This window comes from Ailuropoda melanoleuca, chromosome 11, assembly GCF_002007445.2.
Source record: "Ailuropoda melanoleuca isolate Jingjing chromosome 11, ASM200744v2, whole genome shotgun sequence".
Taxonomy (NCBI): Eukaryota; Metazoa; Chordata; class Mammalia; order Carnivora; family Ursidae; genus Ailuropoda; species Ailuropoda melanoleuca.
The window spans coordinates 78,935,938-79,074,835 of NC_048228.1; the positions used below are offsets into that span (position 1 = coordinate 78,935,938).

General features: G+C 38.3%; 2 protein-coding genes across 8 annotated transcripts in view; both read right to left on the bottom strand.

The window, feature by feature from the left end:
* The window catches only part of WDR19 (WD repeat domain 19), a 107,000-nt gene extending 77,764 nt beyond the window's left edge, over positions 1-29,236 (bottom strand). For all 4 annotated transcript variants that reach the window (XR_002143878.2, XM_011232244.3, XM_019805882.2 and 1 more), the window contains exons 1-6: positions 29,132-29,236; positions 25,983-26,074; positions 25,616-25,681; positions 22,400-22,525; positions 4,971-5,086; positions 1,328-1,443 (exon numbers count right to left, since the gene is read on the bottom strand). Coding sequence is in view for 3 of the 4 variants with exons in the window: in XM_011232244.3 (XP_011230546.2) it covers positions 1,328-1,443; positions 4,971-5,086; positions 22,400-22,525; positions 25,616-25,681; positions 25,983-26,074; positions 29,132-29,137 (522 nt within the window). In the remaining variant the exon portion in view is untranslated. The remainder of the gene's footprint in view (positions 1-1,327; positions 1,444-4,970; positions 5,087-22,399; positions 22,526-25,615; positions 25,682-25,982; positions 26,075-29,131) is intronic.
* Positions 29,237-47,601: 18,365 nt separating this feature from the next.
* KLHL5 (kelch like family member 5) lies at positions 47,602-121,007 on the bottom strand. 4 transcript variants are annotated; one of them, XM_034671936.1, is made up of 12 exons: positions 120,122-120,385; positions 118,915-119,013; positions 106,178-106,360; positions 103,433-103,569; positions 102,493-102,689; positions 97,120-97,332; positions 91,879-92,065; positions 81,962-82,186; positions 77,426-77,588; positions 70,680-70,892; positions 66,546-66,717; positions 47,602-49,721 (listed from the first exon to the last, which is right to left on the bottom strand). In XM_034671936.1, the coding sequence occupies exons 1-12, from the start codon at positions 120,253-120,255 to the stop codon at positions 49,674-49,676; spliced, it is 1,971 nt and encodes a 656-aa protein (XP_034527827.1). In that variant the 5' UTR covers positions 120,256-120,385; the 3' UTR covers positions 47,602-49,673. The 4 variants fall into 4 exon arrangements, with proteins under 4 accessions (XP_034527827.1, XP_011230549.1, XP_011230548.1 ...); XM_011232247.3 differs by lacking the exon at positions 47,602-49,721 and adding an exon at positions 61,085-61,764 and having other exon boundaries at positions 120,122-120,556; XM_011232246.3 differs by lacking the exons at positions 47,602-49,721; positions 118,915-119,013 and adding an exon at positions 61,085-61,764 and having other exon boundaries at positions 120,122-121,007.
* Positions 121,008-138,898: the final 17,891 nt, after the last annotated feature.

The following is a 138,898-nucleotide window of genomic DNA, read 5'->3' on the forward strand; positions in this document are numbered from 1 at the left end:
CTATTACAAAATTTATCCTATACCTTGACTGACTCAGAGCATCTGTCTTTTAAAGACTCATAATATAACTTGCATTGAGCTCCTCCATCTCAGATATTACAGAACTTGTAAGCTAAACTACAAAATACGTCCATCATATAAGGCTGTGTGTGTTTTATCATGATTAGTTCTGTCTTCTTGAGAATATGGGCCTATGGTCGGCAGCTTCTACAATGATCCACAGTGATCCTCACCTCCTGGTTTCTTTGTGTAATGCTCATCCCTACCCCTCTGAGTGTAGGCTGGATGTAGGGACTCACTTCTACATAACAGAATATGGCAAAAACAATTTTGAGATCAGGTTATTTATTAAGAGATTGTATTGTGGCTTGAGTTTTGAATGGCTGCTCTCATGCTCTTACCACCTGCTATGTTGTGAGGCACTCTACGGAGAGATCTGTGTGGCAAGGAAATTAGGCGGGCTTCTAATCAATGGCCAGAGAGGAACTGAGGTCCTAAGCCTAACAACCTGTAAGGAATTGAACTCTTGTCAACAACCACGTGATTGAGCTTGGAAACAGATTTTTTTCCCACTCAAGCCTTCAGATGAAACTCCAGCCTTGACCAATAAAATGCAGTCTTGTGAGACCTTAATGCAGCTAGGCTGTACCCACATTCCTCATCCACAAAAACTATAAAACAATAAATGTATATCATTTTGAAACTGCTAGGTTTGGGGGGTAATTTATTATGTAGCAATAGAAAACTAATACAGGACTATATTTCATATTTCTTCTAAAGTACAAAGCATGGTGCCATATACCTAGTGGGCATTCAAAGAATTTGCTAGTCAATATTACCCCAGCAATACAAAATCATAAGCCAGGTAGTCCAAAGTAAAATTTACCCACTGATGAGATTATGAAGTAGCTATTGGTAATACAAATTCCCTTAAGGAGCCACTGAAAAGCTAATCAATTGGGAAATTTGAACAGTAGTAAACTTTAATCCTAAAACTAAATTTAATTAGGGTTAGTTTGGAAGAAATTTAACATATCAGTTAAAGGTATGAGCTTTAGAATCAGGCAGACCAGACTCTGAGTCCAGTTATTTACATTTATATTATGAATATACACATATAAAGTAAGTTATCTCACAAATATACAGCCTGGCTATAACCACAGAGCGTGTTCTAATACGTAAAAAGAACAGTTTTTGTTGTTTAGCATATGAAGTTATTGCATACATATCTCACAGAGATTTAAAAATCTCATAGATTAGTTTGGTAGACAAACTTTATTTCAGGGAAAATTTTGAATATATCAGACCAAAGATGTTACTGTATTACCTGTCTTATCGTGTCACCTTCCTGATTGCTAACTGTAATCATTTTATCTTCACCACCTAAAGCAAGCAGATTTTCTGTATTCCAACATCCACATGTGATTCTCTTAGTGTGTTTTCCTGAAAAAGAGATGATTTTTGTACAGACACATGGGTTTCTCAAAAAAATTAAAAGATCTGTGACGTCAATCTGAAAGTCTAGGTAATATGCTGTCGATATTAAACAGACAAGGAATATTAAATCCCATCAAAGCAGTTAGTGTCTCAGCAAACTTATTTAGAAGTTTATTACCAAGTTCTAAAGCAACATAACAGTATATAGGAGCAATGCTGCTTTTCAACTATTTATGTGGATATGAGCATGGGCCTTACGTGAAAAGATACTCTGCTCCTCGACAAGTTTGCTTACCATAGAACCAAACCCGTAACAATAATGTCTTAAGAGCAGCAAATCCCAAGGCACTCAAGTTATCTTTACTACACTCAGCTTCACAGTGTGGTAGACCCTTGGTATAAACAGACTTAGCATTCACAGTTTTGGCTATTCATGTAAAACTCGAACACATATGATTTCTGATAACGCTGAGGTGCAAATCTGAATGCACCTTAGTGAGACTTGTGTTAAGAACAGAGTCACTAAACTAGTAAGTGATACTAGATGGAAGCAATAAGAATCAGGAAACTTTTTCGTTGAGGAATTGGCCGGTGCAAAAACTGAATTTTGGGGTGGAAATCATACACTTGACACTGGGTGCATTTGTCAAAGGTCCTGGGATGGATAAATCCTTGAGTCTCATGATTAATTCTACAATGAGGAGTAGACTGGTTAAGTATACATATTCTGGAGCCCGACTGCCTGGATTTGAATCTTGGCTCCACCACTGACTATAAAACACTGAGTAAGCTACTTAACACTTCTGTTCCTTAGTCACATATCCATAAATTGGAGCTAATAGTAGGGCGTGTTTCATAGAGCTGAGGATCAAACGAGTTCAAGCATTTAGAAGAGCGCCAGACGTATAGAAAGTGCAATGTAAGTTTAGTTACTCTAGCTGCTTTTGAGAGCAGAGACCATATTAATTTATTCTTTCTACCCCTTACAGAACTATGCTGGAAGTAGGCTCTAAATAAGCAGTTATTATGTGAGTAGACCCGGAGGCCAGAGTCCTGGTGTGTCAGAGGCTCAGCAAGGAGGAGAGTGTGGCTGGAGCAGAGGAAATAAGAAGAGAGGAGTCTGAGATGACATCAGAGAGTTTGCAAGGGCCAGGTCATATGGGTGCTGGCTGGCCATTGTGAGGACTCTGGCTTTGACTCTGGGTGAAATGGACAGCCATTAGAAAGGTCTGAGCAGAAAGCTCACTCTGGCCCCTAGGTTGAGAATATGGTATAATGGGGAAAGAGCTGAAGCAGGGAAACCAGTTCAGAGACTGCAGAAATTCACATGGAAGATGTCTGAGGCTCACACACAGTGGTAACAGGAGAGGTGGTGAGAACAGGCTGGATTCTGGAAATATGTGAAGGAAGAGCCTACAAGATTTTCTGGCAAATTAGATATGGAGGGCATGAGAAAGAGGAGAGTCAAGGATGATGCTAAGGTTTTAGCCTGAAGATCTAAAAGGATGGGATGTCATCAATGGTAAGAGGGACAACTGTGAGTCAAAAGGGTTTTAGAGATTAAATCTGAAGTGTTTACTGGACATCTCATCAGAGATGTTGAATAAGCAGTTGGATAGACGAGTCTTGAGATAGGAAGAGAGAAATATGGGACTAGTTAGGATTTACATGGCATTTCAAATCAGGAGACCAGGGCATAAAAGCGAAGGGACCATTCAGAGAAGACACTTGAGATGTAGGAGAGTTTAGTGATCACAGATTAAGGGACTTCTGTGGTACATTGGAACTGGGCCCAAAGAAACAGGCGTCAGTAAGGAAAAAGTGCATGAAGAGAGGTGGGCAAATGCCGACAACAAACTTCTTTCTATACCCTAGAAAGGGAGAAGAAAATCTCTTCTTCCTCCTTCCTGTATAGCTTGTGGCCTCTTTGCCTCCAGTGCTCAGAACTCAGGCTAGCCTTAACATCAGGAACAGTTAACCTGTTCTGTGTGCCTACTCCCAGTATTCTGGGCCCTTAACATGTACGGACTTATTTAAATAATATTAACTCACAGTTAATCTACTATGGTATAACTGAAGTTTGAACCATGTTATTGGGGGACTGGTGATATTTAATTAAACCACAGTAAATGAATTTCATGTATATGAAAACCATGCAACATGAGAACTGTCTATATGTAGTCTAGTTGAAGGAAATAAATCAGTGCAAGATTCAACAAGGTTAACTGCTTGTAGTTACTGTGAAATGCCGGCAGGTCATGCTACCACGCAGGGGCTCTCTAGAGTGGAAAGGCTTGGATTTAGGAAAGTGAGCTATTTAAAAGGAAAAAAAGCAGAGCCACAAGCCATAACCAACTCTGAGAGAGGCAGCTATGTATTTAGCTAAAGGACCTAAGATATATAATTAACCTGAATCTCTTCGGGCCCATTTTACACAATGAATAAATGACTGAGACGAGACTCAATATTCATGTTAAATACAAAGATCACCTATAAAGTCATGTATATGTGACAAATAACCTGACACAAAATCATCATGCTTTGACAAATTATTTTCTTATATGTCAAGTGTTCTGAGGCCTGTAAGTTAACTGGTAGGGTATTCCGACGGATGAAGTGGGATACAAAAAAATCCCTCACTGAAGTCAAATAGTCAATTTACATGGTGAAAGTTGATTTTTTTAACTCAAAATGTTTTGTTTAGTTTTTCAAACAGATCAATGGCATTACCTTTGCCTGGAGCACCAAAAATAGAAATATTAAAGACAGACATATATGTGAAAAAAAATGAAATAATTACGTGTCCTTAACTGAAAGGCACTTTCTCAAGTATTCTGTGGGCACTCTTATTTCCAGAGTTTAATTCCTTCCTTAACAATAAATTATAATTTTTTGGCTACCTGGGTATAATTAAGCCTACTAGTTTCACCACTCATCAGCATGATGTTATAATAATTGAAAAGANAAAAAAAAAAAAAAAAAAAAAAAAAAGAAAGAAAAAGAATCGATCTGTTTCTTCTTGGGTGTTCAGAGGGCAGATGCTAAGTGACCAGAGATTGAGGGAATCAGAGAGCCTGAACCAAAGTCAAACAAGGAACCACCTCTAGCCATATACCCTGAGCCAAATATAACTCGCAGTGCATACCTAGACTAAATTGGTGTTTGGAGAGAGTAAGGGGTCAGAATTAAGAATCTAGATATATTCTGACCAAAACAGTCACCAAATGTTTCAGTCTATCTGCTAATATGTCGATATGCACATGAGCAATTCCATGTCCACAGGTACAATTCACTATTAATGCTCTGGTGTCCAAAGGCATAGGCTGACCTTAGAGCAACCATTCTATGTGGCCCGGTAATTCTTAGAAGACAGTGAAGAGGGGTCTTACAGTTTAGCTAGATACAAGGTTTGACCAGGGGAGTTTTACTACTACACAATTTCCCTTGCAATATCAGAAAAATCTGAGGCAGTAAAACATTACATTTATGTAAAGCATCTCAAATATTGAGCAGTGTTTCCAGCTATAACCTACCCAGCACAGGAATCTTTCGAGATGTCTGACGATTATAAATAAGCAAATTTCCTTTAACAGTTCCAACAGCCAGGAAACTTCCAATTTTTGACCAAAGGAGGAAAGACATTTGATCCCTGTAACATAAAGATAAAAATCACTAAAATATTCACAATCATAATCTCCGAATAGTTCTTTAAAAAAGTATTTCATGAATAATTTTAGTATCTACTTAGAAACTGAAGTACAAAATTAGAACTTAATGCTTTAGACAAAGACTAAGTGGTAAAGCCATTTTGAAGATGCTGTTAAGATGATCTTATGGTCAGTTAGACCTAAAATACATATGTGATAAATACAAACTCCACTTCAGTCAGACGGAACCTCAAATTTCATAAAATGACTCATGATGAGATAGTTTAGTCAGTCTAATAATAGTTGTAAACGTGGAAGATTCTTAATGGATAATGACACCACATGCTTTTAAAAAAAAAGGTAGGTTCCAGGGCGCCTGGGTGGCTTAGTTGGTTAAGCGGCCAACTCTTTTTTTTTTTTTTTTAATACTTTATTTATTTATTTGACAGAGATAGAGACAGCCAGTGAGACAGGGAACACAGGCAGGGGGAGTGGGAGAGGAAGAAGCAGGCTCCTAGTGGAGGAGCCTGATGTGGGGCTCGATCCCAGAACGCCGGGATCACGCCCTGAGCCACAGGCAGACGCTTAACGACTGCGCCACCCAGGCGCCCCAAGTGTCCAACTCTTGATTATGGCTCAGGTCATGATCTCAGGGTTGTGAGATTGAGCCCCGCATTGGGCTCCACACTGGGCGGGGAGTCTGCTTAGTATCTCTCTCTCCCACAGGATCCCCCCCTCAAAAAAATTTAGAAAATAAATTTATAAGTAGGGTACTGTAACAATATATTAAATTGGAAAAATCACTGGGAATTCATCACCTTAAATAGGACATATCTTTTCCAACTCTGTCACTTTTTAAAGTTTTTATTTAAATTCCAACTAGTTAACATATAGTATAATTAGTCTCAGGTGTGCAATATAGTGATTCAACACTTCCACACATCACCCAGTGCTCATCACCACAACGGCACTCCTTAATCCCCATCACCTATCTCACCTACCTCTTCCTCCCCCATCACCTTCCTTCTCGTAACCATTAGTTTGTTCTCTAGTTAAGAGTGTTTCTTGGTTTGCCTTTTTTTTCTCCTTTGCTTGTTTGTTTTGTTTCTTAAATTCCACATAAGAGTAAAATCATATGGTATTTGTCTTTCACTGGCTGACTTATTTCACAGCATTATACTTTAGCTCCATTGATGTTGCAAATGGAAAGATTTTTTATGGCTCAGTAATATTCCATTGTATACATACGTGTGTATATATCTGTGTGTGTATACATATAGATACACACATATGTACACACACATGCATACATACATACCACATCTTTATCCATTCATCAGTCAGTGGACACTTGGGCTGTTTCCATAATTTGGCTATTGTAGATAATGCTGCTATAAACATCAGGGTGCATGTATCCCTCTGAATTCATATTTTTGTATTCTTTGGGTAAATACCTAGAGTAGTACAATTGAAGGATTGTAGGGTCGTTCTACTTTTAACTTTTTTGAGGAAATTCCATACTGCTTTCTACAGTGGCTGCACCAGTTTGCATTCCCTCCGACAGTGCAAGAGGGTTCCCCTTTCTCCACATCCTCACCAACACCTATTGCTTCTTTGTTTTTGATCTTATCTATTCTGACAGGTGTGAGGAGGTAGGTCATCGTAGTTGATTTGCAGTTCCCTGATAAGTGATGTTGAGCACCTTTTCATGTATCTATTGGCCAACTGTATCTCTTCTGCTCATTTTTAAATTGGATTATCATTTTTTGGGTGTTGAGTTTTTTAAGTTATGTATTTTGGATACTAACCCTTTATTGGATATGTCATTTGCAAGTATCTTCTCCTATTCTGTAGGTTGCCTTTTAATTTTGTTGATTGTTTCCCTCATTGTGCAGAAACTTTTTATTTTGATGTAGTCCTAAGAGTTTACTTTTGATTTTGTTTTCCTTCCCTCAGGAGACATACCTAGAAAGAAGTTGCAAAGGCAGATGTCAGAGAATTTACGGCCTGTACACTCTTTTCAGATTTTTACATTTTCAGGTTTCCCATTTAGGTCTTTAATTCATTTTGAATCTTGTGTGTGTATGGTATAAGAAAGTGGTCCAGTTTCATTTTTTTGCATGTGGCTATCCACTTTTCCCCACACCATTTGTTGAAGAGACTGTCTATTTTCCATCGGATATTCTTTCCTGCTTTGTTGAAGATTAATTGAACATAAAACTGTGGGTTCATTTCTGGGTTTTCAATTGTTCCATTGACCTACGTACCTATTTTTGTGCCAGTACCATACTATTTTGAGCACCACAGCTTTGTAATATAACTTGAAGTCCAGAATTGTAATGCTGCCAGCTTTGCTTTTCTTTTTAAGGTTGTTTTGCCTATTTGGGGTCTTTTGTGGCTCCATATAAATTTTAGGATTGTTCTAGCTCTGTGAAAAATGCTGTTGGTATTTTGATAGGGATTGCATTAAATGTGTAGTATGGGTAGTATGGACGTTTTAACAATATTTGTTCTTCCAATCCATGAGCATTCTGGAATATCTTTCCATTTCTTTGTGTCATCTTCAACTTCTCTCAACAGTGTTTCATAGTTTTCAGAGTACAGGTCTTCCATGTCTCTGGTTAGATTTATTCCTAGGTATCTTATGGTTTTTGGTGCAACTGTAAGTGGGATTGATTCCTTAATTTCTCCTTCTGCTGCTTCATTACTGGTGTATAGAAACGCAACAGATTTTTGTATGCTGATTTTGTATCCTGAGACTTTACTGAATTCCTGTATCCATTCTAGCAGTTTTTTGGTGGAGTCTTTTGGGTTTTCTATATATAGTATCATGTCATCTGCAAATGGTGGAACTTTTCCTTTTTCCTTGCCAATTTGGATGTCTTTTTTTTTTTTTTAAGATTTTATTTATTTATTTATTTATTCGACAGAGATAGAGACAGCCAGCGAGAGAGGGAACACAAGGGGGGAGTGAGAGAGGAAGAAGCAGGCTCATAGTGGAGGAGCCTGATGTGGGGCCTCGATCCCATAACGCCAGGATCACGCCCTGAGCCAAAGGCAGACGCTTAACCGCTGTGCCACCCAGGCGCCCCTGGATGTCTTTTATTTCTTTTTGTTGTCTGACTGCTGTGGCTGGACTTACAGTAGGATGAATAAAAGTGGGTAGAGTGGACATCCTTGTCTCATTCCTATCTTTAGGGGAAAGGCTTTCAGTTTTTCCCCACTGAAGATGATGTGAGCGGTGGGTTTTTCATATATGGCCTTTATTATGTTGAGGTATGTTCCCTCTAAACCTACTTTGTTGAGGGTTTTTATCATGAGTGGATATTGTACTTTGTCAAATTATTTGTCTATTGAAACAATCATATGGTTCTTATCCTTTATTAATGTGGTGTATCATATTGATTGATTTGCAAATATTGAACCACTACTGCAACCCAGGAATAAATCCCACTTGATTGTGATTTTTTTTAAGTAGGCTCCATGCCGAATATGGGGCTTGAACTCATGACCCTGAGATTGAGAGTTGCATGCTTCACTGATGGAGCCAGCCAACCACCCTATGGTGAATGATTTTTTTAATGTATTGTTGGATCAGGTTTGCTAGTATTTTATTGAGAATTTTTGCATCCATGTTTATCAAGGATATTGGCCTATAGTTCTCCTTTTTAATGGAATCTTTATCTGGTTTTGGTATGAGGGTAATGCTGGCCTCACAGAATGAATTTGGAAGTTTTCTTTCCTTTTCTATTTTTTGGAATAGTTTGAGAAGAATAGACATTAACTCTCCTTTAATGTTTTGTAGAATTCGCCCGTGAAGCCATTTGGTTCTGGACTTTTGTATGGTGGGAATTTTTTGATTACTGACTCAATTTCTTTGCTGGTTATCAGTCTGTTCAAGTTTTCTATTTCTTCCTGTTTCGGTTTTGGTAATTTGTTTCTAGGAATTTCACCATTTCTTCCAGGTTGTCCAATTTGTTGGGATATTGTTTTTCATAATATTCTCTTATAATTATTTGTATTTCTGTGGTGTTGGCTGTTACATTTTCTCTCTCATTTGTGATTTTGTTTATTTGGGTCCTTTTTCTTTTTTGATAACTCTGGCTGGAGGCTTATCAATATTATTGACTTTTCACAGAACCAGCTCCTGGTTTCATTGATCTGTTCTGTTGTTTTTTAATTCCAAATCATTTATTTCTGCCCTAATCTTTACTATTTCCTTCCTTCTGCTGGCTTCAGGCTTCATTTGTTGTTCTTCTAGCTCCTTTAGGTGTAAGGTTAGCTTGTTTATTTCAGATTTTTCTTGCTTCTTGAGGCCTGTATTGCTATATGTTTCCCTCTTAGGACTGCTTATGCTGCATCCCAAAGGTTTTGGGCCATTGTGTTTTCATTTTCATTTGTTTCCACGTACTTTTTAATTTCTTCTATTTCCTATTTGACTCATTCATTGTTTAGTAGCATGTTATTTAACCTCCATGTATTTGCGGTCTTTCCAAATTTTTTTCTTGTGGTTGACTTCTAGTTTCGCAGTGTTGTGGTCAGAAGAGGCGCATGGTGTGACTTCAATCTTCTATTTGTTAAGGCCTGTTTTGTGTCCTAATATGTGATCTATTCTGAAGAATGTTCCATATGAACTTGATACAATGTGTATTCTGGGACGCCTGGGTGGCTCAGTCAGGTAAGCATCTGACTCTTGATTTTGGCTCAGGTCATGATCTCAGGGTTGTGAGACTGAGCCCTGCATTGGGCTCAAACGCTGAGCACAGGGCCTGATTCAGATTCTCTCTCAATCTCTCTCTCTCAAAAAAAAAAGGGGGGGGGAATGGAAGAATATGTATTCTGCTGTTTTAGGATGGAATATTCTGAATATATCTGTTAAATCCATCTGGTCCAATATGTCATCAAGGCCATTGTTTCCTTGTTGATTTTCTGTTTAGATGATCTGTCCATTGATGTAAGTGGTGTATTAAAGTCCCCTATTATTATCGTGTTATTGATTAGTTCCTTATGTTTGTTATTGTTTTATATATTTGGGTGCTCCCATGCTGGGTGCATATTTATAATTATTATATCTTCTTGATCTCTTTATTATTATATAGTGTCCTTCTTTGTCTTTTGTTACAGTCTTCATATTAAAAGCTAGTTTGTTTAGTAAGTATTGCAACTCCAGCTTTCTTTTCACATCCATTTGCAGGATGTTTCTCCATCCCCCTCATTTTTAATCTGCAGGTGTCTTTAGGTCTAAAATGAATCTCTTATATGCAGCAACATAGATGGGTCTTGATTTTTATCCATTCTGACAGCCTATTCTTTTGATTGTCTTTTGATTTAGTCCATTTACATTCAAATTATTGATACATATGTATTTATTGCCATTTTATTACTTGTTTTGTGGTTGTTCCTGGAGATATTCTCTCAGACCCTTTCTTGCCTTTCTCACTTTCATGGTTTGCTGATTTTCTTTAGTGATATATTTGGATTTTTTTTCCTCTTTATTCTTTGCAGGTTTATTAGTGGTGTTTGAGATATTGTTATCATTAGGTTTGTATATAACCTCTTCTGCAAATAGTAGTCTATATTAAGTTGATGGTCGATTAAATTTGAACCCAAATTTAAGTGTCTGCCTTTGGCTTGGGTCATGACCTCAGGGTCCTGGAATTGAGCCCCACATATGCTCCCTGCTCAGTGGAGAGTCTGCTTCTCCCTCTCTCTCTGACCCTCCTCCCTGCTGTTCTCTATCTCTCCTTCTCTCTCTCTCAAAAAAAAAAAAATTGAACCCATTCTTTTCTCCTCTCCTCCCCACATTTTAGGTACATGCTATATTTTGTATCCTTTTTTTGTGTGAATCCCTTGACTGATTTTTTTTTTTTTACAGAAATTGTGCTTCCTGCCTATATACTGTCACTTTTGGTTTCTCCTTTGCACTCAAAGAGTCCCTTTTAATATTTCTTGCATGGCTGGCTTAGTGCTCATGAACTCCTTTAGTTTTGTTTGGGAAATCTCTCCTGTTCTGAATGATAGCTTTGCTGGGTAGAGCTAATCTTCTTGGCTGCAGATTTTTCCTATTTAGCACTTTGAAGATACCATGTCACTCTCTTCCGGCTTGCTAAATTTGCTGAAAAATTTCCTGCTAGCCTTATGGGTTCTCCCTTGTGAGTTAGTGACTTCTTTTGTCTTAATGCTTCGAATATTTCTTATTATTATATTTTGCAAATATAATTACAGTATGTCTTGGTGTGGCCCATTTTGTTGATTTTGATAGGAGTTCTCTATGCCTCCTGGATCTGGATGTCTGTTTCCTTCTCCAGATTAGGAAAGTTTTCAGCTACTATTTCTTCAAATAAATTTTCTGCCCCCCTTCTCTCTCTTTTCTTCTTCTGGGACTCCTATAACGGAAACGTTGAATATGTATCAACTTTGATACAGTGACTTTGATAGAGTCACTGAGTTCCCTAGGTCTATTCTTGCATTGTATAATTCTTCTTTCTTTTGTTCAGCTTCACTGCTTTCCACTACTTTGTCTTCTAGGTCATTAATTCGTTCCTCTGGGTCTTCCAGCCTGCTGTTCATTGCATCAAGCATATTTCTGATCTTACTTATTGCACTCTTCATCTCTGATTCTTTTTTAACTCTTTTATCTCTGTGGTGTCTCACTGATGTCTTCCATTGTTTTCTCAAGCACAGTGAGTATCTTTATGATTGTTGCTTTAAATTAACCATCAGGCATGTTACTTATATCTATTTCACTTAGATCTTTGGCTGTGGCCTTATTTTGTTCTTTTAGTCAGGATAAATCTTTCTGTCTTCTCATTTTTTCTTAGTGTCTGCCTTCTTTTGTGTGTTAGAAAAGCCAGTTATGTCTCCTGCCCCTGAACATAACAGTCTTATGAAGAAGTCATGTAGTGCCCCAGCCCTGGTGCTTTAGGGAGTGCCCCCGATGTGGGTTGTGTGCACTCTGCTATTGTGTTTTGGCTGCTCTATCCTTCAGGCTAGTCATCTGCAGAGGCTCTCCTTGCCTGCTGTGTGCAGTGTTTGGTCCCTGACCTAAATGTGGTGTGTTTTAACCAGGTGTGCTTTGGTCTGATTATGAAATGAGACCTGTCACCACCACCACCAGAACTGAGGCCCTGTAGTACTCTCTGGCTGGGAGACATGGTGTGGGCAGGGGTTTGTTCTGGTCTTCTGGGGCTGGCACACTGGGACTGAGGTAAGCATGACTGAGAAAAGCAGTTCCACCAAAGCGCAGGGAGTGCTTAGTATAAGCAAGTTAGGCAGACAGTATCCATGCTGCACTGCCCTTGCAGGTGGCTCTGTGTTTATGCTGAGGGGCAGGAGAGGGAAATGGCGCCAACCTGCTCCTTTGCTCCTGAAGAGGTGTCTCCGTGAATACTACCTCTCAGGGACATGCTGTGAGAAGAGCAAAAAATCTCCCCATTTTGTGCCCTGGACTCTCTTCAGATGTTTCCATACTGTACGTCCCAGGGTTGTTTCCCTGCCTTCTCTCCAGGAGTGTGGCAGTGCCTTCCAGGATCTATCCTAGTCAAACCCAGTGACACTGAAAACTCCAGGCTTTAAGCCCGTCTGGTTGCAAGAATTCATGAAATTCAGCCCCTCTCATTTTCCAGCCCAAAGGCTTTGGGGAAATGTTCTACTTCTGTGATCCCCTGTGTGCTTCTATCTCCCCTGCCCTTCTCCACAACCGTGGCTCCTTCCCCTCCATAGCAGCCAGGATCTGTTTCTCCATTAGACCACACCTCCACAATTTTTACCTTCTTCAGCGTGGCCTCTTCTCTCCCTTTAGTTGTGGAGTTCATTCTGTTAGTCTTCTGGTTGATTTCTGGGGTGTTTAGGATGATTTGACAGTTATCTAGTTGTATTAGTGGGTTGAGGTGAACCTAGGGTTCTCCTACTCCACTGCCATCTTCCTGTCTCTCTCACTTCTGTCACTGTTAAGATTAGCTCACTCAGAAAGAGGTAAAAAGCACATTTGCCTACCACCAGCTCTTAAGTACATTCTAAGACCTACTGGCTGAACTTTTATGTTAAAATTCCCTACTAAATGGAACCAAGACTCCTGGAAAAGTAACTCCTTCTATATATCAAGGAAAGAAATCACAATGGGTATAGAATAGTGGTTCTGCAAATCCAATCCCAGGACCAACAGCATCACTTGGGAACTTTAGAAATGCCAGTTCTCTGATTCCACCCCAGGCCTAAGAAATGAGAAACTCTGGGAGTGGCACCCAGCCATCTGTGTTTTAATAGGCACTCTGATGCAGCTAAAGTTTGAGAACCACTGATAGATCATTTACTGTTTACAGAAAGCAACACTGCTTTCAAGAATGCTGATACTTAGAAGACAAAAATTCACTTAAAGTATATGAAAAGTTAGTTGAAACAATAGATGAATGAAATAAATGTCTAGTTAGAAAATTACTTCTAATAAGTACTAATAACCCAGGGTGCTGGGTTTCATCTATTAAGTATGTTTTTAAAAGATCAATATGGGAAGGGGGGAAGATGGCAGAGGAGTAGGGGACCCTATTTCAACCAGTCCCCTGAATTGAGCTGGATATCTACCAGACCATCCTGAATACCCACGAAATCAGCCTGAGATGTAGAAGATACATCAGATCTCTACAAACAGAACATCTCTGGCGCTTGGTCTCAAGGTATGAAGCGGGGAGCCGAGAGTATGCATGCAGATATTGGAAGATAAATGGAAGGGGGAGGGAGCTGCTGAGCTCAGGTGCTGGGAAGGCAGAAGCCTCCCGCACTAGCAAACTGGTAGCAGTGGGGAAACCAGACTGAAACCAGGAGCTTGGGAGCGCGCATGGGAACCGGGGGTGGCCGGCAGTGTTAGAACCACAAAGGGCAGAGACGAGCCGGCCCTAGGAGCGAGGACTGGGAGAGTGGCTGTGGGGTGCACAACCCGGGACGTTGCGGTGCTCTTAGCAGCACCACGGAAAGGGAGTCAGTGTGGCCTGGAGAGCTCAGTGAAGAGCAAACTGCAATCTCTCTGTTCTGAGACAGGGGTTTGGATACGGTCACTGCTGCTCAGACTCTCAGAAGAGACACAGAAAGCCGCCATGTAAAGCCGCCAGAGCACAAAAAGCCCACCAAAAAACCAGTCTCATTGAGCGCATCCCCCCCATAGGGGGGCAGGGAAACTCTGCCCAAACAGGGTTGCCTGAGTATCACTGTGGCAGGCCCCTCCCCCAGAAGACAGGTTGAAAGAACAAGAAGCCCACATCCCTAAGGTCCCTATAATACAGGGGCATCTTGCTTGGGTCCTGGTCAATAATTTGGACTCTGTACATCCCCGTAAGCACACCTCATCAGAATGACTAAGAGGAGGAACCCCCAACAAAGGAAAGAAACAAAGACTGTGGCCTCTGCCATAGAACTAATGGATATGGATATAACCAAGACATCAGAAATGGATTTCAGAGTAACAATTATCAAGATGATATATAGGCTTGAGAAAAATTTTAACGAAAACAGAATCTCTAAGGGCTGAAATGAGAACGAATCTGGCGGAAATTAAGAATTCTATGAGTGAAATGCAGTCTAAATTGGATGCTCTGACTGCCAGGGTAAACGAGGCAGAAGAACAAATGAGTGAGTTAGAGGATGAGATGATAGAAAAGAAGGAAAAAGAGGTAACATGGGGGAAAAAAAACTTCAATTTCATGAAAAAAAGCTTTGGGAGATTACAGACTCAATGAAATGATCCAATGTGAGAATTATCGGGATCCCTGAGGGGGTGGAGAAAGAGAGAGGTCTAGAAGAGATATTTGAACAAATTGTAGCTGAGAACTTCCTTAATCTGGTGAAGGAAACAAGCATTCATGTCCAAGAGGCACAGAGGACCCCCTCCCAAGATCAATGAGAACAGACCAACACCACGACATATAATAGTACAATTTGCAAATCTTAGATCCAAGGAAACAATCTTGAAAGCGGCAAGGGAAAAGATTCCTTATGTACAGAGGGAGGAACATCAGAATAACATCAGACCTATCTACAGAGACCTCACAAGTCAGAAAGGGCTGGCAAGACATGTTCAGAGCACTAAGTGAGAAAAAGATACAGCCAAGGATCCATTCAGAATTGATGGAGAGACAAGGCTGTCATTCAGAATTGATGGAGAGACAAGGACCTTCCAAGACCGGCAGAAACTGAAAGAATATGTGACCACCAAGCCAGCCCTACAAGAAATATTAAGGGGGAGTTCTATAAAAGTGGAAAGACCCCAAGAGTGATACAGAACAGAAATTTACAGAGACAGTCTTTAGAAACAAGGACTTCACAGGCAACATGATGACATTAAAATCATATCTCTCAATAATCACTCTCAATGTGAATGGCCTAAATGCTCCCATAAAACAACACGGGGTTGCAGATTGGATAAAAAGACATGACCCATCCATATGTTGTCTACAACAGACTCACTTTGAACCTAACGATACATCCAGACTGAAAGTGAAGGGATGGAGAACCATTTTTCATGCCAACGGACCTCAAAAGAAAGCTGGGGGAGCAATTCTCATATCAGACAAAATAGATTTTAAGCTAAAGACTGTAGTGAGCGATACAGAAGGACACTAAATTATTCTTCAAGGGTATATCCAACAAGAGGATCTAACAATTTTAAATATCTATGCCCCCAACAGGGGAGGAGCCAACTACATAAGCCAACTGTTAACCAGAATAAAGAAACATAGAAACAATAATACGTTAATAGTAGGGGACCTCAACATTCCACTCTCAGCAATAGACAGATCATCTAAACAGAAAATCAACAAAGAAACAAGAGCTTTGAATGACACACTGGACCAGATGGGCCTCATAGATATATACAGAACACTCCACCCTAAAACAACAGAATATTCATTCTTTTTGAACGCACATGGAACTTTCTCCAGAATAGACCATATACTGGGTCACAAAACAGGTCTCAACTGACACCAAAAGACTGAAATTATTCCCTGCATATTCTCAGACCACAATGCTTTGAAACTGGAACTCTATCACAAGAAAAAAATTGGAAGAAACTCAAACACTTGGAAACTAAGGACCATCCTGCTTAAGAATGTTTGGGTAAACCAGGAAATTAAAAAACTTAAGCAATTTATGGAAACCAATGAGAACGAAAACACATCAGTCCAAAACCTATGGGACACTGCAAAGGTGGTCCTAGGGGGAAATACATAGTCATCCAAGCCTTACTCAAAAGAAGAGAAAACTCTAAAACGCAGTCCTTATACTCACACCTTAAACAGCTGGAGATGGAACAAAAGAACAGGCCTATGCCACACATGAAAAGACAACTGATTAAGATTAGAGCACAGATCAATGAATTAGAAACCAGAAATACAGTAGAGCAGATCAACAAAACTAGAAGCTGGTTCTTTGAAAGAATTAATAAGATCGATAAGCCACTGGCCAGACTTATTCAAAAGAATAGAGAAAGGACCCAAATTAATAAAATTATGAATGAAAGGGGATAGATACCGATTAACACCAAGGAAATAGAAACAATCATAAGAGACTATTATCAACAACTATATGCCAATAAATTAAGCAACCTGGAAGAAATGGATGCCTTCCTGGAAACCTATAAACTACCAAGACTGAAACAAGAAGAAACTGACAATCTAAATAGACTGATAACCACTGAAGAGATTGAAGCAGAGATCAAAAACCTCCCAAAAAACAAGAGTCTGGGGTCTGATGGATTCCCTGGGGATTCAAAGAAGAAATAATACCTTTTCTCCTAATGCTGTTTCAAAAAATAGGAACCGAAGGAAAACTACCAAACTCATTCTATGAGGCCAGCATTACCTTGATCCCCAAACCAGGCAAAAACTCCATCAAAAAGGAGAATTACAGACCCATACCCCTGACAAATATGGACACCAAAATTCTCAACAAGATCCTAGCTAATAGGATCCAACAATACATTAAAAGGATTATCCATCACGACCAAGTGGGATTCATCCCTGGGATGCAAGGGTGTTTCAACATTAGCAAATCAATCAGTGTGACAGAACACATTAATAAGAGAAGGGACAAGAATCATATAGTTCTCTCAGAAAAAGCATTTGACAAAATACAGCATGCTTTCCTGATTAAAACCCTTCAGAGTGTAGGGATAGAGGGTACCTTCCTCAATTTCATAAAAACCATCTATGAAAAGCCTACAGCGAATATCATTCTCAATGGGGAAAAGCTGAGAGCCTTTCCCTTAAGATCAGGAACACGACAAAGATGCCCACTTTCACCACTATTATTCAACATAGTACTAGAAACCCTAGCAACAGCAATCAGATAACAAAAAAGAATAAAAGGTATTCAGATTGGCAAAGAAGAAGTCAAACTCTCTCTCTTCACAGATGACATGATATTTTATGTGGAAAACCCAAAAGACTCCACCCCCAAACTACTAGAACTCATACAACAATTCAGTAACTTGGCAGGATACAAAATCAATGCACAGAAATCAGCTGCATTTCTATACACTAACAATGAGACTGAAGAAAGAGAAATTAGGGAATCGATTCCATTTACAATAGCACCAAAACCCGTAAGATATTTCGGAATAAACTTAACCAGAGAGGTAAAGGATCTATACTCTAGAAACTACAGAACACTGATGAAAGACTTTGAAGAAGACACAAAAAGATGGAAAAACATTCCATGCTCATGGATCGGAAGAACAAACATAGTTAAAATGTCTGTTACCCAGAGCAATCTACACTTTCAACGCCATCCCAATCAAAATACCAATGACGTTTTTTAAAGTGCTGGAACAAACAATCTTAAAATCTGTGTGGAATCAGAAAAGACCCCGAATCACCAAGGAAATGTTGAAAAAGAAAAACAAAGCCGGGGGCATCATGTTGCCTGATTTCAAGCTATACTACAAAGCTGTGATCACCAAGACAGCATGGTACTGGCACAAAAACAGACACATAGGCCAATGGAATAGAATACAGACTCCAAAAATGGACCCTCAACTCTATGGTCAACTAATCTTTGACAAAGTAGGAAAAAACATCCAACGGAAAAAAAGACAGTCTCTTCAATAAATGGTGCTGGGAAAATTGGACAGCTATATACAGAAGAATGAAACTTGACCCTCTCTCACACCATACACAAAGATAAACTCCAAATGAATGAAAGACCTTGATGTGGGACAGGAATCCATCAAAATCATAGAGGAGAACATAGGCTGTAACCTCTTCAACATCGGCCACAGCAACTTCTTTCATGACATATCTCCAAAGGCAAGGGAAACAAAAGCAAAAATGAACTTTTGGGACTTCATCAAGATAAAAAGCTTCTGCAGAGCAAAGGAAACAGTCAACAAAACAAAGAGGGAACACATGGAATGGGAGAAGATATTTGCAAATGACACTACGGATAAAAGGCTGGTATCCAAGATCTATAAAGAACTTCTCAAACTCAATACCCAAGAAACAAATAATCAAATCAAAAAACGGAAAGAAGATATAAACAGACACTTTTCCAATGAAGACATATGAACGGCTAACAGACACATGAAAAAATGTTCAACATCATTAACCATCAGGGAACTTCAAATCAAAACCACATTGAGATACCACCTTACGGCAGTTAGAATGGCAAAAATGGACAAGGCAAGAAACAACAAATGTTGGAGAGGACGTGGAGAAAGGGGATCCCTCTTACACTATTGGTGGGAATGCAAGTTGGTACAGCCACTTGGAAAACAGTGTGGAAGTTCCTCAAAAAGTTAAAAATAGAGCTACTCTATGACCCAGCATTTCCACTACTGGGTATTTACCCCAAAGATAAAGACGTAGTGAAAAGAAGGGCCATATGCATCCCAATGTTCATAGCAGCACTGTCCACAATAGCCAAACTGTGGAAGGAGCCAAGATGCTCTTCAACAGACGAATGGATAAAGAAGATGTGGTCCATATATACAATGGAATATTACTCAGCCATCAGAAAGAGTGATTACTAAACATTTGCATCAACATGTATGGGACTGGGGGAGATTATGCTAAGTGAAGTAAGTCAAGCAGAGAAAGACAATTTTCATATGGTTTCACTCATTTGTGCTACATAAGGAATAGCAGGGAGATCATTAGGAGAAGGCAGGGAAAAATGAAGGGGGGTAAACAGAAGGGTAAAATGAACCACAAGAGACTATGAACTCCAGGAAACAAACAGGGTTTTAGAGGGGAAGGGGTGGGGGGATGGGCCAGCCCGGTGAAGGGTATTAAGGAGGGCGCATATTGCACGGAGCACTGGGTGTTACACACAAACAATGAATCATGGAATGCCACATCAAAAACTAACGATGTATTGTACAGTGACTAACATAGCATAAAAATAAATTAAATAAATAAATAAACAAACAAATAAATAAAAGATCAATATGCTTGTTTCTCTATCTGTTTAAGCAGGTGTGACAGCCATGAGACTATGCCTCTCAGATCTCCAGCTATGGAGAGTGTAACTGACAAAGGCCCCCACTGGAATTCATCACCTTGACATGCTGGGGCCATGCCTTCCCACAGGCTGCTCCCAGACAGTAACTGAGTGGGCAGGGATACTGTTAAGGCCCATTCCTGGGAGACACAGGATTCTACTGATGGCTTAATTTGGCTTAAAGTCTCCTCAAAAGGCCTAGCTGAACTTTCTTAGAATTGGGCTACAGTATAAGATGTTTTTACCCAATGTTTCTTCCTTCCCTCTCCCCTTTACAAGGGTCAGACATGCACTGTGGTCTGATGGCTCTTCTAACCTGCCCCCTCTATGTTTCCTCACAGGCATTTTCTGTAATAAATCTCACACACTCAATCCTGTTTGGGAGTCTGCTTTTCAGAAAACATGAAGAGAAAGAATTGTGAGCAAGTTAAATAGCACCACAGAGAGGAGGAACCGCGTGAGAAGCACAAAGTCTGATCAGCAACAGCAGTCACATTTAATAAGAGTAGCACAGCAACAGTCCATTCAGTAGTTTATCATTACTGACAGTCACATAACAACCAACTAGAAAAAGAGTTGAACAGTATGTCCCAAGAAGATCAAGTAACCAAATATCCTCAAAAGAAGAGCCAGCTGAACAGACTCCATCTTTCCTTTCTTCAGAGATAAGGCCTCTAGAAGGCCCTACAAATTATAATAAGATACTAAGGCACACATAAGTTTCAACAAGGCTAGCAGATCAGGACAACATATAGTAATCACATATATTTTTGGCTAAGTTAAACTTGAAGAATATATTATTTTAGGGAAATGCATGTGGCTACAAAAAAAAAATGCAACCTATGTGAAAGGCACAGGCTTTCAAAAGTCTTGCTGATATGACAACTGAAAATCAATTAGAAAAGAGGCTGAGTAGGATGACTAGTACTCAGGTCTGAATGGCCTTGGGAGAAGCAACCATGTCCAATGATCCAAACACAAATCAACTGGTTGATGAATGAGATGTTGTATTTGGAGTTTTCTCTGGGAAGACTGCCGTACCCCAGGGATGTAATTCCTATAAGCCTAGGTGGGATCAGGGGAAGTACCACTATAATTCTAAGAAGTTATAAAGACACATTTAGTAAAAATTAATAAATTCAACCTGTTGTGTTAACATAATTATTTAAGATAGTTAAGTGACATTGTAGTAAGTTTTGCAATGATTATATCTTAATATGTTTTGTGTATTATTTAAGATATTCAAAGTGCTCAAAAGAATAAATTCCAATTAAATTTGTAAATGTAATTAAAATTTTTCAAGGAAATTTGTTTGCAAAATGAATATATTTAAGAAAAACTGATATTTGAAATTGTGTTTAAGTATCTTAGTATATTTGAATGACCTTTAAATAAAAAACAAATAGTAGTGGGTATACCTTTGTATATACACAAGTCTTTTAGACATTAAATATTAATATCAACTAATATTTAATTGTTCTACCCTGATAATTACAGTAACATCTACCATTCATTCAGTTCTTGATTTCATGCCTGGCCATGACACACAATCAAATGTCACAACAACTCTGAGATGATGTGAGGAAATGGATCTGTGGGAAGACAGATACCAGAGGCAGACATATACCAGTTTGAAACACCTTGGATTAATTATGCATTTTTCTCCAGGTGAGAATGTGTTCTCACTGATGCTGAATTTGGTTCAAGAACCAGTATCTGATCTTTATAAATATTCTCTTGAATTGAAGAACAGAGTATGTAAAACCTTTCTAAAAAGTGATGCATACCCAAAGTGTAAAAGGACCGAGCAAGAAATGAAGGTTCTCAAACCTAGCAAGACTTTATGATGGGTAGACAATATCACCTGTGAATGCATGCCTCGTGTGTCAATTTGGAGGGTTAAGGAAAACGATGCTAAGGTTACCTCTGGTCCTGTTCTGCATGGCCACCTTGCTTCCTCTGGGTTGTTACTCCTTGGAAAACTGGAAATTTATAGTCTAACCCTACAGTATGTGTGTGGCCTATCTGCATGTCCCATGATACCATGAGGCAGATAATATTATTACACACATTCCATATAGATGAAGAAATTGAGGTTTAGAGAGAGGTAAAGCAACTCATTCAAGGCTGAACTGCCAAGTTTTAGTTGTAAATAAGTTTTTCTATTCCATATGTTAAAGTGGTTTCTCTTTTAGCAGAGATTTGTAATTTATTCTGTTTGCCCAGTACATTTTCCATTTGGGAACTGTCCTACCCTTGATCCCACTCTTCATCTGCTGGGATTTTTAATCTCATGGCCCTGCCTACCCTACTCAGAGACCTTTTGAGTAACTGAGTGGACACTGGTGATATGATGGGGTTATGCTCTTCTCTTTGTTGTAACTTGCTATGAAGAATGATATGAGCCAAGAGTTGTCAGCAGCCAGGGAGAGAATCTGACTTAGAATAAAGTCAGTACAGAGAAAGGAGGAGCTCAGAGATGGAGAAAGGGTCTTGACTGCATCACTAGAAGCCCTAGATCCAGCAACGCCTGAGGCCAATCCCATTTCCATATTTTTCCAGATGTTTTGTCTCATCTTTGGACATTTTAGTCTGTTCCACTGAAAGCAACTTTCTAAGAAGCTATTTATATTTTACAATCATAACAATTGTATTCTAATTAATTGGGCAAAATCAAAAGGATTATATGTAACAATAAAAAAACCTTTCTTTCATAGGAAAATAACTCACAAATGCATCTTTATAATGATAGCAGTTAAGTACTGTTAGCATCAAACCTACAAATAACCATATTTGTAAGTGAAGATTTAAAATAAAAAAGTTACCCTTACCTCATACCACTGTCTAATTGGCTGGTTTTATTTGTGTTGGCATCCCATAGATAAATGCAACTAGATTTCTCAGCAATCACTGCTAGGATATCTCCATCTTTATCCCAATCCATAGCAACACAGTTACTTTTAAAAAAGAAAGCAAAATATTACTATATATCTTCTTAAAGTAGGAAAAGAAATTTAAATATCTATTTATAATTTTTATCTACAATAAGACCACTTAATCTATTTTGAGTAGGTCATAAACTTTCTAAAGTGAGAAATACAACTTACTATTCACTGCTTAGATAATACTAATTCTTTTTTTTTAAGAGAGAGAGAGAGTGTGTGCGAGTGGGTTGGGGGAGGGCAAAGGGAGAGAGAGAATCTTAAGCAGACTCCGAGCTGAATGTGGAGCCCGATGTGGGGCTCCATCCCACGACCCTGAGATCGTGACCTGAGCTGAAACCAAGAGTCAGATGCTTAACCAACTGAGCCACCCAGGTGCCCCACTAAGTTAAATCTTTTATTGTTGTTGAGGAGATGGGAAAATTTTTAATTTTATTTTAAGTATCATTTATATATACTACATTACATATAATCACACCTAGTAAGTTAGCACATTTTCTTGGATCCTATAAAGAACCTAACCTTTTGGTAAAACCAACTCCTCAAGCACCTCTACAAAGGAATCACACCTGGAATTAAGAGGTAATTTGTATGACCAAGTGTGGAAAGGTGACTTCAAGTTTACAGAGAGAAAAAGAAGGTACTGACAAAAAACAAAGTTATATCCAGATAAATTGTGTATAAAACAGATCTTGGTTGGTAGATGTGGGATTGTAAATAATGGAAAAACTAGATTTTGAAGCAGTAAGAAATGTTATTTTCATTTTATATCAGAATAAGAATGATTCCATTAAAATGACAAAACAGTTATAAACAGGAAATGCTTTTTACATATGTTATTGTTTAAAATTATTTCAAAGTATTTATTATAAATCAAAAACTTACTTGAGGTTTAACTTTTTACTATCTGATGCTATTTTTCATTTTGAGGCTGTTCTGGGATATTGGCTAAGCCATACTCAGATTTACAGTTAAGACAGTTGGGAATTACTTTGGTCATTTTATTTTTCAAAGTGTTAAAAAATGTTTTGGGATCTTAATTTTTTCCAGTATTTTCAGAGATTTGGGGAGTATGGAAGAGGGATGCTTTCAAATTTTTGATAAAATCATCTAACAATTAGAGACAATACATATGGTATTTTACTTATCTGGAGAACCTCTGTCAGTTGAATTCAACTATGATAAACACAGCAAAAGAATTCAGAGGTTAAAAAAAAATACAGCCATTGTGTAACCAAAATAGAGGTCACAGAGATGATTAAAAAAACTTCATACAGTTTACTCAAAGAAGTTCTCTACTAAGTGCCTTCTTACTTTTAAACATAATTACGACTATCTTGACTTCTGTTTCCCAAAATACAGAAAACAAGCAACAATTAAGAAAGCAATGGGAAATGCCAAAATGGAGGCATTGGGTAGGCGGGGCAGAGCAGGAGGTGGGAAAGGCTGTTAGAGACTCAGAGAAGTAAGACAACCTGATTTGCAAAGATGGTGGCAATAAACTACAAAAAGCAGACATGAATTTAAAAAGCGTGGCAGCGTAAGACCATTTAGGTGAGTGACTCTGGATACCTTAAAACCACTAAGACTATCAATAAAATAACTAATAAAGGTAATGATTACACAGAATTATCAAAAATGCTTATGTTATGGGGCGCCTGGGTGGCACAGTTGGTTAAGCATCTGACTCTTGGTTTCGGCTCAGGTTGTGATCTCAGGGTCATGGGATGGAGCCCCAAGTTGGTGCAGAATCCGCTTAAGACTCTCTCCCCCTCTCCCTCTGTCCTTGCACATGTGCTCGCACTCCCTCTCTCTAAAATAAATAAATCTTTTAAAAAAATGCTTAAGTTATGTTTTGTGTAATCTAGGATGACTTCCTGGAAAGGACAGGCCTTGTTCTGTAAAAAGCATGTCAAGGGGCGCCTGGGTGGCTCAGTCGCTTAAGCATCCATCTCTTGATTTCAGCTCAGGGTCATGAGATTGAGCCCTACATCGGGCTCTGCACTGAGCATGGAGCCTGCTTAGGATTCTCTCTCCCTCTCCCCCTGCCTCCCCACCAGCTGCCCTGCTCACATGCACGCACACTCTCTCTTAAGGAAAAAAAAAAAAAGTTTAACAATGACGTAGGTACGCCTGGGTGGCTCAGCTGGTTAAGCATCTGCCTTCAGCTCAGGTCATAATCCCAGGGTCCTGGGATCCAGTCCTGAATTGGGCTCTTTGCTCGGCTTCTCTTTCTGCCTCCCTGCTCCCCCCACTTGTGTGCACTCTCTCTGACAAATAAATGAAATCTTAAAAAAACAAACTTTAAAATGTATGTTGAAAGTAACTATTTTCCAACAATTTATGAGAGGAAATAGTACAGTGATATGGGCTTACCTTTTCTGCCTATACACAAAGTAAGACTTGTTTATAATTAAAGATTTTTTTTTTTTATTTGACAGAGATAGAGACAGCCAGCAAGAGAGGGAACACAAGCAGGGGGAGTGGGAGAGGAAGAAGCAGGCTCACAGTGGAGGAGCCTGATGTGGGGCTCGATTCCATAACACCGGGATCACGCCCTGAGCTGAAGGCAGACGCCCAACTGCTGTGCCACCCAGGCGCCCCAAGACTTGTTTATAATTAAATAAGAATCTTTCATATGGACTCATTTATAATTGTACCTTAAAGCTTCCCTGTGAATGTATGGAGGTTATAAATATCAACTCTAACTCATATGCTATATGACTATGTATTTCACTAACAACTTATGTATAAAAAAACAAATCCCTGGGGTGCCTGCGTGGCACAGTCAGTTGGTTTTGGCTCAGGTCATGATCTCAGGGTTTGTGGGATGGAGCTCCACACAGGGCTCTGTGCCGAGCACAGAGTTGGCTTGGGATTCTCTCTCCTTTCCCCTCTGCCCCTCCTGCTTATGCTCTGTCTCTAAAAATTAGTAAATAAACCTTAAAAAACAAAACAAAACAACAAATCCCTTTGCAAACGAAGAAAGCAAGAGACACAGATTAAATACGAGTTGTAAAATCCTATTTGATTATAGCTTTAAGGCAATACTTTTTATCTTTTAGGAAGAAAGCTTGAAAGTTTTTGATCCACCTCTGTACTTACCCAGGTAAGTTAATTTCACTTCTTTTTTGACCATGGCGATCAAAGATTTTCACAATATGATCAGCTCTAAAAACAATTAGAACACAAATATATAATTTAAATGTGTCTTTTTATAAATGTATATTAAAAAATTAAGCTGCCATCCAAGTGATTTCAGTGTTCTCTCATGACAGTTGCATAATCTATATCTACAAAGTTATTACCAGAAAAAGATTATGAACTGTGATGTTAATGGAGGTGAATGTATTATTTTTCCCACTATACAGCCATCACACAAGAACTTCTACTAAATAAATGGTGTGGTTATGCAGGCATACAACCATTTGAAGTCAGGATGATTTACTTAAAATATTCACTGATTTCTTACCCTGTTACTGCAAGGTAGTTTCCTGATGTTTTTTGCCAGGTGAACTGTATTGGTGCGCCAAGCCAAGTCTTTTCTAGCAGCGAGAAAATACGCTAAAAAGACAAATGTAATTTTGATATTTTCAAAACATATAGTTTAAGGGTTGGTCAAAGATACCAAAACGTGATCATGAAAACAGTAGGATTCAAGATGGTAACAGCTTACTGTTAGAGCTTATCCAGAAAAAGTCAACAATGTAACAGACAAAATAACTAAATCAACCAACCAACCAACCGACCAAATTCTACAATCTGGTTGTTTGTATGGACAAACAACAAACTTTGTATGAAGTATGGACCTTAATACACAGGCAAGCATTTATTATAAACTTTGGTCTTAAATGTTTTTGAATATTAATTCTATAAAAATTATAATTTTAGTTTTATATGTTAAAGAGTAAAATAATTTAAACTTGAATTTAGCTAATAATCAGTAGCATGGATTTAAAAAAATTTTTTAGTTAAATTCAGTTAATTAACATGTATTTTATTATTAGTTTCAGAGACAGAAGTCAGTGATTCACCAGTCTTACAGAATACACAGTGCTCATTACATCACATGCCCTCCTTAATTTCCATCACCCAGTAACCCCATCCCCCCACCCCCACCCCTCCAGCAAAACTGTTTGTTTCCTATGGTTAAGAGTCTCTTATGGTTTGCCCCCCTCTCTTATTTTGTCTTGTTTTCCTTTTATTCCCTTTCTTCCCCATGATCCTCTGTTTTGGTTCTTAAATTCCACAAATGAGTGAAATCATATAATTGTCTTTCTCTGATTGACTTATTCTGCTTAGCGTAATACCCTCTAGCTCCATCCACGTTGTTGCTAATGGCAAGATTTCATTCTTTTTGATGACTAATATTCCATTGTATATATATACCACCTCTTCTTTATCCATTCACCTGTTGATGGACATCTGGGCTCTTTCCATAGTTTGGCTACTATGGACATTGCTGCTATAACCACTGGGGAGTAGCATGGATTTCTTAGATTAAACTTAACAAAACTACCATTTAAAAAATCTTAACTATGATAAAAATACAAACTACTTCATTCAAAATTTTCTTCCTTTACCCATTAGTTATATTTACTCAATCATTAAGTACTTAATTTAGCTATTGGGTGAACAGCATATCAACTGAAAAGCCTTTCTTTTCAGTCAAGAACTGGGGTATCTAATATGGAAGCCACAAAACACAGCTGGACTTGAAATTTTATTGAGGGCTTGAAATGTAGGTAGCCCGAATTTAGATGTGTTGTAAATGTAGATACATATGCATTTCAAGGAATATAAAAAAATGTAAACTATCTCATTGATAATTTTTTATTTTGATTACATATGGAGATAATATTTTGGATATACTGGATAAAATAAATTATTTAAATTAATCTCACCTGTTTCTTTTAAAGCATTTTAATGTGGCTACTAAAAATTTTAAATTACATTGGCTCACAGTAGATTTATATCAAACAATACTGATCTAGAACACTTAAAAAATAGAGCTTGAATAAAAAAATTCAGATTTTAATATTAAGTCAAATTAGAAACAATTAGGTTAAATCATAGACCACGTCTAGGCATATGAAGTTTAGATACGCCCACAGGAGGCTTGACAATCTGAGGCGCCACACAAAATTCATCAAATGCTTGAAATTAAACACCAAGGGGCGCCTACGTCGGGCAGCTGGCCAAGCGTCAGGCTCTAGATTTCCGCTCAGGTGACGCTCTCAGGGTTCTGAAATTGAGCCCTGCGGTCAGCTGTGAGTGTGCTTAAGCATCTCTCTCCCCTCCTTCTTTGCCCCTCCCCCTGCTCACCCATGTTGGCTCTCTAAAAATAAATAAATCTTTTTTTAAAAAATTAAATACCAATCAATCAGCATTTGGTATGTTAAGTAGATGAAATCCACCTCTATTGAAAACAGGAGTGGTCAATAAACACAAGTGCACCCACGTTTTGAAAACACCTTGAAGGGGGAAAAGAAGCAATAAAGGCATCTTTTGCAATTTTTTGACCACATGGCCTGGGAACCCCCTCAAGCAAGTGAGGGATACTTAAACTTCATTAGCTTCATGGTAGGCCTCTTCGGGCTGTGATGTTGCGTATTCTTCCTCACTGCAAGTACATTTACGTGCGCCATATATGGTATAGTGAAAAAGTGCTGGCTTCACAACCAGAAAACCAAGGTTTGCACTTCGCTTTTTACGTATTAGCTGTGGGGCTTAAAACAAGTCGCTCAAATTGCCTCAAGCACAAAATTTTCAATTGTAAACCAAGAATAATTATCTTCTCCGTTCTGATACTTCATGAATTGTGAAGCGCTTTAGAAATTTATGATTACCGGTCTGTCAATTCCAATTTCCACGCAAACAGCCACGAGGAATCATTAAGACTTAATTTTTAAACTGAACTATCCATTTCTTTGCCAGATCAGGGCAGAGGGCTATTGCCGTAGTAAAGCAGAAGGGTTTTGAAATGAGCTGTAGCTAGTGACCGGGGATGGGGTTCACGAGAAGCCCACGAGCAGGAACGGTGCGTGCAGAGGAAGACCTGCGCGTGCAAGAGCAGATTTCTCCGTGAATTATGTACATTAGCCACTGAGTGATTTGTACATTAGAGTTGTCACAAGCAATACAATTTGACATTATTCTTTAAGAAGATTTTCACTCTTTTTAATTACTGAGCAGTCGCCTAGCTTGCCAGGGGTTCAGCTGCAGGAAAAGCAGCTGCTCGCGACACCCAATCCAGTCAATTTCACTGCGACCCCCCAAGCATATCGTTCTTTCCGCGGTGCGAAGTTCGAGGTCTTCTCTGACCCAGACTGTTCATTTCAGGCCGCGCCCGGGTTGCCTCTGCTCGCACCGTTTCAACTCCGTGCGCCGTCCCAGAAATGAGGCCTCCCTCTCCGCCTCTCCAATTTTTTTTCCTTTCCCCTCCTTCCTTCAACTTCGCCCCCGCTTTCCCCCTCCCCGCTCACTCAGCTCTCCTCCCCATTCCTAACGCACTCTGGAGGACGGAGGAGGGCACAGGCCCCTATCCTCAAAGTGACGCTCCTCGGGCTAAAACCCAGTGGTCGCGTTTTCCCGCCCCCCCGGGGTTTGTAAGTTATTTACCTTCATCTCAAGGCTCCAGCGGCCGCGCGATCTGGCAAATGCGCAGGCGCACCAGGTCTGCTCCAAAAGAGCTAACGCGTTCCCGTCACCCAGGAGATCGCGCGAGCAGTGACCAATCAGCGAACACTTGCTAAAGGGCGGTGCCTCGTGGGGTCCTCCGCAGGGGAGGGCGGGAGGCGTGGACTGGAATCACGTGACGCAGGCCGAGGTAGGCCCCGAAAGATTGCGCATCAGGAGGCCCGGCTGCGCCGTGGCTTCCTGGTTGGGCTCTGATTGGATGAGACCGGGGGACTCGCCCCGAGGGAGGTGGGCTCTGTGAGCCCTGAAAGGCGCCTGCGTACAGTTCGGCTCCTGGTTTCTAAGATGCCGATGGTGGCGGGTGGGGGCGCCCAGAATCAAGGAAACGAGAAGGCGCTGAATGTTGGGTGAAAGGAGAACGGAAATTTGTTCTTGGGGCAAATACTCTTACATAGTACGCGCAAAGAGGACTTGGATGGGCCCGTGTGCCATCTCTTTTTTTCCTTTCTAGGCTTCTGGGTTAAAGATGTGTTTTTTTCCCCCCAAGGCGTTAATAGGCCAACTGAATTGGGCAAGAAAAATGAACACGAAGTGCTCCTCTCTTTAGGCTTTGGACCTGGCAACTTTTCCTCAATTATGCCCTGCCATAGATTTGTGCTTTAGTATTTAGAGTATGAAAGTACTTCTTTTGCCCAAGTGTCTGAAAATGTTGAACAACCCACCCTTTTCTTTTTGACTTTAGGTAGGAATTGTACTGGCTTAAAGAAAATGATTTCAAAGAACTAGTGAGGGGTGTTACCATTCTTGAAGGTCCTGTTCCCTTGGTTGGGGTTTAGTTTAGTTTAGTTTAGTTTAGGTTTCCCTTTAGTTTCAGGTGCAAGACCGGCCCATTAAAATGAAGATGTCGTTAATAGGTGATTGAGAGAAAAAGGTTAAGAGAAACAGAAATTCAGAAATTGGCCACGCAACATTTAAAAGAGTGAATGGGACTTTTTAGGTTTAGGGAACGTAGGGGAGACAGAATTTTGCCTCTGCCCCTTTGGGTTTTTCAGCTAGGGCTAAGAATTAAACTGACCTAAGACGGATTAACTGAAGAAAAGCCTACGAGTATGTATGTGTTACCTGAAATGGGAGCCATCCTAAGGAAAAGACCCAAAGAAATGACATCTACATGCCATGCTTTTATATTAGGTTAAACCAAGAGAGGAAACTGTGGGAATGCAATTAAACTATGTGGTGAGGCTAAAGAAAAATAATTATTTTAATAAGGTCTGTTTATATAGACTCTCAATCTCAGCTTCTCCTGATGATAAGAATGTTATTTTCCTTCTGGTACAGGGAGAGTGTCTTTCACATGGGAGTTTTTAATTCCCTGTTTTCAGGAAGAAAAATTACTCATTTGCATCTGCTATTTTTTAGGTACCTTTAGCTCAAAATAATCCTTATATCAAAGTGGTTTATTTTGGAGTGGCATATTCTGCCACCCTTCAGGGGAAGTCTACATAACAGAAATAAAATTAGGCCAGAAAAATGAAAATAAATAAATAAAATCTTTAAAAAAATAAATAATATCTACGTTGAATCGCTTGAAATTCTTTGCCCTGGTTTGCAGGAATCTACACTTATTTGAGAGAGAGAGAGAGAGTGCATGAGCAGGAGGGAGGGGCAGAGGGAGGAGCAGGGAGCCAGATGCGGGACTCTATCCCAAACCCCAGGATCATGACCTGAGGACACTTAACCAACTGAGCCACCCAGGTGCCCCCAAAGTAGATATTATTTAATAGACTATTGGGTTTGTCTCAGAAGAAGAAGTTAAGGTAAAATGATAGAGTAAAGATAATGAGAAATTGAAAGAGGTCAACTTATTTAGAGATAGTAGGTAATTAGGCTTACTGGGCTTTTCTTTCTTTCTTTCTTTCTTTCTTTCTTTCTTTCTTTCTTTCTTTCTTTCTTTGTGGGAACTTATTTTTTAGTTACAAATTCCATGTCCTGTCATAGGTCTAATCAAATTTTCTACTTCTTTTTGAGTCAGCTTTGATAGTTGTGGCTTTCCTAGGAATTTGTTCTTTTCATCTAGGTTATCCAATTTGTTGACATACTATTGTTCACAGTATTCCTTTATACTTTTTTATTTCTGTAGGGTCAATAGTGATGTTTTCTCTCTTTCATTCCTGATTGTAATAATTTGAATGTTTTCTCGTTTTTCCTCTCTAGCTAAATATGTCAATTTTGCTGTTGACCTTTAAAAAAATAGATTTTGGTTTTGTTTATGTGATAAGCTTAATTTTGTCCCCCAAAAAGATATGTTGAAGTCCTACTTGTGAATATAGCTTTATTTGGAAATAGGGGATTTGCAGATATAATTAAGATGCCATTCACATGGCCCTAATTTAATATAATTTATGTACTTACAAGAAGAGGGAAATTTGAACACAGACACACAGGGAGACTGCCATGTGACAATAGAGGCAGAGGTTGATGTAGCTATACCAAAGAATGCCAAGGATTGATGCCCACATCAAAGCTAGGAAGAGGCAAGTAATAATTCTCCCCCATATTTCAGGGGATACATGGTCCTGTCAAACACCTTGATGTTGGACTTCTAGCTTCCAGAACTGTGAGATGATAAATTTCTGTTGTTTTAAGTCACATGGTTTGAGGTATTTTGTTACAGTAGCCCTAGGAAACTAATATAGATTTTGGTACCAGGAAGTGTTGTGCTGCTATAACATATACCTAAAATGTAGTAATGGCTTATGGACAGAGGCTGATAGAATTCGGAGGTACTTGGTAGTAAGCTTAAATTGCTTTGAAGGCATTGTTGGTTGAAATGTGGACATTAAACGTGTTTTGAGAGCTCAGACAGGAGAGCTATAGAGGAAGTTGCTGGGTTTTTTAGAGAATACATAGATTGTTATAACAGAATGCTGAAAATATGAATGTTCACAGTGCTTCTGGTGAGGCCTCAGATGGAAATAAGGGACATGTTATTGGATGCTTGTTATAAAGTGGTAGAGAATTTGGCTGAATTGTGTTGGGTGGAAAGAAGAATTCATAAGTGATAAACTTACATATTTAACTAAGGAGATTTTCAGTTAAGATGTTTGAAGGCTCAGCCTAGTTTCTCCTTGCTGCTTAGTAAAATGTGAGAGGATGGAGATAAGTTGAGAATGAACTGCTAAGCACAAAAGAACCAGCACTTGGTTATTTGGAAAATTCTCAGCCTATTCAGGTAGAATGTTTTGGAAACAGGGTCAAGGGTAGGGACAGACAACCATTTACTAAAGAGGTTAGGCATGTGACTTATGAATCCAGTCAACCAGCTTAGCAAGAACAAAGATTAGTGAACTTCAGGATATGGCAACATAAACATCCCCTTGTGCCCTGCTGTATGCATACCCGCCCCCCCCGCCCAGCAAAACCCAACAGCCAACCACTGAGAGATGTATAGAGCATCACAGAGTTGTGAAACAACTTCCAGAGCCTAATTCATGTGTGACTGGAGTCCCAAAAGAAGCTGGGGATGGAGGAATAGAATATTTGAAAGAGTAAAGGTTGAAAAAAATTTCCAAATGCTAACCCCGCAGATCCAAAAACTCAATGAACACTAAGCATAAGAAACATGACAAAAACTAAAAACTTATTTAAAACCTGTGATGAAAGAAAATCTTAAAAGAAGCCAGATTAAGAAGATAAATGCACAAAGGAGCAAAAATAAGAAAATGAGCGACTTCTTGTTGGAAACCATGCAAGCCAGAAAACCGTGCAGCAACATATTAAAGTACTGAAAGAAAAAACTGTCCATACAGAATTCTATACTCAGAAAAAACATCTTTCAAAAATGAAAGTGACCAGCAAACTGAGTCCAGCAATATATATATATAAAGGAATGTACACCATGACCAAGTGAAATTGATGCAAGAAATGCAAACATAGGTTAGTATCTGAAAATCAATTAATACAATATACAATATTAATATAATAAAGGACAAAAAAATATGATCATATTAATAGACAGAGAAAAACACTTGAAAAAATCCCCAACCCTTAAAACTCAACTTTCATTCATGATAAAAATACTCAATAAACTAGGAATGAAAAGTATTTTCTTCAAACTGAGAAAGGTCATCTACAAAAACCCATATAACTAACATTATACTTAGTGGTGAAAGACTGAATGCCTTTAGAGATAGTAGGTAATTAGGCTTAGGGAAAAGAGAGATCCACTCTTGCCACTTCTACTTACCATTGTACTGGAGGATCTAGCCAGGGTAATTATTAAAGAAAAGACTGAAGAGGAAGAAGTAAAACTATGCAGATATCAATATCTTGTACATAAAAAATTCCAAGGAATCCACTAAAAACCATTACAATAAATGAGCAAGTTTGCAGGATATAAGATTAATACACAAAAAATCAATTGCATTTTTCTATACTAGAAGTGAATAATCCAAAAGTGAAAATTCTTAAAAGTCTATGTATAGTAGCATTAAAATAAATAAAATACATAAATTTAACAAGAGTACAAGACTTATACACCAAAAACTACAAAATTTGTTTGTTCAAAGAAATTAAAGAAAAAAATAAATGTGAATACATACCACATTCATGGATCAGAGACTTAATAGTCTTAAGATGCCAATACTCCCCTAATGTATAAAGATCCAATAAAATCTCTATTAAAATCCCAGCTATCTTTTTGAGGAAATTGAGAAGGTGATCTAAAATTCATAGGAATTTCGAGGGACTCAGAATATGCAAAATAACCTTGAAAAAGAAGAACAAAATTGGAAGACTCACATTTTTCAATTTTCAAAACTTACTGCAAAGCTACAGTAACCAAAACAGTGTGTTACTAGCATAAGGATAGTTATATAGATCAATGGAATAGAATTGAGACTCCAGAAATAAAACTGTGCATCTGTGGGCAACTGATTTTCAACAAGGTTGTCAAGACAATTCAATGGGGGAAAGAATTAAATTCAACAAATGGTATTATGACACCAAAACCACAAATGAAGAAAGAAAAATGTGGACTTCATAGAAATCAAAACTTTTGTCCCTCAAAGAACACCACCATGAAAGTGAAAAGACAACCCATAGACTGGGAGAAAATATTTGCAGACCATATATTTGATAAGAGACTTTTATTTAAAATATGTAAAGAAATCTTACAACTCAATAATAGAAGGACAAGTCCATTAAAAATGGGCAAATAATTTCAACAGACATTTCTCCAAAGAAGACATATGAATGGCTAATAAACCCATGCAAAGTTGCTCAACATCACTAGTCATCAGAGAAATGTAAATGAAAGCTACAATGAGATATCACTTTACATGATATTCATTGTCAGTTTAATTTGTAGTTCTCTAGGTGCTAATGAATTCAAACACTTTTTTTGTTGGTCATTTTTGCTCTTCTGCAAATTATTTAACAGTATTCACTAATTTTATGGGGCTGCTTTTCCCCCCTAATTTGTAAGAGATCTTTTGTATAATCTTGTGTGGTTAAATAAGTGCTTTAAAAACAGCAACTTGGTTCTGGTCTTGGTTTTGAAGTTTCCCCTTGCTTATAGACTTTCTTGAATGATTTTTTTAATTATATTTTTTTTATATTGAAATCTTTAATATATAGTATTTATTTTTGTATATGGTAACAAATGGGCGTCTTCTTTTACATTCAGTGTGGCCCAAACTCTTCTCCAGACAGTCTGTCATTGCTATACCACATGTATTTTTATTATACCCAAGAAAGGAGTCTGCAGGCCAGAACAACTTCAGTTACTCAACTTAGTTTCAGAAAAAAATCATTCCATTTTGATCAAACTGCTTCTGTACTCTTGGCTCACCATTCTGGTGTTGGCAAGAATGCAGATATTCTGCATTAGGCTCCTTATTTTGTCTTTTTTTTGGTGGGGGGGGGTCTTTTTCTTCCCCCCTAAGATCTTGGCAACTTGCATAATTCCTCTACTTTCACTGACTCGACTTCTTGTATTTTCATTATCTAGACTTATATCTTTCCCTACTCTAAATTATTTCCTTATGATTAAATATTGCCCATCCAACAATTCTTAGTCCACCCAAAGGACTTTATTTCAAGTCTTTTAGGAATGCTAGAACTTCACCATATGTTGTACCCATTTTGTCTTTTTTCCACTGTATTATAAAATTGTATTGTTATCTTAGTTCTTCATGTTTATTTTTACATTTTTTTAGCTTTTCATTTTTAATATTCACTTTTATCAAAAGTTTGATGAAAATGACAGAACTGGTCAATTTTAGTATGTTTTTAAGAAATTGCTGGGAACACTTTCAGGCTTGTGTACATAATTTTTCTAACATTTCAGTGACTTAGTAATTAAACAAAGCTGGTAAGTAATGGTCATTGCATACTTAACTTTAAATATGTATATTACATACACTTGGATTTTTCAAAATTTTAATTTTTGTGCACTGCCTCATAATGTGTGTTTATAGATTTAAATGTTTTTCAATTATAAAATGATATGACTCTTTTAAGGACTGCATAGTACAATAGTGACTTGAACTTGGTCATAAACCCCCAGTTTAAACCCAGTTCATGACACTTACTAGGTTTTTTTTTGTTTGTTTTTTGTTTTGTTTTGTTTTTAAGATTTTATTCTTTAGAAATCTCTACACCCAACTTTGGGCTGGAACTCACAACCCTGAGATCAAGAGTCACACACTCCACTGACTGAGCCTACCAGGAGCCTCTAGTTTTTTGACCTTGACCAAATTACCGCCTCTGACTTTGTGCTCTGAAGTTTGAAATGGCGATAATACCTACCCTCATTTGATTTTAGAGAAAATTAAATTAGTTAAAAAGAGAAAAAAAAAGAAAAAAAAGAAAAGAAAATTCCACTATCAATACATATTAATTTTTTGTGTATTTTCTTCTGGGTTTTGCTTCTATGTATACATATTTTACTATGCATTTATAATTATGGTGGGTGCATACATTTAACACATTTATTTAGGTCAAGTAATAAATACAACATATTAGGCTGCTCAGTACTGAAAATAGAAAAGCATACATTCCTAATAAAATGGATTTTTAGTTTTCCCGTACCAGGTTAAGTCAATTCTTACCTCTTCAACTGTCTTCTGCTGAATTAGAGGCTGAACCACTTAGATCATTGGTTCTCTAACTTTAGTGTGTATCTGATAAATTCCGTGTGTTGTTAGAATCACGGCGGGGGGCGGGGGGCCGGCTGGTGAAACGGACTGCTTGGCTCCACCCCCAAAGTCTGATTTTAGTAGGTCTAGGGTGCGTCTGGAGAGTTTGCGTTTCTTTCTTCTTTCTTTCTTTCTTTCTTTCTCTTTCTTTCTTTCTTTCTTTCTTTCTTTCTTTCTTCTTTCTTTTTCTTTCTTTCTTTCTTTCTTTCTTTCTTTCTTTCTTTCTTCTTTCTTTCTTTCTTTCTTCTTTCTTTCTTTCTTTCTTTCTTTCGTAAGCTTTTTAAAAAAGATTTATTTATTTAGTTATTTGAGAGAGAGAGAGAGAGAATGATCAGGGGGAGGGGCAGAAGGAGAGGGAGAGGCACTGAGCAGGGAGCCCGACATAGGGCTCCATCCTGGGACACCGGGATCATGACCTGAGCCGAAGGCAGACACTCAATCCACTGAGCCACCCAGGTGCCCCCCAATTTTTTTTTCTTTTTTTAAGATTTTGTGTGTGAGAGAAAGCCTGAAGGGGGTGAGGGAGCAGAGGGAGAGGCATAAGCAGAGTCTCCACTGAGCGCCCAGCCGGATGGGGGCTGGATCTTACGACCGTGAGATCATGGCCTGAGCCGAAATCAAGAGTCTGACACTCAACTGACTGAGCCACCCAGGCACCCCTGAGAATGTGCATTGCTCACATGTTCCCATACCCATCTGTGCATTGCTCTTTGAGGCTGTCGATCTCTATATATAGTCTCCTAAGTCCCCTTTACTTTTTATCATATGTTACACTGAAACACCCTGTATTCTTTTCAATGTTAAGTTTACAAAGCAACAATACTTTTCCTAGTATATGCCTTCTGAAAATTTCTAATTTATTTTTTTAAAGATTTTATTTATTTGAGAGAGAGAGAGAGCGAGAGAGCACAAGCAGGTACGGGGCAGAGGGAGAGGGAGAAACAGACTCACTGCTGAGCAGACAGCCCGATGCAGGGCTCAAGCCCAGAACCCTGGGATCCTGACCTGAGCTGAAGGCAGACACTTAACCCACTGAGCCACCCAGGCATTCCTCAATTTATTATTTTTAAGTTGCAGGAAGCATTTGGTATTATTTTATATGAATCAGGGATCCTAATTAATTCCTGGTTTTCTATTTTTTTGTTATTCTTCTTTTTCTCATTAGGCTGATGGAATAGGTAGGATTTCAGTAGGGGGATAAGAAAAGCTACTGAGAGATAATGAGGTACAGTGGAAGAGTCAGGCAAGGCGATTTGAACTCAATAACAACCCACTTAGTAACTTGGATAATGTACTTAACTTCCTCAGCCTCACTTTTTTTAATTAAAATATGTCTGACATACCACACTGTGTAAATTTAAGGTATACATGTTAATTTGATACATTCATATATGCAGTATATTTGCCATTGCAGCAATAATTATCAGCTTCACTTTTTCTTATCTACAATGGAGCTTGAAAATTAATAAAAATATTTTTGTTGTATTCCTCTGGAAATAGTTGTATCCTTTGCAAATGCTTGAATCCTTTCCTGAATGCAAAATCTTTTGTAATACCATATTTGGGAAAGAAGGGAAATCCTGCTCCCCATCTAAAATTTAAGAGCCAGGAACATGATTAAGCCTGTTCATCTGGGAAAGGATCTGGTGTCCACTTATTTGGGAGAGATTCATTGAAGAGTTAGTTAAGCTATTACACAACCTGCGGGAGGGGTAATTCTAGAATGCACAGAGCTATTTTTGCTTAAGCTATACAATTTAAAATTGATTGCTTATTTAAGTATAAATAAATAGCTGTTATTATAGCAATCTTCAGAAACCTCTAATTTATTTGGAAAAGCATGGCATTATGAAAAAGTAGTATTTTCAGAATCTGCTATAAAAACTGGTAAAGATTGCAGGATGCTTGTCAAAAGGATACTGAAAAAAATGAACATAATTTGCTGTAATATCAGAAAAAATGTTTTTCCAAAAAGAGAAAGTGAGAGAGACAAAGAGATGGGAGAGTTTCCAAGATGAAGAGAAAGAGAGATAGCATGGAATTGGGGATGGAAAATAATGATGTTTCTACTAAACACAGATAAAGGAATAGGAAATTTAGGTAGAATTCAGGTTCTTTATTGCAATTACATTTCCAGCAAATGTCAGTATTGTTGATCATCTTATGTTTTTGCCTCCAACTTATCTTTTAGACTTCTAGTCTTTAAGATGGCCATTTGAAGGAATAATTTTTTCTACCAGTATTATACGGAAAGGAAGTCTAATAAGCAGACTGACTAGGGAAAGATGGTGTATTCAAAATAATATCTGGCTAGGGATCCTAAATTGAACATTTCCCTTTGGTTTCCTAATATCACTAGCTAAAAATAATAATGTCATTTAAAATTATTAACTGCTATAATACATGATTAATTTTAAGCTTAAAATAAAATTGGATGTTCCACATTAAGCCAGTTATTTTTGTCCAATTCTGTCTGAGGCGTGATTCTAGGTACTGATACATGGCTATGAGTCAAATAGCCAAGGAAATGAAGAAATTAAAGTTAGTTCTGGGTCCATGACAATTTAATGATTCCTATTCTCTGGGGGGAAATTTTTGCATTACTTCCCCAGAATTCATATAGAGTAGGAGTTCTCCATGACGGCTGCCATTAGAATTACCTGGGGGTCACTTGGGGTGGCTCAGGCTCAATCCAGAGTTATTAAAACAGAATTTCTAGAGCCTGGATGGAACTTTCTTGCTTGATTTCCTTTTTTGTTTTGTTTTGTTTTGTTTTGTTTTTTAAACTCTGCGGTATACAGCCAGAATGGAGAACAACTGATTTATTCTACAGTATGCTAAATCCAAGAAAGCAGATGGAAATCCTGTTTTGTTTCTGAAGGCGAATAGCCTCTTCTCTTAACAAACCTATGCTCAGAAATGTAAAGGGACTCTGTCACTTTGGAAACCAGTTTGATGGTTCCTCAAAAAGTTAAACATAGAATTATCATAAGACCCAGCGATTTCACTCCCAGGTATATACTCCAAAGCACTGAAAACAGGGACTCAAACAAATACTTGCACACATATGTTCAGAGCAGCACTATTCACGTTAGCCAGAAGGGGGTGGAAACAACCCAAATATCCCAAATGGATAAACAAACCGTAATACACCCATACCGTGGAATATTATTCAGCCATTAAAAGGAATGAAGTGTTGATACGCTTCATGCTACAACATGGATAAATCTTAAAAATTGTTAAGTGAAAGAGGCCTGACATCAAGAGTCACATGTCATATGATTCTATATGAAATATCCAGAATAGGTAAGTCCGTACAGGTAGATTGAAAATTGGTGGTTGCCAGGGGCTGGGAGAAGAGGAAATGGGGGGAACTACTTGATAGCTATGGGGTTTTCCTTTGGGCTTACCTGAATGTTTTAGAACTAGATAGAAGTGGTGGTTGTACATCATTACGAATGTACTGCTACTAAATTGTTCATTTTAAAATGGTTAATGTCATGTTATATGAATTTTGCCTTAATTAAAAAAAAAAAGCTATGCACAAACATCAGATCTTTACATTTAATAATGTGATTTTCAACTCTGCGCACACCTTGGTTGTGGAGTGGCCTTTGGTGGTGTCTTCTGCACATGGGCTCTGTGGCCTAGCGTCCCTGTCCCCGCCACCAGTGATTGTGCACCAAGGCCTGCAAGGGGTCACCCCAGAGGTTTCCACCAGCCCACAAGCAACAGCATGGCAGCCATCCCTTCCAGCCGCTCACTCGTGGCCACCCACGACTATCACCATTTCCAGTAACACTCTTGCAGAAGTGCGAAGCATCTCAGGAAAGCCGTCCCTCACCACCCCCGTCTCCCCAGGGCAGACCCGGACACTGGTGGAAAAGCCTTTTCCCAGAAATCCAGTCTCCCATACATAGCAAGAGTCTTGAAGTCCCCAGAACGCTTGGAATCTTCCCAGGCTTCCAGCGGCACAATCACCTGCGACTTGGCTCTGGAAGCCATGAGGAAGCAGCCTGGTGGCAAGCCTGGCAAAGCCAACACTGGGCCCCAATCCAGAGTGTCCACACCACCATGCTTCAGGAGACCCGGCCCCTCCCCTCCCCTCCCCTCCCTTTCCCTTCCTTTCCCTTCCCCTCTCTTCCTTTCCCTTCCCCGTAGGTTGCAGCAAGCAGAAGCAGTTGGGTTCTTTTACATCAAAACAGCAAAACACCAAAAAGTAAGTTGAGAGATCCTGCAATGGTGTGCCTTGCACCAAGTGGAAAATAAACTCCAAGCAGCCAGTAAAAACAAACAAACAAACAAACAAAAAAAGGGCAATTTTCCTGCTAAAACTAGCTTTTCTGAAATTAAAGCTTGTCATTAAAAACAACAAATGAACCCGATTAATCATGTGATCCAGGTGTTTTGTCTGTCTCATAGATAGCCTTAGGTAGAAGCTGGGACTTACCCATTATCCAGAATATATTCTGACTATATCTAAGAACATACCGTATCTGTACCGGGAGGTTTGAATTTCTTTACAACTGGGTGTTTAGGCCTTCAATGAGGAGCATGCAGGGACCAAAGGGTATTCCTCGCCCCAATAATTAGTGTTAGTGATTGCAAAACACCTGGCCCTGTCCTCAAAGGGTAAAGGATTAAAGATACTGTTTTTTCTAAAGGAGAGAGAAGAGGAAATGAAGGAAAACAAAGAGAGAATAGGAAAATCAGAGCAGTAGGGTTGAGAGATACGAATACTCTCTTAAGTAACTGCAGACTTAGAGGTTTGGTTTTTTTTTGACAACACACCAGACATGTGGATTTTTCTTAAAAAAAAAAAAGATATAAGGATGCTCCTATGATATTTAAAAATGCCAGGCAATGGGATATATTTGGAACCTAGGAAAAGTTGCTGTTCGAGAAATAATCTTCTGAAAGGGCAAAAATGCAATAAGTAAAGCAACCATTCTACCATGAGATTCTGTGATAAACACACAGGATCACACACATAGGACAGTAGGGGTCAGAGGCCTGACACCTGCCCTTAGATTCTTTTTAGCTGAAGCCCATATCCTCAGGAGGATGGAAGATGTAACATGGAGCTGAGGCCCTAACACACTCTGGTTACATCAGGCCTTTTATTTTTTTTTATTTTTTTTAAAGATTTTATTTATTTATTTATTTGATAGTGAGAGAGACAGCCAGCAAGAGAGGGAACACAAGAAGGGGTAGTGGGAGAGGAAGAAGCAGGCTCCCTGAGGAGCAGGGAGCCCGATGTGGGGCTCGATCCCAGGACCCCAGGATCACGCCCTGGGCCGAAGGCAGACACTCAACCACTGAGCCACCCAGGCACCCCTACATCAGGCCTTTTAAACCCTAAGTCTAGCCCTGAAGATAGAACACATTTTGACCTTTTCAGTTAATGTGTAAGAAATGCTATTTGTAGGAAATGCTGCCATGCTGCCATCGTGACTCACAAAAAGTGAACTGCCATGCCTACCTAATAACTAGCAATTCCCTCCCCTGCTCGTCTTGGTATTTTCAAGAAAATCATGCCAAATGTAAAGATTTAATTTTTGTACATAAGCTTCTTTTACTTTTTACTCTGAAATAATTACCGATTTATAGGAGAGTGCAGAGGACTGTGCAGGGAATTCCCATGTACTCTTCCCCCAGCCTCCCAGAATGTTACCATCTTACACAACTATGGTGTAATATCAATGCCAAGAAATCAGTATCAGTACAATCCATATAGTTTATTCAGATTTCACTAGTCACATAGGCACGTGTGTGTGCGTCCATGTCTGTGTGTGTGTGTAGAGCTGTAAGCAATTTTATCACAGACTTAGTCTTGCGTAACCACCACCGCAATCAAGATACTCAACCTTACCATCCCAAGACTCTTGTAATATTCCCTTACAGCCACATTCATCCCCCCTCCGCCATCTCTAACCTCTGGCAACCACTAATCTGTTCTTCATCTCTATAATGATGCTGTTTCTTGAATCGTAAGGAAATGGAACCATGCAGTAGGTAAACTTTTGGCACTAGCTTTCTTCACGCAACACAAGCTCCTTAAGGAGGTCCATCCATGTTGTTGCATGCATCAATAGCTTGTTCCTTTTTTTTGCTGAGTGGTATTCCGTGGTGTGGATGTACCACATTTGTTCAGCAATTCACCAAGTGCAGGACATTTGGGTGATTTCCAGTTTGGGGCTATTAAGAATAAAACGTCTATGCACGTTCATATACAAGTTCCTGTCTGAAAATTACACTCCATTTCTCTGGGATAAATACCTAAGGATGCCGCTGCTGCTTAGTACGGTAAGCCTATTTTTAGTTTTGAAAGGGACTGCCAAATATTTTCCAGTATACGCACAGGCTTGTAAGAAGGGAAAATGTTCACTTTCAGAAAGAAGGAATTTCACAAATGAAGTCTTCCCTATTTCCCTAAATAAGTGAAATTTTTAAGGAAGAGAAAGGAATCCTTCCTAACATAGAGGGGCGCCTGGGTGGCTCAGCCGGTTAAGCATGTGATCTTGGTTTTGGCTCAGGCCATGATCTCATGGGTCAAGAGATCAAGACCTACATCAGGCTCCTTGCTCAGCGGGGAGTCTGCTTGAAGATTCTCTCCCTCTGCCTCTCCCCCTACTCTCTCTCTCAAATAAATCTTTTAAAAAAATAGACATAGTGCTTGGATTAATTGTATTTTAAGTTTTGTGACTCGGACATTTTCTTTTTCTACTTTCCTCTGTAATGATTCAGATGCTGCTGACAGGAGTTGTCCCTCTGCGAGTTGTGGCCTTACAGAAAATGAACATAACACAACACCCGAGACAGCTGTCAAGGGCTCAGCGAGAAAAGTAATTTTTTGTACTTTGGTTAAAAGAATCATGGAAACAATCTTTTCCAAGAAAGATTTATGAAAGAAGACAATAATAGTCTCTATTTGCCCACTGACTTGTAAATAAAGGAGACTTTCTCATGGTTCAGTATTCTAAAACTTCATATAAGCAAACTATGGCAGCTGCTAGCCTTCTTAAATAATGAAGGAGAGAATGAAGGAGATGGAGCATTTAGCGGTTGTTGTATTAGACCAGAGATACTGGCATATTTAGGATGGGACAAGGTAGATGACAGGCTAGAGAAATAGGGTTTTCAGTGTCAATTAACCTGTTCCTGGATCTCGTGATTTTCTTTTAAATGTAAGCGTAGAAAACTGTGCATCTTTTTACCTTCTTTGTTCCTGTCTCCCTGTTACTTTTTCTCTGCCCTTGGAAATCATAACTATCTGAAAAATAAGCTTTTCCCTTGGCTCATCACTAGCAAGATATTGTAACGCAAATATCACCTTAAACTCATAAAAATGTTAATTCCAGAGGTCTCAGCATTTCTTTCCATGCCTTCATTCACTTTCTCTTATCTCTCCCACAGGAAAGGGGATCAATTTTCTCCTAAGAATTTCTTGAAAGGAATAGAAAACTGAATTTTGTGTGCTTCATTTGCTCTATCACAAATATGGTTATTTTCATAGACTCTATCTCATATGGATAGAGTTATAGGCAGAGAAGCTGTCGGCAATTCTGAGATCAGATGTGCCATTTTCAACAATCAATTATTTGCAGATGATTTGCAATTCCACTAATGTTTGTTTCCTAGGCATCTGAGGAAGGCAAGAAATTTACTTTGTGGAAAACTGGAAGGAGGAGGCCTAGAACACAGAGAACATGTATCAAGCTGAAAAATGAGCCTTCTTAAAAGCATATTTTACCACATTTTGAAACAATCGGAGAGTTACAGAAATATAAATTTTTTTCTGAAGTGTTTGAGAGTACATTGCTAGCATAACGTTCCATCACCCCAGAAAACTCTGTATTTCCTACAAACACTCTTCTGTACAGAAACACAATACAACCATAAAAAAATCAGGGCGTTCACACGACACGTAACTATCACCTGTCTCTATCATGTCTTTGAGAGTGACATGCACTGCATTGGACTGTCCTGTTCCTTCAGTCTTCAATCTGCTCCAGCTGCTCAATCTTTCCTTAACTTTCAAGCCTCAACACTTCTGAAAATTCCAGGCTAGTGATTGTGCAGAATGCCCCTCCAATGACCCTCTGATATCTTCTCATGATTAGATTCAGGTTATGCAACCTTGTCAGGAACATCGCAGAAGCGACGCCGTGCTCTTCTCAGCCCGTCTTGTCATGTGGCGTTGGATTTTGATTTGTGCCATTACTGATGATGATGACTTTGATTACGTGATTAAAGCGGGGTCTGCCAGGCGTCTCAATTTAAAGTGACTCTTCGCCCTTTGTAATAAATGAATATTTTGGAGGGAGGTACTTTAAAACTAGGTAAATGTCTTGTTCCTCATCAAACTCTTAGTGCCTGTGGTTGAACAGCTGTATGGGTTCATATTTTAGTCAAAGGGTTATAGTTCATTGCTGTCATGTATTTTTAAGCTTAAATAGGCTCCAGGGTGTTTAGTGGAAGCCCCTCTAAGCTGGCTTCCGTGTCCTTCTCCCACGTCCCCCACATTTTTGAGCACAATGTTGTTTACTAGCACCGTCAGATGTTTTAGGTTGGCCTTGTGTTTTTCCTGCCCCAACTCTGGAACCAGGCATTTCCCCAAGACTCTTTCATTCCTGTTAGAAAATGGTATTTAGAAGTCAAGATCTGGGCACAAGGTGTGATCACTGCTATTCCCAGATTCTCTCTGCGGAGAGAGAGCGCTAGGGAATATTTGTCCCTTTGTCCGTCTATCTATCTAAACTATCTTGAACTGTGAGTTCACACAGATGCATGCAATCCCAATTCAATACCAGGATTCACTGTAGTTTTCACTATTCTGTATTTATTACTCCCTTCTCCAACAGTGAGAATCTTGGGTTTCATCATCCTTAATAATAACTAATTCGATTAATCCTCTTTAACCGCTTTGGGGCCAATCGCAATGTCTGTGGGTTTTTTCCATACCACCAAGTAATTCTCACACATCAGCTGGGTGTCCTACAATTCAACTCAATTCTTTTTTTTTTTAAGATTTTATGTATTTACTTGTCAGAGACAGTGCGCGTGCACAAGAGCACGACGGGGGCGGGGGGGGGGTAGGAGGCAACGGCAGAGGGAGAAGCAGGCTCCCTGCCAAGCAACAGCCCAATGCAGGACTGATCCCAAGACCCTGGGATCATGACCTGTGCCGAAGGCAGACGCTTAAGTGACTGAGCCACCCAGGTGTCCCTCAACTCAATTCTGACACTACCTGGTGATAAGGTCAGAACCCACACATTAAGGGCTCAGTCCCACAAGACTGCTGCCCCCATTCGCCCAGTTCAGACACTCATCACAAGTCCAGGTTGCCCCCTGTGCTTCTGATCAACTGGCTGTAGACCGGAGTTTCCAACAACCCCCTCCTTGAGTTCGATTAATTTGCTAGAATGGCTCACAGAAACATTTTACTTAACAGTTTGTTATAAAAGGATGTAACTCAGGGAGAGCCAGGTGGAGAAGAGGCATAGGGTAGGGTCGCTTACCTGAAAGGTGTGGGGCTTCTATGCACCCTCCCAGCTGCCAGGTTCCTCAATTCTCCACAGACTCACCAACCCAGAAGCTCTCCAGAAGCCATCCATTTTTGTTTTTTTTTTTTCCGGGAGGTTTCATTTCTTGGGCATGATTGATTAAATCATTGGCCACTGGAGGTTGAATTCAATCTAGGTGGGAGGGAGGGGGAGGGGGAGGGGACTATTCACCTGGTTGGTTCCCCTAGCAACCAGCCCCCAGCCTTAGGGGCTTTCTGGAAGTCATCTCATTAACATAACAAAAGACACCTTAATTGCTCTCCCCACTTGGGGAATTACAAGTGTTTTAGGAGCTCTGCCAGAAACTGGAAGACAAAAAAAATATATGTTTCTTATAAATTACAATCTCATACCCTTGTATGCACACACTTCCCAATCGCTGTCCCCACGTTCTCAGTGTCCAGATACCCGCTGCTCCCTGCTGGGCTCTGACTCCCCTTTCCAGGCTGTCCCCCTTGGACACCTTTTCACTCTGCTCAGCCTCCGATTTGCCAATGGCAGGCTGCCCCACGGTGTGGTTACCCTCCTCACCCTGCTTGGACTCCAGCGCCCCACACTGGGCTACCATGTCTTCCCTCACACCACTGCCCCAGCTGTCCTTGCCATGTTCCTCCTAATGGCTTTAGATTGCATTATTAGGGAAGGAAAATGCTTTTTTAAAAATAAATTTTAAATTACTTAAATGCTATTTATGTTTCTATTTGAATAGATTCATTCTCCAGTCATTCTGGTTCTCTTACCTAGTTTTAATTTGGCTCAGCAACAAAATCAGATGGTACCTTGGGCTGACATTACTGGTAGTAATGTACATTTTTCAAGGGCTATTGTTTTTACTTTCAGAAGCCATATAAAGCTTGATATTTTGCTCCCTACTCTGTATTTTCCCCTTTTCTGTTCAAGTCCATGATGTCCCATGTAAACTTTTTTTTTCCTTTGCCATCTTCTTTGATTTCTTTCTCTTTCCTTCCATTATTCAGTGAGCTCATTTTTTCCATTTCTCCAAGGAAGGGTCCATAGGCTGGTACGACACAGTCTGAGATTGCCAGAATAGGTTTTGTTGTTATTGTTAGGTCATGCAGCAAAGGAAGGGAACATCTCTTTCCCCTTTCTAATTGACCTCTGGCTGGGAACATGAGATTTACCTCCATGTTCTCTCTGTTCAGTATATATCCTGGGGTGGAATTGCAGGAACGTAGGGTATATTTGCACTTAGGATTAGTAGGTACTGACAAACATTTTTACGAAGTGGTTATATTAATTTAGACTCGCACCAACAATGGGTAAGAGTTTTAACTGAACAATGAACAGTAGATTATGATCAACCGGGCTAGAGGATCGTGAACTGCCTTTCTACCTTTCTCTACTCTCCACAGAAATAGTAGAAAACTCTTGCCATATGATGAGGTGATCAGTAAGTAGGCAACAAAAACTGTAGGAGAAAAGTATTGTAGAGATATGGCAGGTAGTTCATAAAATCATTTCATTCTTTAACTTGTACCTTATAGATATTTAACAAAAAAATTTTTTAAAGATTTTATTTATTTATTTGTCAGAGAAAGAGAGAAAGAGAGAGCACAAGCAGGGAGAGCGGCAGGAAGAGGAAGAAGACAGCTCCTCGCTGAGCAAGGAGCCTGGGGGTGGGACTTGATCACAGGACCCTGGGATCATGACCTGAGCCGAAGGCAGATGCTTAACCGACTGAGCCACTGAGGCACCCCTTAACAAATGTTTACTTAACTAATTTCTGAAAATGTTTGCTTGTCTATAATCTGTTTGATGTGTGGTCTTTGAATCTTAATATATTATCTGGGGTGAACTGACCATTGAAGGAACTCTCATTTTTCTCACTTCTTTCTCTGAATTCTTCCAAAGTTCATAATCTGTCCCAGTCGTTATTATTTTCTTATACTGGGATTATCTGTCCATATCCTTCTTTTCTACTAGAATGTTTCCCTCCCTTTCCCCCTTTTGTAGTAAAAGGGACATTGTCATGGTTAGCTGTCGGTGCCCCCCAGCTTGTGAGCTCCTTAAGATCGCTGAAGGGTTAGGGACTCTGTCTTTTGGTTTCCTCAGCTCTCAGCACATGGTGGAGATCACACACAAACACACTTGTTAAAATGGATTGAATAACCCTCTTCCTTCTATTCTATATTTTCTAGACTATATCTTGATTCACTGTGCCTTGTACTACTGAAAGTCATATATGCCAGTTTTTAATTTATGGCTTCTCATCTCCAATCTTCATTACCTGCTCTGTGAAGATGGAGATGGGCCTTTTCCTCCTTTTCCAGATGGCACAATGTTAAATGCTGGAGACAGCAGGCAACCTACTGCAGTCCCTGAGTGTCCCTCTTCACTGCTATTAATGCTGGGCCATTTCTCAGTGTCGCGTGTGTAGTGAGAAACCTTGAGGACAAAGGGCTGGCTTGTCTACCACTTACTACAAAATCAGTGAATGCCCCAAGCTCAGTGGATTCCCCACCTGCTCCTGTGGGACTTGGGGGCAGGGGAATTAACCCAAACTATGACAGTCACACTCGTTTTTGTACTCTGGGTCATAAAGGTCTTTGTCTCTGCCCCAGTTTAGTGTCCTCTGCCAGCAGCCATGAAACAATGACAGGCTAATTTACTAGCCTGCAAGTAGGGCAGTCAAACCCCAGACCATGATCACCAGCCAGTCCTGCGGGAGTCTCACCCTCTGTAATAGTATGTAATTCCTTATATCAGAACTTCTCTGTTCCAGGTATGGTGTGGGTTCTGTCTCCTGACCGGACCCTGAGTGATACAGTACAGCTACCCAATCTTCCTCACATCCTGAGAATTTTGAAGCACTTGTCTCTCTTAAATTATATTAGATGTTGAACAGTGGATTTATGACTTGCTACGAATGGCTCATCCTCTCATTTCCATTCATTACTGCTCCACCCGGCATCCCTGCTCGTTGCTCTATTAGCAGTAACAGTTCTCTGTCCCCAGGACATGAAATATGCCGTCCTGACTAAAATGCCCTTCTTTCGTCCTCTCACAACACAGCGGCACTTATTAAGGGCCTGTTTGTGTGTGTGTGTGTGCGTATGCACATAATAGGCAGAATTACATAGCCTGTTCCCACTCATTAAAAGTGAAAATTTAAAATGTGGCACAGATGCGATGACGACACCATCACAACATCTGACCTTGGCATCAAATAGGTATCATCCTCGGTAATAAAGACGGGTAAAGCTCACCTCCATGTGGCAATCTTGCACGGGTTTTTAAAAAAGACTCTGAGGTCATACAGACCTGGTTGTTTTTTCAAATTTGGCTCTGCCATTTACTAGCTAGTTCCTACACCGTGACGGGGGAATAATCCCGTCTACTTCATAGGGCCACTGGACAGATCCTAAGAATTCCACATGCATATGCAGTGCTTAGCCCGGTGTCCGCCACAGAATCAAGGTGACGCCAACTCTATTTCAGTAAACAGATGACCAAGTCTGAGGCAATTTAATAAAAACATGAGCTTTTCACCTGATTTCACTTGGCTGCCTCAACAGCTAAGAGAGTCTCTAATCATCTTCAGGACCAGAGAAGACTTCTCCAAGACTCAGTGGGGTGGGGGGCGGGCGGACATACTGAGTTCAAGGCCTCATTCCTCAAGACTTTCCTCCTCTCTCTGTTGTCTTCCAATCGTTTCTTGCTCTTGAAAGCTCCCTCTTGGTTTACCATTTTCTTTGCTTGGCATTTTCCTCATTTCCACCCTCTCAGAGGCCTCATCTCCTAGGTGATGGAAGAATGATCCTCCACGTACGGGTTGGCAAACTTTTCCTGTAAATGTCAAGAAAATATATGGTTTCTGTCACAACAGCGCAACCTTGCTATTGTGCACAAAAGCAGCCACAGGCAACATGTAAACCAACAGGCACATCTGTGTTCCAATAAAACTTGACTCACAGAAACACACAGCAGCCAGATGTGCCCTGTGGGCTATACTTTGTTGACCTTTGATCCGTAGTTTCTCTGCCTTTCTTTAGTCTTTGAACCTAGAGAGCTGAAATATAATTTTGAGTTGGCCGTTTTTCTCTGTGTTTGGTCTTCAAAAGAGAAACTCATTTGTGGAACTTTGCCTCACCACAGGTAAAAACTTCATTTTAAACATATTCTCTATTCCAGTAGTACTTACTGTATTTTACCATGGGCCTTCATTAAATGGTTCTATCTGCCTCCCTGAGAGTCTATGGTCACAGGCTATTTATTATATGTATGGAGATGATTAGATACAAAACTACCTTCAGTGTAAATCGTAAAGCACTATGTACTTACTGAAAAAAATGGCAATGTGCAGAATAGCATTAACTATACAGTAACAATGAACAACGCAGAATAATGAGTCAGCAAAATTTTTATACTTTGATGTAATATTAGGAAGTCCATAGTCTAAAATTTCTATTGCACAAGACAAAGAAAAGTTGAACTGAATAATTTTTATTATCGACGAGAGAATAATTTCAAAATAATGACTATTAAAATGTTTCATATTTATTAAGTCATTGTTTTATTATGATCAGAGAACTTGTCACCATTATGCAGTCATGGATGTACTGGGATTTTGGTTCTCTTTTTTTTTTATTTATTTTTATTTATTTTTATTTTTATTTTTTTAAAAGATTTTATTTAGTTATTTGACAGAGATAGAGACAGCCAGAGAGAGAGGGAACACAAGCAGGGGGAGTGGGAGAGGAAGAAGCAGGCTCATAGCGGAGGAGCCTGATGTGGGGCTCAATCCCAGAACGCCGGGATCACGCCCTGAGCCGAAGGCAGATGCTTAACCGCTATACCACCCAGGTGCCCCGGATTTTGGTTCTCTGAACTCTCAGTTGATATTTTGTAGGTTTTGCAAGTCTTTTTGAATGCTCAAACATTATATAACATGATTATACTAATGGCAATCATTGCAGTGAACAATATAGAAGACTAGAATTAGAGAAGTAACATCTTTCACCATATTTTGAATAAATACAGAATTACTTTAATGAAATGAACAAATTTCAGTATTGTTGAAGGTCATATGAATGAGAGAAATATTTTACTGAAATTGTGTAGATAGGGTATTTCTTTGATGTCATTTTCCTGAAATTAATTTTCCGAGCGCATATTATTCTGTTTAAATACATTTTGTCTTCCTTGACTGGTAGAAATTGCCAGTGAAAATATCTGGGCTTGGAGTTTTCTTCGTGAGAAGATTTTCTTTAAATGATTATAGGACTATTCAAATTCCCTATGTCTCCTGTAATGTAAATCTGGGCTGCAATTTTATGGCAGGGGTGTGTGTGTGTGTGTGTGTGTGTGTGTGTGGCACGTGTGGTCACCTGTTCTCAGAGATCCCAAGGCATTTTTTCTTTTCTTTTCCTTCCTTCCTTCCTTCTTTCTCCCTTCCTTCTTTCTCCCTTCCTTCTTCCTTCCTTCCTTCCTTCCTTCCTTCCTTCCTTCCTTCCTTCCTTCCTTCCTTCTTCTTTCCCTTTCTTTTTCTTTCTTTTTCAGTCTCCTGATAATGGAGAATGAGTAGGTATTATTTTGGTTGGCCACTTCCCTTGAGCTGCAGCACCCTGAGATCTCAGCTTTATGGAGGTAGAGTCTTTCCGTCTTGGGCATGTCTTGGGATTGGACTTCTCTAGCCCACACCCTAGGAGGCCAACAAAACCAAAGGAAAAGGTCCTCGGTTTGTGGAACACCCTCAGGGTAAAAGAGGTTCAGTGCTCAGTTCATCTTTCCAGGTCTTTCCTTTCACTTAGCTTTTTGTCTTCATAATCTTTAATATTTTGTTTGTTCTTCAATGCTTTGAAGAAAATGCATTTAATTCAGAATTTTTGGTTGTTTTAAGCAGGATGATTCATCTAAATAATCTACACAACCATATTCCCAGAAATGGAGGAAGTCTGCTCTGAGTTGTTCATGTTTTTCAAAGCTGCTTTTCATTTTAGACCATCACAACTATCTTCTCAAATAACTTTGTTAAAAATATTCCATATCTTCTACAAAAATACTTTACAGCCTCACTGATTTGGTATAATTTGGGAAAAGCGCATCTAAATTGCGAAAACCTCTAAATGTTATGTTATTTTAAAATAAATTGTATACTTTGCACATGCTAAATAAAGCTAGCAAAATATTATCACGTAGTGGTCCTTGGGGGAACTTGAGCCGATAAGAACGATTTGCAAGTTCATAATTATGTGAGTAAATGGCTCTCCTAAAAGGGCTTGAGGGTGCTTGAAAAGTTCGCTCTTGGTGTAACACTGTGGTAGTCTGTTCCAGCCGCTATAAACCACCACCACCCACCGGATGGCTGATAAACAGCAGAAATTTCTGGCTTCCAGTTCTGGAAGCTAGAGGTTCAAGATCAGGGTGCCACGTGGTTGGGCAAGGGCCCTCTTCTGGTCGCAGACTTCCCGGGATAGCCTCACAAGGAGGAAGGATCTAGAGATCTCTGTGGAGCTTCTTTTATTAAGACACTAATCTCACCCAGGAGGGTTTCTTCCTCTTCCCAAAGGCTCTGCCTACTTACACCACAGCTCGTGGGCAATAGGATCTTAACACATGACTTTTGCGGGGACACACACACTCAGACTACAGCAAGCACAGAGGTCCTTGATTTGAAGAAGTTGGCAAGCGGTGACATAGTCTGAGGGGAGTGGAAGCCACACTGTGTGACATTGGCCTAGGTAATGGTTCTCTACTGTGGCTGCACATTAGAATCACCTGGGTTCTGGCTAGGACTGACATCTTGAGATGGCATATATGGGGGAGAGTCCACGCACCCGGGGTCTTTTTAAAGTTCGTTAAGTAATCCTGATGGGATGCCATGGTGGAGAATCACTGGACTAGACAGTGCTAGCAATGGGGTGATAACTCCATTGCATTCTGGGTTCTGGCTGGGAGGCTATCCCAAACTGTCCTATCTGGTGGATATGAACAACGACAGATAGTCAGATGATATTCAACCTCCATCAGTGAGTACTGGAGCTGGAAGGGACCTGAGCAATCATCTAGTACAATCTTTGCAAAGACTATTTCTTATTATGAAAGATTTATGTAACAGGGAAAATACAAAATTTCCCTACCACCCAAATATTGAGTTAAATGTTCACATTTGAAAATTGTAATTGTTGTAATATTGCTGGGAGAACTAGACCATTTAGCTGATATATTTTAGCTGTACATGGTCCATATGGCTACTTAAATAAGGTCAGAGGGGAAGAGCAGGGAGACAGAGTATAATGGGGGCCTACCTGTAGACTGCATCCCTCGTGTTATTTATATCCATCTGGAATTTCTTCATATTTTGGAGTCTTGCGCAGATAGAAACAATGACTCTCATTCTTAATTTGAATAAAACAATAAATGAGCCAACATTTCCCTCCATCACCCTGCATGTATCTGATCCCCGGGCAGTCAGCCTGGGCTGCTCCTTCCTTCCTGAACACATTCTAATTTTCTCACTCCTGTGCTCATGCTTTCTACCCCTCTCCTCATGTCATAACCTTCTTTCAAAATGTGAACAAGGAAATCTCATAAATTCTTTTTGTTCTTTCAGAATCTGTATTACTATAAACCCACATCTCAATACATCTGCAGTGACTGACCTCAAAGACCAAGTCTACTCCATATTTACATCAACCAGTAATTAACAAGAGCCTGTTATGTGAAGGTGTAACAGTGGCTAAAATGCTAAGTGCTGCAGTGGGTACAAAAAGATAACCCAGTACGTGTCCTTAGGAGCGAACATTCTTTCCCCTTCTTTGTGTCATGATCAACGATTGTTTAATATTTTAGTCTCCCTACTGCTTTGCTCAAGGCCTTATTGATCAGAAAGTTTCTGAGATAAATGAATTCTCAGTTGGATTAGGTCCCCCCACCCCCACTCCCAGTCCTTCTCTGCAGCTTTGCTACTGAGTCTGTGATACTGAATCAGCCAGGTAAGTAGGTCAGCTTTTGCCAAACTCACTACCCTGGCAATTCCTTTCTTGGAAGTCCTCAAACAGCCCAGCTATTCTTGTCACTGACACAGGCAGCTCTTTGAATGACAGCTTCTCTCTAACCTCATTGCTCCAGCCACCACTAAGCAAGGACCTCTTTCCTGCCACAAAATTTACTCCATCTAGGTTTCTTTTGAACTGCTCAGCTTATCGTGCATTTTAGATTTGTAAAGACACATAACTTTAAAAAGCGATTTAAAAAATGCAGTGGATTCTACTTCTCAGTTTCAAGTAGCGTGTTTGTACTGTCTTAAAAAGCGACAATAGACTTTCTGGGTAGAATTCACTCAAAAAATATAAATAAGCAATCTGACTAGTTTTGAAACTAATACAGTCATGGTAATTTTAATACCTTGAGCATGCCACCACTGCTGGTATAACCAAAGGGTCATTGAGTCATTGTTTGCTTTCCCAACTTCTATTAGTTATTTTTTTAGGCACAAACATATTATACAAGTAGTATTCATTCATCAATATAAAACTATTTACAAATACCTTGATTAAATATGTGTTTATTATCCACAAAGAAATGTCACCAAATGGAACCAACTTCAGCTTGGGCAAAGATGGAGGGCCCTGAACATGGTCCCCAAGCTTCCTTGGCTTCACCCTTTGAATCCATCTCATTAGCCCAAGGAAATAATTCCCCCAGGGCTGGGGGAAAATATGGTGGCAGTAAATGCTAGTCGTGATGCTAATACCTACATCAATCAATAGTCCATTTCTTCAAGAGATTCACAAGATGCCAGAATTGCTTAGGCCCAGGAAAAGATACAAAACAACATGGTATTTTCTCAGGTCTTAGGAGTAAGGAGTCTCTGATGGGTGGGGGGGGAGAGTTGGTCCATTTTTATAAATCATGGAAAGTATCTGAGATTGAGACGGATGAAAATGCCAAACGTAGGCTTTAGTTTTTAATGGCATTTGTTACTCCAATTAAAAAATGAAATAGAATGAAAATATTAAGTGGAAATTTATAATCCAGTCATAGTAAAATGTCATTTTACCGAATATATGTTCAATAAGTTAAGAGATTACAACAATTTTAAGCATTATACAGTTTATGAAAAGATACTTACTTCGACTTTTAACATTTATGGGATGCCTTTGTGTATCAGGCATTGGAAAAGAGCTTCCAATTTCCTCTTTGTCATTGTTTCTCACTCTTAGACTGGAATTACAATCTAAAAGAATTTTCTGTTAGACTTTTAAAAATCCATTTACTTGCAGATTACATTTAGAAAAAACTTTTTTTCTATAAATGCAGAGTTTTAATCCTAGCAATATACAGAGAATGCCTATTGTTATGACATTTAAATAGCAATCTGTAATGTACCTAAGCTTTTTATTGTTGTAAAATATACATAAAATTTGTCATAAGTGACATTTAGTACCTTCACCCTGTTGTGTAACCACCACTACATTAGTTCCAGAACATTTTTATCACCCTGAAAGGAAACTCCCTACTCATTAAGCAGTCATTCCCCACTCCCTCTTCCTCTCAGACTCTGGCTGCCTCCACGAATTTGCCTATCTTGTATGTTTCATATAAGTGGAATCATACAATATATGGTCTTGTGTGTCTGGCTTATTTTACTTAGTATAATGTTTTCAAGGTTCATCCATATTGCAGTATGTATCTGTACTTCATTTCTTTTTATGACGGAAAAATATCCTATTATGTACAACACTGTTTATTCATCAGCTGATGGACATTTGGGTTGTTTCTGCCTTTTGACTACTATGAATAATGTGGCTAGGAATATTTGTGTACAAATTTTTGTTTGAACACCTGTTCTCAGGGTTTCTTATTTTGGTGGGGGGATATATACCCAGGGGTGGAATTGCTTGGTCACATGGTAATTCTATGTTTATTGAGGAACCACCGAACTGTTTTCCACTATACCTATACCATTTAACCATCCCACCAGTAATGTATGAAGGTTCCAATTTCCCTACATCCTCTCCAATACTTATTTTCTGTTTTTAAAATTATAGTCATCCTAGTGGATTTGAAATGGTATCTAATTAGGGTTTTGATTGCACTTCCCTAATGACTAATGATGTTGAGCATCTGTTCATGTGATTGTTGACCATTTTATACCTTCATTGGAGAAATGTCTATTCAATTCCTTTGCCCATTTTTATTTATTTATTTATTTATTTATTTAAAGATTTTATTTATTTATTCGACAGAGATAGAAGACAGCCAGCGAGAGAGGGAACACAAGCAGGGGGACTGGGAGAGGAAGAAGCAGGCTCATAGCGGAGGAGCCTGATGTGGAGCTCGATCCCATAACACCGGGATCATGCCCTGAGCCGAAGGCAGATGCTTAACCGCTGTGCCACCCAGGCGCCCCCCTTTGCCCATTTTTAAATAGGTTGTTTATCTTTTTGTTCTTGAGTGTAGGAGTTCCTTACATATTCTGGATAGACTCTTCTATGATTTGCAAATTTTCTCACATTTTGTGGGCTGTCTTTCCACTTTCTTTATAGTGTCCTGTGATGCACAGCTTTTAATTTTAATGAAGTCCAATTTATCTTTTGTTACCTTGTGCTTTTGATGTCATATATATGAAACCATTGCCAATTCCACGGTCATGAAGATTTATGCCTGTTTTCTTCTTAGAGTTTTATGGTTTTAGCTCTTATATTTAGGTCTTTGATTTATTTTGAGTTTCTATTTATTTATTTGTGAATTAAGTGTCCCATTTCATTCTTTTCCACATGAATATTGTTTCAGCACCATTTGGTGAAGAGACTATTCTTTCTCTATTGAATGGTCTTGGCACCCTTGTTGAAAATCAGTTGACCATAGTGTCTTGACCATAGTTTATTTCTGGACTTTGTATTTCATGCTACTGGTCTATGTATTTATCCTTATACCAGTACTACACTGTTTCGATTACTGTAGCTTTGTAATATATTTTGAAATCAGGAAATGTGAGTCCTTTAACTTTGTTCTTTTTAAAGATTGTTTTGCTCTTTGGGTCACTTGCTATCCCATATGCATTTTAGGATCAGCTTTTCCATTTCTGCAAAAAAGGGCCATTGGGTTTTTGATAGGGATTGCATTGAATATGCAGACTAATTTGGAGACTACTGCCATCTTAACAATAACTCTTCTAATCCAAGAATGTGGGATATCTTTCCACTTATTTAGATCTTTATTTCATCAATGTTTTGTATTTTTCAGTGTGCAACCCATGCACTTCTTGGTTTAGTTTATTACTAAGTATTTTATTCTTTGTGATGCTACTATAAATGGAATTGTTTTTAAAATTTCCTTCTTGGATTTTTTTTTTTTTGCCAATGTATAGAAATCACTTGACATTGTGTGTTGATTTTGTATCTTGCAACATTTCTGAATTTGTTTATTTGCTCTCAATTTTTGTTTTGTGTGTGTGTGTATTCTTTAGACTTTTTAATTTATAGGATCACGTCAGCTACAAATACAGTAGTCTTACTTCTTCCTTTATAATTGGGATTCCTTTTATTTCTTTTTCTTGACTAATTGTTCTTGCTAGAACTTCTGGTGCAATGTTGACTAGCAGTGGTGAGAGTGGACATTTTCTTGATCGTAAGGAGATAGTTTTCAATCTTTCACCATTTAGTATGTTGTTAACTGTGGGTTTTTCATGAATGCCTTTTAATAGTTGAGGAAATTCCATTTCTCCCTAGTTTGTGGATTTTTTTTTTTTTTACCATGAAAGAGTATTGGATTTTGTCAAATACTTTTTCTTATCAGTTGAGATGATCATGTTGTTCATTCCCCCTTATTCAATTTTTTTTTTAAAGATTTTATTTATTTATTTGACAGAGATAGAGACAGCCAGCGAGAGAGGGAACACAAGCAGGGGGAGTGGGAGAGGAAGAAGCAGGCTCACAGCAGAGGAGCCTGATGTGGGGCTCGATCCCAGAACACCAGGATCATGCCCTGAGCCGAAGGCAGACGCTCAACCGCTGTGCCACCCAAGCGCCCCTCAATTTTTTTTTTAACAGAGCTTTATTTTCATGTCATTGTCCTTTATTTTCACATCATTGTCCAACTAGGACAATGTTGCTCCCTTCATGCTATTAATGTGATATGTGATACTGACTGATTTTCATATGTTGAAACATTCCCATATTCCTGCAGTAACTATTACTTTGTCATAGTGTACAGTCTGTCTTTGTCTGGCTTTGGTATCAAGATACGGCTGGCTTTATTGAATAAATTAAATAGTGTTCCTTTTTTTTTTTTTTTTTTTTTGGAAGAGTTTAAGAAGAATTGGTATTAACTTCTCTTTAAATGTTTGGTAGAGTTCACCAGTGAACCCACCTGCTGCTGTACTTTCTTTGTTGGGAGTTCTTGATTATTGATTCAATCTCTTTACTTGTAATAGGTCTGTTCAGATTTTTTATTCCTTTTTTTTAAATAATTTTTTATTATGTTATGTTAGTCACCATACAGTACATCCTTAGTTTTTGATGTAGTGTTCCATGATTCATTAGTTGTGTATAACACCCAGTGCTGCATGCAATACGTGCCCTCCTTAATACCCAGCACCAGCCTATCCCAATCCCCCACCCCCTCCCCTCTGAAGCCCTCAGTTTGTTTCCCAGAGTCCATAGTCTCTCATGGTTCATTCCCCTTCTGTTTACCCCCCAGATTTTTTATTTCTTCTTGAGTCAGTTTTGGTAATTTGCGTGTTTCCAGGAATTTGTCCATTTCATCTATGTCATCTAAGTTTTTTGGCAATAAAGGCTTTTTGATAAATAAATCTATTTATGGTCCAGTCATCCAAAATACCATGCAATTTATCTAATATTTATAAAATGTGAAGTATATATTCTGTTTTCTTGCATTTACTTTTCTAAAGGATTTGTATGTAAAATTCCATAAGCGATCTAAACAAAATTTCCCCAATGAGACTGAAGAACCAAAATTTTCTGAGAGAGTATGACTGGTATAAATTTTACTTCTAAAAAGCATAAACTTTCTTCATTTTCTTTTTATTAAAATAAATGGTTCCTCATTTATTAAAAGGAAACCTCTCTTTTTCTACCTAGAGAAAGAAAGAAGAGTATGGACTCTCAAGGGCAGAGTGCCTGCATTCAAATTCCTGTCCTACCACTTACTTGCTATATATGATCTTGGGGGTTAACTTCTCAGTGCTCCAGTCTCCTCATCTGTAAAAAGGAGAATAATAATGGAACCTACCTCATAAGGTTGTTGTGAGGATTAAGTGCATTAATGCGTGCAAAAATCTTGGTTCTTAATTCATACTAAGCATTCAATAATGATTAACAAATATTATTTTTATAAGGCCTCACTCATTGAGGCTAAAGAGCATCTAGACATCATCATCAATGAACAAGCAGGTAAAAGTCAAGGCAGCAGTGTTGGATGACAGATAAAGAAGAGTCATATTTTCCTCCAGATTTATAAGACCCCGGACGAGGAGAAGAATGAATGTTTTGGCGAGTGTTCTGTCACTAGAAAGAATTGGTTCTCTTTATTAGCATTCAGGAAAGCAGGTCCTCTTGACCACAGTTGATCTTTGAACAACACGGCTTGAACGGTACAGGTCTGCTTATATGGGGATATTTTTTTTCAATAAATACAGTACAGTATTGTACATATATTTTCTCTTCCTTATAATTTTTAAAGAACATTTGCTTTTTGGTAGCTTACTTTATTGTGAGAATACAGTATCTAATACATACATTATACAAAATATGTGTTAATCAACTGTTTACATTATTGGTAAGGCTTCTGGTCAACAGTTGGCTCTCAGTGGTTAAGTTCTGAGGGAGTCAAAAGTTATATGAAGATTTTTTTGCTGTGTGGGGAGTTGGGACCCCTAACCCCTGTGTTGTTCAAGGGTCAACTGTACAAAACTGTATTAAAAAGGCCCTCTATCAGGGTAGAAAAATCAAAGGCACTGTTCATGAATCCCATGAAGGAAAGGAAGGTCCGGAGAGGAGAACAAGGGCCTTTACTTTAACATGAGTCTGAGCTCCACTGTGGGCCACAGGAAATCAGACAGTGGATGGTGAGTGTTCAAAGGAATAATCACAAGTATAAATCCTGTACTTGTACAAGCATAAATTCCTTTCGAATCGCAGGCCTAAGCCTCCCCAAGAAGGTGACGATGTGCTAACACATTTCTGCTTTTGATTTTTTTGTTTTGTTTCCTATAACTTTTCCTCTTCTTTTCGTCTCTCTTCCCCTAAATACATAAATATACTCCAAGTCTGATCTCTCCTTGTCATGAAAATAATTGAATTTATATCCATAATATAATGAATATGGAAAACATTAATGTATTTTTCACTATCACTATTATTTTCTTTGTGGCCACACCAATACAATGACTACAAGATGTGCTTTGGGAATGGAAGTATTCAGTTTCTTGGTTTCCAAGACAGAAACATTTCAAGAGCATTCAAAATTGTCTCCCTCCCACCCCCCCCCACTGAAAAAGAGCTTGGTTTAATTTTTAAAGAAAGCAACTAAAATGAAGTCTACCTTGATATAAAATGTAAAAGCACATTAACCACACCACTGTATTTTAAAAGATGGGAATTTAGTTTATACTCATTTTTATATTAAGACATAAGTTAATGACTTTTATATCTTAAAGGATTTATCATAAAATGTTACTGCCCAGTGCATTTTTGCAGACAATAAACAATTCACTGAGAGTATTAACATTCACATGTGTAATTGGAGTTTACAAATGTACAAAACTTTGGGTAATAAACACTTTAAACTTCTTTTTCAAACATTCAATAAGCCCATTCCCCTTCGACTGTTCGAGTACAAAGAAACACAAAGGGTTACTAACTGCAGCAACATGTAAGAAACAAAGCAAGGGAGGCAAATCCAGATTTGAGAAGATAAGAATATCCAAACAGTTCTGTCAATATCAAAAGACAAAATCAAAACATCTTTTATAATAAAAAAGAAAACAAATCCAAATAAGTAAGTACTACTTAGGTGAAAGAACATTTTAGGGTATATAACATTTATTTCCTCTACATAAATTTGCATATCTTAAGTTAATGCAAAACACCATGTTTCAATTCCAATTTGAGAATATCATAACACGTAGCTCTCAGTGAATCTCAATATAATAGGATGAATATCTTAAAAGAATCCAGAGATCATTTTGTTTTCATTTGGTCATTATTGTTTTAACTCTTGTTTTTCTTTACTCATGAGACTAAGCCAATTGAGAAATAAAATCCACAATCAAAGCATATATAATGCAGCTATTTCTGAAAAAACTGAATATTAGCATAGTGTTTAGTATGTCATTAAAGCAGCGGTTGTGGTTAAACAAACAAACGGATAAAAATTACTGCAATCAATGGACGATAAAGTTACAAAGCAAAGGTTCAAAGTGTTATCTTGCGTATGTGCATTGTAGTAAAAGAAATCTGGATAATGTGAGTAAAATGTGATTCATTATCAATAAATGACATGCCCAGCTACCACTGGTTGTGTTTGGCAGCAGTGCATTTGTCATGTTACGTCAGGGACATATGTTCACAGTCCCGCAGCTGTAGTTTTGATTTGCTGAGAAATGACTTACTGAGAAATGTAGGATTTAATCCTGGGTCATCCATTCGTTCCTCCCTTGTTTTACCACCTTTGCTTTGAGCTTGGGCACTCTGTGCCCAGGAATGTGGCATTGCAAATTGGCTAAAAATGCATCCATTGGTAGGAGAATAATTTTACTAAATTCATAAGGAAGACGATATCTTCATTTAGAAAACAAAGCACTATATTATAATTTGACAGTTACAACGCAAGCCCCAGCTCTTCCTAGGCACAGTGGAGCAACCTAAAAAAAAAAAAAAACACAAAAAAGACATATTTGTTGGGTGTGTAGGTACAACTGTTGATAAAACCATACTAGTTGGTAAATACTGAAATAGTCTAGTGCTTGTCGAAGAGCTGCTGGTGACCGCTGCTGCCCCAGCCTTACTGTGGGGCCCGGGCCCCTCCTCCAAGCCCCCTGCTGCTGTCAGAGTTTCAGAGACTCAATTGCTTAGGGTATATCACATTATTATGCACTATTCCCTTCTCTTTCAAGGTAATTCTAAAAAAACATATATATATTTCAGGACTTATTCCACCTGAAACACTTTACTTGGCCAACAGGATGCAGGATATGGATAATGAGGAAATGTGCAACACTTTGTGACCAATGTGGCGAAAATATCAAGTATTATCTAGAGAGGGCCTGTGACAGATTCGCTGCCTCAGAGCACCGCAGATTCACCACACGCCTGGCTGCTTTTTCCAGGGGCACCAGTCATTGCACGTTTACTGACTGCCTTCTCCATGCAGGGCTGGAGAATCTAAGCCCAGTCTACCACTTTTTAGCACAGTAAATAAATAATAAATACGCCTCCTCCAGCTCCCTAGGAGTAGAAACAAACTTGGTGAATAAACTCTATGACGATGAGAAACAAGGGCAGGGTGCTAGGGAAAGAAATCAATCTTAGTTTACGGATAAGGAGTAATTCCTAAATCTTTTGCTTATTCTTCTTCTTTTTTTTTTTTTAGTACCCTAGACACCGAGCCATTCAGAGTGAAACTTAAAGTGTAGACAAGGATAGTTTTTAAAGGATTACCTCAAGCAGTGTAAGACCTAAGAATTAAAATGACAGTATTTAGGGAAGGGGTGACTAATACAAAGGACTGAGAAAATTTGTTTTGCATGTATGTATGTGGGGGCACGTAATAAAGTGTTTTTGTCAAATACATGATATCAAAATGACTCCTTCATCAGGTTGGCCTCTCTCCCAACCTTTCCAGACCACTGAGTGGATTTTAAGAACACACAAGACTTCAACTGTCAGAGACTTCTCAGTTGTTCTCTATCTGAATCAGGTGTTTTGATCATTACTCTGTCTCCTGGAACAATCAAACCACCTGCTTTAAAACCACACCTACCTACAGTATTCTAGCAGTAACCTCTAAGCCATTTCAATCAAAATGTCTGTTTGTAACTGGCAGCTTTTCTCAAAACACCGAAGACCTGAAGTCCTTACACTGTGAAGAGTTGATGTCGCTGTGACAACCCGTTAGAAAGTTCAGCTTAGAGTATTTACTAAATACAAAGCAGTCACCTCCTGCTTTGGGTCAAGGTGGGTAGCAGGGTGGGTGATGGCTTCAGACTTTATAATCTCATTTCGTTCCCTGAATAAATGTCCTCTTATCCACTTGTTGGAACACTGAATGGAAAACATTTATGTTTCAGATTCTACAGTTACAAGTTCAAATTTAGATGCTTAAAAGTAGTAATAGAGGTGACATGCAAACAAAATGGCTATGTGGTCACAGATTATTAATTTTGATAAGAGAATAATTCAGCATAAAGCATTAATTACCTGTAATAACAAGTCTCAAATACTGGCCAAAAGATTTCTTTATAACTAGCCTAAGAGCATAAATCAAATACATCTTAGAAAAAGAGATTCTTGGGGCGCCTGGGTGGCACAGCGGTTAAGCGTCTGCCTTCGGCTCAGGGCGTGATCCCGGCATTGTGGGATCGAGCCCCACATCGGGCTCCACCGCTATGAGCCTGCTTCTTCCTCTCCCACTCTCCCTGCTTGTGTTCCCTCTCTTGCTGGCTGTCTCTATCTCTGTCAAATAAATAAATAAAATCTTTAAAAAAAAGAAAAAGAAAAAGAAAAAGAAAAAGAGATTCTTACATCTCTTTTTTGGGCTCCTTGATTATCATTCACATTGCCATGGCTGGCGGGAGGCTGATGGTGGATAATCACATAATTTCTTTTTTTAAATTTTTATGTATTTACATATTCATTTTAGAGAAGGAGGGGCAGAAGGACAGGAAGAGAGAGAAAATCTCAAGCAGACTTCCTGCTGAGCACAGAGTCCAACGTGGGACTCATTCTCACGACCCTGAGATCATGACCTGAGCTCAAATCAAGAGTCGGTCACTTAACCCACTGAGCTACCCAGGCGCTCCAATCACATAATTTCTGATGAAATTCTGTAGTGCCGATTCATGCTCTCAAATTATCTCTTCTTCCCTTCAGCCAGTGACCCCATTTAAACTTAAGAAACAAGATCAAGGTCACACACTAAGTCCCTTTTTCTATCCTCTTCATTTAAAAACTCCCTGTCCCTTTCTACACTCATATTCTCATCTTCTTCTCCAGGGTTGGAAGAGATCTTTCCTCCAGTCTGAGGAAGACCAGTCTTTGTTCTCAATTCTGTTTCCTGCCCTTCTTTCAGGAAAGTGTCCTTCAATGCTGCTCTCTCTTTCTAGCATCTGGAATCTCTACTCTCTAGTTTTCACCTCTACTGTGAAAAAGACCTATGGCTCAAATTCTAACTCTACCACTGATTTACTGTGTGACTTGGGTCAACTATTTAACCCCTCTGTGACTCAGATTCCTCATCCAATAGAGAGACTCTGGTACATAAAATGTGTTCGAGTAAATGTTAACTTTCTATCATCATCATTATTTGAAAATTACATGTCCCTCCAGCCCCCGCATTTACTTATTTTTCTCTTTACTTTTTACACTGTATGGTGGTTTCTGCTTCTATTACATTCTCAAAGGTTCTTAAAACATCACGAATGACAAATTATCTTCATTCATCCTTATCCCATTGAAAATCTGTATCCTCTCTCTAAATGCTCTATTCTGTTATCTTATCTAAGACACTTTCTGGTCATTCATTTGCTGTTTTCTTCAGAAGTTGAACCGTTAATCCAACCCAGTAAGTGTAGAAAGAAAGAATAGACTGGAGGTGGTAATATCTCTTGAATCCATCTCTAGAGTTGACACCTCAAGCCTCACAAGTGAAGCAATCTTCTAAATGTTTTATTTTTATCCAGCCTTTGCTTCCCCTGCCTTTAGTCCAACTTATCCTGTCCCCAACTGCCACATGAACTTTTTATTACTGTATCACTCTCCTGGTTAAAAGTCTCCACTGGCTTCCCACTACCAAACTCTTGAAGAATGGCCTTCACCGACTTCCATCCTGACCCCAACCTGGCTCTCCAATAAGAATGTCCACAATAGCTAAACTATGGAAAGAGCCCAGATGTCCACTGACAGATGAATGGATAAAGAAGATGCGGAATATTATGCAGCCATCAAAAATGAAATCTTGCCATTTGCAATGACGTGGATGGAACTAGAGAGGTATTACGCTAAGTGAAATAAGTCAATCAGAGAAAGACAATTATCATGTGATCTCACTTATATGTGGAATTTAAGAAACAAGGCAGAGGATCATAGGTGAAGAGAGGAAAAAATGAAACAAGGTGAAACCAGAGAGGGAGACAAAGCATAAGAGACTCTTAATCATAAGAAACAAACTGAGGGTTCTTGGAGGGGAGGAGAGAGGAGGAATGAGATAACTGGGAGATGGACATTGGGGAGGGCACGTGTTGCAATGAGCACTGGGTATTATATAAAACTGATGAACCACAGACCTGTACCCCTGAAACCAATAATACATTTTATGTTAATTAATTGAATTTAAATTAAAAAGGGGGAAAGAAAAAGAAGTCCTACTCTTACTAATCAAGGATCCTTATAACCAGCTACGCTTCCTCGATATATCTTGCATATTTCTGCTTCAGTGACATTTCTTTTGTGTTTTCTCACACAATTTCCCATTTCTTTCTACCTTTTTTAATTGGGTAAATTCAAAGCTTAGCTTAAGTCCAACTTCTTCTCATTAAAGCACTCTCAACAACCATTTTATTTTTTCTCTTTGATTTCCTACACCACTCAATGCCTACACCGGGGACACTTGCTACCAACTGTTCTACCTTGCGGGTTCTCCCCTTACACATGCAGATCATACCTACTTAAGCAGTTAAGTTCTATGGCAGTGGGGATTCTTCTAAGTTTTTTTTTTCTTGACAGTACTTACCATTGCTCCTTGCATGTAGGAAAAGCTTGGCTCAGTTAAACATCTGAGTGTCTTTCAGGTACCAGATACTGAATTGGGGCACAAAATTCCTAATTCTGTTCTTGGCAATGATGGAAACAAAGATCTCTAAAGATCATTCTTAGAAGTACTAGGCCCTCCAGAAATAGACACGGCTGGAATTCCTTCTGTTAATAAGCTTGCCAGGTCAAGTTTCTTACTTGTTAATGTAATTGAAGATTGCCATCTTTATTAGGTAATGCCCAGACATTTCATCTGCTCCCAAATATCAGTGGCTTGAGTATTTAAAAATTATTGTTCCTGTATACCTAAGTGGTTCACATTTTTCTGATTTCTATCTTTGTTTCTTATTTTCCACAATCTCCCCTCCCTTTGCCATAGCTCTCTTGGGGTCCTATCTGCTCTATCAATACTAGAACATCTCATCAATTCCCAGTAAGCAAATGGTGGCAGATCAAAACTATTAATAATTTCTCTGAGTATTAATTTACACTTTAAAGATAATTTTGGATTTTAATTATGTCATAAAATTAAACATTCCTTATTTCATATATTTACTCAAAAGATGACTTTATCATGCTCATGCAATATATTTGATATTGAATAAAATTAAGACGATCATTTTTACCATTTTAATAAAAACAGAGAAGTGTAATAATGAAAAATGAAATGCCATACCTGGGTCCACTCATTTGTCTGGGGATCATAAGCCTCCACTGTATTAAGATAAGTCTGTCCATCATACCCTCCAACAGCATATAATTTATCACCAAGTAAACAGACCCCCACTGCATCTCTGCTGATGCTCATGGATGCCACTGCAGTCCACATATCTGTTTTGGGATCATATCTGAAAAAAAATTTTAACACTGGAGCTGACATTGTTCTCACAATATTTTTATGTAAAAATAGTTTATGGATGAAAGACTCACATGTCAGACCTGATACCATAGAACTCCTAGAAGAAAACATAGGGGGTAAGCTCCTTGACACTGGTCTTGGCAATGATTTTTTGGATTTGACACCAAAAGGAAAAGGCAACAAAAGTAAAAATAAACAAATCGGACCACATCAAACTAAAAACCTTCTGCATAGTGAAGGAAACCATCAACAAAATGAAAAGGCAACCTGTGGAATGGGGAAAAGAATGTTTCCAAATCATATATCTGATAAGGGGTTAATATCTAGAAGATATAAAGAATTTTACAACTCAATAACCAACCCCCCCCCAAATAAACCACTTAAAAAATGGGCAGAGGATCTCAACAGATTTTTTTCTAAAGAAGACATATAGATGGCTAATAGGTACACAAAAAGGTGCTTAACATCACTAATTACCAGGGAAATGTAAATCAAAACCACAATGCCTGTTACCAAAAAGATAATAACAAGTGCTGGTGAGGATATGGAGAAAAGGGAACCCTTGTGTACTGTTGGTGGGAATGTGAATTAGGGCAACTGCTATGGAAAACAGTATGGAGATTCCTGAAAAAATTAAAAACAGAACTACCATATGATCTACTAATTCTACTTCTAAATCTAAATCCACATAATTCTACTTCTGGGTATTTATCCAAAGAAAATGAAGACACTGATTTGAAAAGATGTATGGACCCCCACGTTCACTGCAGCATTATTTACAGTGGCCGAGACGTGGAAACCAACTAAGTGTTCATCAATGGCTGAGTGGATAAAGAAACTACGGTGCATATAGAATACACACACATGCATGCACATACTAGAATATTATTCGGCCATAAAAAAGAATGAACTCTTGCCATTGCAACAACATGGATGGACCTTGAGGGCATTATGCTAAGTGAAACAAGCCAGAGAAAACAAGTACCTATGATCTCACTTATATGTGGATTCTAAAACAAAATAAAAAAAACTAAGCTCATAGATTGGTGGTTGCCAGAGGTGGGGCATGGAGGGGGTTGGTGAAGCGGGGCAAGGGGGTCAAAAACTAGGGACAAATTTCTAATTATAAAGTACATGAGTTATGGGGATGTAATGTATAGCATGGTAATGTCATTAATAATACTGTACCGTATATTTGAAAGTTGCTAAGAGAGTATATCTTAAAAGTTCTTATCACAAGAAAAAAAATTGTAACTATATATGGTGATGGATGTTTACTAGACTTATTGTGATCATTTCTCAATATATACAAATCTCAAATCATTATGTTATACACCTTAGACTAATATAATGTTATATGTTAATTACATCTCAATAAAGAATCCCAACATATCCAAAAACACCTGGAAGAGGCAGTATAGCAAAGTGGTTAGAGAACGGGCTTTGGATTTGGGCTGAAGACTCTTGAGCCATTATTTCTCCAATCACTAGCTCTATGGTATTGTAAAGGTACTTAAAATCTTTACATCTTATTTTCTTTTTTTTTTTTCCATCTTAGTTTCTTTATTGGTGAAAATACTGCTTCCCACATAGCACTGAGGATTAAATGAAAATGCACAGTAAGCATTTGATAAATGTCATCTTAAAGATGAGTTGGTTCATTTATTACAATTTTTTCCTATTGGCAAAGAATACATTCTCGTAGCAAAAATTCAAAGATTACAAAAATATATAAAAATGCAATAACTAGCCTCATTTCCTTCCAACTTTAATTACAGAGTCAAGTGGTAACCACTATCAGCAGTTTGGTTTATATTTGATCTTCTAAATATTTCACTTTTTATTCTTAGGGCTCAAGATGCCTATTTCAGAACATGTTTTTTATTCAGTCTACTTTTTCTTTCTATGTAAAACATTAACATTTTTTTCTTTCAAGAAAATAAAAATAGTTTAGTTCTTTAAGCCTACCCTTTATCGTATTACTTTAGATAAAGTACATTTGAACATATTTTAGAAAAATATCAATATTTTCCTGAAAACTTTTAACTCACAATGTTATCGATTCACTTAGTAAATCCACAACACTTGAACTATTCCAAAGAGCTAAAGTAAATACTGAAAATTGCTTTAAGATTTTCAATTGCCTACCAAAAATCTGAGGAAGTCAATATGTGAAGCTCTGTGTAAGATAGCTTATGGATGCAATCATTAAAGCTGTCCACTTTTTTTTTTAATGATTTTTTATTATATTACGTTAGTCACCATACAGTACATCCCCGGATTCTGATGTAAAGTTCGATGCTCCATTGGTTGCATATAACACCCAGTGCACCCTGCTATAAGTGCCCTCCTTACCACCCATCACCAGTCTATCCCATTCCCCCACCCCCCTCCCCTCTGAGGCCCTCAGTTTGTTTCTCATAGTCCATAGTCTCTCATGCTTCATTCCCCCTTCTGATTGCCCCCCCTTTCTTTATCCCTTTCTTCCCCTACCGATCATCCTAGTTCTTATGTTCCATAGATGAGAGAAATCATATGATAATTGTCTTTCTCTGCTTGACTTATTTCACTTAGCATTATCTCCTCCAGTGCCGTCCATGTTGCAGCAAATGTTGAGAATTCGTTCTTTCTGATAGCTGAGTAATATTCCATTGTATATATTGGACCACAGCTTCTTAATCCAGTCATCTGTTGAAGGGCATCTCGGCTCCTTCCACGATTTAGCTATTGTGGACAATAAAGCTGTCCACTTTTGAAGCTTCTTGTTCCTTTCATGAAATATATTCACTAGAACAGCCCCCAAAAGTTGTCTATCTAAGAGCAGATACATCATGCTAAAACGACCTATATTGCTTCTAATACCTCTTGCACAATGAACAATTTTTCACTGGGTGCAGTACTGTGGTGAGCCTGTAACTTATGGGGTAAAGTATAAAAAGACTTCAATATTCCTTTACTGTAATATAACAGGCAGCAAGAGTAGTCTGGATTGCTTGCTCCCTAACACAGGTGAAATGCAGGTATAACTTTCCTGCGTTCTCAAAAGACAATAAACCAACCCTCCTTATCATTTCATAGAAAGCACTCATTGTCATCAAACCTGCATTTCCCTTTTTCGCTTTTTTCCAATCATGTATAATTAAATAACACACACACACACACACTTAACTTCCCATTGCTCTTTAAAATCCAGAATCCTTAAGACTCTATGTGATCTGCCCCCATCTCCACCCTAGTCTGCCTCCTTTTCTGCCACTGTTTCCCTCACACTCTGTTCCCCAGACACAGTGGCTGCCTTTCGGTTTTCTGAAGGAACCATATCCCCTTCTGCTTTGGAGTGTTCATACATGCTCCCATTGACTCTACCTCCTAAATCCATTCGATTCTCTCCATTCCTTGAACTAGACTAAAGATAACAGATGGAAGCCTGAACTATTGTCCAAACCGTCCATTGATGTTAGGCTCTTTACCTGGCTCCATACTTGAGTTTCATGAGGCCAGTATGGATGACTTGTGTAACCTTTTAAGCCATATTAGTTTTTTATTTTATTATTTCATAGTATTTCACTCTATCAAACTGTGTTAGAAATGTTCCTCTCTTTTTCACTACTTATTTAGCCTCCAGCCCTAGTCCTTCTCTGAAATTCATCAAACTCCTCTCCTTTTCCTGTCAGGTACAGTATCCAGTATAAAATAGGGACACAATAAATGTTTGTCATGTGACTCAGTTAATAAATTATATAATCAATTCCAAGGTAAATTTTAAGTAGGCAGTAATATGATGAGAGAAGAATCTGAGTAAGCTGTTAGGAGAAAGACCGGGAGACGGCCAGAGCAGACCACCCATTTTACAAAGCTGTGAAGGAAATGCCTTGCATGGGGTAGATGGTCAATAAGGACACATTCATTTGTCTGGAGTGTCAGACAAAGTTTTCCCTCTCAGGAAATTACCTCTCCACACAGTCTGAGAGTCTGGAAGTCAAGTTGGATGCAGGAGCATCGTGTCCTCCAATCGCATACAGCAATCCATTCCAGGTAGTTACTCCTACTCCCCCTCTCCTTTTTGACATTTGTGCACAGAGTGTCCATTTGTTAGTGTGAGGATCAAAACATTCTACTGATTTGAGGCAAGAACTTCCATCACGACCACCAACTGCATAAAGTCTATAAGAACAAATGGGATAATAAATAAAAAAGAGTGCCATCATTTATGATTAAGACACAGGGATGATTCTTATGGTATTTCATTGCATTTAAGGTGCCCTAGATTATAAGACACACTGTCAATTTATGTGCCATCAAGAAAGAAGATAGGCTACCAATTATGTGACATATGTCATATGTGCAGATATCACTCTGTATGTACATAAAAAAGAACAAACTCACACGAAAGCAATGACAACTATTTCTGACAAGTCACCACTGATTATGAGACGCATCACAATTTTAGAGGCATAACATGTGTCTTAGAATAGATAAAATGTGGTACATAAATATACCATGACTTATTTCTTAAATAGCTAAGATAGGACCAGGTTATAAAGGAAAGAAACTAACCTTCTCTGCACGTACCACAGCTAGACATTTTACATGTATTAATTTCATCATCTTAATGATGCTATGAGAAACCATTTATATTCCTGTTTCATGGGTGAAGAAACAGGCTCTTGGAGATTAAGAGGTTTATACAGGGTCAGAAGCAGAACCGGGACGCAGTTAAGAGTAATGAGCATTTGTACTGCGAGCAGTCATCTGGGATGTTCTTGTAGGAGTGAACTAGGAGAATGAAAGGATTGCATGAAACAGTGGCATAGAAATTAATATTTATTACATATGAACAGTGATCCTTCATTAATTTAAATTACTGCAGAGAAGGATACTATAAGTTATCTAAAATGGATATGGTATGTTAATGTGCTAAATGTTGCCTAGTAGATAAATTTTAATTCATTACCAATCAATATTCTGCATTAATTTAAAAGTCTTTTACTCTGACCTTAAAAGACATATAAAATATTATATTTTTCTAATAGCTTTTTCAAAAGAGTCATAAATTCAGATCATTGCTTATATAAAAGTCCCCACATTTTGAAATTACAAATGCCTTAGTATCTATTTTTTTTTTACCTCAGGAAATAATATTTGAACTATACCAAGTATCCTCCAATTAAAGCTCTAAGTATTTATATTTGGGTAAATACGTATATTTTAAAGACATCGTTCATTTTAATTCATCATGTAAAGTATACTATATGTCACTCAAACTGGTTCTTTAGTGAGAAGATGACCATATCTTAGACAGCAACATATGGGTGTACCAATATCTTGTTCTAAACTTTATATTAATAGTATGGAAATTGAAATTTATTCGAAACTTTGTTAAAAGTTTTTACCTGTCAAAAACTACTTTTTTGTGTTATTGTTCTTAATATTAAACTGTTCTCATTTTTAACTAATACTTGGTAGAATAATCGTTTGAATACGGATCACAGAATATCAGAAGACATCAACAATTCTAAGAAAACATCCATAATTAAAAAACGTGTACACATATGCGTGCCTGTGTGCGTGCACGCACACACACACAGATTCAAGGCACTGTCTCCTCTTCAGAGTGAACTCATGGGTCTCAATGTGAAAAGTGGTGTAGTACAGGGATTAAGAGGTGAACTCTGGAGCCACACTCTGGATTTGAACCTTGGTTCTCACACTTACTAGCTCTGACAGTGGACAAGTTATTTAACCTCCACCTGCCTGAATTTCATCATCCAAAACATCTCTAACATCACAGGATTCTTGATGATCAAATTTAAAATACTTTGAACAGTGCCTTACACATGGTAAACATGGTGCAAGTGTTTAAGGGAAAAAATTCTGTCTCTATTTATATTCTTTTAGAAAATGGCATTTTTAGGGGTGCCTGGGTGGCACAGCGGTTAAGCGTCTGCCTTCGGCAGAGAGTGATCCCGGTNGGGGCGCCTGGGTGGCACAGCGGTTAAGCATCTGCCTTCGGCTCAGGGCGTGATCCCGGTGTTCTGGGATCGAGCCCCACATCAGGCTCCTCCGCTATGAGCCTGCTTCTTCCTCTCCCATTCCCCCTGCTTGTGCTCCCTCTCTCGCTGGCTGTCTCTATCTCTGTCAAATAAATAAATAAAATCTTTAAAAAAAAAAAAAGAAAATGGCATTTTTAGATTTTTTGTTTTTAAAGATTTTATTTATTTATTCGACAGAGATAGAGACAGCCAGCGAGAGAGGGAGCACAAGCAGGGGGAATGGGAGAGGAAGAAGCAGGCTCATAGCGGAGGAGCCTGATGTGGGGCTCGATCCCAGAACACCGGGATCACGCCCTGAGCCGAAGGCAGATGCTTAACCGCTGTGCCACCCAGGCGCCCCGGCATTTTTAGATCTTAAGTGTACAAACATTTATACTGAGCTAATGCTAAGGGCTAAAGTGTACTGATACCACTTTCTAGAGAAACATTATCTCAAGCAATGGTTTTCAAATTGTTTTCTAAGAATTGGATTCTGTGGAGTATTTGAGGAGGTCCCAAAAATGGTGCATTTGAAATTCAAGTTTTGTTTTGTTTTTAGAGAGACAGACCGTGCACACACGTGTGCGCTCCCGTGCAAGCGGGGTGGGGGGAAAGAGGGAGAGAGAGAATCTCAAACAGATTCCAAGCTCAGTGTGAGTCTGACGCAGGGCCCCATCCCACAATCCTGAGATCCCAACTCAAACGGAAATCAAGAGTCTGACACCCAACTGACTGATCCACCCAGGTGACCCTGAAATTCAAGTTTTAATAATTTTCAAAATGTCACCTGGCTCAATTAAATGCCATACAAGATTCAGAACTCATCTCTTTTCCCCATGACAGTATCTATTATAATAAAAAGAGAAATATTATGTCAAATTGTGAAATTGTGTCAAATTGTATTGTACTGTACGCTTTAAAATAAGACTTAGTCTTGCCTGACTTATAAAATTATGATCAAGAATGCAAGGGGTTGGTGGATATTGAGATTTAATTTAGGAAAAAAAAATTTCTCCTACTCTCAAACCACAACAACAATTTAACTGAAAAGTTTCCTGAGAGTCCAATTCAAANGCCTGACTTATAAAATTATGATCAAGAATGCAAGGGGTTGGTGGATATTGAGATTTAATTTAGGAAAAAAAATTTCTCCTACTCTCAAACCACAACAACAATTTAACTGAAAAGTTTCCTGAGAGTCCCATTCAAGTCTCTAGTAATTAACTGTTACCATTTTCAGCTACTGATCTGTGAATCAGGATTTTCTTTATACTGAACAGTACAAACGAAACACAGAGATAATCTGGGTGTTCTTTAAAACAGACTTGTTCTTCTACATTGATTTTTATAATAAATACATGCTACAAACTTGAACTTAAAATAAATTCAAGGTAAGTTTATAATAAACTTGAGTTTCCATTTGCCTCAAGTATTGAGGTTTTTGTAAGGTTTCATTTGAAAGAGAGATTCTACTGCCAAAAGTATTTGCCAGCCAGTGGCTTAAAAGTAGCCCAAGCAATTGGAATTCTAAATAAAGTCTCTTTCTCTCAAACAGGGTAGAAAGAAACATTTTAACACTGAAATTTTCAAGATACAGGATGTAACTCATAAAACAATCAAACAAGTTCTTCTCTAAGGAAACAACTATATTTTACATTAGGAAGCATTATAAAATAAATTAAAATGACAAAAACAGTAACCTACTGGATTATGTTCATTTTGTAGATTAAAAAACTGGGGCACAGAGAAATGATTTAGAGTTCATTTTGTAGATTAAAAAACTGAGGCACAGAGAAATGATTTATTCTAAATCATAAAGGAGTAGTAGAGAAAGATGCATAGTTATTTTTTTTCAATCAACTGCATACTTTAAAAAAACATGATTTCTATTTTTTCAGATTCTGGGTATGTACCTAAAAATGGAAACCAACAAAATATTTTAAAATATTGCTACTTCATTTTAAAGCAAGCTTGGAGGGGCGCCTGCGTGGCTCAGTTGGTTAAGCGTCTGCCTTTGGCTCAGGTCATGATCCCAGGATCCTGGCACCGAGCCCACATGGGGCTCCCTGCTCTGTAGGGAGTCTGCTTCTCCCTCTCCCTCTGCCTGCCACTCCCCGTGCCTGTGCTCTCTCCCTTGTTCTCTCACTGTCAAATAAATAAATAAATAAATAAATCTTAAAGAAAAACAAAGCAAGTTTAGAAAAGTGCTGTTTGATAGACTAACACATCCTTCTTCTTGGGGGTGATTAAAGCACCATTGCATCTAAGTGGTACCAGAACATTCTTCGATAAGGTTGTACACTTCAGTTGATGTGCTAGGTACCAAGCTAGGTGTAAGGAACAAAAAGTCAGACCAGGTCACTGAACACCAAGATCTACTGCTATAAGAGATGGACCAGTAAATAACAACAATAGAGTGGTCCCTGCTGTAATACAATCATACACAAATTCTGCACAGTGAAAATGCTGAGGATGGAATGGACAGTTTGTACAGGGGGGATGAAGTGTTCCAGGGAACACGTTTGAGTAAGTTTCAAGGATGCTGAATTTGCCAGGTACAAAAGTGGGGAAACAACACTCTAAGACAGATGGAATGAGTTAAAAGAGAATGGGAGTGTGAAACAAAATTTATTTTTCACAAATAGGTTAGTTTTTAAAAAAATATTTTATTTATTTGAGAGAGAGAGAGAGAGAACATGAGCAGGGGGAGGGGCAGAGGGAGAAGCAGACTCTGCATTGAGCAGGGAGCCCACCATGGGACTCGATCTCAGGACCCTGGGATCACGATCTGAGCCACCCAGGTGCCCCTCAAATAGGATAGTTGTGCTGGAGTGTAATAGGAACAGGTAGAGGAGAGAGGAGTGGAGAGATGTGGACAGAGGCAGGACCATAAAGGAGGCTTAGTAACGTAAGCTACTGAAAGCTTTTAAGCAGGAAGGTGACATGGTCCTATTTGTATTTTAGGTAGAACATTAGGTAAGTCTCTAAAATGAAGGACGAAAGGGAGAGAGTTAATATTAGGGGCAAAGGAACCAGTCTGGGAGATACCCCAACAGAACTGTTAAAATCACAAAATAGATATATTGTACTTTCAAAGTTAAATGTCTTAATAATTAGTAGATGAGAGATCTTCAGCTTCTGATATAATTCTTTGATTGTCCCAGTGTCAATATTCAATAAATTGTACCTTGGATGGGCTAAAGACTGAAATATTTACTTCTTGTAAGAGAGCAAGAGATGATAAGAAAGTAAGATATTTCCATGCCTAGAAGTTAGAGGTGCTGTAGTTTTAGAAATTAGATTTTAGAGAAGGCAGCTATTCTTTTGTGCTACTAGAAATAAATATTTCTAGCCAGAAACAAAGGCTAGGAAATATGCCAGTGAACAAGAATTAGATCAATGAACTAATTCCAGAAATTTTAACTGAAGGGTCAAAACTGAGAAGATAGTGTTAGTTTTCTCTCTTTTTTCTCATTTACTAGATTCTTTGGTGACTGACTCTGCTACCAAAGAATGAGGAAAGATATGTAGTGACAAATTTTGAAGTTCTTTCTTTAGCTAAACAAATGAAGGGAAGGCTGTGGAGATCAGATACATTTTAAAAAGTAAGTTTCTTTTTTCTTTTTTTTAAGATTTTATTTATTTATTCGACAGAGAGAGAGACAGCCAGCGAGAGAGGGAACACAAGCAGGGGGAGTGGGAGAGGAAGAAGCAGGCTCATCGCAGAGAAGTCTGATGTGGGGCTCGATCCCATAATGCCAGGATCATGCCCTGAGCCGAAGGCAGACACTTAACCACTGTGCCACCCAGGCGCCCCTAAAAAGTGAGTTTCTATTTCTCTATCTTATCACTTGCAACTGTGCTAAAAACTAACAAAACGTAGGACATAACTAATAGGTCCTGAAGAACCAAGACCTTAGGTCATGAAGTATAAAAGTTTTACTAATATTTCTTCATTTTTCTTTTACCAATCGATCAATACAATTCTACATATAATTTTAAGTCTCTTTTAACTTTGATTCTTTCCCCTTTCTGGAAATGATGATAAAGCATTTTAAGGGAGTAAAGGTAGGCAACAAACAACCTTTATTTAATAACCACATAGGGCTTCATCTTATGGAAGAAAGGCCTTTGATATGTGTTTAGTCTCTGAGTTACCAAGAGTTATTGGTGATGGTTCTGTCCAAATCTGTTAACTCCAGTTAGACTAGACAAGAGCCAAGGGAGCACCTTTCTAAATCCATTTCAGTTTCCAGCAGTTTACCAAGATAAGAAAGAAGTAAAAGTAAAGATAAGTCAGTAGAAAAATGGAAGGAATTATTTAGAAAACACTGAGAGGGCCTATACTACATTTAAAACACTATATGCTTTTAAAGCTATATAAACCACCAACTTTTTACTATATTGAATATTTATATAAAACTTCTTCACTCAAAATAACTTGAAATTTATAATATCTGCACATTAGAATGACAACCTAACATGGTGAGTTATTTATATTTAGAACTACAATAAAAAAGAGACTATTTTAAAGTCCGCATCACTCTGAAAGTTTTTCTCTTTTGGGATTTTGTGTATTTTTTAATGTATATTTTTAAGTTAGACGATATACCTCAATAAATTTGGTTTATTGTGTTTTAAATGGAATTTTAAATATTTCCTTACTTTCCACTTAGTACTGCCACACCTACTGTGCTCCTGGGGGTGGACATAGTAGCGACAAAATTCCACTGGCGAGCCTGTGGGTCCCATCTTTCCACTGTATTCAGATAGCTCCAGCCATCATGTCCTCCGACTGCATACATGGGGCCTTCCAATACAGCCACACCTACAGGGAGACAGGAAAGGAGCAATGACTTCAGATTTGCTTCTAAGTCTTAAAGATCACATTTTAATTGAAATAAAAATATACAGTTTACCACCCATGTTTTCATCTATGAGTTTTATGGTTCCAGGTCTTATGTTCAAGTCTTTAACCTGTTTTGAGTTTATTTTTGTGTTTGCTGTAAGGTAACAGTCCACTTTCATTCTTTTGCATGTGACTATCGAGTTTTCCCAGCACCATTTATTGAAGACTGTCTTTTCCCCATTGTATATTCTTGGCTCCTTTGTTGTAAATTAGTTGACCACATATGCATGGGTTTATTTCTGGACTCTCTATTCTGTTCCATTGATCTGGGTGTCTGCTTTTAAGCCAAATACCATAATGTCTTAGTTATTATAGCTTCACAGAATAGTTTGAAATCAGGGAGTGTGATGCCTCCAGCTTTGTTGTTCTTTCTCAAGTTTGCTTTGTTATTCTTTTTTGTTTTCTTTTGATTTTTTTGTGGCTTCATACAAATTTTAGGATTATTTGTTCTATTTCTTTGAAAAATGTCCCTGACATTTTGATAGGGATTGCATTGAATTGGCAGATTGCTTTGGGTAATACAGTGACGCTTACACATGCAAATTTAATTAAGGAAACATTTACGGTAAAGATACCTGGTTTCCTTCTAGCTCTTCTTGGTTGGTAGGTGGGTGGGTGAGGAGGGAAAGCAACACTACAGCTCTGTTCTAGTAAGTTTCAGAGGCAGTATCTTGAGGTCCAACAGTCAGAAGTTATTTAAAACTATACAAGATGCACACATTGCCATATTTAAAAGATTTTTCAATAATTCAGATTTAAGATATATCTGAAAAATCATTTTTATTCCTTTCCCCCTATTAATTCAAATTCATGAGATTTTACTGTAGTTAGACTTGATACCACAATCTATTGGTGTGATTCATTACCAGGGAACCAAGCCAGATTCATTTGTTCCCTTACTCAACAAACATCTATTTAGTTTTTATTAAGAGCCAAGCACTTAATAGAAGATAACAGATAAGGGCCCTGCCATCATGGACCTAATATTTTAGTCAGGAAACAGGCAAATATATTTCAGGTATTGATAAGTGCTAATAAGAAAAATGGAACTGAGTAGAAGGGTAGGGAGGGTCAGGGGAGACCTCTTGGAAAAAGTGACATTTGAACAAAAATGTGAATGAAGTTAAGAAACCAGACATAGAGATATCTGAGAGAAGAGAAGGTGAAGGGAACAGTATGTACAAACTACACACAGACACGCACAAATATAGTCCCAAATATATAATAAATATATCCAATTAAATGTGTATGTGCATGTAATTAATTAAAAAGCTGGAAGAAAAATTAATGGGTCCATCTAGTTCAACTCCTTAAACAGTATCTTCAAAAATAAATTTTAGCAGTAGAATCACATCTTCAAAATGAAATCTTTATTTAATTCTCACATGTAAGAGATAAAAGGAGTGTTACCTATGTAAGAGTTTCTTTTACAAGTTCAAATTTATAACATTGATTTATTATAAGGTAAATAAGTAAGAACAAGAATGACAGAAAGATTTGGGAAAAAAAACTTAAAGAAGACATTTGAATCATATGATCATTCTCCTTTGAACTTGCTTCAATAAAGCATTTTATATGGTACCTAGAATTACTGACAATATTCTACGCACAATCTAATCTGCATAAAACATAGTTGGATTATGGGCATTCTCATTCTATCTACCATAAGAATTTACCTTAAGTTAAAGTTAAATTTCTTTTCTCCATCATGGGGGAAAGTATGCAGGTGAGCTACGCTATTGATCCTAGATTTTATGGTCAACCCAAGTTTTAAGTCTCATTCATGCTGATTTTAAGATACATTCCCATTCTGTGCCTATATAATAAGTTGATTTTATGGACTCAGGATTATTACTTTAGTTTTGTTAAATTTCATATAGTTAATTTTAAGCTCCCCTCTCAGTTCCTTACCCATAACCCTCTGGTTTTACTTCCTTACCAAACTTGAAACTTAAGATCACCCTGAACTGAAACCTAATTGCAAATAGTAGAATCACTCGCTTCTTTGATTTTTTTGCTATACCCACTGTCAGACCAATTTTCATCCCTAGATAATTTTCATTACTGGCTATCGGCTTTTTTGGGGCAGCCTCTACTCTGGTGCTCAGCATTAATAAATTCAATGTAGTACGAAGCCATGCTATCTAAACTGAACTATGACTTCGTTGCTACTCAACCATCTTTTAATTCATCTTTTATGATGAACTATCAAATTCTTTATTGCAAGTAATTTAAACCTTTTCCAAATTGTGATACATTGACAATATGGTCACAAATTCTTCCTATCGCTGAATGCACACCTATTTTCATGTGACTCTTTAGCTCCTCCCACCAAGAAGAGTAGTATCCATCAAAAGATGAATGGATAAGAAAGATGTGGTATCTTTCACACACACACACACACACACACGTATTACATTATGAAAACGATGAGATCATGCCATTTGAGATAACATGAATGGACTTAGCGGGTATTATGCTAAGTGAAATAAGGCAGACTAAGAAAGACAAATGTCATATGATTCCATTCATAAATGGCACCTAAAAAATGAATAAACAAAGAACAGAATCAGAACTATAAATACAGAGGACAAACTCATGGTTGCCAGATGGGAGGGTATGGGACGTTGGGCAAAATGGATGAAGGGGAGAGGAAGATACAGGCTTCCAGTTATGGAATGAGTAGGTCATGGGAAGAAAAGGCAGAGCATAAGGAGTACAGTCAATAATATTGAAATAAGGGTGTATAATGGAACAGATGGTAGCTATACTTGTGGTGAGCACAGCATAATGTATAAACTTGCCAAATCGCTGAGCTGTACACCTGAAACCAATGTAACATTGTGTATCAACTAGACTCAAATAAATATAAATATGAATATAAACAGAAATACATACATACATATATACATACAGAAGAACAGTCTTTTTCTCTACTCTTTGAATCTGGGCTTGCCCATGTGACTTGTTTTGGCCAGGGCAACATTAGCAAACATGATGCAGGCAGAAGCTTGAAAAGTCTTTATGCACTGTGGCTTGCCTTCTCTTGCTGCTTTTTGAAACCCCATGACTGCCACCATGTGAAGAAGCCTGACTAGTGTTCTGAATGATTAGAGGCATGTGGCCCGGTTGTCTCTGTTGCCCAGGCCAACAATCTGCCTACCACTTACACATGTGAATGAGGCTATCCAACATCACCTAGCTGACCTGCCTGCCCACCGGAGATCCATGAGAAAACCCAACAGAGGGGCGCCTGGGTGGCACAGCGGTTGAGCGTCTGCCTTCGGCTCAGGGCGTGATCCCAGCGTTATGGGATCGAGCCACGTCAGGCTCCTCTACTGTGAGCCTGCTTCTTCCTCTCCCACTCCCCCTGTTGTGTTCCCTCTCTCGCTGGCTGTCTCTATCTCTGTCAAATAAATAAATAAAATCTTAAAAAAAAAAAAAAAAGATAACCCAACAGAAATCATCCAAGGCAGCCTGGACCAGAAGAATGGCTCAGCTGACCCACAGATACATGAGCTAAATATATGGTTGTTTTAACCTCTGAATTTTGGAGTATCTGTTATGCAGCAAAAGCTAGGGTGATACAGATACATGTCATGCCCCATCTAATTTTATTTCCACCTGCTTCACTCTCATTGAACAATTCTTTCTGTTTCACCTATTCTCTCTCCTATCAAAAAAGATAGGTCATGTGATACAAGACCCTAAATTATCTTCTGTCATCTCAGAGTGAGCCATCAGTTCCTTCAGAGTAAAGACAGTGTTCCCTTCATCTTTGTATACCTACTGAGCAGAGAGTATGGCACACAGTTCATGCTCATCAATGTCAGTTCAGTGAAGTATTGAATAAAAGAATGAAGATTCTCTAACATTATATTCTCTGTGCCACCTCAAGATTTCTCTGGGTTTTTACTCATTTCTGCTTAAAAACTAGGGGGCATAGATGAAAAACGATAATGCTAAAGATTTTTAAATAAGCATTTCAATCAGGTTAGGTTAACACTGATTGTCAACACAGAACACATATTTTAAAAGGTGGCCATCATGCTATAATAAAATCCTTAAATACCCACATTTCTACTTGAGCTGGTTGCTGTTACATTTATGTATATGCTTGTTTTTGCTGATTCTGCTTCTCAGTTAAGGAGCATGAGAAGGAATGCTTGGTGACTGATTGTTGTTGACTCAGCAGCTGCCACGATGGTCTTCTTCTGCCTGGTACAGAATGTAAAAATGGTGTGGAAGCCTAATGTATGATATCATGAATGAACCTGCATAGTTATACTCACCAAGACCATGCCTGTGGGTGGACATAGGAGGCATCACACTCCAGGTTTTTGTTTTGGGATTGTAGCATTCTACAGTGTTCAAAGTCTTCAGTCCATCTCTTCCTCCAACCACATACAGTTTGTCATCTAACACTGCAACACCAAACTGTAGCCTCCTCCCATTCATATTTGCTACAGGAGTCCACATATTTGTACGAAGATCATACTTTTCAATGCTTGTTGCTCCTTAAGAGTAATATATAGAAGTTATGTAAGTAAAAATTTTACCATGTTTGAGTATTTTATGAATTTATACATATAAAAGTATAATTTTATTAGCATTGACAATAATACTTTTATTATATTTCAGTGAGCTCCTTCATGGTCAGGCCCCTGCTTCTATCTCTGACCTCATCTACTATTCTCTAGGACATACACAAGGCTCTGTATTAAAAGGTCAAGTGAGAAAGGATTATTTGTAACAGCTAGAAGTGGGAGGAAAAGCAGGGTAGGTTAGTGTCATGGAAGCCAAAGGAAAAAAATTGTAGCAGGTAGTTTTGAAGGAAGTTGGTGGCAGAATAGAACTCTAGGCTCACCTTGTCCCACAATTACAACTAGATAACTATCAAATCCTAAATATCCCAGGAATGAATGTGAAGACTGACAGAACAAACTCCACAACTAAAGGTAGGGAAGAGGTCACACTGAAGATGGTAGGAAGTGTGGAGACACAGCTTGGAAGAGAAACAGATCATGGCTAATGCAGTGAGGAGAGAGCCATGGTCTTGGAGAAGGGTAGGAGACGAACTAGCACACAGGGGAGTGCATGGGGAAAACGAATCCTCTTAGCAATTGGCTTGGCAAGTAAAAGGGCCTGAATTTCATTAATTCTTGCAACCCGTGGGGCTTAAAGCCTGGAGTTTTAAAAGTCAGCATGCTTGGCTCTGGGAGAGCTTGGAAGACATTGGGGCTGCTCCTAAAGAAGAGGCAGGGGAAACAGACTATAAACATAAAGCATGGAAACAACGATCTGAAGAGCACCTGGGGCACACAGTGGGGAGGTTAGCTGCTCATACTGGAGCATGTCCCAGGGAGGCAGCATTCATGGAGACCCCTCAGGGAACAAAGGAACTGGCAGGTGCCATCTCCCCTCTCCTGCTCCTCAGCATAAGCACAAGGCCAGCTCCAGGAACCAGGGCAGTGCCAACACTCACCACTACCTTGCTTACACCAAGCCTTATTCCTTGAACTCCAGTGGAACTGCCCTTCCCAGTCACACTTGCCTTAGTCCCAGCACAGCAGGCCCCTTGCCCAGAAGACCAGCCCAAACCCCTGCCAACACCATGTCTGTCAACTGAGGAGTTTTGTGAGGCCTCAGTTCCAGTGGCAGTGGTGACAGGTCTCATTTCACAAGCAGACCAGAGCACACCTAGTTAAAATGAACCACCTTCAGGCCAGGGACCAAACACTGCCCACAACAAGCAAGGAGAGCCTCTGTAAACAACTGGTCTGAAGGATAAAGTGGCCAGGCCACAATAGCAGAGTACAAAGAGCACACACTGGAGACACTCCAGAAAGCACCAGGCCCTAGGGAACAGGGGACACTACACTGCAGGGCAATATAAGACCTCTTCTTCATAAAGCCATGATCTTCAAGAACAGGAGATATAGCTAACTTTCCTAACATGGAGAAAGAGGGAGACTTAGATAAAACATAGAGACTTAGACAAAATGAGAAGACAGAGGAATCTGACCCAAAAGAAAGAACAGGATAAGGCCACAGCTGGAGATCTAAGCAAAACAGATATAAGTAATGTGCCTGATGGAGAATTTAAAGCAACGATCATAAGGATATTCACTGGACTTGAGAAAAAAGTGGAGGACATCAGTGAGACTGAGAATAAACTTAGGGAACTCAATGACTCCATCAAATATAATTAACATTTGTATTATAGGAGTCCCAGAAGAAGAGACAGAAAGGTGGCAGGGAATTTATTGGAAGAAATAATAGCTGAAAACCTCCCTAATCTGGAGAAGGAAACAGATATCCGGATTCAGGAAACACAGAGACTAACAAAATCAACAAAAGCAGATACATACTAAAACATATTGTAATTAAAATGGCAAAATATAGTCCAGGCCAATATCCCTGATGAACACAGATGCAAAAATTCTCAACAAAACACTAGCAAATTGAATACAGCAATACATTAAAAAAATCATTCACCATGATCCAGTGGGATCTATTCCTGGGTTGTAAGGGTGGTTCAATATTCACAAATCAACCAACATGATACATTGCATCACTAAGAGAAAGTGTAAGAACCACATGATCACTTCTTTTCTTTCTTTCTCTTTTTTTTATTTTTTTTTTTAGAGAGAGAGAGAGAGCTGGTGCGTGAGTGAGTAGGGGGTGGGGAAGAGAGAGGGAGAGTGAGAATCTCAAGCAGGCTCCATGTCCAGGGTGAAGCATGATGTAGGGCTCAATCTCACAACCCTGAACCAAAATCAAGAGTCAGACACTTAACTGACTGAGCCACACAGGTGCCCCATGATCATTTCAATAGACGTATAAAAAGCATTTGACAAAGTACAACATTCATTCATGACAAAGACCCTCAACAAAGCAGGTTTAGAGGGAACATATCTCAACACAATAAAGGCCATAGCTAACATTATGCTCAATGGGGAAAAACTGAGAGCCTTTGCCCTAAGGTCAGAAATAAGACGAGGATGTCTAGTCTCACCAATTTTATTCAACATAAAATTGGAAGTCCTAGCCACAGCAATCAGACAACAGAAAGAAATAAAAGGCATCCAAATTGGCAAAGAAGCAGCAAAAGTTCACTATCTGCAGATGACATGATACTATATATAGAAAGCCCGAAGGACTGCACCAAAAAACTGTTAGAAGTGATAAATGTATTCAGTAACAGGATATAAAATCAATCTACAGAAATCTATTGCATTTCTACACGCCAATAATGAAGTGGAGAAAGAGAAATTAAGAAAACAATCCTATTTACAATTACACCAAAATTATTAAGATATCTAGGAATAATTCTTTTTTTTTTTTTTTAAAGATTTTATTTATTTATTCGACAGAGATAGAGACAGCCAGCTAGAGAGGGAACACAAGCAGGGGTAGAGGGAGAGGAAGAAGCAGGCTCATAGCAGAGGAGCCTGATGTGGGGCTCGATCCCACAACGCCGGGATCACGCCCTGAGCCGAAGGCAGACGCTTAACCGCTGTGCCACCCAGGCGCCCCATCTAGGAATAATTCTAACCAAAGAGGTGAAAGACCCATACTTTGAAAACTATAAAACACTGATGAAAGAAACTGAAGACGACACAAAGAAATGGAAAGACATTACATGCTTATGGATTGGAAGACCAAATATTACAAAATGTCCACACTACCCAAAGCAAGCTACACATTTATCCATCTATCCATCTATCTATCTATCTGTCTGTTTTTTTTTAAGTAGGCTTCACACCCAGCATGGAGCCCAACACAGGGCTTGAACTCATGACCCTGAGATCAAAACCTGAGCTTACAGCAAGAGTTGGACACTTAACTGACTGAGGCAGTGAGGTGCCCCTACCTATTTAGGTATTTTTAAGTAAGCTCTATGCCCAGTGTAGGGCTTGAACTTACAACCCCAAGATCAAGAGTCACATGCTCTACTGTCTGAGCCAGCCAGGCACCTCAATCTATACATTTAATAGCCAGGCACCAGCAATCTATACATTTAATGCAATGCAATTCCTCTCAAAATACCAACAGCATTTTTCACACAACTAGAACAAACAATCCCAAAATTTGTATGGAACCACAGAAGACCCCAAATAGCCAAAGCAACCTTGAAAAAGCAAAGCAAAGCTGGAGGCATCACAATTCCAGACTTCAAGTTATATTACAAAGCTACAGTGATCAAAACAGTATGGTACTGGTACAAAAAAATACACATAGGTCAGTAAAACAAAATAGAAAATCCAGAAATAACCCCACAATTACATGGTCAATTAATCTTTGACAAAGCAGGCAAGAATATCCAATGTGAAATAGGCAGTCTCTTCAACAAACGGTGATGGGAAAACTGGACAGGAACATGCAAAAGAATGAAACTGGACCACTTTCTTACACCATATGGAAAAATATATTCAAAGTGGATGAAAGACCTAAATGTGAGACCTGAAACCATAAAAATCCTAGAAGAGAGCACAGGTGGTAATTCCTCTGACATTGGCCATAGCAACGTTTTTCTAGATAGGTTCCCTAAGGCAAGGGAAACAAAAGCAAAAATAAACTGTTGGGACTACATTAAAATAAAAAGCTTCTGCACAGCAAAGGAAACAATTAACAAAACTAAAAGGCAACCTACGGAGTGGGAGAAGATATTTGTAAATGACATATCTGATAAAGGGTGACTATCTAAAATATATAAAGAACTTACATAACTCAACACCCAAAAACCAAATAATCCAATTAAAAAATGGACAGAAAATATGAACAGACATTTTCCCAAAAAAGGCAGCCAGATGGCCAACAGACACATGAAAAGATGATGTTACCCTCTGGTTACCAGAGGGGAGGTAGGTGAGGGATGGGTGAAATAAGTGATGGGGATTAAGGAGTGCACTTGTCATAATGAGCACCAGGTGATTAAAATAAAAATTCAGGTCATGATCCCGGGGTCCTGGGATTTAGCCCTGTAGGGGTCCTGGGATCAGCACGCATCCGGGGGGAATGGGGGATCTCTGGTTTTGCTTTTATTTTATTTTTTAAAGATTTTATTTATTTAATTGACAGAAAGACAGCCAGCAAGAGAGGGAACACAAGGAGGGGGAGTGGGAGAGGAAGAAGCAGGCTCCCAGCGGAGGAGCCTGATACAGGGCTCGATCCCAGAATGCTGGGATCACACACTGAGCCGAAGGCAGACGCTTAACGACTGAGCCACCCAGGCGCCCCTCTGGTTTTGCTTTTAAAACTGGATAAACTTGAGTTTGCTCACATGCTAATGGGAAGGATCTAGTTGCGAGGAAAGAAGCTGAAGGGGTCCTACTTCACAGCGAGGTTCCTGAGGAGGCGCGAAAGGGCAGCGTAAGAACACATGTGTGGGCTGGCTTTCCTAGTAGGAGGGAGGGGATACACATTCTATTGAAAGCTGGAAGGACAAGAGCATGAGTGCAGTTCATGAACTATGGAAACTATGAGTGTGGGAAGTCTGGGAGTAACCAACTGGTCCTGTCGACATTTTTTTTAAGAATTAGAAGATTCCAGGGGCGCCTGGGTGGCTCAATCGGTTAAGTGCCCGACTCTTGGCTTCAGGTCAGGTCATGATCTCAGGGCTGTGGGATTGAGCCCTGCATCGGACTCTGCACTCAGATTCTCTCTCTGGCCCCCTCCCCCTCACTCTCTCTCAAATAAATAAAGAAAATCTTAAAGAAAAAAAAAAGAATTAAAAGATTCCAGGAACTCTTTTGTTTCCTTTATGAAGTGAAAAAAAAAATTTAAAGCCCCACCCCTCTAAAATAACCCAATCTCCATTTATGAAGCATTCAATTACAATCTATTTTACTTCTCTTTTTCTAAGCTTCCAGCACAGCATGCAATCACAGCTATCTTCATAGAATTAAAATCAGGACAAATATTTATTCTAAACTATTTGTTATAATTAGTTCATCAGAGCACTAATACTATTGATACTCTCCTAAAATGTAGAAAGTTTTGTTTTATATATATATATATTTTTTCCTCATATGTTACAGTTGTTTTTTTTTTTTAATTTACTCTACAAAATTCTTAAGTTATTTGGGATAGATTCCAAGTCTTTTTCCACCTCTGTATTTTTTTTTTAAAGATATTACATTTAAGTAATCTCTACGCCCAATGTGGGGCTTGAACTCACAACCCCAACATCAAGAGCCGCACACTCCACCGATCAAACCACACAGGCACCCCACCATCTCTGTATTCTTCACAGCAACAGAGTTCCTTATATGTAGCAGCTGTTCAAAACATGGTTTGAGCTTGAATAATCTTTCTTTATAATCTTTAGGTATAATGAGATTTTATTCATACGCTCAGATTATTTTATGTAATAGTATACTTTATTCATCACTCTAAATTTGATCCTTAAAAACGTCTTCATTCTGTCAAATAAAAAGGCAATGCTAATCATTTTTCCTCACTAATGAGTTTAAGGAATATATTTTTCATTCTAAGTTATTTTACTTCCAGTTCATTAAGCAGTATCACAGTTTTATGAATTGGTGACTAAAATTTCCTTTGCTAACACCAAACATAATTCTTTTTTTTAACACTCACTTTTCAAATTTTATTCATAACTATTGAATATGTGTATGAGAATGCAAATACATTATCACTAGGAAGATAATCTAAATAGCTAAGCAATAGACACAGTACAAACAACTGCAACCCAATGATATTACTGAACAAGTCAAAGCATAATCTTTTATGACATTTTTGCAAAAAATGGATATTTTTATGGGGTACTTTATATAATATTTAATTTAATTTTTTAAAAAGATTTATTTATTTATTTATTTTGGGGGGTAGAGGGAGAGAGAGAATCCCAAGCCAACTCCCAGTTGAGACACGTAACCAGCTGAGTCACCCAGGCACCCCTATAATATTTAACTTTAAAGGAGGTATTACTGTTATCAAGGCTGTTGAACAGTGTCCCCCCAATCCATGTTTACCCAGAACCTCAGAATATAAACTATTTTGAAAATGGGGTTTTTATAGATGTAACTAGTTAAGATGGAAACATGTTATTGAAAAGTATGTTTGTGTGACCGAACATAATTCTTCAAAAAACCCCAAATATCCCCAAATAACAAATTCCTAATAATTACAAAATTCTATATAAAAGCTTAGAACTTCCCTGACTTATACTAATTAAAAGATTAACCTTTTAAAAAGTAAGCAGAAATATATTCTAACTTTTTCTTACTGGCTATTTAGGAACATTTCCAGCTTATTTGTTGGGCCCTATACTAAGATATATGAAGGGGCCAAGAACCCAATGATCAGACTGCCATCCACTTAATGCAAATTGCTCTTCATTATAAAGACTTTGGGTACAAAAGAAACTAAGGCCAGGGAAGATAGCTTGAATCAGATAGAAGGTGAGCGCAACTGGCATCTAGGAAAGACTTAGAAATAAAGTTGGTCAAGTAATAATGGCCAGATTACAGAAAGTCTTGGAAGCTAGAAAGAGGAATTGACATCTTATGTGGTAAGAAATGAAGACCATTGCAGTTTTTGAGCAGAGTAGTGCATGCTAACAGAAGAGGTAATGAAGCAGAGAGTGTAGTCTCCAGAGTCAATGCCTGCTTTGAATCCTGATTCCATCACTAATTAGCTGTGTACTCCTGGGAAAGACAGCTAACTCTTCTAAGTACAGGTATCCTAGGGCAATAACAACATTGGCTCTTAGAGTTATTATGAACATGAGATTAAAAACGATCGGTGAAGCACTTAACGTAATGCCTGGCCCATAGTAACAACACAAGGAATGCTATTCGTAGGAAGTGAACATGATCAAAAGATGTAGGCTCATAGGAGGCTACCCAGGAACTGGAAAGTAGCAACGGAAATTTAGAAGAACAAGACTCACTTGAAGGAAGATTGGTGATTGTCAGAACCTAAGATCTGAAGGGAAATGAAGAGAAGGGAAGGGAAGGGAAGGGAGGAAATATATTATTTACTTTGGGTACCCCTTCTCATGCATGGGGAATTTTCCACTGTACAAATGAGCTTTGTTGAGAGGCAGGAACCCCATCTCCCATAAAGCTGAAAGGACAAATGTTCATCCTCACTGTCCCTGGAAGTTTAGGGCCCAGGATTGCCCTAAAGCTAGTAAAATAGATACTTGAACCTAGGATTTAAAATCCAAGGCAGCGTTATAAAGAAGGTGCAGTGGAGATAGTTCCTGCCTATTTCCCCACGGCCTCCCTTATCTGCTTAAATGAGCCAGGGTTGGCGTCCATTGATGCCACTGAAAAACGCTGAATTTCAATTCCAAGTCCTCAACTCTGGGAGACATGGTCAGAGAAGACCTGAACACACAGAGTTTGAGACAAAAGCTGAACAGCAAACAGATCTTTCACACAAGTTGAAAATATGAGAATAAAAGCAACACAAGAGTACAAGCAATAAAGAAATAACAATTAAAGCCCTGAAAAAAAGAGGGAAAGATGGAGAGGAAGAAGTGTTAGTAAGGGCTACAAAGCCGAGCACCTGTTCCAGGCATATAGTAAATACCTAATAAGTATTTGCAGATTGACTACCTGGACTGTGCAGTGCTCCAGGAATTTCAAATATTTATACTATAACTATCAGCTATTTAACTTTACATACTTCTGTACCATTCAGTGATCAAGCCTATATTTAGAACTTAAGCATCTATGAATACATAGTACCATATCATGTTATATGAGATAATATCTACAACTATACTTTGTTACCATGAAGCTAAAAGTTAAATTACAATAAAACTCTTTTGATTAGTGCTCCTATTTTTATATTCTTCAAGGATATCACATGGAAAAGAAATCTTTAGATGTGAATAATACATCGAGGGCTTCAGTCCTACAAATAATTCGAGAGATGGCAAACGACAACCTTCATTCACATGGCAAATATTTATTGATGCTGTCTATGTGCCAAGGCACTCTTCTAGGCTCTGTGGAGATCTATTGTTGAAAATAACAAGTTTCCTGCTTTCCAGAGCTTACTTGGGGGAAGGGAAGAAGTAGACAGATCCGGAGCTATGAAGAAACATAAGCAGAGGAACAAGATAGAAGGAGGTATGCACAAGATTAGAAAGTGATGGACAGGGGATGACTGGCCATGGAAGTCTTTTTTGGTTAAACTGATGTTTGGAGAGCTGAGTGAATAATTTCTGCTAAGCATTCAAACATCAGGGCACAGAGTATTTCAGTGAGAGGGAACGGCGAATGTAATATCCCCGATGTGGGATAACGTCTGGCTTGTTAGATGAACAAGGAGGCCAGTGGGGCTAGAACAGAAAGAGAGGAGAGAAGTAGAATGAGCTGAGCTCAGAGATATAGCCCCAAGTCAGGGAGGTGCTGTTAGGGGGATTGTCGGCTATTAGTACTAGGAATTCAGTGGAAAGGGAGATCAACGTACACTGAGAGATAACACACAGAGAGCTTCTAGCACTATCTGGCACAGAGTAGGAACTATACATGGTGTTTATTCCTATTACTGTTACTATTACTAATAACTGTTGCAAGACCAGTACAAAGAATTCCCAGAGACCCTTGACCCAGATTTCCCAAATGTGGACGTTTTACATTTGCTTTCAATGTATATGGTATATATACTTTTTTCGCCTCAACTGTTTAAGTTGTAGAAATGATGCCCTTGTACTCTTAATACTTCAATGTATCTTTCTCAAAACAAGAAACCCTGTTATGAAACCACAATACAATCATCAAAATCTGGAAGTTAACATTTATACAATGGTGTTATCTAATCTACAAACTTTATTTTGGATCTTATCATTTGTTCCAATTATGTCCCTTATAGCAGAAGAAATTCAAGATGATGCATGCCCTGTCTTTATTTGTATCAGTGTGGACTCATGAATACTTATTGATTTAATAAATGATCATCTTTTATCATCATTATCTATTTTGGTGTTGAAATTATCCCAGATTTGGACAGTGGTGGCACCTACAAACTGCCTTTTCTGTCCCTTGAACTATTTCCACTATTTGTTGAACACTTCCTTACTTTCTGGCTCTATAAGATGTTTTGGGTCCACCTTGTATTTTTCCAGTCTTGGAACCAGCCATTTCTCTAAAGAGCTTTCTGGCCATATGCGTTACTAATTAAAATTCCTCCCCCTCTACGTTCTGCCAAATAAAAGATTATTTAATACCTTTTGTTGAATCCATTCCTCCAACTGCAAATAATGTTCCAACCGTTGACTTTCTAGGTTTTGTCCGAGGGCTTTGTAACATGGGTCGTCTCTCCGGTAATAAATGGTACTTCATCGCTTCCATAATAAGTTTCTGACATTCTATATCATCCCGAAAAAGTGCATTATTTTCCATGTCTGCCAAGAACTAAAAAAGAATAGTGAGTATATATGCTGAATGAGCAAGAAAATAGTAATTAAAAGAATATATAGTTCACAAATGGAAAGGATCTCATTTAGAAAAAAAATCCAAGTCTGGACACATATTTTTAACTAAAATATGCAATATTTACAAGATTTACATTCTAAATTTCATTGAAAAATAGAAGCTGAAGAGGATCAGTGGTATGCTCTAATACCTGCATACTGCTTATCTCTGGGGAGTGGAGAAACTGGTGCTTCTTAAACCATCTTTTTTACTGCTTTTCTATACTGTCTAGATTTTCTAAAATAAGTCATTTTACTTTTTAAATTAGAAATGACTTTAACTGAAGAAGAGTAATCATAAATAGAAGTTGACTAATTTAGACTGCATTTACCTGACCTCTCTAAACAGAGCTCAAGGAACAACAGCAGGGGGACCTGGGCAACTCAGTGGTTAAACATGTGACTCTTTATTTTGGCTCAGGTCATGATCTCAGAGTCACGAGATCGAGCCCTGAGATGGGTTCCATGCTAGGCAGTGAGTCTGCTTGAGATCCTCTCTCTCCCTCTCCTCCTGCCCCTCCCCACCTCTAAAAAAAAAAACAAAAACAGAAAGAACAACAGCAAAAACAACTTACCAGTTTCTTAAGAGGCAAAGAACTCTAAATGGTGATTATCCTAAAAGAATTTAAATCCGTCATGCTTCATTGAATCCCATTTTTAAAATTTATATAATTTTATGCAAATGCATAAATATGGTTTCATCCTGCCTTTTAAAAAATGATTTTCTTGTCTTATCAGATAAAGGGCTAGTATCCAAAATCTATAAAGAACTTATCAAACTCCACACACAAAGAACAAATAATCTAATCAAGAAATGGGCAGAAGACATGAACAGACATTTCTCCAAAGAAGATACACAAATGGCCAAGCGACATATGAAAAAATGCTCCACATCACTTGGTATCAGGGAAATACAAATCAAAATCATGATGAGATACCACCTCCCACTGGTCAGAATGGCTAAAATTAACAACTCAGAAAATGACAGATGTTGGCGAGGATGCAAAGGAAGGGGAACCCTCATACACTCTTGGTGGGAATGCAAGCTGGTGCAGCCACTCTGGAAAACAGTATGGAGGTTCCTCAGAGAGTTGAGAACAGAGCTACCCTATGACCCAGCAATTGCACTACCAGGTATCTACCACAAAGATACAAACGTAGTGATCCGAAGGGGCACCTGCACCCCAATGTTCATAGCAGCAATGTCCACAATAGCCAAACTGTGGAAAGAGCCCAGATGTCCAAAAAGTTTGTGGCATTTCGAAACTGAGAACAGCATGCTAACAGCAAAAAAGCCAAATTAAAACGTAAGTCTCAGGACCTATGCCAGAGTATAAATTATGGTATTAATTACTCCATATTTTTTCTATGCACACAAAATATAGTTATACTTGCTACATAAAACATTACCAAATGTGCACTGAGTTGGCTCATTTAGATTGATCTTAATGTTTATATTACTTCCGTTATATATAATTACTTTAGTGCTTTCTAAATAAAAATAAATGTGAAAAATTATAGAAAGTCAAGTCTTGGGAGATTTAATGGGTACTACAATTTGAAGTAAAATATATTCCTTTTTTAAAAATATTTTATTTATTTATTTGAGAGAGAGAGATTGAGAGAACGAGTGGGAAGAGAAGCAGAGGGAGAAGCAGACTCCCCGCTGAGCAGGGAGCCCGACGCAGGACTCGATCCCAGGACCCTGGGATCATGACCTGAGCTGAAGGCAGACACTTAACTGACTGAGCCACCCACGCACCCTGAAGTAAAAGATATTCTTAAATATGCTACAGTCTCTATACTTTATGCATAAGTGAGATTAATCATATTTAAGTAGAGAGATGAGAGTAATAGAAGGGAATATAAAGCCATTAATCCACATATCAGATTAATCAAATGGAAAGTACCAAAAATCATTTGGAAAACCATTCAGAAGGTACTGAAAGAGAACTAAAAACTATACACTATTCTATACTCTGCCTTTAGGCGAACACTATGCCATCTCTGCCATTAGATAATGACAAATTACTTAAATGAAGGCATTTAGAAAAATGAAGAAACATTTTCAATGTGTACATTTTTATCTTCACTCACATACTTGATCTCCATATGACTGTTTCTCTAAAACTGCCCCCTCCAATACTACCTAAAGTAAAAAATAGGATGTGAATGATTTCTGAATTCTATAGGCTTGAAAAATGTTTTGGTATCAAAAACATGTAAATTAAAAGAATGGTAACGGTAAATACAGGCTCATTTTATATCTTTGACTTTCAGTAGAAAACAGTAATGAGAATTGAGAACAGAACACTAAAGACCAAGATACTCTTTGCCTTAATTGACAGCACCTTCCTTAATCTCGTTGTACAAATCAGAATCATTCTGGATCCCTCTTTTTTTTTGGTACCCTGCGCCTTTCAATCGGTCATTAAGCTGAATCAGTTCTACTTCCTAAATAGCTCTTGAGCCTGGTAATTTCTCTACCTGCACTGCCAGAGAGCGCCTAATTCACTTGTCTGAATCCAATAGTCTTCCTAATGGATTTCTACTTTGACCGCTCCAATCCAATCTTCACAATGCAGTTAGAAGATCTTTCTAAATACAATAATTCTGCCATTCCCTACTTAAAATCCTTTAGTGCCTCCTCACTGCTGTGGGGCTAGAACACAAACTCCTTGCCTCACTAGAGAGTCCTTGTCTCTCCACACTGCCCTTGTATGTCTGCACTCGAGCCATGCGAGCTCTCTTCAAATTCCAGCTCATGACGCGTTTGCTCATAACTCCATAACCAGGTGCAATCTCCTATCTCTCCTGGGCTATCATGCCCCCTCTTCTGGACAGCTACTCAGGACGCAGACCCAGTGACACTTGAGAAAGTTCTCCCAGCTTCCCCGCCATCAGCCCAGGCAGGCTACTCCAGTTCTTTTCATAAAGTCATGTTCCTGTATCTGTCATTGCCTTCTCCTTATACGGTAGTCACAAATCTATTTTTTAATTTATTTCTTCTTCCACTGGATATACCTCCCCCGACCGAGCAATTTTACACATAGTACGTTCAAGAGGCTGACTGGTTCAGTGAAAAAGGCAGAGAACTGAACTTGGGTTCAAGTTCTCCCTCTGTCTCTTATTAGCTCTATGATGTTAGCCGAGAAGCAAAGGCAAATAAAACTACAATGTAGAAGGACAGAAATTTATGCAATCGCTTTATGATCTTGAGCATATGGTCTTACTTTTTTGGTCTGTTACTTCGTTTGTACAACAGGTGTTAGGCTAAATGATTGCCTTTCAACTCTGAGGTCTTATGGTTATGATTATCAGCAGTACCTGGGTAACAGAAATGTTAAACGTCTCTTGGAATCATGCAAATATCGTTATCATAAATATTGGAAACTGCAGGGCTGAAGTCAATCGTCAGGTTACTTAATCACACAGATTCTTTTCAAAGTCTACTAGGATTCTTCAGATTTTATTTTCTTTACCCTAGAAAAGGATACGAAAAAAACTTCTGCTAAGAACGTAAACTGTAACTCTCTTCTTTAAATCTGATTCCAAGGGAAACATTTTACACTGTTATTTTCCTGAACTGTCATCAATTAGTACAGTTTCACCTTCGATGAATTCACATAACATTCTACCTCTGAAGAGGACGTCTTTCTTGTAAAGCATCAGCACTACTTTTTGTTTCTATAAGGTAGAGAGCGAACAGTAACTTTTGCCAACAACCGCTGGAAATAATACATAATCCTCAAGATAAAAACAAGTAAGAAAAAATGTATGGCACTTGAACAACAAACATCTGTCCTTGACCAGTCACAGCTCATTCTTCCTTCACTTTCAAGATCTCTTTCTCTATTCAAGCCTTCAAGCTAAGCAGCAAAGGAGGCAGAGGGAATTCCTGTACGTAATCTCCCTTAACCACGGGGGGTATGTTCCAAGACCCTCAGTGGACGCCTGAAACTGCAAATAGTGCCGAACCCCATATATACTGTTTTTTCCTATACATGCATACCTATGAAAGTTTAATTTAAAAGTTAGGCACAATAAGAGAACAGCAAATAATAACACAGGACCATCAAAGTGTAATAAAAGTTATGCGAATGTGGTCTTTCTCGTGCCTTCCTTCCTCTTGTGATGACATGAGATAATAAGACATCTATGTGATGAGACAAAGTGAGGTGAGTGGACGTTGGCCCTGTGATGTGTGACAAGAGGTCAGGAGAACCATCTGCTTCCTGACCAAGGCTGACTGCAGCTAACTGACACCAGGGAAGGCAAAACTGCAGGTGAGGGGGGACTACAGTATATCCCAGTTAGAACTGTACAAAGCGGAAACTATGCATGCAAATGTGTTCAGACGGACTGCTTGAATACACTTACTAGAGAGCTATCAATTCTAAAATAATGCTGATAATCCTACCACGATTATTTGTAGCACATCTCATCTCACAGAGCACTTTTCTCATCTTTATAATAAACCCGTGAGATAGTCAAAGAGGATGTTATCTCCATCTGACTGGGGTGTATGACTATGCCAAGAGACAGGGTGGGAACTCTTACCATGCCTCAGTTTCTATACCACCAGATTCCAGCATTTAGTGGATACTTAATAAACGTGTAGCAAACGAATTAATCTAAATTTTCTGGCTCCTGGCGTCCACTGCTACTTTCATCCGCAGCTTTACTAATTCTTCAATTGCTAGGGTAGGTTTGTAAGCTGAGTCAAATAAAATTACTAACCCCTAAGCGACAATGTTATTTAATTAATGCAATTTAGGTCCAGACCTACTGGGTCGAAAACATAAGCAGAAATTTTTTTTTAGCTAACTATCTTTTCATCTACACATTTCATCGGAGTATATGTAAAATAACCTTATCAGATAGAAGAGCCAAAGGAAAAACCTATAGACATGTACAGATTAACACGATTAGCATAAAATACCCAAATGTTGTTGAAACTGGGATACGGACTTTAAAAAATCAATAACAGTTTACCTGTGGTGCAAGAAGAGGTAGCCTAATATAAGCCAAAAGTTTACTGAGATCTTTCCGTCTCTGTTCCAGATCGTGACGGACCCAAGTAAGAAGTGCATTCAGAATTGTCTCCTCGTTAGGAATGTTCATGTCATCACTCGCCAAGAGCTTTGCGATTTCACTGGCTGGTAGTAATACAAATTCCTGGTTTCGAATTACTTCCATGAAATGTTCCTAGAGGGGACAAATAGCACATCAACAGTATTGTTCCTTCTGTCCATCAGGTTATTTAAGAGAAAATAAACATTTTTGAATTAGATGCCAAAGCACAGTTTAATCTTGAGACCTTCCTTACAAAATAGCATTACTGTTTACTAGGAAGGAAGCGCAGTACAAAATAACATTTAAACTGCAATTATGTTGTTACACTGTAAATTTCCATATCCGTAGAATTAAATTTTGCCATTTGGTACATTTTATTTTTTTCTTTAAAAAGATTTATTTATTTATTTGAGAGAGAGAACATGCAAGTGGGGGGCAGAGGAGGAGCAGAGGGAGAGGGAGAGACAGAAAAATCCTCAAGTGGACTCCCCACTAAGCGCAGAGCCTGATGTGGGGCTCAATCCCAGGACCCTGAGATCATGACCTGAGCCGAAATTGAGAACGGGCTGCTTAACTGACTGAGCCAGTTGGTAGGAGCCCCTACCATTTGGTACACTTTAAAAACGGACCTGGAATTTTTAGGTTTTGCTTTGTTCAAGTTAGGGAATAGTTTCAACAAGTCTTTTAAGAGGTAGAGGGTAGAAAAAATGAATTAGACTCTGAGATGTAGGACAGTCTAACACCCAAGTTAGGTCACATTTGTGGTTGCAGAAGAATTTGGCTTACAGTGCAGCCAGATACCTGGGGGAGCCGTGAAGTGATTTCTCTTATCTAGAGACGGCTGCCAGGCTGGCGGGATTTCCCAAGACCGTCCTGTACCACCAAAGTCTTCTCAGACTGCTCAGGGAAGACCATATATCCTTAGGGCTCTCCTGGCTCTCATTGGCCCCTTCAAGAGTGTTTTCATGTAATTCATAAGACCACCCAGGAGTTTAGGTCTGTTTGAAAAACTTCTAATCTATGTATGAAGTTGTTTGGGTCTCAAAGAAAGCCAAAACAAAAGCATTGACGTAGAATGCACTGGCACTCCAGGACCTTGGACTGAAGACAATTCAGTTGCAGCCACATACCAGAATCAGTCTCCTTATAATTTGAATTGGGAGACAGAAAGGGCTTTAGTTATGAGATAATGACCTTTACTAGGATATTATGCTAAACCGTCCCAAGAGATGGGAAATTTACTATCTGGTGTGCAAGGTTACAAGTCTTAATGCCTGGATTGTTTACTTAGCTATAATATAAATGCAAATGCTATGCATATTGTCCCTTAATGTTTCTCTTATACTTCCCAGTGTGCTGTGGCTGTCTCAGTATACACGGTTTCAGTGAAATAGGCAGGGCCATTTAAATTAGAGCTAGAGGTAAGGATTACCAGCAACTATCTTCTATATTAAAATGAGAATTATATGTTCCATGTAGCTTGCAGTAACCCAAATTAGGTACTGATCTAAAATATATCTTGGGTTGACATTCCTTTCTTGGAAATTCTTAACAGGAAACCATACATGAATAATTAACTAAATTCAATTGCTCCAATTTATCATGATTTGTTAAAGATGCCCAAATGTATCTATTTTAAATGACTGATTATCATCTTCAGAAATATATTTTAATAAAACCTCAATGTTGGTTTCAAGCAAACTGCTCTACTCAGTTGCATACTGACATTATAAAACAATCTGGTAACACACTGTAAGAGCTATAAAAATGTTGAGGCTCTCAACCCAGTTATCCTACTAGCAGTTTAATCCTTAATAAATAATTCACAAGAGGAAAAAAAAAAGCTGATGCTTCTCTAATGATGCTTCTCTGTATTATTACTTATAATAGTACAAAACGGGAATTAGCCTAAAGGTCCAGCTATAGGGTGTTGTAACTCAATGGGCTATTAAGCAGGCATTTAAAATTTCAAAAACAAAGACCACATAGATGCACAGAAATACATTTATTACATAATGTTAGGTAAGATTGTCAAGAAATCAAACTAATACACCTTTTTTTTTTTTTAAGATTTTTATTTATTTATTTGACAGAGATAGAGACAGCCAGCGAGAGAGGGAACACAAGCAGGGGGAGTGGGAGAGGAAGAAGCAGGCTCATAGCAGAGGAGCCTGATGTGGGGCTCGATCCCAGAACGCCGGGATCACGCCCTGAGCCGAAGGCAGACGCTTAACCGCTGTGCCACCCAGGCGCCCCTAATACACATTTCTAATTGTTCAAAGTTGTGTATAGTGTAACCAACATTTACACCATACTGATATAACAATTGCTTTACTTTAAAATGGTATTAATGGCATTACCAATGCAATGGCATTAATTCACCAAATAGAAAAGGACTATTATGTATATTATTATTATTTATTTGTTGGATTTTCTATTTCAGAACTATGCTCATTTCATTCTAGTACAACTCATTTTAAGTGAAAATCGAGTCTCTCAACAACTTATGGAAAGACTTAACTCAAGGTTAAGCACAAAGTGCTTTTCAAAAATATTATTTGGTTTTACAGCAGGTATTTTAGCTAGAATTCAGTGTTTTTTCTAGGTTAAGAAACAAAATTCAAAAATTTAAAATTAATTGCTTATATTTATTTCACAAATCCATAATGCCATTAAATATTTGTAATGATACACTCAGTGTTAGGCTTTTTGGTAGAGATTAAAGGACTCGTGCCAGGTCACATTCAGTTGCAGTCAGAGTGAGAACAAGTCTCCACATTCCAGGATTACAAGAAGGAACTCCTCATCCATTCCTACCTATGTTCATAGAGGATGAGCGAACGTTCCAAGTACGTGCACCATTTACTGATCGAGACAACTGAATTCACTATGTGGCATTATGCTCACTTCGGATTTTAAATCTATTTTGCATTGTTGTGATGAGCACCGGGTAACGTATGGAATTGCTGAATCGCTATATTGTGCACCTGAAACTAATATAACACTGTATGTTAACTAACTGGAATTTAAATAAAACTTTAAAAAATCTATTTTGTGATATAAATAGCTATCATGCTACCAAACGCTTGCTAGCATTATGCCTTTTCTCCATTTGGAATTAGTTTTCAAGCAAATGAAACTACTGAGGGATTTATTTAAATTGGAGATTGAATTTTGCTATACATTTTCATTGAGTTCCCATAGCAACAATTGAAATCAGACAATCTGCCCCTAAATGACTTATTGTCATTAGAATTAAATTTTACCTCTCTGTTGAAACTGAATAATGTCAAATAATAGCCTTGAGAGGGGAAAAAAAAAACAACTACCCAACTAATTGGCTATGAAAATAGCTTTAAAAACATTGAGCTGAATCAATAATATTGAAATAACTCTGTATGGTTATAGAAAGTAACTACACTTATCATGGTAAGCACTGCATAATGTATAAAACTGTCAAGTCACTATGTTGTACACCTGAAACTAAAATAATACTGCACACCAACTTTAATTTTTAAAAAAGAGCTAATTTAAATTTAATTTATGTCTAAGCCATTATGTCTAAGCAGCCACTGGCCTCTACTATAAACAATGGGAGTGACCTAAATGCATACAAATGTTTTCATGTGAATAAAACTCCTTCCTAGGAAAGAGGTATTACTTAAATGATGAACTGATTATGAAGAAAAGAAACCCAATTTTATTTATAGTCATCTTACTCCCAAAACTATTTGAACCTGAGGTTTAAGGTTAAAATGAGAAATCTGCAAGGGAAAGATAAAGACAGAGCTGTGAAAAAATCTTCCTTGGGACTTAATTTAGAAGATGCCAGGTCTGGGGCGCTTGGGTAGCGCAGTGGTTAAGCGTCTGCCTTTGGCTCAGGGTGTGATCCCAGCGTTCTGGGATCGAGCCCCACATCAGGCTCCTCCGCTATGAGCCTGCTTCTTCCTCTCCCACTCCCCCTGCTTGTGTTCCTTCTCTCACTGGCTGTCTCTCTCTGTCAAATAAATAAATAAAATCTTTAAAAAAAAAAAAAAAAAGAAGATGCCAGGTCTGTACAGTATTACCTTGTCACACAATCTCTATGACCGTTATAAACAAGAAACATTCCTGAGAAGTGATGGTAGCACGGGGGGAATACGAATCATAAAGGTTGTACTTTTGAATGACTGCTTCTGTTCTCTCACATCAATCCCCGTTGTGTTAAATAGAGTAAATCTGTACAATGATGGTGACAATGATGAGGGTATCATTTATTGACTGGGTTCACCATGTGTCAATCACTATTTTGGTGCTACACTCCGATTAACTCATTTAATCCTCACATCGAGCTTATGAAGTAGGAAGAATTATTCTTCCCAATAGTTGTCAACATCTGTTCTTATAATTGTTCCAAAATCTTTATTTCTGTAGTGAAAGACCCCTAAAGTATGTCAATCCCTTCACAGACAAACCAACTCAATGGAAGGATGGAGGAGGTGTAAGTGTGCGTGAATGTTCACATTCTTTCTTCTCTTAGGAGCTGTATGGCCCTAACTGCAAGATGGAAAGCAACAGTCCTCGATCTTTGCCCAGCCGTGAAGACCTACCTGCCACAGTGTGACAAGATGGTCATGCCTTAAAAATCCAAATACCCTCCCTTCCCCAAATCCCTGTACTATGAAGACTGTGGGGCCTGGTCCTAACAATACGCCCTCAACACGCCCTTCTTTTCTTGCTGCCCTAGATCAGTCTGTACCCATTATCCTCCGGTGTCTGAATGAGAACCTCCTCTGTGATTTATTTTGAGCGCACAATTCGCTACGATTGCCAAGAACATCTCTCTACCTAGCTAAAAACACTTCTTACGTATAATCAGATTTACCTTTAATAAAAAGCCTCCTTTTCATCCTATCATCTGTACTGCACCAATACCCCGCAATCACTGTCACCCATTTCCATCCGTGAATATGTGGGCAGTTCTGAAATTCACTCAAGTGCTACAAAGCAAAACATTGGGGAAATCCTGCTTTAAAAACAGCAGATCTGAAAATCTTGACTAGAACAGTCCTAGGCTACTGCTCTGCTTCTTAGCGATTGTCATAACTTCAGGCTTGACTTATAGATCCAGGAGAAATAGGACTTGGTGTTTTCCCCCTTATAACGCAATGACAATACTATGCACTAGACAGTGAACCTGAACCTCAGGGCGTGTGGCCGAACCCTGGGAAAACAGCACCACGTAGATAAGCCTGCAACAAGAAGGAATGAGGTGAAGAGCGCATGCTTTTCTGCTTCTCAGAAAGTACATACCATGGTATAATTGTGAGCCACTTTATGCAAATCTGTACAACCCTGGGCATCAGCAAAAGAACGGATTCCAAGACAGTTGGATGGGTGAAGCTGCTTCATTAAAAACTTACAGCAAGCTTCCACAACCTGCGAAAGCTGAAGGAGGCAAGCTGTAGACAGCAGGCACTCAATATTATCTTCTTTTAATTCAAGGCGGCCTTAAGGATAAAAAGAAATTCCATTAACCATAGAACTATATTAACCTTAATTTATAAAACAATCAGTGTTAATGGTAATACTAAACAAGAGCTCCGTATAGGAATCCTGGACCTAGATGGTTTCAGACAGTCCAAAGAGAAAAAGAAGTACTAACTATGAAAAAACCTTATTAGCTTTGTGACTTCCAGTAAAATAAAAAACAAATGGCTTCTTTCCAGAATTTTTAAATGATGCTTTAATTAAGTAGCATATCTATTAAATATAACACTCAAATTTGAAATCCAATAACTTAAAAACATTATATATCTAATTAACATTTAAAAATACCAATAATAGGCTTAATTATGACAACCATTTTATTTATTTATTTTTTTATATTTTATTTATTTATTTATTTGACAGAGAGAGAGCACAAGCAGAGGGAGCAGCAGAGGGAGAGGGAGAAGCAGGCTCTCCACCGAGCAGGGAGCCCAATGTGGGGCTCGATCCCAGCACCCTGAGATCATGACCTGAGCCAAAGGCAGACACTTAATGACTGAGCCACCCAGGCGCCCCTATGACAACCATTTTAAAGATTCTAATATAAAGATTTTAACCTTTTATAAAGGTATCACCAGAGGTGGTAATTACAATAGCAGCATTCACTGTTAGCTGTGGCAGGCTTTCCTAAAGCAGAAATCTGAAATCTAATAATGCAACATAATTTGAAGAGGTTTTAGATTTACATTTTCAGATTTATTACCTGTATATGCATACTGAATCAAGGACCATAGTGAATTCGGTTCAACACCTTCCATTTTTATTTCTTCTTGTCTTGCTTCCCTGACATCATTAGTAAACATAGCAGCGAAATAATCAGAGACTGAGGAGAGCACCAATCTGAGGACATTTATCAGAAGGAAAAAAACAAATCAGTGACCACATTAAAGTTGATGTTTGTTAATAAATGCTGCTGCTATTCTCTCTCTCCTTTTTTTTTTTTAATTTGCTACCCACAGAAAGTGCGTGGTACCGGGAAATGCATTTTAAGTTTGACAAATTGCTTTATGCTCTAGTTCTTTCGTTGGAATAATAAATTACCATTACTGAAAATTTTCTGCTGAGGTAAATGATTTACCCATTCATTACTCAAATATCACTTTATAACATGCAGAAGAAAAGCCAAAGCCCACAGCATTAAACTGACTATATTAAAAAAAGGGAAAAAAATGTAAAGGTTGCTTTCTGTTTATCACTTTTGGAAATAACCTAAGTGTTTTTTGGTGGTTGTTGGTTTTTTGTTTTTTTTTTTTTAGTTTAATTGTGGAAGTAGTAGATATATGGGAGAAATTTGAGAATGGTTTTAGCAGGTTCTTTTTAACTTTTGTGATTTATTATTATTATTATCATTCACATTTTATTACCAAATGATAATATTTTTGTTTTAACACAAAACTATTTTTATAATAGTACATTATTATATATTAGGTACATCTCTGACCAGAGTTTTGATAGCCAGATATGAACAAAAATAGGTTATGAATACATATTTTGAAATGTGCATTTTTTATTTGATGTCTTGGAGATCCTTCCATGTCAGCACATTTATATAGATTCACTTTATTTGTTATTTATTTATTTATTTAGAAATAGAGACCAATAATCACTGAAGTTCCCTCTGTGTTCCTCTCTACTCCCACTCTCCTTCCTCTCCAGGAGTGCACTGCCCAGTCCTAGGCTTGCCAGACTGCTCTCCAAAGTGCTGTGCCAATTTAGACCCCCACCAGCACTGTATGAGAGAGAACATTTTCCCACAACATTGTCAGATGTTAAAATTTTTGGCCATCTGCAGGGTGTTAAATGGCATCTCATTGTTGTTTTAATTTTCATTCCCCTGATTGCTTGGGAGACTGAAGATCTTTTCAAATGGTTATTGGTCATTCAGCCTTCTTTTGAGAATTACCCATTTATTCATTTACTCATTAAAGACATTTCCACCTTATAAGTAAGTACTGGGCACTGTTCTAGGTACTTGTGCTATCATCAGTATAAACAAGAGACAGAAGATCCCTTCTCTCAGGGAGTCCTATATTCTGGAGGGAAGGGAGATAAATAATAAACAGAAGTAAATTCTAGAGTACATTAAAGAATGGAAAGCGCTAAGGGGGAAATGTAGGATAAGGGCAAATGTGGAGTCGGAGGGTGTTTAAGTAAGTGGTCTGACTGGAAACTGGCGTTTGGGCAAAGACTTGAAGGAGGTGCAGGAAGTAATCATATAGGTGTTTGGGAACAGCATTCGGGCAGAGAGCCACTGTAAAAACCCAAAGGCTGGAGCAGCATGCCTGGCACATACGAGGACCACGGGGGCTGAGTGGCTCAAGCGGAGTGAGCAAGGACAGAACGTCAGAAGGCAGTGGCCATCACACGGCTCACTGGGCCTTCATAATCAGTGACATGAGGAGTCACTGAACAGTTTGATCACAGCAGTGACTGGATCTGAGTTCTACTTTAAAGGACCACTCAGGCAGCTGTGCAGCAAACAGAATGTAGGGGGAAAGAGTGAAAGCAGGGAGACCAGTTGGCAGCTTCTGACACTGAGTGAGATGGTAAGAGTTTACACATATGTGGAAGGGAAGGTAATGAGCTCTGTTTTGGAAAAAAAGAATTTCAGATGTCTCTGTGACATGCAGGCTGAGGTATCTCTCTAGTAAACCCACACTCACAACATGGACTTTTTGTCACAATATCTAGTAGCATCTCAATAAATGTACGCCCGTTGAATCACTGGAAACTAAGACCAAGCCCATTTTTTTCTAATGATTTCACTTTCACTTTGGAAGGTTTAAGAAGACCCTGGGGACAGAGTGTTAATAAGTTTTTAAAAGCATCAAAAAAACAAAACAAAACAAAACCCTTGTTGTCATAACAGCGATTAACACGGAACAACTGAACATGGAATTATCAAAGGAAACATAATGAATTGTTCTTTATTAAACATCTCTCTTTTCTTATCTCAAAAAATAGTACTTCACTTGTGTTAAAGGTTTTCATTCCCTAACATCACTGCTTTTCATATTTCTGGGAGGTCAGCAAATAGAAATTGGGATAGATGTTGCAATTTTAAGACTCTTCCGCTTTTGCCATTTCATTCCAGTAACTTCTTTGCTTCTAAATATTCACAGCTCTAATTTCTTTTGAGGTTACTTATTTAATAGGTAGAATTTAAGAGAAAAGCTGTTCATAGTAGCCAAAATCTCTTCCAAACAATACTGACTGATTTGAGGCTAGTTGTGTTTTGTTTTTGTGTTTCTGCAAAGGGAAAGTGACCCTTTTGGGCTCATATAATGTGTAATAATTTCACATGCACAGTTTTCTTTGTAGAAATCCCATGAAAAATACCCCTTCCCAAAAGCATATGGAATACTTAGTTGGAACAAATTATCTCAACATGCATAACTAAATTAGTAAGGAAATATTTCTCACATATAGAGATTTAGAACACAATTACCTATGAGCTGGAATTCTGCGATCACCAGCAACTAGAATTACATCACATAACTGTTTATGCCTCAAATAGTTTTCCATCTTTTTAAATGTTTGTTCAGCATGATTAAGGGCTTGGAAAAATTCATCTGATGAACATGGCTCCATAGTATGGCAGGATGATAATGTCTGACTACTGTTGGAAGTCCTGAAAAAAAAAAAAAAACAGGACATACGTTTTGAAATATGATTATCACATTGAAAAGATCATTTCTATCAAGTCCTTTAAAAACCTGAAGTGTAATAGAAGTCATCAATGCTACCAGTCAATAGTAACATACAGTCATTCATCATTTTTTGTCTTTTAAATTCAATAATGGCTCAAATCATACATGTGTCCTGTAAATATTGTGAGTGAATGTGACATCTGGTAGTCAATAACTATACATATTCTTTGTGGTGTCTGTTTTTGAGATCTTTTTGTCAGTCAACATAATTCCTCTGTCGTAAAAGAGCCAAGCTATATTCATAATGATAGCATGTCTCCTAACATTATATTTAAGTGTATAAGAGATCATTTTTTGAAAGCAGAAAGGCAATGAAACTATTTTAGAGATATAAATCCAAGCCATCCTTTACTTAAAGATGGGTTATAGGCCACAGTTCATTTACAGGATAACTGTTTAGAATAGTAAACACAGTTGACCTTTGATGAACACGGCCTTGAATTGTGGGGTCCACTTATATGCAGAATTTTTACAATAAACATAGTGCAATAATAAAAATGTATTTTTTCTTCCTCATATTAGTTTTTATAACATTTTCTTTATTCTAGCTTACTTTATTGTAAGAATATAGTATATAATATATATAACATACAAAATGTGTTAATTGACAATTCAGGTTATTTGCAAGGTTTCCAGTAAACAGCAGGCTATTACTAGTCAAGTTTGGGGGAGTCAAAAGTTATATGTGGATTTTTGACTGTGTGGGGGCTAGTATCCCTAATTCCTGCATTGTTCAGTATTAACTGTACACTATCAAAAAAAAAAATGTTATAAATAATTCATTTGATTCTCTAGTCAGTCTTCAAGAGCCCAGATAACCTATAACTTATATTACAGGTAAAAGAAATTTGATGGTCTAACCTAGGTATCTAGAAATTATTTGGAAAATTTCCAAATTAGAATTTGAAAAGTATGAGTTCTCTGTTTTCTTGTGATTTACTGATGGAAATGGTGAAAAAGTGAAATGGTTACTACTAGGAACTAAGTCCTAAGTCCATCCCTCCCAGCACCCCCCAAGATCACCTGAATTATGTAATCAATATCCCATTGGCTACGCCATTAACTACCGACAATGCCGTAACTTGGTTCTCATTTCTTGTCAGATTTACTTTTAGAGATATTACGATTCTGATGAAGGCTTTGTTGATTCAATCCTCACTGTATCTTAAGAGAGTATTCTTAACATAAACATCCAATAACCTTCTCAAAAAAGAAAAAGTCACTGGATCTTTTAGAGCCAAGAGAACTGAAGCCAAGGACACTAGGTGTCTTGCCAGGAGTCCTACAGTTTGTTCATGACAGAGACAGGCCTGTCAGAGAGACTATGTGTTCACTTTTAAAACCCTTTCTCTTTTTCTTCAGAGAATATAGCTAGGCTGCATTTCCCACACTCTCAAAAACAGGTGTGGTCTTATAATGGGAATGAACTACGTCACCTCCAGGCTGACGTGGCTAAGAGCAGGTGTTCTTTTCTCACGCTTTCTTTCTCTTTACAGGTGCTGAATGGAGAGGACTGAGGGCTTAGAGGAAGGAACAGGTAAAATACACACATGGAAGATCAATCAGGTAAGAATATTCACATCAGCTACACTCAAGAATTCTCACATTGTATTGAGGTTTATCAGTTTTAGAAGGTAGCAGTATCTCTACCTAAATTCTCCCAGCCCAATGCATTCTTAACGCATACAAATATGGGCCCTAAAAAAATGTTCTTGGAGGATAATTGTCAATAAAAATAATAATAATAATAATGATAGAAGCAAAATATATATTATCTAGAATGCATGTGTCATACACTATGAATATTATTGATGTAATGACTTGGAAAATCCAGGATAATATACTCAAATTTATGTTTAAGATAATTATCATAAAAATACATTGAGTGTTGCTTATACAAATGAATAAGAATTAAAAATTATTTTAAAGGGGCGCCTAGGTGGCTCAGTCGTTAAGCGTCTGCCTTTGGCTCAGGTCATGATCCCAGGGTCCTGGGATGGAGCCCTACATCGGGCTCCCTGCTCAGTGGGGAGCCTGCTTCTCCCTCTCCCACTCCCCCTGCTTGCATTTCCTCTCTCACTGTGTCTCTCTCTGTCAAATAAATAAAATCTTAAAAAAAAATTATTTTAAAATCTAGATGAAAACAACATGAGCAATAACGTATGATGGTAACTTTGGTGAATAACTTGAAGATTTAAAACATTTTTCAATAAAATGAAGTTTTGTCAAAATACTGACAAATGATTATAAGGTTTTACTGATCCAAGATGAAAGAAAATTAGAACATTTAATTTTCATAAACCACAAGTTCTTTTAAGAACAAGATTAAGAAATCAAGTACTTCTTTCTTAGGGTTCCTAGATGTTGTACCACATTTTTTTTTAAGATTTTATTTATTTATTTGAGAGAGAGTGAGAGAGAGAGAACACTAGTAGGGGGGAGAGGGAGAAGCAGGCTCCCTGCTCACCTGATGCGGGGCTCGATCCCAGGACCCTGGGATCATGACCTAAGCCAAAGTCAGACGCTTAACCGACTGAGCCATCCAGGTGCCCCTGTATCACATTTCTTACATTAAATTCTTAGTAATGGCAAGACAAAGAGTTCATTGAATGTTTTTGAGTGATGAACTGCCATCACCCAAACATAAATGCTAATCGATGTTAACTTTTGAAAGAACAGAAATTTATAATATGATTATAAGCTAGTTTTGATGTTGGTATATAAGCCCAATTAATAAAAAAGCCATCTCTTTTCTTGTCAAGAACTTTCAGGGTGTTTGGTTCCTTAACCTCTGGAATGAATAAGAATAACCTGGGGAGTCTTTCAGCTTCTGCGTTCAGAGCCTCGTCCCCTCAGACTGATTCACTAGGTCTGAGGTGGGACCTGAACCTCACATTCTCTGAAAGCCCTACAGGTGATCTGAATACATGTCCCAGGCTGAAGCACGGGGGTGTGCACTTCAGGGAGCATCAGATACGTTACAAAAATCGGCATGTGATGAACTTACAGGTTCAAAACATTGCTTTACACAACAGATACTTTACTTCAAACAGGTGTCAACTGAATTTCTTTGATTAAAATATTTTAAATGAACTAGCTGAACTTAATGGAATAATTGTTATTTTTAAAATGAGCATAAAGGGGTGCCTGGGTGGCTCAGTTGTTAAGCATGTGCCTCCGGCTCAGGTCATGATCCCAGCGTTCCGGGATCAAGCCCTGCGTTGGGCTCCCTGCTCAGCGGGAAGCCTGCTTCTCCCTCTCCCACTTCCCCTGCTTGTGTTCCCTCTCTTGTTGCCTCTCTCTCTGTCAAATAAATAAATAAAATCTTTAAAATAAAAAATAAAAAAATAAAATGAGCATAAAGGTAAAACATTAAAATCATTTATACGTATACATATTAACAAACAATAACTTAGGTTTCTAAAATAACATTTTGAACTTTGTTATTTGCTTTCAAGGCCTCCACTGCCATCACATGTTAAATAAACATATTATTTCAAAGCAACAATTAATTTACTGAGATTTCTAGGTGTAGAAATCACTTCCATCCATTGCTACAAATGAAGGATCATAAGGAATGCACACTTCTGATTTGTTTCCTATGGAAAAGTGAAGCTACCCGTTCACAAAAGAAGCATGAAAGAGGAAGAAACAGAGTATTCAAAAGACTTAAAGAGCTGCACAGTTTTCTAGAGTTTCTTGTTTTGTTTTTAAGAAATTTGTGGGTTTACATATAAATTTTAATAATACAAGAATTTACTAAAATAAATGACTGCATCTCCATACAGTTATAGGATCTTGGCCATTAGAAAAATTATATATAGAATTTTTACATCTAGGAGGAACCTATGCATTTAATTCAATTCCCTTATTTTGTGATGAGAAAATCTGAGGCCCCAAATGGATAAGGTAATCAACCAAAGTCACACAGGCAGCCAGTTACAAGGACAGATCAGGAAGATTTCAGAGTGTTGGCCAAACCACTCCCAGAGAAATGGGAATTCTTGCCTACCTTTACCCTTAGGGTGTCAGTGAGCTCAAGGACTAAGGGTATGAAAGGAAAATGATGGTACAGTACGAATGAGGGTAATTTCACAGAAAGAAAAGATAATAAAGAATTTTAGACAAATGTCTACTGCTGTGTGGCTGCCCCTTCGCTGGGTATGAGAGAGCAAGAATCTTCTAGGTTTCCATGGAACGGAGATCACCTCTCTATCCCTGGCTAATCTGCTTTTAATACTATGGTTCCGTGTAATTTACAATGCTAATATTTCTTTATTATTTCTTTTCTGATTATGTACTTTGGTTTGGAGAGCTGAATTGGAGAGGTATGGTGTAGTGATCAAGAACATTTTCAGAAAATTCTAGAGCTGTGCTGTCCAATACCATAGCCACTAGCCACATGGTGCTATTTTAATTTAATTACAATTAAATTAAAAATTCAGTTCTTTAGGGGCGCCTGGGTGGCACAGCGGTTAAGCATCTGCCTTCGGCTCAGGGCGTGATCCTGGAGTTGTGGGATCGAGCCCCACATCAGGCTCCTTTGCTATGAGCCTGCTTCTTCCTCTCCCACTCCCCCTGCTTGCATTCCCTCTCTAGCTGGCTGTCTCTATCTCTGTCAAATAAATAAATAAATAAATAAAATCTTAAAAAAAAAAATTCAGTTCTTTAGTTAGACTAGTCATATTTCAAATAGTCAATAACTTTAGGGGGATAATGGCTGCCAAAATGAATGCTGCAGATATAGGACATTTCTGTCAATGCAGAAAGTTTTATTAACTTTTTCAATAGCAAAACAGGAATAAGTAATACATAGTACTTTCTTTAAAGATCCCCTCATGGAGGGGATCATTAAATGAACCGATTCTGTGCATAGCCCTAGCACAGAATAAGTACACAATCAAGGTAAAGCTACTGTTCATAGAACCTATGTTTTAAATGGCAAATGGAAGGGCCTGTCTCTTGTCTTTACAATGTTGTTTGGCTGGTTGGTTGGTTATCATTTAAAAAAATGATCCCTAGCTTTATCAGTTTTATAACTAAATCTCATACTTCCTAATTAAAATGGTCTTTAGTAAGCCCGGTAGACATCAAAACCCACGATATAAACATTTGGGAATAGGCCATTTATGGAGCATTTAATATATATTTCTCTGAGATTCTACTCTATCTTTTACATGATAACAGAGGAAATACATCTAACATCTCTGCTTCATTTTATTTATATGATGCTATTAGGATGGTAAATCATTAAAACCTTTCAAAATAGATGTTCACTGTAGAGAACTATGCATTGCTGAATATTTCCAGGCTACGGAGAAACATTTAATCTTTAGCCTATTGTCGCCTGGCGGTAGGCAATGAACTTGTAAGTCAGAAAAATGCCTAAACATAGAAAAGTATGCAGTATTGCACCAGTTGTTAGAAACTGGGGGGATGCAAAGAGAGAGAGGATTCTTTAGTGAAGGAATCTGAAGAGTCAAGTTTCATGAACTGGAAAAAGAAAAAGTAAATAGCAACACTGCCTAGCCCTTGCAATTCCTCAGATTTCATACGTGTGCACACTTGCATATGCACATACAAAATATATTCCAGGACCAATAGCACCTTTTAGTAAAAACTACTTAGACTTTTTCACTTTTGTCATCAGAATTTGCATTAGGCTTTCTTCATGGAGTGATTTTTCAAAATAAGTTTTAAAAATCACTTTATAAGAATTACACTGTATGTGGATTTGAGGAGAAAACAAAGCTGCACTGAAACTCTAACTGGTCTGTTTGGCTGGCTCCCTCGGTGAGTGATTTACTCCCAGCTATCTGCCTCATAACTTCTGGCATTCAGAATTCATGCTTTTGCAAAAGTGCAAATTACTGTATCATGAATCTTTTGGCATCCTCTGCAAATATTCAAAACCACAAATGTAAAATAAGAATGTAAATTGTTTAGTATAGGCTAGCAGTCTCTAAATCTTTCTTATGCATATCCTTTCCAGTACCCTTTTAAGCATGTGCCCCAATACATGGATATTTACTAATTTATAAAAGATATACAGACACCATTGTACAATTATCATTTATATTCTAAAACATAGAAAAAAATAGGGCTTTAAAGGATAAGATAAAGGAATATAGTCAATAATATTGTAACAACTTTGGATGGTAACAGATGGTAGCTAGATTTATCGTGGTGATCACTTCATAATGTATATAAATGATCACTCTTGTATACCTGAGACTAATATTGCATGCCAACTACATTTCAATAAAAAAGCATATGACAGAATGTAAATAGAAGCTCTATTTTTACCATCTCTCCAGGTGATCATTTTGTACATCCCCAGCTGGAGCGTAATTGCTATTGGAATACAGAGAAGGGGAAGATCGATATGAACCGGTGTTTGGAAAGGCAACAAGTAGCAGATGAGATCTGAAATACATCTTGGAATTAAGTGGATGAGGAAGAAGAGGATTCGGGGTGTCTCCTTTAAGGGGAGGACAAGGCAGGTATATAAGGAGAAATGACCACAGGGAAGGAAAAAGAATACCTTCACCTCTTCCCTTCTCAAGACAAGCATTTTTGATTTTGGAATTTAAAGGCGTGTTCCCTGGTACCACGGTCAGAATACCTATAGTAAAGAGAATTAAACGTTTATAAGAATCAAATTTTCTCAAATAAGCACCAGTACGAAGCAGACGACCAGCAGACACTTTCATACAATGCTGCTGAGAATTAATATAATAGTAATGTCTCTGAAATGAAGTTGGGAATACAAATCAAACACCACAAAATGTGCACATCCTTGGAACTTTATTCAAAGGAGACAATCATTTGTTTGCATATAGATCTCACTACATGGAGGGTTTATCGCAGGTTGTTTCCAACAGGAAAATACTGGAAACCATATAAATTCCAAAAAGAAACAGAACATTGGTTAAACAAAAGGTGTATCTGCCCACGGGAGGACGATGCAGCCATTTAAAAAGAACAGCTAATGACATGGAAACCTATCTTAATGGACATTGTTTTTGCCTATCCAGCATTCTTTCTTGTGGTAACAGACCCATTTCTACTTTTGGGAAACCACACATTCCCCACCTCAGTCCACATGGTGTGGGCAGAGATGAATCCTCCCCCAGGCAAAAATGAGTAAGGGCCTGGGACCTGGCTAGTAAAAGTTATCGTATCTCCTGATAATTACGATTGGTTTGAGAGAACCCATGATTCAAACAAGGCCAATGAGAGTCAATTTCAAGATGTTGGTTGGCACTCTTGGAAGAGTCACTCTCTTTCCATTGAGGTTGCTAAGCTGATAGAAAGTAAATCTATAGCTGCTAGTGGCTTTTGCTACTACACTGAGAATCTGCCTGAGAAAATGCCATCACAAAGGAAAAGAGAATCTAGACAGGGAGAATAATCGATTTCTGGTGTTATTTGAGTATCTGGATTCAGCCTTGAATAAAACTAAGTTCTATCCTTGGATGTTTTATTTACTTATACAAACCAAAAATTTCTAGTTTTTGCTTAAGTCAGTTTGAGTTGGGCTTCTGTCTTTTGTGACAAAATGAGTCCTAATTTTAATATTTATATTAGGGCAAAAAAGTGGTTTACAAAATAGTATCTACGGGAAGGTTCAGATTTTCACTCTAAAAATACATATTTTTATTATACATGTATAGAAAATATGCTGGAAGGACACTTCCCCAAATTGTTAATGGTTGTTATTTTGGGGTGGCAGGGTAATTAGTGATTTTTATTTTTCTATTTTTACTTATCTCTATTTTCCAATGTTTCTATGGTAAAAATATTACATAATGTGGAAAAAAAACCAATTAAAAAATTTGATCTGAAGAATTCTGTCCAGCTGTCTTCACCTCTTGCACCTGTTGATAATAACTCCTAAATCATTCTTTCCTTCTACCACGGTAATGAGTTTCGCTGGACACATGGCTGCCCAAATAAAGATTATAGTTCCGAGCCTCCTTTGCAACTAGTTGTGGCCATACGACTAGGTTTTCCACTCAGAATGTGAGCAGAACTGATACATGCAATCTGTGTTATTGGCTTAATGTCCTCCCTTTTCTTTTGCTGGTCCCTCCCACGGGCTAGAATGCAGAGGGGGAGTTGAGTAAGCTAGCTTTGAACATAAAAAAAAAAAGGATAATACCCTACAGGCTGAAGAAACAGTATGGAAGAAATCTGGGTCACTCAGTGAACTTGTGAAGCAGAGCTACCTGCCCATCTGTTAGGAGACAGAGAAATAAACTTCTATTTTATTTGAGCCACTGTATTTCTGAATCTCTTATTATATCATCTTAGCCTATTCCCTACTCCCTAAAGTTATATGACCAAATTGTATGGCTGTGTGCACATGGGTGTATATATGGGGTGTGTGTGTGTGATTGTTCTCATGCCTAATATATCTAATATTAAAAAACAAGGGGCGCCTGGGTGGCACAGCGGTTAAGCGTCTGCCTTCGGCTCAGGGTGTGATCCCGGCGTTGTGGGATTGAGCCCCACATCAGGCTCCCCTGCTATGAGCCTGCTTCTTCCTCTCCCACTCCCCCTGCTTGTGTTCCCTCTCTCGCTGGCTGTCTCTATCTCTGTCGAATAAATAAATAAACTCTTTAAAAAAAAAAATCTGGAGTTCTAGAGGCCAGTTGTGCAAGTGAAGTGCCTATCCTTTGTTCTAGGCTGATTCTTCAGCTTTCCCAGCAGTTCTGAGAACTAACAGGATTCCAATAAATTCCTATTCTGTTTAAATCAGCCCGTCAATTTTACTTGCTTAAAACTAAGAAGGCAGAATGATGCAGCAGACAGAGATGCTTTGGAAGGTTCAAGAACTCCTTGAACTGTATATGAAATACACAACACTCACGCGTGCACACACCTGCACGTGCATGCACAGAGTGTCTCGTGGGAAGAGGTTCCATAGTTTATGTCAAAGGAATTCATGCCACGACTTGGGCATGTATGTGTAAGGGAAGAAATGCAATACATCCTTCCCAGATACAAGTACGTTACAGTCAAACTTCTTTGCCATCTCTGGAAACAGAATTTGTGGAAATGTGGAGGACTTAATTTCAAACTGTACCAGAATTACTACACTGGTTCCAACAAGGAGGTGTAGAGACAACATAAAGAGGGTCAAGAAAAAGGAGGCAGCACTTGAGAAAAGGTGAAGATGATTCCCTGTTAGGAGAGGAGGAGGACCTCAGTGCCTTCAAGGGGAGTCAAAGAATAGCGCATATAACCGCAGCTGAAACACACAGGAACATGCAACCAATTCACACAGGTCAGAAAGATGACTGTGGGTAAAGAATTGTGGCCCTGTTAGAAGACTACACCTGTAAGCCAGCCAGGCTTGGCATTTTCAAGAATCAGGCTAAGAAAATTAGCTGACGAGAGAAGGTGAAAGTGGTTAGAATGGATCATTAGCTATTATGTTAATCCAAGTTGAACTTGGCGATGAAAGAGTCACAGACAGCTGAAACAGTCACACACAGACAGGTGTGCGAGCATGAAATCCACATATTAATTGTCTGGGCTCAAAATCCGGCTACCTCCAAGTGATCAAGGTCAATATCAACAGCGATAATTCAGGTTGATAGTACGGATCCTTGATATGATGTGATGAAAATGCACTTTACCTTCGTGGTCTTCCTCACCAAAATTCATAACCCCAGTCTAATCACAAGAAAAACATCAGATAAATCTCAGTTGAGTAAGACATTCTGCAAAACATTTGACCCTACTCCCCGAATTGCCAAGGTCATCAGAAACAAGGAAAGTCTGAGAAACTGTCACAGCCCAGAGGAGCCTAAGGAGACATAATTAAATGTAACGTGGTATTCTGGATGGGATCCTACAACAGAAAAAGGACATTAGGTAGAAATTCAGAAAATCTGAATAAAGTATGGATTTTAGTTAATACTAATGTACCAATATTGGTTTATTAATAGTTAACACATGTGCCATACTAACATTAAAAAAAAGAGAAACTGGGTGTGGGGTTTAAAGGAATTACTATACTAGTCTTCAGTTTTCCTATAAATCTAAAACATTGTAAAAATATAAAGTTTATTTTTTAAAATGCAGTTTTATTTCACTTACTAACCTTGAGCAAGTTACTTAGCTTTCCTGTTCCTCATTGGCTCATCCACAAACGTAGAATGAGAACAGTGGCTATCTCAGAAAATTGTTGTGAAGACTAAATGGAATTCATACTAAAATGCTTAAAACAGTGCTCCAAGAATACTAAGCACCCAGCTTATCATTTTTGAATATTTGTTATTATTTTTGAATATTTGTAAAGTACAGTGGTATTTTACACATATTGACTAAAAATGTGACATACGAATCTGACATATAAAATACTAAACTCTAACTTCATGAACAAAGCTTGAAATAATGAAATTTCCCTCAATATGTAAAAAATTACATAATTTCAAAGCTGGCAAGTCAAGTGATGTGTAAACTGTGTAGTATTTATGGTCACATGGCGGGTCACAATGGAAATTCTGCCGGCCTTTGTAAAAATTCATCCTGAATTTAGGTCTTAGGAACCTACTGCACACTGGCAGCTCTCACTTAGGGTCTAAAATCCTCACGGTGTAAAAAAATAAGGGCTGTATTTCAATATCAAGGTAATGGCTTAGATGAATCCCATGAAGAAAATGTTGGCTAGGCTAGAGACATAGGATCAAAGTTAAAATATGAAAACTTTTAAAGATTTTATTTAGAGAGAGCATGAGCAGGGAGGGGCAGAAAGAAAAGGAGAGAAAGAATCCCAAGCAGGCTTCATGCTCAGCGTAGAACCCAATGTGGGGCTCGATCTCAACCCTGAGATCACGACCTGAGCCAAAAATCAAGAGTTGGAAGTTCAACAGACTGAGCCACCCAAGTGCCCCCAAAAGATGAAAATTTAAGTCACTTAGATGTGTGGCAGGAGAAATTAGCAGAAGTCTAAGGGCTGAGGCTGGCTTGTCTCCTAGTTAGAATGCAACTAATCAAACATACAAGCAATATGTGATGCCTTTAACTTCTGTTTGAAATCGTGCAGACCCACTGTGGGTGCTAGGATTTTGTGTAGGGAAAGCCACTCAGCTGTTTCCCCTTTTTCTAATAATTCAAAATTTCAGTGTAAGTTCTGAGATCTACCTATGTAATTATGATGAATGCTTAAATAAGAAATTCTCTGTTTATCGTGTGTATTTCCCTGTTATATCTTTAATATTTTAAGACATCCATCTATAACATACTCAAATGTTTACTATGTTTTCTCTTTTGTAAATATTATGTAAGAAAAAGACTTGTTCCCAAGTTATATACAAAAATTTGATGAATGTCAGTGTAGCTTCTTTTGACATTAACAGTGACAGCTTTTGATTTGTTTACAGTAGAAGGGCCAGCACCTAAAGAGACTGCTCACTTCATCAAAAAGCTAGGGGCAAATAAATGTATCCTTATGACAAAGATCAAAGACTCAGAGCTGAAGGACGGAAGGAAGATATGAGAATCAGATATATTTAACCTAGAAAAAAAAACAGGAGTAGTAGTGTACACACAAATCACATTTCTAAGGCTAGAATGGTTGTTTTTTGCAATAAGATGTTAGGATAGAAATTTCAAACCTCTGTGAATATTAAGTTGCCTCGACACATTTTTCCTCTTATATCTAAAAATCAGAGACCTTTTAAAAGGACATTTTATTTTTGAAATAATATTTTAGGAATAGTTTGGTCACTGCAGATGTAAACTATTTACTCCCATCTTATTATTTACTTTCTCAAGCTTCTTGATTAGCATTTTTAAAACAACTACATTTAGATTTTTTAAAAAATATCATTGTCTCACTTTTATATCTCCTATAAGTCAAAATGTCAATTTTATGTTTTTCAAGTACACATATGGCAATCTCTCTAAAAAAAAAAAAGGCAGTCTTTTTTCTTTCATAATGAATATCCCACTAAGATGATATTTTGATACGGATACTAAAGAATACATGAACTTGATATCAATAATCATTACCTCTGCATATTACCTTTGTTGTAAGGAAATAAATTATAGCAAACAATGTGTGTATAACCTTTCCAACTTTATACATTGTATATAAATTTCATACATATGTATAATCTCTCCAGGTAGTAAATACCTGTTAAGATTTTTATAACTTATGGTGATACATGAATGAATGTTTTCTTTTTCTGATTTTGTTACAAATAGTCTTGATACATTGCATTGATTTGCAAATGGGAAGATGATTACTTTTTGGTTTTCCATAAAAATGGTAAGCCCTGAACCTTTTACTGTATACATTATTATTCCCTTTATGGCAACAAGTCTCCAAAGAAAATACAAAGCAATGTAACCATACTAACTCAACTGATCTCCATATTAAAATTATTTGTGGTTCTTATTCACTTAATGCCAAGTTACAAACTAATTAAAAAATTTTTAAATTAAATACACTAGTTACCTATGTAAAGACATGCCCCTCTCTCCGTTATACAAATGATTATAGATGACTGGTCTATATTTATTATTATTCCAACACCACAGTTCAGAATTCCATGTTCTGAAGGTTAGAAAAGGAGAAGGCAATAAATATCCCCAAGTAAGAGAAACTTGAATCTATGAACTCATTTTGTCTCCATCTCTTATGATACCTATAATTAAGAACCAACATACAAATTACAAGTGTTATCAAAACCTGCAGAGAAATGTTTTTTAAAAAGAATCCAGTAATCAAATTAAACAAATAGCCTTTAAATACTGAGAAATATTTTTGCATGAAGATGAACCAGAAAGGTGATTTTCATGGTGTGACTTGTTACGTAATATGCTAGAGTAGTTTAAACTGATTGACAAGAAAATTCATTTCAAAGATAAAGCCAGGTTCCCAGGGGGAAGATGGAAAAAGTCATGGAAAAATCAACCAATTTTTTCTTTATGTTGTCTCCTCAAACTCACTCTCCCTTCTCTCCCTGCTGTCAGCAGCTGACCACATCTAGCCCCTCTGTGTTCCCTGATACTCTCCTGAAGGAATGTCCTTCACTTTCCTAAATAGCACAATTTTCAGGGAAGTGAAGGTAACAGGAATTAGTAGCTGTCATCTCAGAAAGAGACATGCACTGTATTTCCTGGATTAGTCCGGAGGGCTGCAACACACACAGGACAAAGAGAAATAACCATAAGAAAAAATATTACTGTAACTACAATGGTGTAAAAAAATCACTGACAACTACAACGTGCACCTCCTTGTAAAACCTTTCATTTTCATTAAAATTAAAAGATGATCCCATAATCTGTGGCAAAGTAAAATGGCATGTCTTTTATAGTTTTGCTCTGACTACAGAAGGTAAATGAATGAAGCAAACTGCAAGGCGATGATGCATAAAATTGCTACTATATATTATTTGCAAGGCAAAGCCATATCTATATATGGAACACAAGATATTTCAAAATGAATGCAACTTGTTGTCTTTATAATTTTACAGAATTAAAATTAATATTAGGACATTTTAGTAAATCCTAGCAAAAGTACCATATACGCAGACCAAGATGTTATATATGTGCATGTATGTAGAGGTATATATAGCATAGATAAATACTACTACTAGATTATTAACACTACAGAGAATATACCCCCACACCCCATGTCTAACAGTAAGAAAATAATCAACCTGCATGAACTGGAATCAGATTCATTTTCTTCTTCACTAGTGCCATCATCCACTTCTGGTCTATCCAGCCAATGTGCACCGCCACAATCTTCTGCTGTAAACTCAAATGCAGGGACTTCAGAGGTGGATGCCATTGGCCAGGAAGGTGAATTCTGAAAATCCAGTTGGCTGGACCTTCGGTAACCAATTGAAGCCAAAGGCAATTGTAGGCTACATGGATCTAAAAACTTTCTCCCACCGTTTGCTCCAGTCTGTCCTCGATTCCAAAATTCTCCCTGCTGGCTGTCAACTGCAGAATTAGATGATGCTTGATGGCTAAACCACCTCCATCTGATTTTCAAAATCTGCTTCACATCAAACTCTTTACGAGAACCAGACATCCTCAGAGAAACCAAGTGATCGTCTAGGCAACGGGTAAAAAGCACTGCACACAGATTTGTGCATCCGACCAAGACAAGAGAAGTCTATGCCCTGCTGTACACAATAAACAGATGGAAAGGAAATAAATCACGTTCACATATGTATCTACATTAACTTTTATACCAATATAGCAGATTATAAAGAACAAAGGAGAATGAATAGCGATGAAACACGGTGGAACATTCCGTTCAATCAGAGCAAACTGTCATCCACCTATCCTGAAGCAGCTAGACCACTTTCCCCCCTTTTCCCACACTGACCATTAGCTCTCACACACACTGACAGCATTCATTAAAGTCCTTTCAAATGCAGAACACCACCCTCTTTTCTTAAACCACAAATGACAGAAACAGAAAGCACTATCCCGTTGCAATATCTCAGTCTCTGCTGCTGAGTATATTAACTCTTTCGTTGCTGAAACAAGGAATTTATTCCAGAACATTTTCCTTTGTAAATAAAAATCACTGTAAAACGAAAATGTTTCTAGTTTTATACTAAATTCCCAAATGAGTTATCACAAAATAATCATTTTTTAAAAAGCGTGTTTTAATTAGATGAGTTACAGTGACTTTCAAGCTGTGCTCTTTAGATGGCAGGAGGAGGGGGAACAGACAAAGGTGGGGCTCCAGTTTGTTGCTTTCCGCTTCTATCTTCTTCCTTCAGGAAAGGAGTGTATTTAATTAACACAGTAAGGTCTGGGGTAAGATTTCATTTGGGCAAAGAACAGGAAGAGAGAGAAAGAAAAAGTCTGAAAACTACAAAGGATCAAAATATGACAGTACTTACTCTTTTTTTCAAAGAAATAGCTGGAAGCCAATATTGCTCTATAGTTAGGATTGGGCTGCTCTGATTTAGTATAATTTCTTAATTTGTATGACACTGTTTAGAAAGAGGAAAGCGTGGCTCAAGAAAGCTACCGGGACTGGGACAGGATTGTTTCTTGGGTATACAAGTACCCTAATGGTGCCCTCTGTTGTTAGCAAAACAAAACAATGGTCTGAACATGGTTACAGTTAAGGCAAATAGATACAGCAAATTAAAAAATCAATCAAAATTTAAAATACTGAGTAGTTATTGTGAGCAAGACACCCTGCTAGGCATTGTGGGGGACACAGTTACATAACATCTTGGTTCCTACTTTCAAAAGGAATTAAACTGAGTTACTGAAACCAAAAGTACTTGATAATTTAAATATTAGACACACTCTAATGCTTCGGTATTAATATACTGTGATCTACAAACACAGAGTTCATGTTTTCAGGGTGTTCAATACTTAATGCAATTTTACTTGAAAGATGATGCCTACTATCAACTGACCAAAAAAAAGGGCTGCTTTGGAGGCTTATAAAAATATTGGGAGGCATAGATCTTAACCTCACACAGCTCTTCAGAAGAATAAAAATTATTCAGAGAAATAAGAACGAGAGGCATGAAAAGCCATCTACAATTTTGTGGTCAATACGGTAGAACAAACCATAAATACTCTAAGATAGAGGAAATAGATATCGGGATGGTATGGCGAGGTATGAGCCAGTTTCATCAGGGAGAAGGTCTCTGGGAATAGTAAGTTGTATAGAAAGAATGAGGATAGATTTTATAAAGGAAGAAAGATATTAATAAAAGCACAAAGTGAGCATATTGACAAAGAAAGAGGGAGAAAAACAGCAGTCTGATCAGCCAGCCAGGCATACCTAATTAATTTTAAGGAGTAATAAGACATAAACTGGAATGAATATGATGAGATAAAGTGCCTTGAACATAAAGCAAAGCTGTAAAGACTCACAGGCAATATTAAGTGGACCGTTGAACAGGGCAATGTTTTAGAAAATTAATTTGGCAGTAGTATGCAGGATGCATTCAGGAGTAAAATGACACTTTCCCTGTCTGCTCACCTCTGTCACACTCCTCCGTATCAACAATTCTAACTGCACTCTATCTATCCAACTTTATTTTCTCTTTTCCAACAAGGACACACCGCTTCATCAGTTGAGATACAGTCTACATTATGTTGCTCCCTCCTTTATATGCTGTTTGTGTCCCAAGGTCTCTGGTTTTAAGATCTTACTCATCCTTCCAGGTTAACGTGGGCACTATTGCCTGGAGAGAGACACTCCTCCAATTACTCTAGCCTTGTGATTCTCAACAGGGGTACAGCCTCCACTCCTGCACTCCAAAAAGGCCTCTGGAAGTTGCAGGGGGTGAGGGGTGAATTTGTAGTTGTTGGATGACCAGAGAGTGCCACAGGCATTGAGGGGGCACAAGTCAGAAACGGCAAACGTCTCACAGGGCACGATATGGACCCACGTCATGAGGAGACGCCCCTGTGGTAATCCATAAGGATCTTGCCATCGTCTCCATTCAACTTTACATAAAGAATTCTTTTCTCACCAGTGTTATGAAATTCATCTATGTTGTTGTCTGTAGCAGCTGAAAGTTGGTTTTTATGGCTATATAGTGTTCCACCGTGTAAATACACAACGATCAACATCCATTCTATTGCTCAAATGTTTCAGTTGTTTCTAGTTTGAGGCTTTTGCAAGTCATGCTGCTACAAACATTCTTGTCTGGGTTATCCGATGTACATGTATATGCACTGTGTGTGTGTGTATATATATATATATATATATATATATATATATATATATACACACACATATATATATAGAAACAAAACTGCTAGATTATGTTCAACTTTGACTGTTATTACTGATTTATACTCCTACAACCATATGAGAATTCCAGTTACTCCACACGCAGCCAACATTGGTATTGTCAGTCTTTAGTTTTAGTCCTGCTGATAGGTGCATAGTGGAATCCCATTCGATTTTACCTTACAATTCTCTGGTTATTAATCCTGTTGGGTAACTCTTCATGTTTAGTGGGCATTTAGATATCCTCTTTGTGAAAAAGCCTTGGCTTAGTTCTCTTCATTTTTTTTCTATTAAGTTACCTATTTCTTTTTAATTTGTTGGAGCCCTTTTTATTTCTAATATGAGCCCTCTATTATCAATATCATTTTTATGTAAACCACCCTTTTTCCACTAAATTGAAAATTACTTTTGGTATTAATTAGCATCTCATATATATAGAGATCAATTTTGGGGTGCTAATTCTGTTCTACTATTTGTCTACTTTTATGCCAATAGTACAGTGCTAATTACAGTCTATAAGATAAAGTTTAATGTTTGTCAAAGCAAGTTCTACTTCCACATATATCCTTTTAAAATAATTTTTAAAGCTGGGGTGCCTGGATGGCTCAGTCAGTTAAGCATCTGACTCTTGATTTTGGCTCAGGTCATGATCTCAGGGTCCTGGGATTGAGCCCTGGGTCGGCTCTGCACTCAGCAGAGAGTCTGCTTGGGATTCTCTCTCTCCCTCTCCCACTACCCCTCTCCACCTAAAATAAATAAACCTTAAAAAAAATAAAATAAATAATTTTTAAAGCTAACTTTAGATATTTACCCTTGTATATACTTTTTTTTTAAAAAGATTTTATTTATTTATTTGACAGAGACAGCCAGCCAGATAGGGAACACAAGCAGGGGGAGTGAGAAAGGAAGAAGCAGGCTTCCAGTGGAGGAGCCTGATGTGGGGCTCGATCCCATAACGCCAGGATCATGCCCTGAGCTGAAGGCAGACGCTTAATGACTGTGCTACCCAGGTGCCCCTACCCTTGTATATACTTTAAGGTAATATTAGCCCATCCTCTCCTCAACAAAAGCCCCGACCCCATTGAGATTCTAATCAGAATTGCATTAAATTTGCATATTAATTGAGATGATTGGCATTTTATGATATTAAGGCTTCACATCTAAAGATATATGTTCTTTAGTTTGTTCAGATCTCATGCTCATCAATAAGATTTTAAAATCTTTTGACTATAGGTTTTATGCTTTTCTTACTAATTTTTTTATCAGGTTCTTTTACTTCCTTTTTTTGTCACTGTAGTAAACGTAATAATTTTTTTCTAGTTTCATTTCCACATGATTATTTCTATTATAATAAAAGTATTGAGTACATTTATCTTGTATCCAGTCATTTTATCACACTTCCTCATTAGTTACATTTTTTGAATTTGTTTTCAATTCTCATTAAGTTACAGGTACCTTTGAGACATCTAAGTGGAGGTGTCAGATAGTTGGATAAATGTTCCTGGAACTCAGATCCAAGCTCCAAAAAAACTCTAACAGAAGCTTATAGTGGAGAAGCCACCAAAGGAGACTGCAAAGGAATAACCAATGAAGTAAAGGAAAATCCTCAGGGTCTGGTGTCAGGCAAGTCAAAGGATAAAGGTGTTTCATGGCTAAAGGCATGGCCACAATGTCAAATAAGAGGTTGGGTACCACATGCAACAAAAAATGTCCCCTGGAATTGTCAACATAAAGATTTTGCCAAATCAGATAGGAGCTGTTTCAGTAAAGGGGTGGGGACAAAGCCGGGCTGTGGTGGGTTTAAGAGTTAATGGAGTATGAGAGGAATAAGAGAGGACATGTACAGACAACTTGTTCAGAAAATCTGAACAGTGAGGCTGCAGAATGTGATTATAGCTGGAAGAGCTGAGGGATCAAGGCAATGGATTTGCTTACTTATTTGGTGATTTTTTAAAAATATGGAACATACTAGAATGATGAGAATGATCCAGCAAGAAGATGAGATTGATGATTGCAGAGAGCAGCACTGAAGCAAAAACAGTGAAGACTCTGATAAAAGGGAAGGAATGGCACCTGAGTGCAGTGGATGCCTAAGATAGTCACAGGAGGGATGCTTCTTCTGTCGTAAGATTTGTAACTTTCTAAATTCATTGATCATTTAAAAGGAAAGGCATACATTAAGCAGCCTACTAAAGATGAAAATCAAATCAGCCCTCTAAAAGAAGTCATGAAATAATAAAGATTAGAGAAGAAACTAAAGAATTAAGAAATAAAATGACAGAATAATAAAGATCCAGCTCTTAAAAAATTTGCCAGTATAGTCTCTTACCTTCTAGCAAATATAATCAAAGAAAATACAAATTAGAACTAAGAGGATAAAATAACAGTTACAATAAAATAAAAAATTTAAATGAAAGGGTTAAAAAATAAAAGACTAATATGGCTACAAAAATTTTAAATGTCTAATTGAATAAGGGAAATGCTGACAAATGGAGAGAATTTACACAAGCGAAGTTGGGAAAATAATCTTCAAAGACAGAATTTTCTCAAAATCGCTTACAGGTAGATCTCTATTTAATAGTTTTGCATAAGGTTAAGCTTGTCTAAGCATGGGTATTTTGAAGAAAAATCCTCATTCTGACAAAAAAGTTCAAAAATTATCTGTTGATACAGTAGCTTGTTATAGCCCCCATGTTAGAAAGAGCTTTACAGAAATTATTTCCCAGCTTTCACTCAATTCTTGGGCCACACTTCCTTATATGTAGTAAACTAAAGAATTACTGTTTTCATGGCATGAAATTCAACATTTATTTTAAGATTTTATTTATTTATGAGAGAGAGAGAGTGTGGGGAGGAGCAGAGGGAGAGAGACAAGCAGACCCATCATGAGGCTCGATCCCAGGACCCTGAGATTATGATCTGAGCCAAAATCAAGAGTCAGTTGCTTAATTGACTGACCTACCAGGCGTCATTCAGCTTATATCTAAATAACAGTTTTTCTTCTGTCTCAAAACTTTGGCCAAACAATATAAAATTGTTTTGCTCAAAAATTTATCCAGTTCTGATGAGAAGTACTCCTTATGGTAATTATTTTTACAAGATCAATACATATTAAAAGTCATTATATTGTTAAATTATTAAAATAGTCGGCATGGACTACTCCATATAAATTAGACCCCTCCCTGTTCTCTATCCCCCGACTCTTTAAATTCTTTTCATTGCACTTGTCATTGCCTGGCATACTAGATGTTTATTCCCTTATTTACTGTCTTTATCCTTACTACAAAGTAAGCTTCAGTAGGGCTTTCGTTACTCACTGTTGCCTTAGTACTTAGCACGGTACCTGGCAGACAGTAAGTGCTCAATAAATATTTCTCTGATGAATGAATATATCCAATAATTATAAGAGCAATAAAAATAGACATTTTTGAAATTGTAAAATAAAGAATCTAATTTAAAAAATATTAGTAAACTTTTACTTCTGGTGACAAACCCTCTTCAGTATTCTTTCAACTTAAGAGAAAAATCACAGTAGGTTACTCTAAGAATTTCCTTTCTCTATCTCATTCTTTAGGCCTAAAATTTTTGTCACTTTGAAATCTAGTGGCTAAATAGCAGATGTCTTTTCAGACTAACCAACATTTTCTTCAAACTGATTATCTAATTATATTCTGTACCTCTCTTTTATTTTAATAAGCTGGCTTTACTTAAACTTGAGATATAGCTCAAACTATTTAAAATAGGAAAGTTCCAATTATGAATACATTTTTCAAAACGTAATTAAGGGGTCCACATGCAATTTCTGCTGCAAATCTGCTCAAAGGGTAGTTTGTAAATTTGTGAGACAACTCTATTCAGTATTGTAACAGCAACAGTGAAATGTCATTATGAAAGACTGCAGACGAGCTTGCTCCCACAGTGTGACTTTTAAAGGCACAGCATCATTCAACAATAAAATCAAAGCTATTGAGGAACTGGGTTATATGGGTAATCATTATTTTACAAACCTCTCTTCACATAGCGTTTTGTGTTGTGTGTGTTTTTTTTTAAAGATTTTATTTATTTATTTGACAGAGACAGCCAGCGAGAGAGGGAACACAAGCAAGGGGAGTGGGAGGGGGAGAAGCAGGCTCCCAGCGGAGCAGGGAGCCCGATACGGGGCTCGATCGGAGGACTCTGGAATCATGCCCTGGGCGGAAGGCAGACACTTAATGACTGAGCCACCCAGGCGCCCCATACGTAGTGTTTTTAAGACAACAGTATTTGTGTTGTGGCATAATCAACTATAATGAATCCATTCCTGTAGTTTTAAGGGTATAATATGGATCACATAAAACACTTCAAGAATTAAGCTTTCCCTCAACTCTGAGAACGAGTTACAACACATGATTTCAAAGAATCCTTTAAAGTTTGATGTTCCAGGATACTTTAAAAATTTAGCCAAAATAGGTCTTTTATCAGAATTTGGCTTAAACATTAGAAAACTAATATAATTCCACTAACACTTAAATTCTACTAACATTTAAAAATGATGGCAGAAAATAATTATTTACACAGATTAGAAAAGATGTGAAATTTAAACTTTAATTTCACAACTATATCAGATATTCTGTACCTCCTCTCCAACTTCATAAAAAGCAAATGTTATAAATGCAAAAAAAAATCCTGTTTATGTAAATTCAACACATCTTTGTGCTGTATGCAGAAAGAACTTAAAGGTGAGAAAACAGACAATAAAATCCATCAGGGCAGGGACCACTATATCCCTAACTACTCGTATAGTACATGGCATTCAATAATTTACTAAATTTAAATCAAAGAATAAACGAATGAATTAATGACACAGACCTTGATTTGAAAGATCTTAAAATCTAACAGGGTTTGAGGGTTTGAAAGAAAGCATTACTGAATTATCAAGGAGGAAGCATGTCCTCTGGGAAAGGATGAAGTTCTTGAGTCAATTTAGAGGTATGCTTCAAAAAATTTTGGCAACAGTGAAGAACAGATCTGTGAGGGAAGAGACCATCCGTAGGGAAACCAGTTAGAAAACTCTTCAGGGTGGGGGCCTGGGTGGCTCAGTCAGTTAAGTCTCTGCCTTTGGCTCAGGTTATGATCCTGGGGTCCTGGCATGGAGCCCCATATGGGGCTCCCTGCTCAGCGGGAAGTTTGCTTCTCCCTCTCCCTCCGCCTCTCTCCACCCCCACTTGCGCTCTCTCTCAAATAAATTAATAAAATCTTTGGGGAAAAAAACAAAACTCTTCAAGGTAAGAGGTATAGTTTAACCTTGGCTGGAAGCAACAAGATCTGAAAGGGAGATGGGCATTCAAGATATTATAGAGACAGAACCTATAGAATGTCTGCGGCAAAAGGACAGGAAGCAGTCAAAGATGACAGCATTTTCAAACCTGGGGGATTGAAAGAATGATAGCATCAACATAAAGAAGGAGGTAAGAAGGCTACAGTTTTAGGAAGATTGAATGTAGCTTTAGATAAATTTGGTTTTAATGAAGTATCTAACAACCAAATAGAGGAATAGGGGTCTGGTGTCTTACCTACCTTAGAGTTAAATATCAATCTATTTAAGAAATCAGAAATTTAGATGAACCCTGGGGTGTTAACACTGGTTATCTTTCCATTCTTTCCACTAGTTACAACACATGGCATCAAAATTTCTTTTGTAATAAAAAAAACCCAACAACCTAAGAATACAATCTGAAATCCAAAATAAGGATTCTAGCACAACGTTAAATCTTTCACTTTGTTAAAAACAATTGGGAAATATTTGATTTAATCCATAAATAAAAATTTAAAATAAATATTGAATTTAAACTCAGTTGTAACATTCTAAGAGATTTAGCTTTGTCAACTACACGGTGGATTAAAAGCTCAGCAGTTGAGAATGCTGATATACACTGAAAACTGAACTTGTTTCATGGTAAAAGCTATCTAATATAGGAATTTTATTTCTTTGTGTACCCTGAAAGCCCTGTGACATACACTTACATAAGATCAAGGTGAAAAAAATGAGTGAGGTAAATTTTAACCTTTAAACTCAATCTAGTCTCTTTGCTACATGATCAGACAGCATCCCAAACTACCTGCTCATATTTACTCAATAATCTCCTTGAAATTATTTATTTAATGTCTGCCTTCTTCCCTAGACTGGAAACTCTATGAAGGTGATAGAACCATGGCTTTTGAGACACTTACAAATCAGGAACTGACATTCAATTTAAAAATTGCAATATAGCATGGTAAAGATATACAGAGGCACGCAGAGGATAGAAAGTTCAAAGCATATATTTTCAGCCTAGCTGGACCTCTATAAAAGCCCCTTGTCAGATGAAACCTCATAGTCGGTTCATTAAATGGAAAAGTCAGTAACTGTAAAAATTATATTCACATATCCTTAAAGATTTTAACTGAAACACATACATATACACTCATTTGCAAATCTTTTCATATAGGGTTAATGCCATAGATTTGATGTGGGCCCCCTACTGAGTTGGGGTTCTCTTTCCTGTAGAAGCTATGCCCACAATGACCCAACATCCAAGATTTCCATTTATGGTTTCTATTACAGGAGAGAGAACTTAAAAGGACTTCAAAAATAATATGAATACGGAATCTATTAGACCACTGGTCTGTCCACCATGAGATAAAAAGCTTGTGCCAGAATGTAAATTAATGCATTTCTTTCAAGGAGAAAGTGTTACCATGAAAAAAACTGTCAGCTGAACAAAACAGAGTGCTTAGAGATGTGGCTAATTTACATTTCAGTGTGAGCTCACTTCCCTGAGAACTACTAATAGTCTAGAGCCAGTTAGCTGGCCCAGGAACAGACACTGCTTTAGACTTTGATGATCTCCAACACTCACCCACCCCTCAACCCGCCCCCTCCCAGTCTTTTACAGTTATCCAGCCTCCATCAAATTTGAGAGCAAATTTGTCAAGAATTCTTTTATATTGAGATGTCCCAGAGCATTCAACTTAATTTTCAAAAAATGACTTTTCTTTATACTCATTAATTAACACATTTACAAATGTTTCATAATTATTAGAAGAAGCATAACTGTTAAAAATGGGTTTGTAAATAAACACAACCAACTTTGGGTGAGTACCCAACTCATTAGGTAAGCATGGCGCTGTGTCCATCATAGGGCATCCTATTTAGCCATGAGTATTTAGTTGGCCCTGGGGATCAGTAAGTACAATTTACAGAGAGAAGAGAGTGCATTAGGTTAAAACTATGAATCAGTTTAGAGGAAGCCAGCTGAGGGTGCTTCTGCTGTTATTTTCCCACATTATTACTTATTAATGGTAGCCTAAGTGATATAGCAGAAAGCTTGAGTCAATCGCTAAGCCACTCACCAGCTAGCTGTAAAATTTGGGCAAATCACCGCTTAGGTCTTCAGTTTTCTTTTCAGTTAAATGGGATTAAGTAAATAGCACGTGCGAATATTAAGGATTTGGATTTCTAATAGCAGCTACTATCTCCTAAGTACATAAATGCACATAATACATGAAGTCTCTACACTGAATGGGTCTTTAGTGTTCTCACACACTCTGGCAAACAGGGGTCATTCCTCTCTCCCCTTACGTATGAGGACACTGAAGTCAAGCGAGGTTACAGGGATCTACTGAGCAGCAGGGTTCAATGTGAAGCCAGGACTGACTCTAAAGACCATATACTTTCAAGTATAACACATCGCTTCTTGCTCATAAAATGTTCTCATTTGGAACTCATAACTACCACGTGAGAAGGTTGAGCACATATTTATCCCCATTGTCTGAACTGGGAAGCAGATTCAGAGTATAGCTGATTTGCACAAGACTTTAAATTCTGACCAAAATAAAAGCAAATAAGGCACTAAAAGAGAAAAAAACAAAAAACAAAACAAAACACAACCCAGTCCTTAAAGAACACATTGCTCCTAATATGACAAAATACGAAGTTCATCATAATTGCAATTAAATGCCAAAGCGGCCTTTATTCCTGAAGTACAGGAGCCTCCCAGATTTCTCCCCACTTGACTCCTTCCCAATTTCTGTCACTAATTCTTATACGGCCAAGTGCTGACCCACATTAATATATATCAAAAGTACCTTTTCATCCCTCAACTGCTTATTGGTACTAGTATCTGGTAGTAAAGCAACCAACATTTTAAAAATCAGTTAATGTTTTATGGCCTTTTTATCCCTGAACTCATCTGTAAGAGTTATCACAGTTGATACTATGAAGACCACAGAGTAATTATAACAAACGTTTTACTTTTTCAAAAAGCCCTTTGACTTAATGACAGGGGGAAAAAAAAAAAAGATTTCCTTGCCATCCACTCTTAGATTTTGTGAATTTCGCTATATATTCGCTGTGGCACAAGGATGAAGACTGAAATACCATAAAGATAATGGCAAACCACAAAGTCCTGCTTGATCCTTTACGGTTGGCATGTGCTGTGACACCCAACTGTCTTACGTGCCATAAAAAGTAATAAGCTGGATAACCATCAGTTTGTCTTTTACTGACCTGAACCAAATCCAGTATTTCTATCTTCTATTGTAGCTTTATGGTGATGGAAGGAATAAAGGAACCAGTCAGTACTCTCTGGACACAAATATAATCAAGCAAAATTAGCTGGGTTCTCGGTACACATAATCAGCCAATCACAGATCAAGTTGATTCTGCTGGAGAACCCATCAGATTTTATAAACTATATATTAGATGGAACAGCAAAATTTGGGTATGGGTAGTAAAGGGCAATGTAAGCAACAGAGAAAAATGTGAAGGACTGTTCCTCAGCTGCTTGTAATTAGAAACAGTTAATCAATACAAATGTTACACCAGTTAACCATTATAAAGAAATACTCTGCCTTGCCCTACAACTAGACCTTAAAAAAAAAAAGCCACCAATTCATGCTATAATTCAACTCCAGCAAAAAGCAAAATGAGATATGTCAGTGAGTCAAATGGCAACCAGTGGAGACCAGTGGAGGCTAGAATTATTTCTTAGTGTTTAATTCAGTGTTGTCAGGAGGCAAGTCAGAGAAGTCCTCCCAAACTCCGCAGCCCCAGGCAGGGAGGGGGACATGACAAATTTAAGACAAATTGGTCAGGCCCCCCCAAAGCACCATGCTGAACCTGTCCAGCAATTCTAAACCCTGTGGAGCAGGGGAAGTGGGTAGTCCTTCTTCCTGCTTATCAGAGAAATATCTCCCCAAAGAAAGGCAAATATTAAGCAAAAGTGAACCAATCAGCCTCAGTCTAATTCTCCTCTCATCTACTCTCCACACTATAGCCAAAGTAGCCTCCCAAAGTCCAATTCATGACCATATTACTTTTACTTAGAACTTTTGTTTTCAATCACCTACCAGCGCAATAAAAGCCAAGATCTTCAGTATGGAAACCAGTATTTCTTTTTTTTTTTTAAAAGATTTATTTATTTATTTGACAGAAACAGCCAGCGAGAGAGGGAACACAAGCAGGGGGGGTGGGAGAGGAAGCAGCAGGCTCGTAGCGGAGGAGCCTGATGTGGGGCTCGATCCCATAACTCCGGGATCACACCCTGAGCCAAAGGCAGACGCTTAACCGCTGGGCCACCCAGGCGCCCCTGGAAACCAGTATTTCTAACAACCTAGTAGTTCTTGCTATCTTTCCAGTCTTACTTTCCTCTCAACCTCTCTTCCTATTTCACACTTTTTCTCTCATAAAAAGTTAAAACACACTACATCAAAGGAAGGAAAAATGAATATTACTGAATACTTCCCAAATGAAAAGGGCTATGGAAGACACTACAGATAATACGAGTGGAGTTAAATCTTTTTCCCTTCTGCATTTAACCTTCAGTTAGCTCTCTTAGCCCTGTTCCCTCACGATCGGATACAAGTAGGTATGCCAACTATGTTACTAGGCAACATCGCTTATAAAAAAATGATTAGTAAATTCGCATCTGGACTCAAAGGAACTATAAACAAACTATAAATACCTTGTAGGAAGCCACAGCTTTGCCTTCCCTCCATGCGATGGCTCTTGTATTTGTCATACCCCTCATGGGGCCCCTGGAAGCTGAGTCTATGGAGGTGTGTGGCATATTGCCTCCTGTGAGACACGAGATTTTTTAGACCAAGACAGCTCCTCAACCACCTTCTGTGAGCTCTCTCTCCTTCAGCTGCGCTTTCACTTGGAGCAAGGACTCCCAGATGGCCACAGGAACAGCTTACACGGACCGCTGTAAGGATCACAACCACTGACGAGGAACACCTGATACTGTCTTGCTGGCAAGCTGTGGCTCCTGATATCCTTCTAAGCAAACCAGCCTGTGGTAGTTTTCTGATTAAGCCTAGAGAGACCCGTCCATTTGCATGGCAAGAAGAGTAAAGGAATGCCTTAGACTGACGTTCCAGATGTTCTACAATCTGTACCCAAACTCCTCCGTGTCTGCTCTTTTAGATTAATATATATCCCTGACAAATCAAATACACAGCTTTTACTCACCTCTCTCTGTTGTTATTCCCTTTCTGGGGAGCCCATCTTCCAGGTAACATATCCTACCTCCCTTCAGCCATCTGCTGAGATGAAGCTATGGGTATTTGCAACCAGAGAGAAAGGAGATACCGGATGGGTAAAGAATGCAAGGAAACTTTGCTGAGAGAAGCTAAATGTACACAGTTACAGAAAAAAAAATGGAAATTTATTGAGAATAAAAAATACGTTGAAGTTGGTGGAGAGATACGGCAACAGCATGTGAAAGCGTAAAATGTCCAGATAGAGTCTAGACCAGTTGTAGAAAAGAGCAAAAGAAGGCAGTATATCGAATGCTCCCTTTTTTCTGCATTATTAGCCATGGAGAGAAGCCAGGGAGCCCTGCATCAGCATCAAAAGCAGGTGACTTGTAAGAGTTAGACAATTCAGTTATCTGTACCTTGGGAGAGGGAGAAGGGACGGAGGAAAGAATTACAAAGGAGATGGCATTTACCAGTGGTTCAGGTAAGGGATAGTGTTGCTACAAGTGCTCCAACTCTGCCTTCTTACCCCATTATCCTAATCAGCCTGCCCCAGTAGAATTGGCAAACTGATCTTAATTGTGTTGCAGAACTTTCAATGGCATCACAGCTGTCTTTAATCCCAAACTATTAGAACTGCCTCCTTCTCTATTGCAAAGTTGCAAAATACCCTAACTTGTTACACTTTAGGGTCAACTCCATTATTTCCAAACTCTGATTGTGGTTAATTTAAGAACTAACCAAGATGTGGAACTGAGAAAAACACTTTAGGTCTTTTGGACTTGCTAAAGGCTCTAGCAGGTATCCTTTAACTGTGTGAATTCTTAAGTTAAAACACGTATTTAAAAGCAAAATAGGGGCGCCTGGGTGGCACAGCGGTTAAGCGTCTGCCTTTGGCTCAGGGTGTGATCCCGGCGTTATGGGATCGAGCCCCACGTCAGGCTCTTCCGCTATGAGCCTGCTTCTTCCTCTCCCATTCCCCCTGCTTGTGTTCCCTCTCTCACTGGCTGTCTCTATCTCTGTCGAATAAATAAATAAAATCTTAAAAAAAAAATAAATAAATAAAAGCAAAATAGAAAAAACCAGTCAACAGAGAAAAAGAGGAATGAAGTACACTTCCAAAGAGACACTAGCAAAATAACATAGAGATGTAGAGAAGGAAAGCAGCCCCAGCTTTTTTTTTTTTCTTAAAGATTTCATTTATTTATTTGAAAGAGAGAAAGTGAGACACAGCCCAGGGGGAGGCAGAGGGGAAGGGGCAAAGGGAGGAGCAGACGCCCTGTTGAGCAGGGGGCTGAATGCCCAGCTGGACCCTAGGACCCTGGGATCTTGACCTGAGCCAAAGGCAGATGCTTAACAGAGCCACTCGGGCACCCCTTCGGCTCCTAACTTTCTGTTACTGAGGTCAGTTGCCTTTGAGACTGAGCTGTACTCTCTGCTCTTGGACTCTGTGACATAAAGTTATATCCTTCTTTTAACAAAACACTCTTTTTGCTTAAATTAGTTTAATTTTTCACCAAAAAAATCCCTAACCCAAAAACAGTGGTCGGGGCAAAGTGTATACATAAACAGCTTTTATCATATTGAAAGATTCTGTTAATGTTGTTTTAAAGAGAGAGAGAGAGTTCAATTATAGTTATTTTATTTGGGGTTGTAAACTTCCCATTCATCTTTTTATTCTCACGGGATCTAACATAGTGCCTTATACACACCACATTTAACACATTTAAATGTTTATAGAATGAAAAAAATAAATGTTTATTGAATGAACATATAATTAGAAAAGAATGAAATCTACTTGGTCAAAACAGTATGTCTAATTATGGAGTCTTCAAAAGCACTTCATTTCCAATTAATAAAAAAATATTCTTTGCAATTCTCATTAGCATAATTCTATGATTAAAAAACACATACATACACACACAAAAAATGCTGTATTCTGTGCTCCAAATACTAAAAGCATAATTTGGATTTCACTTCTTCAAATTTTGCTAACTCACCGGACTATAAAGCCTGCTTAGTGTAGTCATTAAGACTGCTGGCACACTATTCCAGTTCTCCTCCTTCTGGGCACATGATAGAATTGCATTTCTCAACCTCCTTGAAGTTGGGGGTAGCCATATGATATCTTTGACCATTAAAATGGCAGGGAAGTTAACACGTTTCACTTCCAGGTAGAAGTGTTAAGAGCCAAGCGAAATTCATTACCTCCTTTCCCCCACCCTAACAATCGTGGAAGCATGTGTTGGGATGGAGCCTCTGATAAGCTGGGGCTCCAAATGACCACCTGCAACAGAGTTCTCCTGTTGACCCTAACCTGACATATTCAGCAAACGCTTCTCTCACCTATGGAGTAAAAACAACGAATAGCTCTGGCCTTCAATTTGTCTTCAGAATAGTAACATTTCGTAGAGCACTGTATCATTTATAGAATACTTTCTTATCGAGGTGGACCTCATCATCCAGGCTCTCAAAATCCAGACACAAGAACTGAACGGAGTCAGATCCATTGCTGGACCAATCCGTCATTCTCTCAGCTCCCACTACCTGCTCTCTGAACTCAGGGACTGAATACGTTTGAATGAGGTGCTATTCATTGCCTTTCAAACTCTTGCCATCTGAACTCAGGAGTGAAAAAAAATTTAGATAGTAAAGGATTCTTGAGCCATTATTTTATTTGTTCCCTTAAAGCTGTTTTGCCACTACAATACCTCTTACATCCTCAACATCTACTGAAAGAACTGTGTGCTGTTATCATTCTAATTTTACAAACAAGGAAAAAGATTCAGGGAGGTCCATAAACTTGCTGGGAACAACCCTACACATTAGTGGCACAATCCCAGATTTTCGGCCTTCAAATCCCTTGCTCTTTCCTCTATGTATCATGGTTTGTAAAGTCTCACAGCTACAGAATTCCAGGATTTGATACTAAATTAATAGTATCAATAGTGTTGTGATTAAAAAAAAAACACGTTAATCACATGTTTACTTCCAAGAATAATTAAAGTCATTCTTTAAGCAATTCTTCTTGCCTGAACATAGTCTAATTCAGGACCCTGAGTGCCCTGAAGCACAGAACAGGAAGAAATCCTAGAGATTTCTTGATCAAACTGGCAACTGGCAGAACAACGAGGAACTAGAAAAGAACTCAGGGAAAGGCAGACTTTTCCTTTGACATACAGTCTATTTAAAATTCTGACTTTTAGATTCTCTTCACTTTGGTTCTTACCAAACTGGCTAACCTCAAACTCTTTGCTCTCCCAATTTTTATCAAACCTTAGTTTAAGAAATACTCGTGAAGGACTGACCGTCCGTCCATTTCTATAGGTTCAGTGGTTCTCAATGGTCAAATGTGGAAAAGGTCACCAAATAACCTCCTTTAAAAGAGTCATCTTTCACATTAGCCAAGAAATTGAGTAAAAAACTATTGACATTTGTCTAACCCAGCTATTTCAAAGTTATATGAGTTTAGATTCTTATTTCAAGAAATAAACTATTGATTGCTCATTTCTTAAAACACAGTTTGGGAAATACTGTTCTAGGTAATTCTAAATGTTATGAATGGATCAAGTTAAGCCTTCAGGGGACTTATCTTTAGAGTTTTATTACTGCCCTACATTGAAGAACACTGTCTAAAATTCATTATTTTCTGTAGGGATTTTTTTTAAAGATTTTACTTATTTATTTGACAGAGAGAGACTGCAAGAGAGCGAGCACAAGCAAGAGGAGTAGGAGAGGGAGAAGCAGGCTCCCCGCTGAGCAGGGACCCTGGAATCATGCATGACCTGAGCTGAAGACAGATGCTTAGCTGATTGAGCCACCCAGGCGCCCCTGTAGGGATTTATTAAAGATTTTGCCAGCTGCATCATACAATCTAATCTTCCTTTTATTAGTGCTCATGAGAGAATGCTCGTCTCAGGCCTCATCACCAGAAAATGCCCTCCTTAGGCAGAACTGGATTGTTTTTATCTTGTAAGTAGAAACACACTGAAACTTACTCCCCCAATCCCCCCCTTTTTTTCCTGGCTGCTGTGAAGCCCAGAGCCAAAACTGTGACTCGCTTTTAGTACAGGATCTTGTAGGATGTACTTGGTGTTATCTTTTCCCTTGACTTTGTTTCCTTTTTTCCTGCTCTGTCTCAATTTTCTTACTTAGTTTTGTTTTATCCTTTTGTACCATATGGACACAAAGTGGCTTCAAATCATTTTTGGAACTCTATGTTCTACACATTAAGTCCTATCTTCTTACTAGTTTCATACTGATTTTTCCCTACATGCCCATTACCCAAAAATAGCAGTGTATTTACCTTTGTGTAAAAGTATTTCATAGTTATGACACCAACAGAACATACCTATTCACAATATAGTCAAATCCTCAAACACTTAAAAAGGGGGGGGGAGGGGGGAGTCATTATTGTTCTTTTAGCGGTCTAATAAAGCAAAATGACTTATTAAACTGTGTTCTAAAGGGAAGGAGAATTACCATTTATTGGGTACCAGTAACTGCCAGGCATTTAATATACCACAGTTTCATTTTTTAAAGATTGAAGCAAGGGCATTTGCATATACACAATCTCTGAAAGGATGAATTAGAAACTGATAATATTGAGAAGAAAAAAGAAACTGGTAATATTGGTCGGCTGGGGGGGCAGGGGTGGGCGGGGACAGACTTTGTATATATATCCCTTTTGTAGCTTTCGAATTTTGTGAATGTATCAACTATTCCAAAATATTTGTAAAAATCAAATGGGACGATAGTAAAGATGGCAGTAATGCTTTACTCTGCTACCACAAACTTTTTTCATCAGCTTTGGATTCCTGAGTATGCACCGAAATTCCCACAGGAGTTTCAAGCAGGCACGTCAGTTTTTATTGAAATAAAGTCCCTTTCTGATTCTCCACTCTTTGGGATGAGGCAATTACTTAAAATAAAAACTGCGATTGTGATAGCCTGAGGACAACAATGAAAAAAAAATCCGAAATGGTTTCCAGTTGGTTTTATACTAGTGGAAGAGTGCGGGGAGAAAGCAACGCAGTCCAACCTCAGCCCGCCGGCCGCACCACCGCGTGCACAACTTTGCCCAAGTCGGAGCGCGGCCCACACGCCGCTCCGGCCCCCGGTGCGCGGCGGGGAGGCCGGGCCGGGGTTCGAGCCCCGGGCGCGGCTGGGGCAGGTCCCCGCCCGGCCCACCCCTCCGCTCGGAGGT

Bases quoted from the DNA above. Each gene is read 5' to 3' on its own strand.
- KLHL5 (XM_011232247.3), bottom strand. From the start codon at position 120,501: ATGTCTGGTTCTCGTAAAGAGTTTGATGTGAAGCAGATTTTGAAAATC. The intron at 119,014-120,121 runs GTTGATTATTTT...TCTAACCTTCAG, and splicing joins TCTGATTCCAGTTCATGCAG to AACATGGAATTCTGAACTGT. The intron at 92,066-97,119 runs GTAAACTGTTAT...ATTCTTTTTTAG, and splicing joins TACCTCTTCTTGCACCACAG to TTCTTGGCAGACATGGAAAA.